General features: G+C 38.9%; 7 protein-coding genes across 7 annotated transcripts; 2 read left to right on the forward strand and 5 right to left on the reverse strand.

Annotated features, from left to right (window-relative positions):
* Positions 1–16,099: 16,099 nt before the first annotated feature.
* Positions 16,100–17,005, forward strand: cdk5r2b (cyclin dependent kinase 5, regulatory subunit 2b (p39)). The gene has a single exon (XM_062432069.1). It carries the CDS (start codon positions 16,100–16,102, stop codon positions 17,003–17,005), a length of 906 nt encoding a protein of 301 aa, XP_062288053.1.
* An 11,868-nt stretch (positions 17,006–28,873) lies between these two features.
* fev (FEV transcription factor, ETS family member) lies at positions 28,874–31,336 on the reverse strand. Its single transcript, XM_062432039.1, has 3 exons — positions 31,288–31,336; positions 30,573–30,644; positions 28,874–29,415 (listed from the first exon to the last, which is right to left on the reverse strand). The coding sequence occupies exons 1-3, from the start codon at positions 31,334–31,336 to the stop codon at positions 28,874–28,876; spliced, it is 663 nt and encodes a 220-aa protein (XP_062288023.1).
* Positions 31,337–36,729: 5,393 nt separating this feature from the next.
* cryba2b (crystallin, beta A2b) lies at positions 36,730–38,989 on the reverse strand. The gene is made up of 4 exons (XM_062431714.1): positions 38,832–38,989; positions 37,594–37,735; positions 37,169–37,311; positions 36,730–36,877 (listed from the first exon to the last, which is right to left on the reverse strand). The coding sequence occupies exons 1-4, from the start codon at positions 38,987–38,989 to the stop codon at positions 36,730–36,732; spliced, it is 591 nt and encodes a 196-aa protein (XP_062287698.1).
* Positions 38,990–51,685: 12,696 nt separating this feature from the next.
* Positions 51,686–57,757, reverse strand: umps (uridine monophosphate synthetase). The gene is made up of 10 exons (XM_062431659.1): positions 57,503–57,757; positions 56,271–56,424; positions 55,665–55,789; positions 55,352–55,539; positions 55,115–55,212; positions 54,714–54,874; positions 54,502–54,619; positions 54,215–54,390; positions 53,991–54,105; positions 51,686–53,275 (listed from the first exon to the last, which is right to left on the reverse strand). Exons 1-10 carry the CDS (start codon positions 57,662–57,664, stop codon positions 53,097–53,099), a joined length of 1,476 nt encoding a protein of 491 aa, XP_062287643.1. The 5' UTR covers positions 57,665–57,757; the 3' UTR covers positions 51,686–53,096.
* A 2,936-nt stretch (positions 57,758–60,693) lies between these two features.
* Positions 60,694–94,701, reverse strand: fn1a (fibronectin 1a). The gene is made up of 49 exons (XM_062431204.1): positions 94,422–94,701; positions 93,291–93,416; positions 93,032–93,169; positions 92,596–92,727; positions 92,325–92,462; positions 91,458–91,616; positions 90,751–90,948; positions 90,420–90,602; positions 89,547–89,723; positions 85,714–85,869; positions 84,352–84,480; positions 83,961–84,104; positions 80,279–80,400; positions 80,013–80,181; positions 79,428–79,613; positions 79,041–79,169; positions 78,753–78,842; positions 78,463–78,657; positions 75,715–75,993; positions 75,259–75,522; positions 74,910–75,004; positions 74,327–74,495; positions 74,111–74,197; positions 73,653–73,844; positions 72,755–73,027; positions 71,983–72,097; positions 71,774–71,844; positions 71,594–71,683; positions 71,160–71,426; positions 70,937–71,053; positions 70,403–70,567; positions 70,141–70,296; positions 69,858–69,971; positions 69,389–69,658; positions 68,818–69,029; positions 68,370–68,457; positions 67,967–68,149; positions 67,750–67,839; positions 67,136–67,327; positions 66,947–67,036; positions 66,229–66,337; positions 65,839–66,058; positions 65,240–65,413; positions 65,005–65,143; positions 64,609–64,776; positions 63,320–63,445; positions 62,807–62,913; positions 62,369–62,488; positions 60,694–62,070 (listed from the first exon to the last, which is right to left on the reverse strand). Exons 1-49 carry the CDS (start codon positions 94,549–94,551, stop codon positions 62,002–62,004), a joined length of 7,512 nt encoding a protein of 2,503 aa, XP_062287188.1. The 5' UTR covers positions 94,552–94,701; the 3' UTR covers positions 60,694–62,001.
* A 36,089-nt stretch (positions 94,702–130,790) lies between these two features.
* LOC133993462 (melanoregulin-like) lies at positions 130,791–135,980 on the reverse strand. Its single transcript, XM_062432448.1, has 5 exons — positions 135,904–135,980; positions 135,477–135,732; positions 131,780–131,870; positions 131,479–131,645; positions 130,791–130,868 (listed from the first exon to the last, which is right to left on the reverse strand). Exons 1-5 carry the CDS (start codon positions 135,978–135,980, stop codon positions 130,791–130,793), a joined length of 669 nt encoding a protein of 222 aa, XP_062288432.1.
* Positions 135,981–136,787: 807 nt separating this feature from the next.
* LOC133993273 (carboxypeptidase O-like) lies at positions 136,788–142,802 on the forward strand. The gene is made up of 11 exons (XM_062432174.1): positions 136,788–136,858; positions 138,245–138,308; positions 138,521–138,622; positions 139,801–139,911; positions 140,006–140,122; positions 140,321–140,414; positions 141,070–141,162; positions 141,332–141,441; positions 141,685–141,769; positions 142,415–142,495; positions 142,591–142,802. Exons 1-11 carry the CDS (start codon positions 136,788–136,790, stop codon positions 142,800–142,802), a joined length of 1,140 nt encoding a protein of 379 aa, XP_062288158.1.
* Positions 142,803–144,179: the final 1,377 nt, after the last annotated feature.

The raw sequence follows: 144,179 nt of genomic DNA on the forward strand, positions 1-144,179 counted from the left end.
GTGTGTGTGTGTGTGTGTTCTGTGTGTGTGACCTTGTGTCTATCCCGGGGTTTCCTTATAGTTGGCGCCACGGACACTCCAGAGACAATTTTGGCTCCTGACCCATATTTTTTTACTTTATGTTATCTCTTTCTCTCCAAAGGTTTGCTCTCACAGATTTCCATAAATTAATTTGCACTTCATCTCTCCCTAAACAAAACAGATGTAACACTGAACACAAGATTTTACAATTTTTAATCACTCATTCTGCTTTCTATTGAAAATCAGACATGGCTCTGATCTCTATTATAAAAGCTTAAACAACAACAAGGGAACAACAAGGATATTTCCCACAATAAAGAGCTTTTTTGTTTTTTCTTTTTAATTCACATTCTCAGACACAGAATAATTATCTGCATGTGTGTATGTGTATCACCGTGTGTTTTTGTGCTAATGTGACAGTGGGATGGAGAGAAAAAATGGGGGGAGGAGGATGAAGGCGGGAGGGGAAGTTAGATAGCCACCAGTTGATAGAAATATATCAGCCAGCTGGCCAGCAGCCGCAGGACTGCGAAGCTCTCCCTGGTCTCTGGCTCAGAGAAAATACAACAGCCAGAGGCAAGAGGGGGGCTGAAAAAGGGTCTGCAGTGGAGCTTAGAGGGCAGTTATTTTTTGCAGTCACAATGGATATTAAGAGTATTTTCTTTGTCTGTATTTTATTTGGCAGAAATTAAAGAGCAAATGTGTTTGCTATATTGTGAGTTGGACTTGCACCTGCAACTTTGCAGACACATAACTTTGTGTGGTGAGTTCGCAATTAATGTACATATAAAAACATTTTAGTCACCGGGATTTACTTAATCAATAATGTTAAATATACTGTTTCTATCTGTTTTATACAACATTTACACACATATATTCCACAGAAACCTGGACAGATCACAGCTCCTCTGCCCTGTTGGCATGATAAGCCCAGAGACAAAAACATAAAACATCTGTTACCCATATTTTGTGATCCTTCCAAGAGGAGGTTACTCTAAGAAGGTCATCATCACTTCAATCTCTGCCTCTTTCCACCCGGACTCACTCCCTTTCCTCCTCCTGCTCTCTTTCAGTAGCTCCTATTGAGCATCAAAGCCTCCACACACTGTTCCTATGGAGCAGGAATCTCTCTACTGTGTAAACAGGGTTCCAGTCCTTTCCCACTGTGAAACAGATTGGATTTGAACCTGCGTGTGAACCTTAACATCTATACTGTACCATTCAGCCAAAGGGAAATTGGGGCGTGGGTGGAAAGGGGGTTATCTTGTTTTTTGGTCTAATTTGCTGTCATGAGCAGGAGAAAAGCATTAATGGAGACTGACTTCTGAGTTTTTCTAAACACAAAAGGTAATATCCCTGTTGATATTTTAACACATTGGCACTGCTCTGCAGTAGAGATTCATCCAATTCATTATATGTGAATTTATTTTGGATTGATCAGCTTTGTAAGATAATTTGTTTAAAAAAAGTGAGTTTTTAAAGCAACCAGTCTCTGCATTTCTGTGTGATGACCGATTGTCAGTGTTGTTATTTTCACTTTATTTTTTAAGATTAAAAAAAAGGCTGCTTTTTATTTTTAGATGTGTGCCAGACACACAGAGGAGAGGACGAGAGGGCAAGGTGAGGAGAGATGGGTTTAATTTTGGAAGAACAGAGTGGTTGGTAGTCTACACAGCATGCCATCAAAGGCGGGGGTTTGATGACAAGCAGAGTGTGTGTGTGTGTGTGTGTGTGTGTGTGTGTGTGTGTGTGTGTGTGTGTGTGTGTGTGTGTGTGTGTGTGTGTGTGTGTGTACGTGCGTGTGCATGCGCATGCCAGTCATGGTTTAATCTTCAGTATTCGGCCAATTTTATGAAGTAGCCTTTGTCACACACACCCACACCCACACACACACACACACACACACACACACACACACACACACACACACACACACACACATGGTTTCTCACCACTGACAATTTTGTCTTATCACAAAATGTTGCCTCACAGCCAGACAAGACTGCACTCTGGTGGGTATGAAGGGTAGTGTCACATACTGTATCACAACATTTGCAGCTCATAAATTAGGGTTAAAAAAGACACGCTACATGCAGTCACATGAGTTGTATTACACACAAAATGCAATTTCTCCGTAAAATTTCTAGAATAGTTTTCTCCACTTTGAATGACAGTAGTTCAGTATATTCTGTGTTTCCCCTTTTCCAACACTGTTGAAGGTAAACAGTGCCTACAGTTTTCCTTTTAGGTGCATTCCTCAGTAATTGAGTTGCACATTTTAGCATCTTTGAAGGTTTTGGAATTTAAAATACAATTATGTGGGTTTGCACCATGCTTGTTCACAACATGGGTTTGTCAAGATGAAACCACTGGAGCATCTGTGTACAAAACAGACTGTTCTGGACTCGTTTGAGAATTAAACCTGTGACTTTGGGATTTTGATCAAGAAACACTAAAAACAACTAAATGAATGGGCATACCATGTTAAAGTTTAACAAGGTCTGGATCTCTAAGGGAGAAAAAAGGCTGTTCTTGTGCATTTCTGTCTTCATTTTCTGACATTAATGTGACAAATATTACCATTTATTTCAACTTTGAGTCAAATGAACTAATAATATACAATAGCTGGATTTTATTAGCACACATACCTATATTATGATAATACATTAAGATATAGTGTTCTTTCCACTTCAGTGTGTGTGTCTGTACATGTGGATATGAGTGAGCGACTGAGATTAAGTCTGTGTGAGTGTCCCCATCCGCCTTTTGGCTGTGCCAGATAAGAACATCAAAGCATTTGAATGCTTATCGCCTCTTGTTCTAATTATAGCAGTGAGCCAAACAGCACAGGACAGGACTGCAGGCTGATTTAACATGAGAGGAAAGACCTACATCCACCCATAACCGTGTGTTTGTGTGTGTATGTGAGACAGAGAGAGATCATAGCCTTTGATCACCTAGCTGTGTTTGATTGAATTGGTACAGCGTTAAGGCCTTGTTTTGATTTGCCTAGGTTTTTTTCTTTTGTTGCATAATTCAATAGGAAGCAGCAGGTGAGGGTTGTTTAACACCAGATGTTGCTTTTGTGTTATTACATGTTACATGTGCCTGAACATGATGCCCACATTAACTGCTTCAAAGCTGTCACCTATTTAGTTAATTTTTAATTGACAATCTTTTAATTTAACTGTGTAGTATCAAAACGCACAAACATGAATGAAGCTACTTGCCATGCTATATGTCTGAGAAACTTTGATGAAATTATCATGGTGTGTTGAGTTGAATTTGTCCTTTTTGATTTTTACAAAGAAGCCTTTTCAATGTTTTATGGTAAATGCGTTCGTATAACGCATTTACCATAAAACATTGAAAAGGCTCATTGCGTTGCTATATCATTGACATCGTAATATGACACTTTTTTATCATGTAAAAATGTATACAAGTATTATTGTGGACGGTATGATATGGCACAGCCCTAATGTACACTTTATGATGACTCTGTGTTGATTAGTCAGCGGCTTTGTATTTTTAAAGTCCTAATGAAAGTCAATTCTAAAACAATAATAAGGTGCACAAATGAACATTGATATTGTTTTTTTTTCTCGGTTCATACTGGGCATTAAGAGATTCCTTCATAATGCGCTTTCATTGTAAGTGATAGGTGACAAAATCCATTCATCCACTTATTTGAAGCTAATATGGGGCCATCTAAAATCCCCCACTCTTCATTATCTTTCAAAGTGTAATCTTTTTGGTGCCAATCTCCCTCTTTCTATTAATAACCACTGCAACTGGACAGGAAAACATGAAAACACATTGTAAATACTGTAAGCTAAGGCTGTCACTTTTTAAAAATGACAACAATTTGCTCAAATTAATTGAAATGTGCGCTCCTTTCCCCACACACTCCAGGCTGACAGTGTCGAAAATACAGTCAAATGAGGTTGTGATTGTCCACTCAGGATGGCTTCACTCACTACCGTCCTCCATTTTAATAAAAGACCACATTAACATTGGCTTAGGTTACTTATAGGTCAGTAGGGTATGCAACAGGTCAAGCTAGTGAAGTTGTAGAACACCCTCTGCTGGATCATAAGGAAAACTACTTCAAGTGGTCTGATGCACAGACTGCAGCCTACATTTCGAACAGGTCATTACAGCTTGAATATAATAATATAATATATATTTTGGAAGTATGAACCAGTATGAACATGAGGAATGATTAATTAATGTTCGTTTGGGGACCTGACTGTTGTTTTAAGACAAGACCAATCCTTGATGTGCAGGACAGTGAGTATACTCAGTTATTTTCACCACTGCATGTTTCTTGACTGAGATGCATCAACTCAGCTTCTAGTGGAAACATGCACACAGTTGTATGTTCCTGATTAGAGTGTGTTTGTTATATTTATGCTGTTTTCATTTATCATTTTATGTTATTTTATATTAAAGGTTTAGAGACTTGCTTACAACAGTTTGACAGAGCTATATAGACTAGCTTCATATTTCTCAAAGGGAAGATGAGTCTTTCAGGGATGTACTATAAACTGCTCTATTCAGTGATGTTAACAATCCTGCTTTGTCATGGATGGGAAAATATGTGAATTTCATGGCCATGCAGCTGCAGACAAGAGGAGGAGAGGCAGCTCTTTTACAAGCCGGTGACATTCACAGTGACCCACCTGTTTCTGTGTGTGTGTGTGTGTGTGTGTGTGTGTGTGTGCGCATGCGTGCATGCGTGCGTGTGTGTGTGTTTGTATGATCCCACCTGCTTCTCTCCCTGGATTGTATTTTGTCTCCACCTGCCTGTGTCAGCCATGCTAATCCCTCCCACTGGCTTTGACAGACACATGATAAGACATGACACCTGATCCCTTTTCTACCGTTTGATCTGCCCAACACACACACACACACACACACACACAAACACACACACACACACACACACACACACACACACACGCACACACACACACACACACACACACACACACACACACACACACACACACACACACACACACACACACACACACACACACACACACACACACACACACAAACACAGTGATGTGAAGATCTGTTGAAAACAGGTTTAAAAAAATACAGAATGAAACTAATGGAGGATGACAGCAGAAATACATGTAAAGGATAAAATACCTTTAACAATGGTGCTAATAGTGGTGCTGCTAAGAATACTTTTACCGACACTGATAATAGTACTACTAACACTACTGCAACAACTATGACTGATAACACTACTGTATGGGATTAAAACCATCTCATATTCACAAACCAATGTGTGATTATGTAACTCATTAAGCACAATGCTAAAATAAATGCTAAGTAAGTAAAGTATTTGTAAAACTGTGAAATATGGTTGCTGAGACGCATCCCACTGCCTAGATGTTGCATCTACATGTCTATCTACAGCTACATTACTGTGTGTACAGAATGTCAGACTAGATATTACCACAATATTTCACTCACTGTTGTTTTTTTAGAGATAAAGATAACAAACATCCACTTTGTTGGGGTCATTTATCAGTAATTAATCTCTCTGTTGTAACTAGTTTGTTCCTGTTTGGTTTTAAGAGTACTGCAGTTGAACCCCTCATTTTAAACCTGCAGTTTTGAAAAAAGTTTACTTAACTATTAGCCTAGGAGAGTAGAGTGAGTGTTTTCTCTTTGTATAAATTGTGGCTTTAATTGTTCAAACACAGCCATAAAGCTGACACTGACCACTAGTGTTGATTTTTCTGTTTTTGACTGGGATGCCACAGATGGATACTTAGCTAATATATTATTAGTTATAAGCTTATTATTTAAAGTAATATTAGGTGAGGCTCTGCCTTTTCTTATTAAAATGTATTATTAACAATGCCCAGGCCTTTGCAGTTAGAGTACTCATAATTTGGAAGAATTACCATCGAGTTTGTCTATTAAAACATTCTTTTATAGGAAACGTTTTACATGTTTTTAATGTGTCCTCTAATGTGAAATTTTATATTTTCCCCTATTTTAACATTTGTAAATTGTTAAGTGCCACACAAATAAAGTTTTATTTATTATTTTCGATATTAGTCATATTGGTGATCATCAGTGAAGAATGTAAATACTGCAGAAAAAACTTAATAAACTGAATCATCAGACTGATCAGTTTTGACTGATCAGATAGATAAGTTTTCTCCAAATATGGTGCTTTTTTTCCCTGAAATGTTTTCCTGTGATGTGCTGCTCTCAGGTCACATAACCTCAAATATGTGGATAGGTCATCAGGACTGATGATGTCATTCTACTACTACAGTCTACTACAGAAATTTAGTCTACTAAGAGATAACTGTAGTACCAACAAACATCTACTGCTTCATGTCTTTGTTTCTGAGAGCCATGAATAGAATACATAACCCCCTACCCCAGGCAAGATTTGCAAACGCTGCACCTCAGCAGGGTCCATATCATCATGGACAAGGAATTGAAACGCCTCTCTGTAGAAATCTGAGAAATTCCCCCAGACATGCAGAAGGTGTGATTGAAGAGTGGAACCAGTGGTTTCAAAGTTTGAAGCCTGTTCTGGATTCAGCACGGGCTGACAGACAGCAACTCAGTAACTGAATTCACAACAGCAGTGCAAAAATATGCATGTTGGAGTCATGTCTGTTGAGCCAGGAATTGAAGTTCAAATATTGACTCAAAAAGAGCCAGGACACCATTGTGTAGAGGGATGCAGAGATCTCCTCCCTTAAGCAAACGAAGACAGAGGTGGCAAACACTGAGTTGGCTCTTTCTAGCTCTGAGCAGAAGGAGCCAGTTTCAGCTGCAGGATAAATTGCTGGAGAAAGTGAAGCAACTGGAGGAGCAGCTCCAAAAGAGGGATGCTGACACCCTGGCACTAAGGAAAGAGAAGGACGATCTCTCTGTAAAGCTCACCAAGGTTTCAGATCAGCTGACCAACAAACAGACTGAACTTCTCCAGACTGAGACCGCCTGGCAGAGTAAGTGCATCGCTCTGGAGGAGAAGTACAAAAAAGAGCTGGCTGAGAATGACCTCAGGAGGGAGGCCAAAGTCACCCAGTTGGAGAAGGTAATGAACCAACTGGAGGGATTCAGTCTGAATGAAGCCAAAAATGCAGAAGTGAAGAAAGAAAACAATACGGGTGAAAAGAATAACGAGAAAAAGAAAAGAAAGCTGAGAAATAACTGAAAGAAAACAAGAAAAGTCTGAAAAAACTGAAAGAAAAACAAGAATAAACTGTACCAAAAAGAAGAGAGGGCTGAAAAAAACTGAAAGAAAAACAAAATAAGATTGAGAAAAAATGAAAGAAAAGGAGGAGGAGAAAAATAAGGGGGTTTTTCAGTAAGGTGGAGGAAGCTGCAGCTCGTTCGACACTAGCTGGACAGCAAGCTTCCTCCACCCTTCACCTCTCCACCCTCCCTCCTTTCTCCCTCTGTCTGTCCCCCATCTTCCCCACCCTCCCTCATTCCACCTTTTTCCTAACAACCACCCTCCTTCAATAATCCCCTTCCCTACCCTCTCTCCTATCCTCTATCTTCTTCACCCCCACTGTCTCTCCTTTCTACCTTTCCTAAACTTTCTTCCATCTTTAGGGCAGCACGTTGGCTCAGTGATTAGCACTACAGCCTCACAGAGACACCTCCACCTCCATCTCTCTGGCTGGTTGTTTCTGTGTGGAGTTTGCATGTTTTCCTTATGTTTGTGTGGGTTTTCTCCTGGGATTCAGGTTTCCTCCTGCATCCCAAATACATGCAGATTAGGCCAATTTGGAAACTATAAATTCTCCCCCTAAAGCCCAAATACCTCAATAAAATTCAAACCCATAAATAAATGTCTATGTGTACAACTGTATGACTAGATACTGTGAATGTAATAAAGTAGAAGCTGTGTTATCAAATATAATGTTTCTAAGTTGTGATTTAAACAAGATTAAAGCTCCATTCAGATAAAATAAACATTACAGTGGAGATCGGATGGTCTTTAAAAAGCATGGACATTCAGCAGGGGAAAGCCAAAAGGGGTGCCGGAGTATTAAATGCGATTCAAAAGAAACTAAAGATACTGATAACAAAAATCACAATCCTTCTCTGAGTCATAACTCAGTGTGATTTACACAGTATAAGCCATCCATTGTCAGTATACCTACATTAATCAACTTATTAATCAGAAAATTCCTCATAACTTGCCTGAGAATTATCACAATTTTAAAGGATATAGCTTTCAATGGCTTGTTTCACTGTGAGATTGTGAGACATTAAATTAAATGTTCACATCATTTTTCTATCTCCTATATATCATCAATGTGGAATTTATAGCATTTCTGGATCTTTTTCCCACAGTATCAGTGCTATGAGTTGGTTTCATCATCCTCTGTCTCCCTGCTCACTCCCACTGTCCTGTCTGGCAGATCCCGAGTTAGTTGATGGGAGAATTCTGTCACTAAAGCTAATATTCGACAGATATCTCTGAAATCTTCCCTCCTCCTCTCTTCAGCCTTTCACTAGAACTAATTAAATGCTAGGATTGGGGTGGTGAAGACGCCTGCTAAAAGGAAATGTCACCAGTAAACCCTGTCTGAAAAATATTTCCACATTCGCAACGAGCTGGATGTGACTGCCCTCCAGTGGTCAACCTGCTTATTGTCCACTCTGAACAGGCCTTGCTGATTGTCCAATAACATTAATGATTGCTCTGTTATATTTAACTGTTCCAGTGAGCCATGGAAGTGTCACATTGAGCCTATATGGACCCTGAAACCCCAGCAGCGAAATGGTATCAAGTAACCATGTTTTTACTGTGCTTTTCTACTTTGACCAGTCCAGAGGTCCTGCATATGTACAGATTCAGACAAGTTTGTTTTATATATGTTGGCTGTTTGAAGCTTCCAATAATTATAAATACAAAGGTAGCAAAACAGCATCTTTATCAGTCTTATTTGACTGTATGTACTGTAGATAAAAAGTAAATATAATATTTTGATTGGACTTAATACTTGTCAAACAGATGCAGTATGTTAGCTGAACAGCCAAAAGTAGAAGAAGCACATGAACAAACTATTGTCTTATTTACACACAATTTGTTTTCCTGAAATCATAATAGATAAATAAATGGTACGACTACAAGGACTCTAACTCTGCTTCAAGATCCAAAATAAATTGATAAATATGTAAAATAGATTACAAAAATGTATTAAGCTGATATTATTGGTAAAGTGGTAACTAAATGTCACAGGCAAGTCTATATATAGAACATATACTGACTTAAATGTAGAAATTGTAGGTAATATTTATGGAAACGACTGAAAATTAAGTTCTGAAAATTATGCAGAAGATAATGGCTATTGCCGCAGTTGCTACAGTTGCACCACCAGAGGGCACACCTACCTTATAAAATTGAAGAGAGAAACTTCCATGTCCTCTTTTCATACACCTTGCATAATAGGTGCACAAAATAGCAGTACATTTTGATGATTTTCCTTTCAGCTCAATCAGCAATAGGCATAATTTGTACTGTAGATGGCAAGTTTAAGTAGCTGATCTGATTCAATCATCCTCAGCATCTATTCACTCTGTATAATATGCCATCCCAGATTACATAACATTGTTAGCAAGAGAACAAAAGTCATGATTGTATCAAAATTACTATATTCATAATGTTCCCATGTGCTGACAGATAGTACTGGATGTTCTGTCTGACCAGTTGATTTTTGTAAATGCCTTGTATTTGCACTGCCAGGCATTGTTGAGTGTTATTTATGGCTCTTTATTGTATTTGATGTCTCACCTAGCTCCTTGAATCCCCACTTTTGCCTCCATCTTTCTCTTTTAGTGAGTGTCTTCCCGTCCACTGGTGATTTTTTTTTTTTTTTAATAAATGCTGTCATCCTCCCTGGGCCTCTTCTATCAAACGTGAGACACCTTTCTCTTACCTCCCATTCATTTTCTTCACCCCTCCTCTCCTGCTATTCTCACCTCTCCTCTGTAATTAATTAATGGTCAAAACATTTGATGTTATTAAACTTACCAAGTAATAATCTAATCAATACAGGCATCAATCAATCAATCAATCAATCAATCAATCAATCAATCTTTATTTGTATAGCGCCAAATCACAACAAAGTCATTTCAAGGCACTTTACACATAGAGCAGGTTCTAAACAGTTACTTTAAATTAATTTTGTTCCAGCCTGACATTTACAGTTGTGATATAAATCAAATTCTGTGAACATAATTGGAGTGAAAACTTTTGTCCAATGGGCCACTGTACACTACCTAACCTGCCCAGCACTAAGACAGCAGCTCATAGTGTAGTATAGTGGAGTATTTCGCAGCATTTATTGGTTATCTCAGAGTTTGTGGAGACCCAAAACAGAACTAAAAGAGTAAACGCACCTTTAGACTGTATGATAACAATGTTTGTATAAATTTAGTGCATGTTACATTGCACGAAAAAACCTATGATAAAATCTTGGTCACAATATATGTTAAAACTGTATGATATAGTTTGAGGCTGAAAAGGCTCAAACAATTTGGAAAATACAAATAAAGTCACAAACCTTATTTAAAAGAATGCACTTGCACTTACATCTTTGGTCAATGCAGCTTCAAATTGGTTCAGGTGTTTGACGTAATGAGCCACCATTTTGCATTGTCAACCAAATATTTTACAGTGTTTCTCTTACGATTTTCAATTTCATAGAATAAAATTGTGTTAAGAGGCCTTAAATGTTAGACTTACATTCATCAAGTTACTAAAAACATTACTTCAAATAAATGCTAATGATTTTCTGCGTCTGCTGGATGAGCAAATGAATAACTGTTAACTTTATAAGATAATAATACTGTATGCTAAAGTTGTTTTTACAGTTTGTTCTGCTGCCCACAAGTAGCCTGAAAAATCAGTTAATGCAGCTTTGATCCAAGCGGCAACTACTTCAACTTGACAAGTAGGCCTATAAGCGACATGGCACACCCACTTTACACACCCATTTGGTTACGTTTAGGCATGAGGAGTGGGATGGTTAGGGGTCAGGGGTCTGTGTCATGTAATACCATTTCGGTGGCAACATCAGGGGAGGTGTGTCATGTAGTAAAGTGGGCATGACAGATAGACCCTTTTCCAGCTTTAGGCTGAGGTCAATGCATAAGTATCTTAAAGAAAAATACCATCAACGGCTGCAAGATAATGTCTCCAAAAAAATGCTGGCTCTAATTAACTTCCATTCAAAAAGGGTCAGCTTCTCTCTAGAAATACTAAGTCATTGTTTTCAACTTATGTTTTCAATCAAATTTTGTAATGACATTTCATATTCAAAACATTACTTAACCACCCATTTGCAAAGCATCATAAATTATGAAAGTATCCAGACACAAAAATAACTAAGAGTAAAGACAAAAAAATAAATAAACTCCCACACAAGACCAGACCCAACTTGCCACAATTCTCTCAAGTACTGTCTTCCTCTCACCATCCTCATCACCCAAACCTATGATTCATGGACTCTTGTGGTTTCCTTTGGTATCTGAATATTGATATATAACAGCGTCAGCTTGACGCTTTATGTCTAATATATTGAGATTATGCATCTCATCTGTGACATCCTGCTGCTGTTTTGTTTGTTTGTGATGAAAGAGTTCCGTTTGATCAATGACTGATTTATGATGTGTTGATCAAACGTTGGCATGATCAAAAGAGTTTGTGTGAAATGGGTAGCACTTCACAGATTTGGGACATTGTTGTCTCTCATTGTAAACTGTCGAGTTTGGTTAAAATGACCTTTCAGTTTGATCATCCTTTGCTGGTGAGATTGATGATTATATCATGCTGATGGTGTCTATTGTGGTAAAAGTGATGATGCTTATGATGATAAGATGTTAAAAGAAAGTAGTGTATATGGGATAATATATCAAGGCTATTGTAGGATCCATATCGGCACTCTCTACAGCTAACATCCAAAGTCCAATTTAATATTTGTGGGGGTTTTGTCAGAATGTTTTATCTTCAAGCTTTGGACAGCTCACTGGATCCTTGCTTAGCTTTTGACAAGATTTTGCAGATAAATTGCTGCAGGAATCCAGGTATCTTACATTGCTAATAAATTAGCTCTATTGTGCTAAACTTAGTACATTCACGATGTGATTGACTGCACTGCATCCCTTGGGCCTCACCATTTACTATCTGAACTGACAAGAGATCAAATACAAATGGAGAATGCCAGGAATTCAGTCAAACTCCACTAAAGCTCATGGGAGAAGGGGAAAAAAGCTATAAAAAGCAACTGAATATACTCCTATATCTCTCTCTATGTACTTATAAAACATCATAAAGATTTAGGAGAATGACAGAATCTAGCTTATGTGCATTTTGCAGTTCCTTCGTATTTAAAAAATGCACCTAACCTAAGTCCTGTTCAGCCAACATCAGAGCATACATATTCTATGAAGTATATCTAAGGATACGTTTTTTTTAAGATTGCGTACTCTAGTTACAAGATCTAAATGAGCGAAGAGATGTGAGCTAGTTTGGAAGCTTCAACAGTAAAGTTTTATAGATGTAGATGGATATTATGAGATGATTAGTCCTTCTTTAAAGTCCATCCACCTTAATGAGAGAGAAACGATGAGTCCAAAATGTGTCATTAGTGGTAAGCGTAAAGCCGTGTGACGAACACAGTTTAACTGCTGAAGTAATCATGGCACAAAGTGACAGGGTAGAATATCTCTGTAATTATATGCAGACATAAATATTTACTGAATAATATTATGGTTTAGAAAAAGTCTTTAACTCTACACAGAATTATTTGTTTTATTTTGATTTTTGTGAGTCAAATTTGTAATATGAATCTTTGAACTCTTAAGTATTTGTATAACTCACCAGGAGTGATATGGGTACCATTAAAGTTCTGGTTTGGTGGATGTGGAGAATAGCATGTGCTTCTTTGATTAAGATAATATGTTGTTAAGAAGTGATTGTTGGAGAGCATCAAAGGCAGACTGAGGATGTGATTGTGTTAGAGACGAGCCATGGGCATAGAAAACGGATCATCAGTGTACAAATGGAAGTTGAAGTAGTACAATAATATCAATCATGATGAATCCCTGTGGCATCCCATTACTGATGATAAGCACCATCAGCAATAGCCTGAGTTCTCCCTATGAAGTAAGATTGGAACCAATTCAGTCAGACATTAACCAGGCCTAAAGATTGTAGCTTGTTTAGCAGGATTTTATGATTGACAGTACAAAATGCTTTTGAGATATCTAAAAATGTGTTCTTTACCCAGAAGAGAGACGGTGTCATGGATTACTAAAACTGCAGATGTTGTTGTACTGTGAATGTGAACCCTAGTGAAACCTAACATCTCTGGCTCTAGTAAATTCACTGAGTCAATAAGATGTTCAGATATTGGACTGTAGTTGTTGTGATTACTAACAAATATGTAACAGTATGACCATGACACTTTTCATGAAGCTGGAATTATACCTGTTATAAAGGTTGGGTTAAAAAATGTGTACTAAGTGTGACAATTGATAGAGGAGCTAAGATGAAGATGATAGCATTATGGTTATCTGCATTGTGAATATAGTTGAAATTTCAATAAATTGCATTAGGAAAGTATAAGTATACAGTATATAGTAATTAAGTCCATAATCCTTTGCAGTGAACTCACCTGAATGGTAATCCCATTCTGACGACACTTGCTATTGACAATGCTATTTGTATCTGTTTCCATTTCAAGCTGAATGGATAGGTCAGACACCTGTCATGTAACTTACCAAAAGGGTGCCAATTCTGATTAAGGTAATTGGATGGAAGTTTCCTGAGACGTGCTTGCACTCCTACAGTTACTGTAAGTGGGATTGAAACTGACTTACCCCGCAAGGTTACTACAACAGGAAGCCATGGAAATTAGAGTTTATTTGACATCAGTAACAAAAGACAAACCCTCGCCTAAATATGTATTCAGATGTGCTGAGCTGATCAATCTCATTGTCATTGATTTCTCTAAATTTGAAAAACTCACTACCTGGCTATTTAAAATCCTAATATGAATAGTTCAAATTCTAGAAAACTGGCACAAACACTTTGTACACATTTCTGTCCAACAACTATTCAGGGAACATTCTTTTATAAACGTTAGGGGGGAAGAATGAAGTGTTTGTTTGGTTTAAATGTGTTGAAACCAGTTCAGACTAGTTTTGTAACCCTTATTGAACACACACACAACAGCATTGGGTTTGTGTACATACAATATGATTAGACTGAGGACAGGTTTTTTTGTACATCAGGGCACAAGAGACTTACAAAATTATGTAAACCTTGAGCTCATCAATTCAGAAGTTCCTGGAGATATGGATGTCTAATGGAAAAAGACTTATTGACAAACATAAACTTGTTCAACCAAAGAGATAGCAGTTACTGTCATGGACTCTGTCTCTGAACTTTTTGTGTTTTGGGATTATTTTTGGCATTGCTCTGTGTTTTGAATGTGCTCTTTGTTACAAATTGTTTGTGATAACTGCATTTGCCATTTGAGCTTGGTGGTGTTTTTTCATCTGAGTCCACGGCTCTTGTTTTTTTAAACGTCTGTTTTGCTTTGGTTTTATTCTTGACAGTTTGTAAATGTGTGTTTCTCATGTGTTGCTATAGTATTGCTCAGGCTCTTTTCCATTGCACACCTGTTCAGTATTTCTTCTTGTTACCTGCCGCACCCTTGTTGTCTTCATTGTGAGCTAATCCTAGTGTCCCCCTCCTATTCCTGTGCCAGTCCCACTTCAGCTGTCTCTCTTTCTGTGATTAGTTCCTTGTGTATTTATACCTGTCTGGTCTTTGAGCTCTTGGGCAGATTGTGATCCGTGTATCTTGGCGTTTGCAGCCTAGTCACAACATCCCTATAAGATTGTTAAATTTCACACCTCTATCGCAACAATTATAGGCCAGTTTGATGAGACTCGGAAGAAGATAGTCCCTTACTGTCTGCTTGTCTGAGGAGCATTTCATACATGGCACATATATGAAAATAGGAGCATTTCACATATGACAATTATATGAAAATTCCTTCATGTGCAATATGTGACAGGAAATACCTCCAGCCCAACAAATCCTTATGTAAACAACAACAGTGGTGGAGCAATTGAGTTTGAACAAAGGCTGATAGCAGTGATACCACGAGCAAAATAGCATTTAGTTTGACTTCCTGGTGTATGTGCTGGTCTAATAGGTGATGTGGAGACAATGTGCAAAATAAATAGGATGCCAGACTATATATTTTAAGTATAATATTTAAAAAATTGTTTAAAAGAACAACTGAATTTAAACACCAGGTCTTACACCAGTTTTTTGTACAAAAAAAGGAAAAAGCACTGATGTTCAGATTTTCAGAGGTAAAATAATATGACTCTACAAGTTTTCCAAATGAGAGGTGGTATTGAATATTAAATATGTATAAAGTTGCAAACACTGTTGCTCTCTGCAGCATTGATAACCTGATTATTCTTGATTTCACTGTGTAAAACGTCAAAACAGTGTCAAGTACTCCATGACCATATATTTAATTTTAAAAAACAATAACAAAAAACATAAAGGATGCCAACTTAAACGAGATGATGTGATTCCAAAAGTAAGTGGACTAATTAAGGCACACAAATAGTAGGCCTAATCTATCAATGGCAACCTATTCTGAACCCCTATTGATTGGATTATTGATTAGCTCTCTCATTGGCTGGCTCGGCTGTCAGTCAGGAGCTGCACTCGCTGGTTTGTTTAAACCTGTGATTTACGCAGGACGACTAATCTTCGCTCAGGCTACAGTCACTGGATTGCGGCGCAGCGTCTCCATGCTGAGGCGCAGACAGAGCATCTGTTGGAATACAACTTCACTTTGAAAACGGGCTCCATATCTTCGTTCCCAGCCACACAGGAGCGATTTGGTGGACTGAATAAACGTGTAAATGGAGTTTAAATCGTTGTCGTGACTGTTCCTCACCGCCTTGCACCTTGCAGTCGATTGCATATTGAAGTTCAAGCAGCATCCATACCTCCACGGCTCTCTCCTGCGCAGACATGGGAACCGTCCTCTCCATATCACCGATGTCCAAGAAGGCGTCTATAATGGATGCCGATGCCGCAGGAGATATATCCAAAACGGACAAGACCCTCAAACGGCCCTCCATGTTCGTCTCTCTGTCCTGGAAGAAGCTGGTATCCACTTCGGCCAAGAAGAGCGCTAAGAAAGTGAACCCGAACCCGCCGCCCATCCGTGAGCTCCCGTCCAGTCAGGTGGCTCAGCTCAACAGCGAAAACACCAGGAAAACCGAAGAAAGAAAACCCAAAGCGCCGATTCCTGTCCCGGTGCCCACGGTGCCCACGGTGCCCAAGGTACCCACGGTGTCCTTGCAAAACAACGAGACTATCACCCAAAACGGAAGGCTCTCCTCGGTCCAGAAACAACCCAGCCGCCTGTCTCTGGTGTCACCCAGGCGGATAGTCATCCAGGCTTCAACCGGGGAGCTACTGCGCTGCTTGGGGGACTTTATGTGCCGCAGGTGTGATAAAGTGAAAGAGTTAAACAGCGGAGAGGTGATCCTCTGGTTTCGAAACATTGACCGGACTCTTTTGCTCCAGGGCTGGCAGGACCAGGGTTTCATCACGCCGGCTAACGTGGTGTTCGTGTACCTGCTTTGCGAAGACACAATAACGGACAGCATTGATAACCCTACCGAGCTTCAGGGCACCTTTCATACTTGCCTCTACATCGCATACTCCTACATGGGCGCCGAGATCTCCTACCCACTCAAGCCCTTTATGATCGACGCGAACAAGGACGTATTCTGGGACACGTCGCTCCAGATCATCAACAGGATGAGTGCCAAAATGCTGCAGTTGAACGCAGACCCGCACTTTTTCACCGAGGTCTTCCAGGACCTCAAAAACCAACGGGATACCAATGATACAACCCTGGACCGCTGATATGGACACAGACACTGGTGTGCTTTTTTAAACATATGAATGTTATGTGCAAAATCACATAACGGGGAAGGTTTTGAATGTAAAGGCTTCTCGCGTCTGGGCTGAATCTCTCTCTAATGATGTTAACACCATTCAGTCTGGTGTTTAGGATACAGGGGATTTCATAAATGCATGCCAATGGTAATATTGTCCTCTTTTGTCTTGTCCCTTGAGTGACCAGGGATTGACTTAGTGTTACAAACTTCTCCCTAGGTGGAATTCAAATCCCCATTTCATTCATGATTAGCCCACTTTCTGGGTAAGTGAGTGAATGTCGCAGTGATGTGACAAAGGCAGGTCTAGAATAGACCCGGGTTTGTGAGGAGGAGAGGCGGAGCTGTCCGAGGTGCTGACCTGTGCAGCCATTTCTGCCTTGCTCCTTGCTATTTGAATCACTTTTCCACAACAGAGCCAAGCATGGCTTAAGAGGACGAGAGCCAGCCCAGTACACTCTCAGCACATAAGCCTAAGCCTTGTAAGAAGAGGTATAGCTACAGTATACTGTACTTTCACTCTGAGCCACCTGTCAACACAGTCACATGCAACACATATTAGAAGCATGTTTCTTTATATGGACAAAACACTGTAGATGTTTCTCTCTGGTTATAAAAGTTGAATATATAATTCTCATCTGCAAACCATAGGTGATAAAACACTATACTGCATGGCTATTTGCATATGTGGAATGTTTCAGCTCCTCTTCTGTGATTATAGCCACCAATTTCTCCATAACAACCACCTAACTTTAGATTAAATGACTTGGTTTTGCCTGCCAGGATGATACTGTAGTGATGGGAGTAGGCCGTTGGTTAAAGTTTAGTGTAAGAGTAGGAGGCAGAATTTGAAAGTTAGTGAGGGGAGTATCTTCTCTCTGGGAAGAGATAAACCAAACTATATGGGCTCATAGATGGCCATATAGCAACAGTATCAATCCAAGGCATCTGTTGTGTATTGCTTTATAATACATTGCAGAGGCTCACATAACTAGAGACTGAGAGGGAATGTACAGATTTTCAAGAGGTTTTAGCAAAATCTCCAATGTGCCAACTATTCATTATTCTTCGCCTGATACTATATGATTTACATGTACATATCCTATATTTGCTCTTTATTTTATTTCCCTCTGCCTGATTTGAAGGTAGCTATATATACTGTAGTTCAAGTATAAAAACAAATAGAGGTCAATGGTCAAATGGTCCTTTTTTTGCCCTGTTCATTAAATGTGCTTTGGGGTTTGTTTTGCCGAGTTCAGTTCAGCAAAGATGATGTCTCAAAATGTAAATATTGAATGTGAAGGGTGTCTCGTTGTTAAGTGACAGAGGACTATCATTTGCACTTGCGTGTCGGACACTATAAGCTAAAAAGAGATTTGGCTCCTACTCTGAAACCAAGCTTACAGGGCATACGTAACAGTCACTTTTCAGTATTATGGTCCTTTCTAAATGCTCATTGTGATGTTGTGTTGTGAACCTATGGTTTGGAAAGTGGAATGTAATGCTGCTATTTTGCACAGCTGTGAACAAAGCTTTCGATGTTTTGCACAGTGTTATAACATACTGGTCGTGTACCAGTGCTTCATTTGAGGTGCTGGAGCATTTGCCATTAAGTTTGCAGTTACTGGCACCAATGGTTGTAGGATGATGATTATTTGTGAACTAGATCTTTTGTACAGTTTATTTTTCCTATCTGTCATCGATGGAAAGTGATATTTAAATGTGTAAAGTTGAACCAGTGTGTTGTTATAAAATAGGCTCATTGACTTATGCACTCCGGTGTTGCACAACAGTTGAATTCACTCCCTCTCCATGTTGATAAAAAGGTCAATACAGTACGTGTTTATGGTGACCATGATGTAATAAATCCAAACGTATGTAGGATATCTTGTCTCTCTCGTATTTTGTCTTAATATAGAGCTCTTTTTTATGTGTTTGTTCTATGTATAAATACACACATCTTAGTATGGAGTCAGGCCACTGAGAGCCTCAAGAACAGCTTCAGTGCTCCTTACCAAGTGTGTGGAACTCTATTGGAGGGATGAACACCATTCCTAAACAAGATGTTCCCTCATTTATATATACACAACCTTTATTTAATCAGGTAATCTTATTGAGATCAAGACATCTTTTGAAAGATAGACCTGAGTACAGCAGATAGAAAGAAAAACTAACAGCCAGACTTGACAAAATGTCATATAGCATTAGAGACATTCACAGACATCACTAAATTGATGAGAAGGTGATAGTCTATGTTATTTCATTTGGTCTTATGGAGACGGAGAGCATTGCTTTACACCAAAATCTTCAATAGGTGTTCAACTGGGTTGAGATCTGGTGGCTGTGCATTTTATTCACATCATTTTCATACTCACCAAACCATTCAGTGAGCTCTGGTACACAGAAGCATTTGCATTTAATATGTTTCTCCACTGTTGTATTCAGATTCTTTCTTTAATTTGCCTCCATATATATACTACTTTATTTATATATCTTTATTTGCTTGTGGCCCATGTTTGTACAAACCTCGCAGATTGCTCAAGCAGTAATCAACTTGGACAGCCTCTTATCCACTCACACCACCCACTAATCCTTTGATTTGCAGGGAACCCTTGAGACAAGCTTGTGCAATAAAATAAGTCCATGACGAATATGCTTACTGGGATGTTACTTTAGGTTGCCATGAGACAGAAACTCCGGAGATTTCATTGGTTGCCATGAAACTGATAAGTATTCTCACATAGAAAGGATTTTCATATGCTGCGTTAAGACAAAGTTAGTGACACAAAAATAAAATGTTTTGGCGGTATTACATGCTCCTGGGTTTACGTGGATCCAAGTAAATGGCAGGTATATCTTTGTAAGACCAGCTCCATTTCTTTTCTTCATCATGCAGCACAGTGAAGCATGCTGACACATATAAAGGATATATTTAGTTTCCTGTCTGAGTGTCCTGGGTATTCCAATCGGGGCCACATACTGAAATGGGAACACAGAAACTAAACAAAGAAGAAAGTTAGTTATTAAAAAAAGAAGGGAAAAAAATCCTCACTTTGAAGCCAAATCTGTAAACATTTATCTTCTAAACTGAGCTCACGCTTTTTCATTATGTGCAAAACTGGGAAGCATTAAAGACAAATTATGATTGATTTCTTTTAAATATACTATACTTCTATTGCATGTGACATTTCATTACAACATATAACAGATTAAATGGTTTAAAAAGCGTCCCCAAGATCTGAGCATGTGTTCATTGATGATGTACTGTATGAGAGAAAGGGCTGGATTGATAAGGGTTTCCTCCTGTTTTTTTGTGAATAAGCCATGTGGGCTGGAGGGTTCCTTCATTTGATTGGCTAGAATCTGCTGCAGTCTCAGAACCGTCTGTGTGACTATGACCCCCCACCACCACCAACCCTCTCTCTCCTCTCTCTCTCTCTATGTCTATGTTATTGGAGCATACAGTATCTATTTACAGAACGAACATGGAGAAAGGTACACTGAAAATGCCACAAAAAAAAAAAAATCGTGACAGAAAGAGAGCAGGTGGAGAGAGAGAGTGAGAAAAACTGGAACGGGGAGACAGAAAAACGTGGGGGGGTGGCAAATGAGAACACAACAAGGAGTAGAGAAGAGAGATACAAAAAAGCGTCCTCTTTTTTGTTTACTGCCATTTTATGTCAGTCCTGTAGTATTAAAAAATGGGTAAAACCCTTATTTTATAAAGCTGAACTATTTAAATTGAGAAATGTAAAGGTGAAACGTAAGCCACATTAAATATTAATGCTATTTCCAACTAAGCTCCTTGATGTCTGTCTGAAGGATGGAAGGAATGAAGGAATGAAGGAATGAATGTTTTTAATATGTATAACATGTACCATTTTTGTTTTTGTTGGCAAAAACGATTGCAATTTGTCAGTTGATTGATCCATATCTGCTGGCATAACGGCAAAAACTCTAACTTTGTAACATGAAGAGAAAAGTACAGACTCAGTTACATGACTTGTGAGGTAATACACTTAAGGGAATCAATAGAACACAACACATTATGATGGTCTTTCATTTTTTTTTTCTCAAATTTTAACAGGTTGACTTCAAGGCAGACTCCTGCAGCAGTGTTATGTAACAACCTCCCAGTGCAGTGTTGTGAGCCTTCTCTTCACTATTAATATTCAACCCTGGTCTCATGCATATCTGTCTGCCAGCCTGTTTTCTACATTCTTCTCTGCTGTGTCTCTATAGTAACGGTTAGGTGAGTGAATGAGAGCTGCACAAAGTGAACTGTGTGTGGCTGCATGTGGGTTGAGCCAATGCACAACACATGCAGACTGCAGTGACTAATAGAGAGACGTGCACACAATGTTTCTGAATGTGTCGGTGCAGGAATGTCGATGACCCCTGTCACTTTCTGCTTTGGTGCCTGCCGTATTTACCACTCAGCTGGATGTATCTTATTATTAGTAATGAAAATAGAGTAACAGTAAATTTCATCCACTGCCTTACCAATGTCAGGATTTATATTTTTGTCTTACTGGCTAAAGTTGAGAACATAGATATGGCAGACAGTGTTTTGAAGCCTGGGAAAAATGTTATCCTACCACAGTAATCCTGGTCATATAGAAATACTCCAGTATATTCTGGTTTTCTCAAATACACGATAAAGTTAATCTGAGTTTCTGAGACCAAGACATGATGTTTACTTGCACAAACACATAACCAGAATACACCAAAAACCTAATAATAACCACAAAAATAGATTGCACATAAACACACCCATTATAAGAAGGCTGCTGTCCAATTGAATGCATTGTGCATCCTGTATTTTATTTTCCATTACATAATACAGTCATTATTTTTAAACATCTCCTGGTTTCATATGCTTAGGCCACACACCTTTCCTTGAAACAGAGTCTGAAAACTGATGGTTGTATCATGCCTCATTTTGTCTTGTGTGGGTGTTTAGAAGCAGTTTCTTTATTTTGTGATTGATTGACCATAACAAATTACATAATATAAAACGAAGACATGTTAAATTGTGTCTCAAGTTGCCACCAATGCAGGAAATAAAAATGTTTTATTGTCTTGTTAAAACAATATTCAGGTTACCATATGAATATTGACATTGGTTTTGCTCGCTGTAATCATACCTCCTGTTTATGACCATTAAAAGATCTCTTCCAAATGGGCTTGCAATGTAAATGATGAGGGACAACATCCACAGTCCTCTAATATGAGGCTTCAGCCATCTGAGTTAATAAAATCAAATGGAAATCTTCCACAGTAAGTCTTTTTAAATCCCCCACTTTGTATTTCCACAGACAGTGATTCACTATTGACAAACAAAACCAGGGACTCTGGCACTAAACATACTGTACATTTAAAATATATCTACTTAATGTGACTAATTTGGGCAACTGAAGCTTCAAATAAGCTTTAGATACGCTTATAAATACATTTGAGGACAAAAGGATTACTGATTTGTGCTCTATCACTTAAATTGTAAGTGCATTAGAAGGGGATTTTTTTTTATTGGCAGGAGGAATGATTACAGGAAGAAAAAACAGATTTCAATGTTCATTTGGGTCAACAAAATGATGACCGAATAGTCTTCTTGACAGATGCATTGATGGCGTAAACACGTACTAAAAATGAAAAAAAGAACACCTGCACAGTCTTCACTTGCTCAGTAAAGATACTTAATGTGCACTGAGAATGCAGTTTACATTGAACAAGGAGACTTCTTGTGTCCAGCAGTTAAACTTCTGTGATAAAATACATTTATAGATTTATAGATAATAGAATTTTTAATGTGGTAGAAGGACTAAATGTCATTTTAAGGATTTTAACATGATAATTATACTTTTTCTATTCTATTCTAGATAAACCATATCAAGCACACATTATTGTTCCAAGCAGAGTGTTTTTGTATTTAGTAATACATATCTGGTGGGGATCTTAATTAAGATTACAGTGTTTCCATTTTGTACCCTTAAGGTTATTTCCCACTGTCTTGTAAATATCTTCTGTCTGGCCTAACATCTGTCACCTTAAGCCGAGTGGAAAAAAGACCAAATCTGGACCAACTGAAAAAACACCCTATAGGGATTATGTCTCTTTCGCTGTCCTCTTGCTACATAACCTCCCAGCTAATCTCTTTAACTAGATTACCACAGCGTCAAGTTGCAGTGAGACACAGATGGATGACACTTTTACAAAGTAGGGTGATGTCATGCTTGGTAGGAAAACCCAGGTCAAAGAATCTTAGTTCAGATCATTGTTTGGTTCTGATTTTAGTAACTGGCTTCATGTACTGCTATGTGACGTATATGTTATATAACTATATATCGTTGTGCTTATATGACACTTTTAATATTTAAATTGGGCTGTTATATAATACACAACAGACCCAGAGCTGTATATTAATTTCTTCATTCACCACACGCCTACACAGTGATCATTGTTTTGGATCTTTATTTGCCAATGAATCATTTCACACCACATGAATCTGCATGATTATTCATCCATTTAGATTTATGTAACAGCCAAAATCCCACTGTGGATTTTGTAAAGTATGGAGGTGCTCCAATCCCAGGCCATTAACCAAATTGACGAATTAACATTTCAAAAGCGAACCATCACTGGTTTCCCTGTCCTCCAGCTTTAATATTTATCACAGTTGGGACACCAGCTGAATTTGAACTCACATTTCACCAAATTGTAGCTGAAACAGCCTGGGGCTTTGGTGATTATTGATAATGGTCTGAAAACACCTGGAAATACAGTCTTGTCATACTAAACAGCTCTTCAAAAGCTTTTGTCGAATATTCTCCATCTTGCCATCTTAGTATTATCTGCAGGAAAGTTTGGTAATTCTTGCGTTTTATCACTGCCTATTATTATGTTCACTTTGTTAGGTGGAACAAAGCAGCTGGACCCAAAAGCAGGAGACTGCAGGCAGAGCAAGGCTAAAGAATAAATGATTTATTCTAGGCGTGTGTGGGCAGGTCAGAACAAACCAGAAACAAAATAAAAGATGCAACAAAAACTGAACTGAAAACCAGGACTTAAATACAAGCTGAACTAATGACGCAACAAGGAGCAGGTGACAAAACACAAGAGCAGGCTGAGAGCTGATTGGCTTGGGAAGACACAGGAAGCAGGGCAGGACTAATGAGACTGAATGCAGGGCGGGTGTGGAGGGAAAAGCAGGTCGGGGAAAACAAGAAAAAACACAAAAGGTAATAGCTGCTCTGGGCAGAGGATAAATTAAAAGCAGAACTTCATCCATGACTTAAATAAGAATCTACAATATAATCACTTAAAATCCCTCATAAATCAAAATGTCTCAGAAATACTTAAATACACCTCAAAGTGCACAGGTCATACTGAGCTAATAAACATTAGCATACCAACCTAGGAAGCTTTACCAAAGACTAGAAATGTAAATTGCTGTTGACATAAAATTGAACCGATAAATATGATGTATGTAACAACATGAAACAAGAAAGACAACTGTTGCTCAGAGTTTCAGTTCACTTTTATACTTAGTTGCTATGAGAGTGAATGTAGCAAGCAACAGTGGTCTCAAATGGTCCTTAAATATAATCTTCAAGCTCTTATCTGTCCTTCATCCCAGTCCAGTCTTAAACAGGCAGAAAAGCCCAAGGGCATCTGGTGGACAAAGAGCCAGACCGGAACAGAAACACAACACACTTATACTTATTATATTTTCACAAGGACTAAAACTACTAAAGCTCTAAATGGATATTAATTATAAAAAACATTTCCCAAGTGTTTAAAGGGGATATTCTGAGTCTCACAATTTAATGGGACTTAGAATACATGACAAAGGAAGCTTCTTATTATTCTTATTTTTTAAATCCCAACCTGCCTAAAACTCCTCAACACTGTGTACAATGTCACACTGACAGTACTGATGATAATGTCATGACGGGGAAGATATGTCACACAGTTCTCGTCTTGATATTAGTAATTTATTGAACATTTATGTATTCATTTGTATGGAAAAGGCATGCACTCTACCAAGCATGACATACATATAGAAGGGAGATTTGGCTGTGACTATTTTTGGTTGTTTTTGTCTCTTTAGTTCAAAGAATGTAGGTCTGTGTCTAGACAAGTGGGTGTCATGCAATGGTCTAAATCGTTCTCTCCACTCACTTTTTCATTCCTCTTTACCTCTGTGATTCCCTCTCCTTTCCTCATCTTTTTTCTCTGTGCCTCCTATTCTCAAGTCTATTTCAGCACCATGTAGGTGTGCTGTACTAATTTAGCCAAGCCTTCATTACCACTCTCTCCAGCTGGAAGAATGACTCACTGACTTCAGCATTCACACAAAACCCACTTGCCTGCCTTACCCTGAATCCTAATAATGTACCCTTGGGTCAGTGAAACCTAATTTTTCACTGAATATGGGACCTATGAATACCTGTCAGGATATAATGAAAATTAAAATAAAAAGTAAGTTTAGAAAAATGATTTTAAGAGAAGTTACAATTTGCAACTTTTAAATACAAATTGTCCCATTTATTTCCCTTAAGGTTCTTATTCCACTCTGACAGTATCATATATAATTTGAATCACCACAAGGTACAATTTCAGCCAAGCAAACTCCAGTTTCCGCCTACAAGCACTCGAACTGAAGTGCAGGCTTGAGGACCAGCTGCCTAACAGCATAATGTTTAAAACATTAACAGCATCCTTTTCATAATGACCATTTTTCTTGATTTCTTGAATGCAACACTGTAGCTTTCCACCATCACCTGAACGCACCTCCCATAAAGCCTCTCAAAAGTCATGTATGAAACTTTACAAAGCAATAATAACAGAAAAGTAAAGATTATCACATGTTCAGTGTAATTGATTACCTTAAGCATCACCTGAAATTATATATAAAATATAAAAAATATGGCACGCTTTAGGAAATGACCTGTGGTGATGTAAACCACAGGCTATGTGCATTGTAGAAGTTTATATGATACAAAAACGCCTGCATTATCCTTTGTTTTTTGTTTTTTTAAATCAGTTCCTGTATGACTATAATAAGGAGTGATGTCCATATAAACAACTGAAGAATCTGAGGGAATTTTGCAATGATTTGGTTAATAATTTAATCACAAAATATTTGGACACAATCACTTTGTAAAATTACCTACATAGAAATATAATTTCAAAGTCCTAAGTAACAAAAGTACCAAGATATTATTCTCATCTTTCTTTCTCCTCCTCCTCCTCCTCATTCTTTTGTTTTCTTCTTGCTCTTCTGTCTTCCACGTTCACACTGCTAATCCTGTGGTTTGCAGGGAAAACACCCACCAAGTTTGTTATGCAAGAAGAAGAGAGAGGATGAGTGCTGCTTAGCAGCAACAATGGCAGATTAGTAGCAGAGCAGTTGGCAAAGAAGACGATTACAATTTGAGGAAGTGACTCAATCCTTGGGGGAGTTTCTACTAAACACCACAGGGGATGATACCATTCATTCACACCTGTGTGTGTGTGTGTGTGTGTGTGTGTGTGTGTGTGTGTGTGTGTGTGTGTGTGTGTGTGTGTGTGTGTGTGTGTGTGTGTGTGTGTGTGTGTGTGTGTGTGTGTGTGTGTGTGTGTGTGTGTAGAGAGAGAGAGAGAGACACTAGTAGTCTGCAAAGGCTATAGGAGAGTGGGAGAGAGAGAGTGAGAGAGAGAGAGAGAGAGAGAGAGAAGCCTCATTCATTCTCAACTCTGTGTGTGTGTGTGTGTGTGTGTGTGTGTGTGTGTGTGTGTGTGTGTGTGTGTGTGTGTGTGTGTGTGTGTGTGTGTGTGTGTGTGTGTGTGTGTGTGTGTCCTGCATACCAATAGGAAAGAGTTGGGGTCACTATTGACAACTGAGTACCTCTCTCTCACTCTACTGTCACTATCACTTCCAGCTGGTTGGTGCTGTGTTTCCTCAATAATGATCAAATCAATCCTTACCTCTCCAGTTAGACATGTCTGTTATTCTACAGATAGAGGCAATTTTTTATCTTTTAATAATTTAAGCATAAAAGTCTTGTGTCCATACCTGTGAGATTATGTTCAATCCAGACATATTGTACAAGGCGTACCTACATGTCTGTAGACCTGCACTGTGATAAAAAAGATGTCTGGGGTTAATCTGCTATTTGCAGATGCGTCTGTTCTATATTGGACTAGCGCTGTTAAAACCTAGTTATATAAGCAGGGTTCTAATATTGGAAGAGTTACAGCGCCCCCTTGTGGCTGATAGCATTACTGTCTCAATTGTGAACGAAGTAGACACAATAGCAACATCAGTTGCTGCAATAGTAACTGCAAACCTACAAAGTATCATTTTCTTCTAATTAGAGCTATATCTACAAGGCATTTGGGTGTCAGTGGAGCATTTATATTACATGTTACAGTAAATATGAATGACTGGGGTACTAAAATCTTTTTTTAGCACTAACAAACAAAAGCTGAGCTAAAGAAATGAAAGGTTCAGGTTTTGTTCTTTTGTTACAATGCTTGTTTAAAGGCAAATAATTCAAGCCTCACTCTCTTGGCAAATATAATAACTGCATAACACTGCATAATATTACGTTCTCCACTGTGAGAGAACATTCATGTGGTTTCTGATCTTTCCACATAACCTTTTTTCCATCATTAGCATCACTTTAATCATTGCCAATCAACACACTCAGTAACACACACACACACACGCACTGAGGTGTTTACTGGCACTCTGGTGTTTTGCAGGATGTGAAACAAAAATGCCTCCAGATAGAATTCATACACATGCTCACAAAGAGATTCATCAGTCCATTTTTTATTAATTTTTCCTCATTTAATTTCATTGATGCAGTTGTTTTAGCTTGTGAATGGATGCACTCTAAATCACTAAAAAGCATCTACAGCCTGAGATAGACTCTACGCCAGTATTTACAGAGCAGTTCATGAATTCACAGTTTCTGTTACTATTTAGCCTATTTCACACAAAATACAACTCTGTGCCTTTGTACGATGGTTTTATACATTTTATTGCAAGTGAGTCACGGTTTGATTTTTATTTAGTGAGAGATCTCAGAAAGGACAACTTCATTACGCAATCTAATTTCAAAGCAAACATGGAGAAACAGGGATATTTTGCAGACTGGTGCGGTGGTGATATTTAGTAAAAATAATAAATAAATACAAATCAAGCAGTCCAACAGGCGTTTGGATATTCAATAAAACCACGAGATGGCGCCAGTAGTCTAATAATAACTGGATAGTTGCTTCCAGGTTAATACAATTGCATCCACCTGTATGTAAAAACAAACAGAACTGAAGGGAGGAGCATGACAGACAGCAAAGGGACAGACAAAGACGAGAATTAATAGCTATAAAACAATCTCTTCATTATGTTTTCAAGTTATTTAATATAATTTCTATAACAGATTGGTCTAATATAAGGAGACCTTTGTTGATTTTCGATCTAATTGGACCAATCCTGGCATGACATTTAGGAAAATCATGAAACATTTGGCCTCTTTGTGGATTACAATTAAACTATAATGACTGAAACACCGCGCGTAAAAGTTCAAATCGGTGTGTGTTTTAATAAAAGGCCGTCTTGATGGATTTAATAATTTAATCGTGAAAATATGCCTATGTTTAAAGTTTAACCGGTCTACATGATTTTCTGTTTGTTTACCTACAAATATCTAGACGTTTTGCTTAGCCTACATATCACTCCGCCAGCGTCTAAATGATTATACCGACTTTATCTGCTCTTAGACATCTGACATCGTTCATTACGGTTTAACTCGTGTTGTTTTTATTCCTCCCAGTTTGTCTAAAATAGTCAGTTGTAATGATTATTAATGTTAGTCAACGTGTTAATGTTGTTGACACAGCTGATGTGGGATGGAGATACGGTGCCAAAGGGACCCGGAGTCTGCAGATTGTGGCTGTGATAAAGGGCCGCCGATGGAGAGCCAGGCCAGTAGGAGAAACCCGACGGCCCCACGCCGGGAGCGACCAGGTTGAGTTTGGAAATCCCAGTAAAGGGAATCGGGGAGAAGTTACCCTGAAATTTGTAGATGGCCTGCTCGGTGGTGGACGGCTGGCACACTTGCGCCAAGCCGTGGAAATCAAATTTATAGGCATATCGCTTGCCGTGCACTTTGGTCATGATGTTTTTGTCGTAGTAGTAACGCAGTGCCCGGCTCAGTTTGTCGTAGTTCATGTTGGGTTTGCTCTTGCGTTCCCCCCACCTCCGGGCCACCTCGTCGGGGTCTATGAGTTTGAACTCGCCGTTGGTGCCCTCCCAGGCGATGCAAGACATGTTGTTGCTGTCAGAGAGGAGCTCCAGCAGAAACTGCCACAACTGGATCTGCCCACTGCCTGAGTGTAAATACAAGAAAATAATAATAATGAAGTAAAAATAATAATAATAATAATAAACGGTGACAAATGGCACAAAGCAAGATGAGAGAAATAAACATGTTTAAAGCAATGGAAACAATATCCGACAGGCATTTAGCACATAATGGTATTTGGTAGCATTTAACATACAGATTATTATCTCTTTGATCAAATAATACATTTTCAATCATCAAAATGAATTTCTGTCAGCAAATTAATGACACATTTCCAATACAAGCATATTTACGTGCATTTTTAGTTTATATGCCTACCCAGTTTTCTGTTATTTATAACATTGCATTGTTTTAAATGTATCTTACAGACATCATCATCATCCAATAGTGTTTTAAAACCTCACGTTATTGTTGTTTTAGTTAGTTATATGCTTTTTTTAGTCCTTATCAATATGAGGGTAGATCTATATAATTTTTATTTTAAATATTATGTTCTCATATAAATGGTAGTCTACATTATACACATTTATTCACATTCTAAAGATACATTTTCGGATATTTTTCAACCGTTTAGATTTAGAAAATGTAATAACATGTTTGATTTCGTCCTTTTGAAGCTGTTCATGTCGGTTCAGCATCAGCAACAGCACATTACTGTAGACTAATGAAATGTGTCTATGGAGCTGCAGAGGAATGACAGCTGGATTATTCCGTATAACAGGTTGAGGTTTATTTTTTAAAATCTTTATTCAGTTTCAAAATGATTTGAGAAATTAGAAATATCTATTGCTATAACTGAAAGGAAAAAAATCACATTCCCATCGCCTAAACTGTTATTAAAGACCAAATATAAAGAGATGTATTCTTATTTTGATTATATCAATTAAGGGAATAATACTATTAACATATGACATCAAGGAAACGCATTTGAACCCTGCTATAATAGTTGGGGTTTTTAATATTATTATGATGAGATGTATCTGTAAACTGTCATTTTTTAAGGGTTTTATTCTTTCTTTCTTTTTTTACACCCCTTATTAACAAATATTACCTAGCAATTAGTACATGTGTGAATATAGCAAATTGAAAGATGAAATAAGCTTCTAATTAATATTAGATAACTGTACACTAAATGGTGATGTTGGTGTTTATAATAATTCCTGGCAGGCTTCATTTTCTTACCTTTCTGTACTCCTGTATTTATTGGACCCCAAGATGTTCCTTTGCTTTCTTTCAACAGATTTTCTGTTGGATCTGAAATCAAAACAGACACATTTAAACATCATCAGCTGCCTCTTAATACAATTATTACAAGAGGAAGGCCTGTTATCTATTTCATATCTATATCTATAAATTATCAAGACAGTTATGATGCTTTCACATACTAACATAAAATGAAAACATTCAAAATTGTCTTATAATTCTGCTTAAATTGAATTCCAGTGTCAATGAACAAGGTGGAATAAATATCTTATGAAATCTGTTTCATAATTGATTGAATTTTAAAAATATTTCAGTAGAGGTGCAGAGGATTCAATCTGAAATTAAATGTTTAAAATATAGATTAAAATATCTATAAAAAAAAAAAAAAATTAAAATCCTCATTGGCATCCCCGTCCAGTCGGAGTCTAAGCTTGCGTGAAGCATGCGGGCTCCCTCTCTCATTGCGGTCTCCTCTCCGAGAAGCCAGGAAACGCGTCCAGGAAAAAGGATTTCCGATTTCCGACAAAAGAGCAGACGGGCTTTCAGATTGAAAAGGCTGAACAATGCTCTGCCCTGGCAGCGGAGCAGCACCGCAGCCTCTGGACACCCAGCTCAATTTATAAAAAAAGAAAAAAGAAAAAAACGACTCATAACAGGTTATTTCTATAATTCTTCACGGGACAAAATGACGAACCTGAGAGATACATGTTGAACATGAGGTTTCCTCCGCAGTCCTGTCTCATTGTGTTCAGTTGTTCAGAAAGGGTTGGATTTCATTTCGTTGGTGGCGGAGGAAAAGATTTTTTATTAAACTTTATCTCATAACTGTGATCTGGAATAAATGCGGGTGGACAGATTGAAGTTTCCCGGCAACTGTCACCGGCCCCCATCTCTGAGACAATATTCAGACAGCAATTTCCCCTGGTGCATTGCTTTAATTAAAAGAGCAATTTACCTCTGTCAGCCCGCCTGGTGCCCACAATAAAAAGAGGACGATAGAAATTCGGCCCTTATCAATCCACCATCACAGTTTAATAAAGTTTCCGCGTTAAGATCTGAGTTTCTATGGTGAATTGAAGTGTTTGACATGGAAACCAGTACAGATCCTCCTCACTTTTCCGCCTCTTTACCTCTCTGCAAACAACAAAGACCTATTTCACGTTGGAAAAGAATATTTACCTTGAAAAATACGCTTCAGTGCACATGAGAAAACAAGAACATTTCACCCCCCCTCCCCTCCTCCCCCTCCTCCTCATCCCCCCCTAACCTTCTGTTTGTGGGTTTAAGGTTATAGCCTCAATCTGAAGGTAATGAGGTTGTAACCGTAAAACCATGGTTTCTGATGGTCACTGATGCTCACACGTTGACTCATATTTTTCTAATCATTTTGTTTTTTAGAGGCAGTGGACTGTGAGTTGATGCCCCATAGGCCTACATTCAGCTTTGGACTGTAAATTCAGTAGAAGTCCATTTGTAAATACTTCACAAATATAATATGTTACTACAGAGTTCACACACCCTTTGTAATGTTATTTTTAGGCCAACAGATGAAATAAATGACACAGGTTCACAAACATAAACATTTATTTAGGTGCAAATAAAGAAAAAAATATACACACAAAACATGAGGGTGATGAGGTACAACACAACACAGTGATTAAATGCAATTTGAACTGTGATTGAATAAGTTAAGTATTTAGTGTGATCATTGCATGCCTTTATTGTTACAGTTTAAAGTGTATTTTCTATCAAAACTGCAGTGAAAACTATAGCTGAAGCACCTTTGAGGTGTTTGAAACGGACAAATATAAAGTTAAACTGGAAATTCATGTTATTTATGAGTGTGTCAAAAACTGTGGCATGATAAGAGCTTGCCAACAAACATATAAAAGGAGGTGGTGTCCTGGTGACGTAATGTTTTAAGATGTGTACTGTGTAAACGCCTCGTCCCGGATTGATTATGTAGACTTGTGCTGCATTCTCTCCCCATGTCTGACTGTCTACATGGTCCTCAAAGCAATCTTATAGAGGAAAAAAGGACAACTTACATTTTCTACAAAATATAAACTAATGTGGTGTTCTGCTGGGCTTCTGTGTGATTTTGCATCTTGTGTTTTCCCTTTATAAAATGTAGTTTTTGTGTCATGACCTAAGAAAACTCAGGCAGGTCTATCGGTAATACTACAGGTCAGCTATCCTGCAATTAAAAAGCGTGCATACTTTACAACCCTGTTTTAGATTCTTAGCATATCAGAATAAATGAACTCTCTGCTCTGTGAGATCACTTTGATTCTCATAGCTTTATCTTGACAAATGCCTTTAATATGAGTCTCACCAGAGAGACCAAGAATAACTGTATGAAAATACTTGTGTTTTACTTGCATTGAAATTAAAATACAATGCAATTAGTTAACAAGAAATATCAACATTTACCATTTTTGTGAGAAAAGCTTACAGTCAATTCAGAAATGAAATTAATGCAGCATGAAAACTCATAGTTTCAGTCACACCTGGCACATTCAGCTCTCTGCACTGACTGAACTGAAAATGAATATGCTAATCTTTCATCATCTACACAATGTGTCACCTGACTTAGCACAGACCAACACATATGCATATAGTGTAGAAAAAGCAGAGTCTAACACTTTATATTCTTGTGACAGGGTATTGTGTTTTCTCTTACTCCAGAGCCAACAACAGCATGAATAATATATGGCCTCATCTGCCTTTGATTGGCCTATTACACTAGTTTACAGAAATAAATTGTAACATATTGTTACCATTCTGCCCCAGAAAAAGGGTGAAAATCTTCCATAACTGGTCACACTTTATGATCCATGTTTATAAGTTGACAGGTGAATTTCAGCCCATCAAATGGTGACGATTTCTCGAGGATGGTTGGTGATTCTCTGGCGTCCCAGACTTGCTTTAGCTGCCTGTGTGCAAGTACAAGCCGCAGGCAACTTAAAACAAGCCTCGAAAACGAGACAGTATCCACTGATGTAGACGAAGATAAATCGATGGTTAAACTCCAGTCAGTGATCAGCTTGAGGGAAGAAATCAGCAGATAGAAAGAAGAAACAAATACATGTTTTTAAAAAAGAAGTCATTTGTTTTATTCCTTTATGAACTCTATTACTATTATGTCACTTACAAAAATGTGTTGCTGTATAGTAATCTGGGTTCATAGAAGAGTTTACATCAAAAAGAGTTACGTCAAATCTATCTGTAGTCTGCAAGTGAAACTAAAGCATTTTAAAAATTGAAAGCATGAATCCCAAAAAACTCCCAAAAAAGAGTGTTTTATCCAATTGGTTTGCCTTTGTCAGAGGCATCTATAGACATTTTGTGCAGCCACATTCATCCGACTAAAATAATCTACTGTAATTCATATTAGTGGTGTAACCATTAAGCATAACAATCCCTTTAAATTACAGCTGCCATCAAAGTTCCCTTGTAAAGCCTGGAACTTACCTTGCTCTGTTCTGAACTGTCTGACCAAAGTACCTTTAACTTGCAGCTCACCAGACTACTCAGGTGTCACTCCTGTAAAAGCTATGGTGCAGCTGCTTTAATCAGCCTGCAAAGGAATGTATATTTGAGAAAGGTGTGTGCGCACAGTTACACATTTATTAAAAGATCCTGTTTTTTTTGGGTGTGGGACTGTAAGCCGGTGCAGACCTGTGGGTGTGTAACACGGAATCCCACGTCCTGGACAACAGGAGGCGTGTGCGTGGAGGTAAACACACTCCAGGATCCCGGCGTGTCACTGTAAAATAAACATGATGGTGCCATGTGCAAATAAACCCTAAGCTGCTCAACTTTACTTGTGGAATACTGTTTTAGTGTAAGGTTGTGGCTGGCAGTTAAATCAATGAAATATATAAACTATGTTTTATACCTAAATTAGTCATCATTATACTGTAGAGTATGAAGTCTTCAGTATAACTGTCTTCTTCTTGAAAAATCAAGAAAGAAAACGGTATAGGCCCCACAGTGAGGGGGTCTGGTGGCTCTGTTATGCTATGGGGGGCATTTTGCTAGCATGGTCTGGGTCCACTTGTCCCCCTCAGAGGGAAAACTCACTGCAAATCAATACAACCATGTTCCTTTATGTTATGATGAAACATTTCTATCCTGGTGGGAGTGGTTTCTTCCAGGATGACAATGCCCTGCTCCATAGGTCACAAGGGGTCAGTGAATGGTTTAATGAGTATGAAAATGATGTGTATCATATGATATGGCCTTAACAGTCACCAGATATAAACCCAATTAAACACCTATTTGGACCGATGACTTAGATATAGTTCTCATCCACTGTCATCAAAACAAGAGGGAATATCTTTTGGAAGAAAAGTGTTCATCCCTCCAGTAGAGTTCAGACACTTGTAGAAACAATAACAAAGCACACTGAAGCTGTTGTGGTGGCCAAACACCTTACTAAGACACTCTTTGTTAATTATTTACTGTAATTTTTGTCACACGTCTGTGCGTCTTTTATTATTAGCCACAATGCAATCAGAAAAGTATCTGGTCCCAAATTTATTGCGCAGCATGACAATGACACCAAACCTACTGCAAGAGTAATAAAGAACTATCTTCAGTGAAGAATTATGGTAAGTTCTCGAAGATGTTTGAACAACCAACCTGCTAAGTACGGAGAACGGCTGCTATTTTAAAAGGCAAAGCATGCTTACACAAAATATTAATTTAATTTAGTTTTCTTCTGTTTACTGAATTTTGTATGACGTTACTTTATAAATAAAAAACTCTTGATGGCATTATTTCTGAATGTATCCTCACATTACTTTTATTGCCTTAAGTTTTTGCAAAGTACTGTATATGTAAATTCCCCCCTTTTTGATTCGCACAGATACAATATAACTATTAGCATAAACTAATCTATAGACATTAATAAGTGTAAATAATAAAATCATGACATTTACCCCACTTAACCTCATCATTACTGTCATATTAGTATATTCAGTATATTCGACAATATTACTAAGTATGCCTTCACAGTGGGTCTGAAGACAAGCTGAAAATTCAAACAGGGTTCAGTACCTTGGACAGCGCTTGTGTACCTACTTTCTGTTAATAATATAGTAATAATAATGAGAAAAATGAATAATTAAAAACCTTAAATTGATGTCATTTCTGTCTCAGAGGACTTCAGTTGACCTTTTTTTGAATGACTCAAAGAGTAATTAAACAGTTCAAATATGGACAGTTGCATGTGTGCTAGCAGCATGGAGCAGCTGCCAGTGCATACTCTAGTGCCTCTGAGTCTGTGTTTGCTTTTATTTTGATTGTTAGGGCTGCACAGTACTTTTGCAACATTAAACAGGATAAGCAAACAAGAGCAAGAGAATAATTATATTCTATCAATTCTATTTTTCTACCAACGAGAGGATTTGGATAACATATATCCTACTAAGGCTAATATGTTTCTGTTGAATGCTTCACAAATGCCAACATCTGCTTATCATACAGCTCTTCACCTAATTGGTCATGTTGGCATATTATAGTCAAGCAGTCGAACAACAAATAATAGAAACAAATGTCATATCGTGCTCTTGTTTATTGGAAATAAGAATACAGTCCGACAAGCACAATATTATACATCCTAAAGCCTATAACAGAGAGATTTGAATCAAATCTTTCCATGTCTCTTCACTAAAAGGCTAAATATGTCTTTTAAATTAATACAAAGCAAGAACTATTTCTGATAACAGCCTGGTCTATATAGCTAAAAGAGAATAAGGGGCTCTATTTGTGCATTTGTGGTTCCATTACCAAAGGTGCAAAATTACTGATAGCTCAGTTTAGCCAATTATTGCTATCTGCTTTTATGAGCTTTTTATTGTGATTTATTTATTTAGGATGATCAATTTCAGTGTAAAAAAAATACCAACAAACAATCTATAGTTTTGAAGAAAAGCCTTTATTTCCTATTTCAAGAACATGCTTTAGCATGGTAGTAAAAGTAGGTACTTAGATATCCATACATGCAAAGCCACAGAGTGATAGAAAGAGTTTGTCCATCTACGGGTCTGTGACAGTGGTCTGTCCGGGTTCAAGTTGAGGAAGGAGATCAGGAAAAGTTTTTTTCAGGTTGGGTCAGGCAGGTAGAGGCTTAGTGCTGGATCCTACGAATGGACTGCACCTGGTTGGTGTGAGCTTGGGTGCTGTACTCGTTGTAGTTTCTGTACTCGCCTTGGTGTCTGTCTCTCTCCAGGATGTACTGGTAGCCACGGTAACCGGGGAACTGGTAGGCCACCCAGCTGCAGAGAGAGAGAGAGAAAAGGGAGAAAGACTTGAATTCAATATGTAACTTAAACATTACATTCATTACAATCTATAAATAAGAGAGAAGGTAGGTGTGCTTAAAAAGGGTTAGTACAAGCTGCTATTCCTCTCCCAAAGAAAAAAGAATATTTTTTGTATCTAGCATTCTGTTTTAAACTACACCTTATGGCAGAATGTTTGAATGATGAAAGTAATGATTTTATGCTGAAAAAGGAGGGAAATAGGGGACAGACACCAATAAACAGAGTGGAATGTGCATAACTTACGCTCCGGAGTTGATTTTGATAGAGGGCACCTCCTTGCTGCACCAGCCCATGGCCTGTAGGGAGGGGTAGTCATCACACATCTCAAACTTACGGCCCTGGAAGTCCTCGCACTCGTACAGGGTCACCTTGCTGTCACTGTGGTTCTGCAGAAAAAAAGAGTGAGAGAATGTCAGTGTGAACAGAAAATAATAAGTGTATTAAGTGTAATATATCATTAATAGGTTGTTTTCAAGGTAGCAAAGAAATGCAATTAACTTGTGAACTGCTTAACTGACGCAAACAGGCAATGTAACATATCTGAAGGTTTCACTTTGATGAGGATGGACAGGTTCATGTGGGGACAGTTGGAGGGGTGGGGCAGGGAGGTAAAGCACATAATGGCCGTTTACAGAGGTTGACTTAGGTAGAAGGATGTGGGAACTTACAGCGCACTTGATGGGTCTGAAGGAAAGCATGTGCTCGGTTCTGTAGCTGCTGTTTCCACTCCAGGCCTCGTAGCGAGGGTAGTCTCCCTTCTCCAGAATAAACTGCTGTCCCTGGAACTCTGGGTACTCATAACCCACCCAGCTAGATAGAGAAAAGATGCAGAGGAGAGAGAAAGGAGGAAGAATAGGATAGAAATGTTTAGGGTATGTGAATTTTAAAGAAAATGCTAGAAAGAAAATAAACCAAAAACCAGAGAAACTCCCAAATACTCTAATAAAGCAATGATGAAACACTAAATACGAAGTAATTTCAACACTGAAACTCTCAATTTTGTTAAACAGTACCGCCCAACGCCCACAGAAAGGCCTCGAGTGAAAACAGTATGCAGCCTCTTTTGTCAGTGGAGGCACAAAGCAAACATTAAATACTGCTGCTCCAGCCTCCACCGCCGTCGCTGCTGCTGCTGCTGCTGCACCCAGGGCTTTTTATCTGATCGCTAGTCAGTCAGTCAGCCAGCCATTCTGGCTCACAGCCGACAGCTGCACACAGCCAATTCATATTGCAATAAGGTCACACTTGGATGCATGCACACACACATGCAAACCGTACATGCCAACCAGCGTGATAACACTGCAGGCTGTAATTGATGTTTTGTTTTGTTTTTTTCAGCTTTTTCTGCTTCTTGATCATGTGTGCTTTAATCAGACTTTATCCAAGCAGACAAAAGAGAATTGGAAGAGAAGTAAATAACACAGCATTATTAGATATTATTACATGGCAAAGAAAAAACTGGTCTTTGTTATACACAGTTTTGTTTTTTGCAATGTATATTTCATTAAAAACCTAGAGGAAGGCCACAGACCAACATGATGCAGAAATATGCCTGCATTTAAGTCATTCTTCATTCTTTATAAAGATAATTTAAAAATATCTATTGGCTTTACTTGATTATCCAAGTGTGCAATTTAAACCAGACTTTAACAAATCATCCACTAAAATCTGGCCTGATCATTAAGACATCAGGACTTATATATGCAAGACCATGATAAAATTGATCTTACACTGAAGGAGAGACAGACATGAACAAAATACTGATTAGGATCTACACACAGGAGAAAATCAGGTTCAGGAAAGCAGAGAGGTCAAGAGGTGAAAGTGAACATGTATGGTAGAATATATGCAAAACTAAAGATGTCATGTGAAGAGATCCAAAAGAATGATAACAAGGTCAACTTACGGTCCATTCTCAACCTTGATGGAGCGGATCTTGTTGAATCCCCTCTCCATGATGTTCTGGCACTCCAGCATGAACTCACAGCGCTTTCCCTGGAAGTTCTCCTCCTCCCAGACTGTGATCTTGAACTGGCCCATCTGCTCCATCTGTTGAGTGTTCATGGCTGCTGCTACTCCCTTGGGGGTTTTTCTCTGAAGAAAGTAGACAGTTGTTTTATTTAAGTTCAGACAGATGGAAAATCAAATAATTTCATCAGGGTTTAAAAATACAATCCTGTATGTCAAGCATACTGAGGGAATTCCTGACTGCCCACATCTTGAATAAAACAGATACAGTTAATTAGATTTCACCATAGTTGTTGATCATGATGTTTGCATCTTAAAAGTACAATTTTTGTATTTTAGCTTGAAGATAAAACACTGGTTAGTAAGGTTAAAATGTGCTATGCCAGTGCCCTTGTATTAGGACCTCACTCTGGAGAGGAAAATCTGTTAAGGTCACTCTCCAAAGGTGTCACAAACAGTGAATAATTCTACTCATTTGCCATTTTTCCATTTCCCCAAAGTACAAATGGTCTCTGTTTTCATTGAAGAGATACAATCCAGAACCACAGATGTGTTCTCCTACCCATAAGTTGTACATTTTAACTGTACTGAACCAGTGCTACATTACAGTTAACCACATCATCTGCAAGTGAAAGCCTGAAGCCAATGTAGTACAGTTTCTAACAGGGGTTTACAACCATCCTCAGCCAATTTGTTTAAAAACAGCACAGGCACATTATTGGTTTGAGAAATGTTAGCATAAATGTGTTTAGACGAAACACAAGCACAACAGTAAGGTATCATCTTGCCAGCTTTCCCTGTTAAAAGGGCTGGTGAGGTTTAAACCAATTCACCCCAAAAGCACAAGCATGAAGTGGCTTCCATGATTTTACTCTCAGCAAACCAGTAGCAAATCAAGCCTTGTTGTTTAAATGCACCCATAGCTATCTATCCATCTATCTATCAAATAGAACAGGGTTTTTAGCAGCATCTTGGTTGCTGTCGGGCTCCACCCCAGTACACACCCCTGATTGCAGTTTCTTAGCTGTGTCGGAGGCAGTGTGTTGAAATACTTACAGACAGTACTGAGGTGGGACAGATCCAGTTTAATCAATGTCGGGTAAGAGAACCGTGCCTGTGTTTTTATAGGGCCAGGCCCCCTGGACCTGCGCCACTCCATTTGCCCACCAGCCTTGCACACTCAGCAGCTGAGCGGCCGGCTGAAAGGGGAGCATTAGATCACGCATTGTGGAGGATCCAGAGCACTATTGTCCTCAGAGCCCCAAACTGACTTAGTCATCAATATGGCAGCCATGGTCAGTAGCAACCTGACCCAGGACTATACAATGGCAACGCACTGACACAACAGTTTGATTGGTGTGGCAGGATAATAGACACATTCTGGGAGCTGATCCCCCTTCTCTCTCTCTCTCTCTTCTCTCATGCACACACACACACACACACACACACACACACACACACACACACACACACACACACACACACACACACACACACACACACACACACACACACACACACACACACACACACACACACACACACACACACACACACACACACACACACACACACACTGTAGGTAAGCTGGAGGAGAGGTGGGTAAAGGGGACAAGGCATTCCACACAATAAGTACCATGACTTGTGACAATTTTATCCAGAGGGCATCCTTATCGTTATCTTCTCCTCTAATGTGTGAAAGAGTCTGATGCTTTAAGTGTTGTGTTGAAATAAAAAAACTTCAGCAGCTTTGCCTGAACTACTAAAAGAAGCACTTACTGTCCATGCCTGCTTGATCTATACTTCTTTACATACCCACACATATGTCAATCTTTAAAACACAACCAATACAAATAAATGGCTGTAGTTTTGACTGCAGATATAAGGAATACCATTCTTTAAAAATATGTTACACAAATTCAAAAGGCTCTTCAAATAAAGACACATGTGTGTTCTGTATACACCTCCAGCTACATCCATGTTCAAACAATAAATGTATGTAAATTCATAAACAGAATACAAACAAAATGTTTATTGACCTTTAACAAGAATAATCACGATATTTATATATTTACACATAAAAACTGACTGAGAGAAAAAATACTAATTTTCAATATAGAAAATATTTTTTTTATTTTCTCAACTAATCATATTTGAAGACGATTTTCTACTGTATTTACAGATGTATGTTATTTAAGGAAGCCACTTACAACATCAGAAGACATTAATTACATTAAGTTAAATGTTTTACAGTGATTGTCATTGTATTATTAGATCTGTGAATTAAACTGGGGGTGATACGGGTTTACTATTCTTACTGTTGGGGATACATTTCTACACTGATTACAGATTTTACATTTTAGCAAACAGCTACTAAAAGTAAAACTCACACTGAAACAGTTAACATTATAAATGAAAATAATCACATTTTCGTGTAGTACTGTACAGTACCATCTGTGTGTGGGCTCACTTATTGTGTGTCAGTACTGTTTCTTTGTCTTTGTGTAAATGCTTGCTGATAAACATTTAGATATGTATTTTCATTTCTGCAATCCAATATTTGATATCTATAACTGCAATAAGGAAATAAAAACAAACAAACAAATATATTACATGTACATGTATTTATATGTTTGGTGAGCACTGACAAAATACAGTGTTTTTCATTCACTGAACACTGGTAAACACACAATACAGCAGTACCACAACTGGGGTTTAAAAATCAGGCATTCCTTGTCAGCATGGCATGTTTCCTGATTGTTTTAATCCAAATGAAACAACACCCAGAGTGATGTTTCAAACAAGAAAAAAATATTAGTGGTTCCTTTTCCTTCATCATGAGTGACATCTAGTGGCGAAGGCATTTATTACATTCAGAGTGACACACAAGGAAAAGGGGCCCACTCTATTTAAAATAATGGTACATTTTATTGTCGTAGTACAAACATTGATGAACTAATATATCAGTGGTTTAACATTTAGACAGCAGCCAATAGTTTGAATTTGCAGCACTGGTGGTAACAACTGACTAAGATGACATTTTGATGGATGTAACTAAAGCCAAAAACATCCATGACAGTGATAATGCCAGCCGTGTGGGAGGATCGTTTGGTTATGACTGTGTGTGTGTGTGTGTGTGTGTGTGTGTGTGTGTGTGTGTGTGTGTGTGTGTGTGTGTGTGTGTGTGTGTGTGTGTGTGTGTGTGTGTGTGTGTGTGTGTGTGTGTGTGTGTGTGTGTGTGTGTGTGTGTGTGTGTGTGTGTGTGTGTGAACAGCTTTGTCATTGTCTTCGGTTAACCTATTCATTCTTCTTCTCTTTACATGTGTGAGTTTTTGTGTCACACACTTGCCCCCAGAGCAGGTGATGGGCAGGTGAAAGGACAGGCTTTTATGGACACAGATGTCGTGTGTTTGTATGAGTGTGCTACTACCTAAGCTATACGTGTGTCTACATGTGTGTGTGTGTGTGTGTGTGTGTGTGTGTGTGTGTGTGTGTGTGTGTGTGTGTGTGTGTGTGTGTGTGTGTGTGTGAGAGAGAGAGAGAGAGAGAGAGAGAGAGAGAGAGACTTGAGGGTTAAGACTTGGTTTTAGGGTTAAGGTTTGAGTGGGATTTGGTATTTAACATGAGTGGGGTACCTCTCACATATAGAAAGACAAATGAATATGGGTGGATGCATGAAGAAGGTCTTTCTTCCTTCTTCTCCAGGCCTGATAAGCTGAATCAGCTATAAATCCACCCCTCCCCCTACCTCTCTCTCACACACACACACACACACACACACACACACACACACACACACACACACACACACACACACACACACACACACACACACACACACACACACACACACACACTACATGCATACACACACATGCACGCACACACACTAATTTCCCTGTTAAATGCAGTGGTGGGTATTTGCATGTGTCAGGGACAGTGTAGTCCAGACCAGCAACCAGCTGGTACAGTTCTGCTTTGAATCCTTATCTCACTGTATAACAAATCCATTCATTTCTTCTCAATGGTCATGTGACACCAACTGGGCATATCTAATGTTCAAAATGACATAATCTGTATTTTTCATTATCTTTATATGAATGTAATTAGCCTATTACTGAACTCTCACGTTTAACTTGAAGCATTGGAAGCAACACTAAAATCATGCTGTACTACCGCACAGACATACAGGGTAGTGTGTTTAATCATATATAAGCTGCAACATCAAATTTGGACACTTGACACCCATTTAATTCAATTTTGTTATACAGTTAGACATAGAAAACAATTGCTACTGTTATATGTGTGATTGATAAACCTGTGATGCTAGACTATCATCACTACTACTATCATCACTACTACTATGTACTATCCAAGTATAATACTTGGGATCTAGTGAATGTTAAACATCATCTCTTTGTGTGTTCATGTGTGTTAAGCACATCAACTAAGACAGACTGCCTTACTGTGGTCACTAACTCCTCTGATGATCCGACTCATATCATATATGGATGTGTAGCTAGCAGAATCCAGTTTAGCATCAGCAGTTCTAGGATTTTTTTTTCTCCATCATCTTTTATTTTAATAAGAATACTCGTAATCCGCCTTGATTGGACACCAGATGGATTTATATTTGGTACAGGTCAAAAGTTCATCTCTACATTTGACTCATGCAGTCAACAGCCAGACGTTAAGGGTGGGGACTTTCTAATGGTTTGAGGCAGCAAAATACTGGGAGCCATTATCTGATGATTACTCTCCATGGTCGTGTAGCAGTTACAGAATATCAGATAATTTTCTTTACCAGGTGCACCGTATAGTAAGGTACAAACACTGTTTCAATTGGATATTTCTTAATCTTATATATTGTTCAGATAAAATTTGACTCATTTTTACATTTGAGAGATGTAAAAACATCCTGAACGCTGTTTGTTTAGCTTTAAATGTTATGACTTCTCCCAGGATATACAGAAATATTTGTAGCTGATACACATTTTTGTCCAGAGAGGGTATGTGTCAAGCTTGTTCATCTTGATTATTGTCCAATTCTTTGAGACTGAAATAATAAGATGATTTTAATTTGTAACTCTATTATCATACAGTGCACTCACATTTGAGTGGGAGCTCCCCCAATTTCACACATGCTGATATATTCTACTCTGTTCAGTAGCCAAATGAGCTGAATTGTGGTTGGGGTTTTTTGTGTTTGTTTTGTTTAGTAACTGTCCAACTATGGTCTCATCCTCCAGGAATTTAGTGAAATGTCTTTAGTTGTCTGTTTAATATAAATAACATTTATTTATTGCCACTTATACATTTTTATATGACCATGATAACTTTTAAAACACTGTAACACAACACACTGACAGGCACACCCTCTGGTACACACTTCAGTTGCAGAGAATAAAAACAGACTTCATACTTATCTATTAATGCAAATATAGCATGCAATATTTCAGGTTATTTTGTGATATTCAGCCAATGGTGTGTTGTAGTTGAATAGATTGGTTGGTTGGGACATGCATTAACACAACCAACTGAGATGTCGTTTTCTGTGTCAGTGTGAGACAGAACTATTTGAATAGTCAGTGAACGCACCTGCACACACACATACAAACGTGTTTGCATACACACACACACACACACACACACACACACACACACACACACACACACACACACACACACACACACACACACACACACACACACACACACACACACACACACACACACACACACACACACACATGACTGTGTATCTGTACTGAATGCTGTTCTTCAGGTGGAAGGTTGCCGTGGAGACTAATCCAGGTAAGGATGATGCGAGCAGGACATCTGCTCTTACCGCCTCCACTCATCTCTCCGCTAATATCTGAGTGGACACCCAAGCAGCTGGATTGACCTGTAGGAAACAGATAGAAAGAAAATAAAGATCATGATGTTTTTTGTGGTAGTGGCTGTGAATTATCACTAAGCTGAAGTAGAGAAGCAGATAGAAAGACAAACTGAAATGAATTTTGATGATAATTGTAATTGACAGACAGAGCTAGACAGGGAAAAGACAGAATCATTGGCACCAATATTTGTGACTAATTTCATTTTCTGTGGCAAAAAACAACTTGTTTTCATGGCTGCTCAATACACAAGATACTCTAAATTTAGCTTTTAATAGGGAATGTGAATTACAAGGTATCAACCCAAATGTCTCTTCCTTTGTGTTTAAAAAAACATCACAACTCTCTGTGCTAACTTTTTTTGAGACCTTAAATTTTATCATCACTTTCATCCTGTAGTAAAGAGGGAAAGTAAGAAGTAGCCAGCCTGGTGAGTGAATAAGCCTCAGGCATTTGCATGACTCTTGATTATCAGTAACTGTCAGAGGAAACAGCACGCAGCCTACAGAGGTAGTGTCAGCGCACACACGCGCACACACACACGCACACACACGCACACACACGCACACACATAGCCTCTGGGAAGAACTCACTACTCGCTCCACCATTTACAGATAGTAAAAAACTGTTTGGCAGGCACCACAAATGTAATCATGTTCTTGCTGTGCAGATACAAAACGGGGTCTTAATGATTCTGATACAAAGAGGACACAAATGTGTTTCTGCAGAGCAGAGTTCATGGGGTCACAGCTGGGGCTGCAGGAGTCCTGAATTAGGACAAGGCACTAAATTCTGGGGTTGCTTGGCTGTCGAGTCAAGTGAAGTCAATTTTATTTATATAGCCTACAATCACTAATTTATCTCAGATGGCTAAACCTTTGATTAGTAAATAAAGAAGCAGTGGGTGGGATCCCTCATTCAGGCATGTAATACGTGTCCCATACACAGAGTGGATTCTTGTAGCTCTTTCCCAATTCTGTTTTATTTTACTGCAAAACTCAGTTGTCAGCAGTTCTTGACTGTAGAAACACTTTTGAATGTTTGTATGTTTTTTTCTGTTTGCACTAAGCTGACGAATATTCTTAATAGGAAAAATATGATTCATCTTTTGTTTGCTTTGATGTGCTACTTCACAGGTACTGCACATATAAACTGACTAAACTAACTAACTTACTAACAGGATATCATCTATTCCAAATGTGGGTGTTTCTTTCTGTGTGTTCTAAAGTAAAAAGAGGAGAAATGTACATATAAAAGCTGAATTCTGCAGGACAAAAATGGTATTCCTGCAGACACACATGAGCTCTTTTATTCTCTCATGTTGCTTTGAAAACTCACAAAGTGTTAATTGGCAGGCCTCTCTTAATAAAGACTTTATGGCATTCAGTGTAATATTTCCTGCCTGTGGCACAGTGTCTCAGATGCAGGATTATTGATAAACTGGTGTGTTTTTGAAATGGTGTATAGTGTGTATAGTAGAAAACGGTCTGAACTGTATAGTGTGTTCCAGTGAACACACTGTAGAGTTCAGACCATTTTCTACTTCACAGAGAGAAGCTGGTGGCTCCCATGTTGAATCCTAAACAAAATAGCTGCAAGCTAATATGACTCCTGGAGCTGGTAGGAAGGGTGTAGCAACTGCAGCAGGACCAGTTGGGACAGTCAGTTTAAATCGTGGTAAGGTAACCAGGATACTGAGGAGTGTGAGCTTTCCCTTCCTCTGCCTTTGAACAAATATTGACCAGAGCTTTAAGCAGAAGCAAATAAGCTCTCAGGTAAAGAGTGATATGTACAACAGGCTTTCTCATGATGTCTCTTGTAAGATGATAAAACTTGCATGAGATATGTTTTGGGATAACAAAGATTGATAGGGATTTACCAAAAACAATGTGAAAGAAATTATCTGCATAAGTGCCCAAAACTGAGAAAAAAAAGAAAGAAAAAAAGTAACTGTCACACATCAAACTGTCACTGGAGGTGGAAAACATGCTATATACTGTGCATGGGACAACATGCTCAGTCAATCACAAAAAAGATTCATGCATCCAAATGCCACAAAGGCACCATCCAAAATTACTTTTAATCATGTAACATAATCTGTTAGATTTTTAGTCAAAGTAGCTGTAAAATGTGTAGTTTTTTAGATCAGAAAACTGAGATTACATGATTGTGTTGAACTTGTATGTCACTCTTGGCTCAAGAAACACAAGACAGTGTTTCGATTTTAACAAACTGCATTTATCAGGGAGACAATTAACAATTAGCCAATGGTTAAGTTATGTGGTGCATTCACAGTGTTTCAGCACATGGCATTTTGTCTGCATGAAATTGGTGCAACTTCATTTCCACTATTGAATAAATCAAAGTGTTGTAAATTGTTGTTACAATGTTAATGCTGGAATATTAATCTCAATGAGACTTTTTTTGTGGTTAAATAAAGGATAAATGAAAGAAAGGACTGTTTACTCTTTGGTAAGGGGGCATGGTGATGTTTTCTGTGAATACTTGCAACACTGGGTTCATCAATTTATTGTCTTTGTGAAATACAGAACTTTTAAACAATTTCCATTTTATTTAAGAGTTAAGTACAGAGAGAAAAAAGAACATGCCCTTTAATATAAGGAACTATAAAAAAAAAATAAAGAATGGTAGAAGTGTGATGGCTGAATGCTGCATCATTGCATCCAAATGACATGACAGATGGCCCATATCAGATGTCTGCTATGTGTGTGCGTGGTTAATGTTTAGTTAATGATTAACATAACCTTCCATTAAGCCATCTTTCTGCTCCCTGGTGTTAGCCTGCAGCCTCAGCTCATGACGTAGGAAGTGGACGGTAATGAATAGGCCCCCAGTGGAAAATACAGGCTGTCATCATGAATGTGCCAATGGGGAAAATGATTATCCAAAGAGCACGCAAAGACAGATACCGAGATCATCATCCCTTTTACTGTAAATGTCAACCTTTTTCTTAGTCCTGTGTGAGGATGAACACGAATCATATGATATCATGCAGGGGTAACTAAACAAGCAACGCTCCCAATGTCAGTTACAGCTTTATCAGTAGTGACGCTCAGCTTCTGTCTCATTGGCAGAACCACAACAGACCTGAACCGACAGGTGTGTCTGTTAAGACCCAGCAGGGTTTAGATGAACATATGGATTTATGTGAGACTGATATTCATATTTTTACTTTTTTAATAAACCAAAAACAGAAAACACTGGGGCCTTTTCTCTCTCTCTCTCTCTCTCTCTCTCTCTCTCTCTCTCTCTCTCTCTCTCTCTCTCTCTCTCTCTCTCTCTCTCTCTCTCTCTCTCTCTCTCTCTCTCTCTCTCTCTCTCTTTATAAACTTTAAGCCTTGATAACATCACTGTTTCTGTTAACGTATTTCACCTGCTGTTGCCTTTTCCTCTCTGCTTGTCTTTCTTTTTGGATAAATGATTGTGACTCCACAAGTCAAACAACATGTTGGCCCAAGGCTGCCATTGCTTTCTTTAGAGCATTGTCTGTTAGCAGCTGTATGCAAATAAGGCCATCTACCTATGCAGTGAAATATTCTCTACACCTGGTGCTTCAGGTACTGAAACTACATTATTGTTTTAGGTCATATAAGCTGGAGCAATGGTCCTGATTCCATAGTTGATGTATTAAAGTTGAGTTTTTTTAACATTTGGGTTTCATTACAATAATTCACTCACGCAATATGGCAGAAACACCTGGCCTTACCCATTTGTGTACGTTTAATTGGGGGATCTTTTAAGAACAGACTCCTTAAAAACAATTGACATTCCACCATTTGTCTGAATTAGGCAGTGTTAACAACAGCGATGTTCTTTAGTGACGAAAAACAAACTTTGTGCCTTTTTCCAGTTGCCAACCCGTACCTGCATAACGCGAGCCGAACGAACAAAACTTCATCTTCAGGTATTGTACGTGAGGCTCAACGTGAAGCAAATACGGACATGAAAAAGTCACAAAAACGATCACAGTGAGAAGATGATCCAGAGCGAGATGTAGCTACTGAGCGCGTAACAGCTGGCCTCTCTGCTGTCAGGAACACCTTTGGAAGAGAATTGGAAAAGTTAGAAAAACGAACAAAAGAATGGATACTATGAAGAAAATGAAAAATGAACGAAAAGCGTTTTAAACTTACCTTTAGAAGAAGTAAGGCAATAAAGGTACATATGCGCCAAATCTGGAACAGGTTTGGTTCACCTTTCACGCGCACTGAATGCGTGCTGTTTGTAACAGGTATACACCTTTTATACCTCTACATGCGCTCTCTCTCTCTCTCTCTCTCTCTCTCTCTCTCTCTCTCTCTCTCTCTCTCTCTCTCTCTCTCTCTCTCTCTCTCTCTCTCTCTCTCTCCACCCCTCCTGGATGAAAGAGAGAGAGAGGATCCTTAGTGCACAGACACCTGTCGCACGGTGAGTTGCTCTGATCCAATATTGACATAAAGGGGGAGGTGTACACACACACACACACACACACACACACACACACACACACACACACACACACACACACACACACACACACACACACACACACACGAAATGAATTAGTTTTACCAACCCTTTTCTCCATCCACAGTGCCTTCCCTCCTCCTCTGTGCCAGGCAACGTGTCTGACCTTTGTGCCCGCGGTGATCTGTTTAAAAAAAAGAAAAAGAAAGCTCTTTGTAACGTAGCTACCTGCCGACTTGCTCAGTTTGGCCTATTCGGCGCCTGACCGGGCATCATTTCCATATCATATGCCTTGCAAATGATATTTCTGCTGCTGGTGACTCACCTTGTTCTGCAAGTTTGGGAAAAAGCTCATTGTTGAATCTTCCTGGTGTTGTGAAATGAAGCATGAAAAAAATTAGATCAGCGAATGATAAACTTTATTTATACAGTACTATGCAAAAGTGTTTCACATGTTCAAAACATTTCAGGACTGAATGAGGAAAAATTCAGACATTACATTATAATGGAATGAAATAGTCTACCCAACAGTGATAGAGCATAGAACCAATGCTGTAAAAAAATGGTGTCATGTTGGAAATATAACAGTTTGTTTGTATTAATGATAGGCTTTAAAATATATCTTCAGGCAGGGGCTCTATGACAGCAAAAGAGGAAATCCACCCTGACTCTGAAATATTACTCTATAAAATCATCCATTTCCTCAAGAAAAGATCAAAATTTGAATTAATGACATGATCACGTGCCAGTTAGGAAGATTATCTGATGAAATTAGTGTATGACTGTGTGTTGTTTAAAACATTTAAGCAAATTATATCCATTTGAATGGTCTCTGACTAAGAAAATTATGTAGTCTGTGGTTTACTGAACTAAAGGGGGAGAGAAATCACCTTTTGAATCGTTGAGTATATATTTACAAACAGTTTATGAAATTGTTCAGCATAACAGACCATGAATAATATAATACTTTTATATGAATATTTAAGAAAATAATTGGTAAAAAAAAATAAGTTTGTAAATGACTGTAGGATAAAAGTAGATGTAATTTGTCACCTGACAACAGAAACTGTTCCACACAACAAGACCGATCAGAGCTCTTGTCACTGCTCTGGTTGGACCGTCCATGTTTCACAGTAGCACAGACATTGTACTCCTATACGATTAAATAAATTGACAGTTTAACATAAAGGATCAAAATTCAGAGCAGCAGAACTAAAGATATAATCTTTTTTATTTCATGCATCCTTCTTTATTGTCAAAACCTGGCACCTGCATTAAATTATATTATCCTACTTAACTCAATTCACTCAACTGAAAAGATTTGGTTATGTTATAGGTTCATGTGTCCTCCAGCCATTATCTTTAAACAGACAATGAGGAGCGTGCTACAGAGGTCTGGTGACCCCGCCTCTTTCTAACTCCACACCGCCCAGATTTTTAAACGTGTAGTCTAACATCACTTGAGATCATGTAGCCTATGAGTTCACACAGCCAAAAAAAGGCTTTACATAAACAGACTTCAGTGTGTCATATCCCTAATTAAAAAATAAAAACACTGAAATACTGGAGGAAAAAAGAAAAAAGAAAAAAAGAAATTACACTGAAAAATGTATTTTATGCTAATAATTTTCATTTCTAAAGTTGAACTGCTGGACACAAGATGTTTTCTACTACTGTACTAACTTTCTACTTCACCATTCTGCATCAACTTAACCCATCATACGTTTACGCTTGAACTCAGATTTAAGGTGAACACAGAAAAATGTTCCACTTTCAGCAGATCAGTGTTAAAACAGCTTTCTCTGCACAAACATCATTCTGCACAGTGAAGCTCAAACATTCAACTGAAGGAACAAAAAGAAAAAACACATTAATACACTGAGCTGAATTAAGTTGAACTTTGAATGTAATTGAATTAATGATTTTCTTGAAAAATGTGTGCATTACATGTAAATGTCATAGTTGATTATGCATTAATCTGGGAAAAACCCACTGAATATCCCATTAAAAAACAGATCTATAATGCAATAATGTAGTGCTGGGTGAAAACTATTTTGCTGACTTGAAAACTGGACTGACGCGACGACTATATGTTAGATCACATAACCACTAACTCACATCATTTGCAGCAAATGTTTTTACAGATGTAAAATGTTTCGTTCAATGTAAAGCATAATAGTTAAACATGTATTTTGAATATATCTGACCTATTTAGATATATTACTATCAGACAAAACATTCAATTCAACTTTATTGCTGGTGCTTGACTGTTCAAACATCAACTGAGATAACACATCAATAACAATTAGAGTATTAGAGAATTAAGAGTGAATTAGAATAAGAGTGAGGATCGTCAGTAGGTGAGCAATATTTAGTATTAAAGGACTTCTTTTCTTCAACATTTAGGATTTATTGAAGGTTCTATTCTTTTTGCCAGAAAAAAAAGACATTGCATTTCTTTTATTCATTAGAAGAAACTAAAAACCAAAGGTCCCTGTCAGAGAAGAAAATGAAACATTTATTCAACAAATCAAGAGAAAAAATACATGAATGAACCATATCACTGCATGCAGTAGTAACAGCACAACAGTCATGGCCCCAGGACACACTGCTGGCAAAATTCAACCTCTGTCTACTTTTGAGGGAGTGGTTACAAACTGAAGGCAATTTCCTGTAGAAAGAAAAACTTGTTTATCCACTGTCTTTTTTTTTTTTAAAGAACTTGTAGAGTGGTTGTGTGGGCTCACTGATCACATCACAATATAACTGCATTCATCCCTCTTCAGAAAAACAAATGTCTCACATCAGTTTTTTGTCATTTTAAGTTATCAGTATGGACGGCACACATTGGACGTAATCAAGACACTTATGTCGTTTATCCCAGCCACAATCAGCACTTCCACATCTTAGAATTAATGAGAGGCTATACTCATCAGATCATTCGAGATAATATTTAAATTATTACAGCTGGTGAAAAATACCTCTCACATAGACAGTTCACTGCTCAGAGGTTCCACATATCAGTCATATTTTCTTTTAGGGAATCTCAAGCAATCAGGCAAAAACAAATGCAATCATTTTGTAGTGAACCGATCAAGTTTATAAAGCGTTCCCTCAAAAAGTTGAGCAAAGACCACAGTGAGAAACCCATCATCCATTGCTGAACTGTAACTGATCGAGCTGCTGTAAATACTGTAAATGTTCATGTAACCAGAAAACTACTGAGATTATGAGGAATAAAATGTGTCGGTATCAGACAACCCTAATTCTAATCCCAATTGTGCAACTTGATATACACAATATTTATTGCTGTATGATGAAAAAATACCCTGAATTTTAACCTTAATACCGCAGTCAATGAGCCAACAGTGTCATGCTCTTAAAAAAACTAGGTTAAAAAACAGAAAATGATTTAACTCTCTCTGCATGGTTGGATCGGATGAGAATAATTCATTAATCTCTAAATACTACTGAACCCTTTTCCAAAATACTTAACCATGTCAGAAGTAGCAGAGCCAACCAGTTTCCAGGTCAAGTTGAGCAGCTTATTAATAGGACAGAATCGAGAGTACACATAAAAATGTTCACCAATAAAGTGTCAGATTCCCCTAAACTGGCCCCTTGCATGTTAAATTGTATAGGAACCCGTGTTTTGATGTGGCAGTGTGATGTAGAGACGCACATATCTACATATATTTCTATGTATACAATTATGTGCACACTGGTGTTCCTGAAAAAATCTAAACCTAAAAACAAAAATCCTGATCATCTGCAGAAGTCCTCATTACAGCTGTAGCTTGAATTGTCAATTAGACGAAAAGATGCTTTTTTTCTTGCTCCTAGTGGCCACTCTGTCCCAGTCTCTTTGTGTAGGCCTCCCAGCCCGACTTTCTGTACGCCTCAGCGGCTTTCAGCCTTTCAGGAGCCTCCAGGATACCCCGTCCGACGATGATGACATCAGAGCCTTTGTTGCAAATAACTTCCTCTGGAGTGGTGTACTGCTGGCCCAAAACATCTCCTGGTGTGGAGGGAGACAAGGAAAGTGTGATGGATAAGTAAGAGGTACTTGTTGACTGTTTGGTCACCGGCTACTGAGAGTCAATCATTTATTGTACTACAGCACCACCTTGTGTTCGAGAAGTGTCACAACATCAAAAAACACAAGGCTTCAAAGAGAAATTACATAATTAAAATCTATTTGTAAACAATGACATTTAGACACATTTTATTGTTTTGTTTAACGCATTACATTTAAATTAAAACAATGGCTATGAGATTAATTTGCTGACTCGGGTTTAGTCAGAAGATGCTTACATCCATATCAAATTAACAATAATTAAGCCATACTTTAATGCACCAGTGCCCTGATTCTGAGGCATCAAGGACAATTACAGCCCTGTGTGCAGTACACACTAAGTACACCAAAAAGCACATCACACAATGTGTCTTCATTGAACTCCTTAAATTCATGAACACTGCATTTATTGGTATTTATATAATTAATAAATTATTCGTTTGTGAAAGACGCTATTTAAATGTAACATATTATTATTATTATTATTATTAAGTATGTATGAATTTAACAAGATGGAATTTTACTTTATACATATAAGCGGTCCCTTTTATTTCCCTTCATTAACTTGGAAATATAAAATGAAAGATTTCTGTGAAAAAAAATTAGTCAAAACCATAAAAATAGCGAATGAAATGAAATTAAGAAGCATTTAAATTACCTCCGGCCTTCATCTGCACCCCGGGGGTCATGTGGATAAAGTCTGGCCTCTTAGTGACCTTAGAGCCACAGATGAACCCAATCACAAAGTCTGACTGCTCCTCTGCCATCTTCACCTGTAAGGACAGATAACAGAGAAATGAGTGTTGTATAATGATAAATGGATAGCAGCTCTCGAGGAAAGGAACTTGCTTAAGGACACTGACATGCTGGAGACATGCTTACCGCAGCCTTTGTGTATTCACCAGTAGCCAGAGACCCCTGGGAGCTCATCTGTGCTATGAGCAAACAGCCTCGGCCAAGAGGCTTCCCTACAGAGCCCAGACCCTTCACAACTCCGGGCCCCGGCACCACATGAGCGTTAACTATGTGGGACCAAGACGAGATCTGGTACAAACCACCTGCGGAAGAGATACACGTACATACCGGTAGGTTAAAATATTAATACACATGTTGTAAGTGTCTATTAAAAACAAATATTAGACATGGAATAATAAAAATAATCTTTTCACCTTCATACTGATGCTTTACTGTGTTTCCAATGTCAGCAAACTTGCGATCTTCGAAGATGAGGAAGTTGTGATTCTCAGCCAAAGCCTGTAGTTTCTGGCTGAAGGCTACAGTGTAGTCCTTTCAGTAGACATAAGCAAAGTCACTTCATCAGTTTATTTGTCCTGACCTGACAAATTCCTCCTTGAGGCAAACAGATCTGCTTCACTCCTACCTTCAGGATGTCTACGTGGGTCTTCAGCACGCACATCTTGGGACCTAGAGTGTCCGCCAACTGGAGCAGCTCCTCGCTGCTCGTCACATCAACAGACACACAAAGGTTAGACTGCTTCTCTGCCATGATCTTCAGCAGCTTTGACGCCAGAGGATGAACATCTGTAGACAAGAGGAAAAGAGAAATTATATATGAAGAGGTTAATTCAGGAAATGAAGCAACAAATGAAAAGTATCACTCAAAAAGCCCGAAGATTAAAGTATTTGTCTGGAGCCTTGATGATAAAATTGTAGTAACATTTTCTAGTGGAGTGTATTTTCATATGAAACTATGAAACACTGTCTGTGATATTTAGACAGCTCTACAGGAAGAGCATTTGACTAAGTTCGAAAGATACATACTTGGTAGTTTGGCTCTGTCTGCATAGCTCAGCTCCACGTTCTGTTCCATACATGGCTTCTTGGGAGCAGGAACACCATTACCGTTCTCCTCTTTTGGGCTGAAAGAGCCATATTCAAATTCTTTATATGGATAACTGTAAAATGCAACCTTTGAATATGAACTTGACAACAACTAAACAAATCTTGAAGCATTAAATGCAAGAAAGCAGATTCTCTCCCTCTTGTGTTAAGTTGTACCTGAAAGTGTTATTCTCCAGGATGAACTTGCGGACACTCTGTGAGGTTTGAGCGTCGATGCGTTCGGCGGCAAGCAGCACGTTGAGCAGCTTGAACATGGAGATGATAGGATGGAGCTTGATTCCCTTAGAGCCCAACATCTCCACCCCGCCTTGCTCTCTGTCCATAAGTACGATGGAGTCTGTCACCTGTAACAAATAACCAAATATGTTAAAAGAGATCAGTTTTAAAATCAGGGAAAAAGACTCATTGGTCTTCATCCAACCAAAGCTACCATAATATCATCACTACTGTATTCATGTTGCTACTGCACCTTCAGTCCCTCTTTGTAAAGCACTTCGGCAGTCTCCAGGATGCTGGTACCGCTGGTCACCGTGTCTTCAATGATCAGACATGTGTCCCCCTCACGACACAAGCCCTCCACCATACGCTTGGTCCCTGGCAGGGTTAGATAAGGGCAGCTTATCAGTACAAATAGACATGCTTGACCTCTTTGGCCTTTTCAATTTTATCATTAACCAAGAGAAGCTCCTAAAAAAAGTTCCTGAAACTGCTTCAATCACGTGTGGCCAAACTGACTTTCGTGAGTGTTCATGAAGATCAGGTTTTTCCTTATTAAATGAGCTTCTGCTATGACAGATATCACTAACCAGATTTAAAGTCAAGTGATTCACAATGGGACACTTCTTGACCACAAATATTGCTGCTAGCAGTCAGGCACTCTTCCTCTCTCCTCTGGCTTCTGTCATGTTTGGTTTTGGGTGCGTTTAGTTACATTTATCTTTCAGTTATGAACAATAAATCTATTTCTAATAACTCACATCTCCCTTCCTTTGTCCAGCCTTGAGCTCCGTTGGGATAAACAAGGTCAGCATTCCTGAAAGCTTGATAAAGCCTCCCTATCCTTCTTGCCACCTACCATAGTCCTTGGCCTCCTTTCGCCTGATGAGCATGGGGAGTTCATGTCTGGAGCAGATGATTGTAGCTATAGGCAGGGCTGTGTATGGAACACCGCACACAGAGTCAAACTGCAGCCCCTCGTCTTGAACTCTCTGGTAGATGAGACTTGACACCTGCAGATATAACCAGAGAAACTTTTTTTTAAGAGGATCAAGGTTTTTAAGTGGCAGTGGGGCCTTTTAGCCCTTTATTGATTGTTCTTTATGGTATTTCTTATGCACCTTTCTACTTCCAGCTGTTAGTAAAAAAGCTGAACATTTTCTGACTAGTGCTTTTTCTGTCTCAGTACATTTGTATCTGGTCAGCTAGTTGAGAATTTATACAACAGCTTTTTTTCTGAGTCACTGTTCTCTAAGGCTTGATTGTGTTGCCTCATGTATAATCTACTTTGGATAAAAGCGTCTGCCAAATGACAAACAATATAAATGTGATGGCTGCATGACTAAAACAAGTCACACAGGAGACCAGAACACTGTACTTACACTTATATTGATTTAACATTACCACCCTTACTACAAGATCCAACACATTTTATGTCCTTGATAATGTTTTAAACTCTATAAAAAAAAGGGACGTTTATGGGTAACGTAACCAACACCTTTAAAAAGAGGAAAAACTGAACTACTTTAATCAAATTGGGGTCATTGACATTTATGAAAGTGTACAAGAGTTTTCAACCAGTTTTAAACAAACCTGTTGCATCTACTTCTATTCAGTGCAAATAAAGCCCTTTAAATAACTGAATACCTGCAGAGACAATAACAAACGTGATAAAGAGATGTAGATTCAGCTTGCTAATGATTTTTTAAGGCTGAGTAAGTGGTTTTGTGTTGCAGTGCATTGCTACATTGATAGGACTTTGAAGATTATAGTGCAATTTATTGACAGGCCTTTTAAATAACAGTTTTCTTGAATAAACTAGTATCCTCGCTTTATTCCCTGGAATTATTTTAAGTGTGACTTCTGGACTTTCAAACTTTAAATGAACTTAATAACTTCCATGTGTGCACCCAAGTAATCACAACACTTTAAAAAGCAGAGGAAGCTGATATTAAAACGTGACTATGTATATGTATATGCCTCGTAACCTGCATTTTGTGTTTAGTTTTGGCTCCTTTATTAAACACCATTTAAAGTCCAGCATTAGGTCGCGCGCCAGGGACGACAGCGACAGCAGCAGCACGTGTTTACCTGGTTCATGAGCGCTGGGTAGGACACGAGCACCCTCAGGTCGATGTAAATGGGTGTCAGCATGCCACTCTTCAGTTTATACTCTCCAAATTTCACTGCGCCCACATCGTGCAGCTTCAGGATCAGACTGTCGATACAAACGTTTTCCATGTTGTCGTTCATTTAGAGATTAGACACAGCGCTCCCTCCGGCTCTGGTTGCTTCCTCTGAGTTTTCTCCAACACTCTCGCCACTTCCTTCCTCTTCTTCGTTTTCTTCCCCTGCTGGTTTTGATTTGATTGGCAGTAGGCAAACCGCTTTAAAGTGCATTAGCGCCACCAGCTGATCTGGAGTGTGGGCTAAAGAAGCTCTGCCCTCTCTAATACTGCCACTAAACAAACAATCAGGGTTGGTAAGGTAACTGTGGAAATGTAAAAGGTTACAGGTTACTAGTTACCATATTTAAAATGTATTAAATAATGTAACTATTTAAATTTCTTAATCAAAGTAATGCAACTTATTACATTTGATTACTTTTTCTTGTTTTCAGCTGAACAAATCGGTTCAGGTGTTTTTCATTGATACTGACATGATTTATAAGTGAGATCATTTCTTATAAAGCAAGATTTATCCCTCATTTGAAAATGTATTAGTTAGTTTATGTAGATGTGTGGAATATAAAATATATTTAAAAAAAATATTTTATGAAAAAAGTCAAAAGCCTGGCATAGGTTTAATTTATACTTTGACATCAAACTATATTGTTTTCAAAACAAACAGAACTATATGTATTCAGTAACATGTTAAATATTAACAAATGAGGAAAAAACCCTCCCCAGAGCTAAATCTTAAAGGTTTTCTTACTTCAGATGCAACCCCCATTGTAATTATCAACATTTTTAAGTTATTGTAATTTAATTACACATTTTATCTCAGTAACTGTAACAGATCACAGTTACATTTATTATGTAATTACATTAAGTAATGCTGTAACATGTAACTAGTTATTCCCCAACACTGTAAACAATTCTAAACATAACACTTAAATAAAATGTCATGATTAAATTAATAAAAAGGAACCAAATGAAAATGAAATTAAACACATCTAATATGTCTCAGATTAAACTCATTAATCATGTTGATCTTAAATAGGGGAGATGCACTTTTAACTTTTATTTGAATCCCTCAAAAAACTGTGTCCTTAATAGATTCCCATTCAATAAGTAATTAAAGGCTAAAGTGTCAGGAAGGAAAGCATTAGGATATATTTAGACCAAATCAGAGGAGCACACCACCGCTCCCTCTTTTCATTCACTCTCTGGCTTACTCGACCACAGCTGTTCTGTGTCTTTCTCACTCGCTGGTGCTCTCAGCTGTGTCTCTCTCTTTTCCCTTCATCTTTTTTTCAAAATGAGTTGGGAAGCCAACAGGAAAGCCTAAGTTTACTTTTAAGGTAAACAAGCGAAGAGAAATGTCCTCCCCGCCTCATAGTAGTCTTGTTACTCCCTCATGGCAGGATTTTACAACTCTGATCAGTCTGATTGCCAACTGTGACTGGCCAACACAACATGACGTCAGCTTGTGTTTCTCTAAAAGTTCACTCTGGATCAACCATGATCATCCCCGCAGCCTAAACTCACTAACCCCATTCAAATGAATAGGAGGACTGGCATTTTCGCTGCATCGCCTGATTTGGTCTGAACGTGGCTTTTCTCTTCTTAAGCTTATTCTGTTCAAAAGATGTGGACTGTCAAATAGGCTATGTCTTGTGCACTCATGACATCCCCATGGTGGGGTTGGTAGTCAGAGGGTATGGGGTTGGTTGTCCCTATGTTATTTTAATGGAGGGGGAAATGGAGGCAATCTTAAAAATTGATTAAAAGTTTAATTTTATGTTGAATGCTCACAAAATTGATGATTCAACATTAAGAACAGAGCCTCTAATGAATATGACAACCCATTTTTAAAAAATATTACTGATAATTTGTTCTCTAATCTTCTTATCTTTATGAAACATACTTCTGGCAATATTATAAAACAGGGTCCACTGTTTCTTACTCTCCACACTTTCCATTATTAACCCTTACATACTGTTCAGGGGCAAATTTGACCCATTTTTATATTGGAAAGCTGTAAAAACAAAACAAAACAAAAACCCTATACACATTTCTTTTAGGTGGACTTTTCCTAATGTAACTCTGAATGTACAAAAAAATGCATCATATTTTTATCATTGTGCAGCTGGTACACATTTTTCTATATGCAAATGTCCAAACTTGACCTGTGTACTCTTCATATTCTATAAAATGTTCTCCTGGACCCTAAAATTGTGATTGTGTCTTTTTTCCCCATAGATAAACACTATATTTGCTCTCTGACAGCTTCATTAAAGATTAATCAAAAACATTGATTAATAACTAATGAGGATTTTGTGAAAGTGAATTGGTGTAGAGACTAATTATGGTATGAGTCAGGATATGAAAAATATGTAAAGGTTAAGTTTTCCAATCACATAGAGAGAACTGTTTAGACCAGTATGACCAATCTTTAATCTTATTATAACTCTCCTCTTTCCTGTTTCTTCCTCCAAATGGTAAACTCTCACTAATGGTATATTTTTAAAAAGATATCTTCCTTTACTTCCTGGTTTCCATTCATTCTGCAACCTCCTTTTGATTACCTACTTAGTCACCACTTTGTCACTTAACTAATATTTACATTAACGTGACTACTCCCACTTTCCAAAGCCCTTTTTGCGGCTTAATCCGCCTTCTAACAGTCACCACTTCTCCTCCACTTTCTTTGGAATAAAAGCGTCATTGCCACAGTCAGGGCTGCACCGTCAGCAATATGTGACCACACTGTTACAGCAGGGATCAGCGATGAGGTTCAACCATGGGCCAGTTTTTTTCCGCATTGCACTATTGGGGGGGGGCCTACATACAGGTGCAGTAGAAACTTAGCCCAATATGTTTTTAACAGGCTACTTTTATTTTATTTTAATTCATTATATAACAGTTTTAGGGCTAAGTGATAAAGTAAGTGACAGGACCATAGACTCATTTGGCATATCTTGTGTGTTACACTACAAGACTAGAAATGTATTTGATAATTTATCCACACACAATAAACCACCCCCCCCCCCCCCACACACACACACACACACACACACACACACACACAGACACACACAACAACAATAACAACAAACTGGCATGGGTTTTGTTCTGTTTATTAAAAAGATTCAGTCCACAGTAGTTCAGAGTTTGGCACCAACCATAAAAAACAAGTTAATCAAAACAAAGTGTACACCCCAAAATAGCATTGAACAAAATGCCTGAATAAAAAGGGATAAATAAAAGAAATTAATTATAAAAAAAAATTACAAACATTTTGTTAATTAAAATACATCTCACCTGAAAATATTGGTGAATTTTCCAATACATTTTTGAGACAACAGGTTTAACTTTTGGTCAGTCAACTTTGGCTTTAGAGTTGTTAGGTGTTATGAACTTACATAACTGACTTCAATAGCCTGTACTGTAATAATAGCAAGGCAAAGGGTTACTAACTCAAAAGTAGCAGTGCTTATCTTTAAGGAAGATTTAAGAGAAATTCTAGTGACCAATTGCTTTGCTCATCATGAAAGCAGAATACTGACCACAAGGAGATAGACAGGAATCTTACAGCACAGCTTTTATGGCTGTAATCACCTTCATTACAAAAAAACTGCCTTGATATTTTTATTGACTGTGACTGTTGTGTCTGTCGAGGTGAGTCAAGCTGAGATTGGAGCTGTAGATGTCGGAGTGTGTTTTTAACACCTTTGGTCAACACTGAACGGCTTTGGAATTTCATAACAATAAAACTAATACACACCTGATTTGGAAATGCTTAAAGAGCCACAAAATGCATTGTATCATTTAAAAAAAAAAAAAAAGAAGTATTTTCAATATAAACACAGTCAAACTCGATTTCAGGGGAAATGCGGCAACCATGGCTACAAACACGGCAATTATATTAAGTCCTGTCATTACTGTTACAGTTTACAGACATTTTGAGTGGTGTGTATTGTCAAAAGAAGCGAATTGTCACGCAATGACAAATAAAAGGAAAATAATACTTGACGCCACAGTATATAAGAATACACATCGATATGGCATTTGGTGTGTGTGTGTGTATGTGTGCACATGTGTAGCCTGCAGTATGTTTGGGGTAGGCAGGTTTGAGGTGATAAAGCAGCAGGATTTGTGCTCTGGCAAGTTTGTGTCAAGAAATTAATCTGATGAAATCAATCACAGCCAGCATAAAAAAGTTGTATGGGCAAACGGCACAGAGGTTTGGTTTAGAAAAGTCTTGTTAAGGCATGAAAATTTGCAGAGAGGACAACTTTTACGGCACAGGTCTGATTGAAATGCCTTCTTTTAATGAAAGCGAGAGGAAGTGTCCTTCTTGAAGTGGTGGCTACGCTGTAAGGGGTCTCACTTCTTCATCCTCCTTTACTTGTCCTCCTTTCTTCTCTACTCTGAGGGGCTGATAGCGTCTGCAAGCAACTCCGGCCTCAAACATTCAATTGGACACTGGATGTTCTGGATAGCAAGGAAGGACAGAAGAAAAGAAGAGAGGAAAAGGCATTTTTCAGTTTATTAGCTTTTGCTGGATGAAAAGCAACATTCCCAAAATCTATGAGAAACAACAGATCTACAAAACTAACCTGTTACGTGTAATATAAGAAACTGATGTCTAAGCCCATTTCAATCTATATTAGCATATTTCATTTTTACTTCTTAAATCAACAAATCAAAGACGGCCCCATTTTAAAACATTTTTCTACATTTAAAGGAGTACTACTAACAATAGAAGTGAAACCTCTAATGTGTTACTGACCAGTTTGCGTAGAGCGTTTTCCCTGTAGCGGTCGAAGGCGTCTGAGTGAACAGGTTGAAGGAGGTCAGCGTCCACATCGGTCTGTCCTCCCGGCCTTCTGCAGTTCTCACAACGCCAGCCCTAAACAGGGGGTGGGAAAAGTTTAGTGTGCACATAAAAAACTAATTTTAACCACAAGGTTTCCATCATGCACGTCTGAGGGGAGCAAAACACTTGAATACAAGCAGACGTACAGCACCAGTCAAAATATTGGAAACACTTTCTCATGTAAGTGAATGGGAAGGTGTGTCCATACTTTTGACTGGTACTGTACGAACAAAAGAGAGACAAATATGACCAGAGAATGTGAAAATGTATTTTTAACATTATCAATGAAACAGCTTCCCCCCCCCCACACACACACACACAGACACACACACACAGACAGTGTTATCCTACCTGTTGTCCTCCGTAGCAGGTACAGGTACAAATGGCGCCCAGGTATTCCTTCTGCCATTGGTTTCCCACCTGGTACATTTTGCCATCATCATAACATGTCGACTCATCTGGTGGACAATAGTTACATATTAAAGATCTGGAGTCTACTAATCAAATTCACATAATTAAGGATCCTTGTTAAAGAATTAACACACAGGTTTGATGACTAAATTCATGTGTCCAGAATGTGTGTGTAAATGTATGCACACTTAAAATCAATGAATAACAGATACTACTTATGGTTGTTGTGTTAATCCATGAGAAATGATTAATCGAACAAGTAGTAAAACAACAAAACAGAACTATTTAAAACTATTTACCACTACTTACAACAACAACAACAAAAAGTGTCAATTATTTTGTGACAGGCTAAATTTAAACAGAATCATCCTGTATCACAGTATCACAAGTTTGAGATGTAAGTTTTATATGTGTAGTTATGTTTCTTTTGTGTGTGTACTGGACATTACTTACGGGGTTCACATTTAAATTCTCCCTTGCCATTTCCCAGACAGGTGCAGCTCATCATGTGACCGTTCTCTGCCTGGCGATCCCACTTCTCACCGATGCGGTAGTTGTTACCGTTGTCATGACACCATTCTGAAGGAAGGAGGGGACATAAAGGAAAAGAGAGAAAGAGGGGATAAAGGGAGAGAGAAGCAGAGGAATACATGAGGAAGGGATGGCAGGATGTAGATCGAAGAAAAAAGGCAATGACAAAGAGAGTATGGAGGAAAGAGAGAAGTTCATTAGTTTATGTAGAGAGCAGAACAAAAACTTCAGAGGTTTAACTTTCACCCATCACACTGCAGATAAAGATTTTCAAAATTCACAGACACTTGTTCACATAGTAGAAATCACAGTCTCTATAAAACAAGTATAAAACACAGTCTGTAAAAGTGTACAAAGAACAGGCATTCATCTTCATTGTGCAAAATATATTTGTAGTTCAAACATGTGAACACCTCATTAAGAATAGACACAGCCTGAGTGAGTTTGTGTGGACACATTGTCCCAGTCAGGGACACAGTCATAACCATAAACATACAGACAGTGTGATGACTTAAAGCCTGCACTGATGGATGATGGTCTCAGTTTCTAATATTGTCATGTTAGCAATGTGGACAATACAAATAACTGAGAATGAGTTAGCTTAGCTTAGCTTTCTGCCCTCTTTAAATGGATAGAGCATAGACACCAACATGGGCAGACTAGAGGCAGAACTGCTTCAGTTATTATGGAGTTGATTATAACATGTAATATCTCATACACAAATCCATATAATTTATTTGTGTATGGAATAGTATCAGGAAAGTTTAATTTGTTTTTGCTGTATGTGATCTAGTTATCAAAAGGCTGCCCATGTTGTGATCTTATCACTGCATACTGCTGCACATAGAACATGAACTTACAATTCTATGGCTTTTGAACTATAGCTTAGGAATTTATAATGTGTATAATAAAAATGTATTTATCTAAAATCTCTTAAATTATAGTAATTGGTACATCATTGTATTGGCATTCTGATGATGTAGATGCTGAAATATGTTGTACTACTTTGTACATAATTAATCAATCAATCAAATTATACAGACAGATGTAGATTTATGTGTTCCACATAACTACACCAAGTCTTGTCTGTGATTTGTCCATTATATAAATTCCTCTTGAGTAAATCACATAGAATTATTTCACTTCTAATTCCATGGTGTGTTGTTGGGTGTTTGCAAAGCATGCTAGGATGTGGTTATTAAGCCACTCACTGGATGAATCACACCTAAAATGCCCACTGCCCAGGCCCAGGCAGCGGCACCACAGCTTGAAGCCTGTCTCAGACATGCGCTCCCACTCTGAGCCCACCTCGTGGTAGGTCTGTGTGAATGTGTCATAACACACATCCCGGTTGGTGGAAATGGGGATGTCACCTGGAACTATGAGGTGGAAGAAAAAACTTATTAAGAATAGCACATACTGATGTGATTTATGTTGTCCTGACTTATTTTGACAGTGGAGGACACAAATAATATGCTTTATATTTGAATTTTAAAGAAATATTTATCAAATTAACAGTACTGCTAACTTTGTGTGTACACATTCTTTATGGGAATGTATGTTACACTTAAGCTTCATGTGAAGAAAGTCAGTGTTGACTACTGTACCAGCATTGCCAACGTTTATGACTTCCTCCAGGACCTTCTCTTTAGCCCCGCCCCTCATGGCCTCCACTACTACATTATAGGAGGCGCCAGATGTCAGTCCAATCAGTGTGGCGCTGTTGGAGGTGCCAGGAAGACGCATCTATATGGAGGGAGAGATAGTTAATAAGTGGTGTTTCCTTCCCAGAAGTGAATATGCTATGTGTGTGCCTGACTATGCATATTTGAGTGTGTATACCTGAAAGCCCCCCTCCTCCAGGTGTGTAATAGGATTACAGGACACCTCATATTCTGAAGTCTGAGGTATGGGTTGCCAGGAGATGGTTGTGATTGTCTGTGCTTCTTGCGGGATCTCGGTCTCATTGTCAGGGAAACCAAATGCGAGACCTGGCAGATGTCCACCATCACTCACCTACAAAATCAAAGACACAAAATACAGATAGTGTGAGGTCATGAAATACTTAAAAGTTGTGTGACATGTTTTATGGACTTGCACTGAAACTCACACTGGTCTGCTTTTAAAATTACATTTCTTAAACACCCGCCATCTTTTCAATTTGTATGGCAGTTACAGCTATTCCTTACATACCCTGATTCCAGATTAGCTAAGGTCATGATTCAACTGCAATCCTGAACTAAAGATACTTATACATTTTATAATCCAGCAAAATGTACATGAAATTACCTAATAATTGTATTAAATTAACAGCTTTCTCCAGACTTTTTAACAGTAAGGTCACTTGAGAAGAAGTGGACAATTAGAATATTTTCACATATTTTCATTAAGATAATATCAAGTACACAAGATTTACAACAGATAATATAAGTCTTACGCACTTTCACCAGGGGCACTCTGTTTCCATCAGGGCCTGCTACAGGAATGTAGACCAGGGGTTCTCTGAGAGTGGGTCTCTGGCCTTCTCTCGGTCCACCATGGGGGTTAAGAAATCCATTATTAGGGCCAAGGCTCTGGTACTCTGTGTAAATGTGCTGGCCCTGTTGGCCTGGTTGGAGCTGACCACTGGTGCCACCCAAGTGGACTTGGTTGGTGTCAAAGCTACACACAGAGAAAGATAAAGAAAGAAGATGAGAAATACAAACAGGGGAGAGCATGATGAAATTGGCCAATTAAGGTCAAAAGTAGTGTTTTACTGCATATGATTTTTTGTGTTTTTTATGTGCCTAAATAATAATTGCAGAAATCAGCATGATAATACAAGTTCTTACATCTTGTCATCGAAGGACTCTGGAACATCCAGGATGTCAGTGCTGGGTCGATGAGGAACAGGAAGTTGAGGCAGCTCTGGGACCAGTAGCTGATGATTTGTTGCTGGCTCTGATTGGATGACAAACATATATAACGTATATTGGCTGTTAGAAGCAAGCAGGGTAAAACAAAAGCATACATTCATTAGCTGGATATTCCACAGTAAAAAAGAACAAGATGTTTGGTTGGTTTCACTGTGGCCCTCTGTGTATATATGCATGCATGCATGCATGTATGTTTCTATGTATGCATGAAGCACTGAAGAATATAAATGGATTCTACTTTCACAGCAATTATATAGGAAAGCCAGCAGGTGGCAGCACAGTACTCAAACTGCAAGAGGAGATAATCATTACTTTTAGAATGTTTTTGCAAAAAGAAGTAATTAGTGCTATTATGGTTGCATTTATTGAAGAAAATCCGATGAAATGTGCGTTATTTGTGAGAGAAATTATCCATTACATCAGTCATGACAAATAAGCGTAATCAGACCTAGTAAACAAACAAACAAGATTACTTCACCTAATTAAGCACTATGTTGCAATTCTTGGAACAATTTGTTAATGTGGGTAATATAAAAACAGCCTATAATGTTGGACTTAATGGTTTTATAGTCAACATTTTTGTGGCATGCCTTAATAGCAGCTTGTTTTGGAGATGGATGGATAGTATACTTACGGGTTCTGGCTTTGCCCACTAGAGGTGTGCTTCTCAAAGCATTCTGCAGGGCAACAATCTTAATGACATATTCTGTTCCTGGTTTCAGACCTACAACCAAACAACAAATTCAAAATAAAACATTATTAACATTTTTTTCACATGTTTTGATCAATGTATTTGGATGCTTGTTAAGTGTTCCACACTCACCACCGACAAGTGCGTAGCTCTGGCCTGCGTGGGGCCTGGGGGTGACTTCTCTGGGCAAACCACCAGCCTCCTCATAAGTGATATAATAACCGGTAACCCCTGGGCTGCGGGATGGCTCCCAGGTGAAAGAAATGCTGTTAGGGTTCAGGGAAGTGAAGCGGATATTGGTGGGCGGGATGACCACTGGTTTGGCTGGAAAAGACAGACAAGCAGAAAAACATGTCAAATAGAGCAACATGTTTGGATAATCAGCAGAAACCCCAGACATACTAACTACACCTAATATCAAAGCATAACATAACTTCTGCTATGGCTTTTTAAGCATTATGAAAAGGCAAAAAACTCATACTTTCAGTTAATTGGATATATAACATAATCACGCCAGTGTGTGACTTTTCAATTCTAAAATTGAAAGCAGACTTCATTTAATTGTAGTGTAATCAATCTGCAATCAACTTAATTTTCCTAATTAAATACAGGAATGCATTTGATGAAGTCACTGCTGTTGTCAATTCAAAAGCTGAATAAACTTTTTTAGCGTCTCTGCAAAGCTGTTACACTAAAAGTCCTTTACAATTCTTGACTGAATCATCAGAATAATGGTTAATGGTTACCTGTAGAGGCGGTGAGTGTGAGAGGTGCGCTACGTCCATTTCCTTTCAGTGTGTAGATGTTAATCTTATAATTGGTGCCAGGCTCCAGACCTGAAGTGTAAACAAAAAGAGAAAATGAGGGATCCGTGGTGTGTACGTGCAGTTTCCTTGTGATTTTAGATTATTTTTAGAGTTGTGAGTTTTTATTTTGTGTTTTTACATTCTCATATTTTTGTACCTGTGATAGTGTATGAGCGCGAGTCAGCGTTGATGGTCCTCTGAATGGGTAAAGAGCTTGTAGATGAAATGGGTGTGGCCTCAACCAGGAAGCCAGAGATGACTTCTGTCTTGGAGCGCCAGGTCAGAGTGATGGAGGAGTCGTTAACGTCAGAGATACGTACACGACGAGGGGGGCTGATATCTTGAGGTGGAAAAGGGTGAGAAAGTAATGAAAAGAAGGGGTGGGATGGTGGACAAGAGAAGAGAGGATGAGAAAGAGGGAATATATTTTTTAATCACTGGATGAATACATGAGTGTTTTTGCACAACACAAGAGCTGTATGAGAGTTTCTGCAACAGAGGATGTCATCTTCTGAATTGTTATTTGTCAGACTGTCATAATGTTGGAGCTAGAGACTTACTCTCAATTGTGGTGACCTCTCCTTGGAGTGGCCTGCTAGTGAGGGAGTTTTTCAAGGCATAAACATGCACCTCATAGACAGTTGCCACCTAAGAGAAATGGAGAAAAAAAGAGATAGAAGGACTTCAGTCACTCACAATGTCTTGCAGTCTACAGTTGCACTGAGTCTAAGTATACTGACTGCAGCTACAATCATAACTTTATGCGTGTGTATTGTTTTATGTCTACAAGTGGTAGTAATGGTAGTGGATTAATAAGTGCACATGCCTTCACATCTATGAAACAGGGACTATGTTTTGTATTATCAGTCTAAAGCATGTCTTACAGTCTTAAGGATTGATACTGTAGTGCCAATTTCCTCAGGGCTCCGTGATTCTCATGAACTCATGAAACTTTCTATTGACTTCTTTTCAACAACAAAGAAAAAACAAGTCCTTCATCACACTCACCATGAGTCCAGAGATATGTGCCTGTGTGGTGTCTGGGGCCAGGTTAATCTCTTTGGTAGGTCCGCTCTTGTTCTTAGGGTTCACCACCACACGGTAACCTGTGAGCCCTGTCAGTCCAGTTAGTCGGTTTTCTTGACCCGGCACAGCCCAACGGATAGAGAAAGAGGTAGGGCCAACCTGGGAGAACTGGAGGTTGGTGGGTGGTGAGATTGCTGGGTGGAGGAAAGAAAAGAAACAAGATGGTCAGAGAGAGAGTGGAGAAGGGAAGCAGGGCTATATTTTACCAGGATTGAGGCAAAAGAAGATACATTAGTTCCTGTCTATGCCATGTGCACCCCATAGAAACAAGAAAAATAATATTTGCTGCAGTTTTTAAGAATGTATTGAGGTATGAAACCTCAGTACTGTTTTGTACTGATCAAAAATGGTTAAGTACTGAAAGACAGAGTTCACATATTAATACAATACAGCCCAAAATCACATTTTCATTTTGTGTCTGAACTTTGTCGAACTGTACGTGCCATATTATTTACCAGAAATATATATAATTGAAAATCAATTTCTTCCATACCTGTAGCTTGTACTCCAACCAATGGTGTGCTGGCTGTGTCATCATGCAGGGCAATGACCTTCACAGTGTATTCAGTGCCTGGTTGCAGGCCGTAGATAATAGTGGACTCGGCATCTCCTCGAGGAGCAGGACGGAGCTCTCTCTCACCCTCCTCTGAACTTGAATACAAGACTCGGTAAGAAGTAACAATTCCCTCAGGACTGTCCCAAGTGATCCTCAGTGAGGTGGAGTCAATGTCTGAGAAAGTCAGGTCCTTGGGACGGTCTACATCTAAACATGTGAGGAGAGTGGAAAGAAGTGTTTAGAGAGATTATATAATAACTATATACTGCAAATTCAATTACATTAAAATGCTCCATATTTTGAGACAGTCACTTCAGACTAGAACAGTAACTGGGCTGTTTTGCCAAACAAGCACAAACTGAAACAATATTTTACAAATATCTCTCTAGACATGGTAAACCCTTACTTGTTAAAGCATTCACCACCATTGGAGAGCTCTCTCCATCTTGTCCCAGAGCATAAACACTCAAAGTGTACTCTACTGTAGGCATCAGGCCTGAGAAAGTAATCTCTGTCTGGTCTGGAAAAGAGAAGCAATACATTAGAAAAACAGAACCAAAAAATACAAAAAAACATTGATTAGACTTTACTAAACGGAGAAGCTGTAAACTTTGTGTCTTGTTTCTTGCTTATCGAGCTCTAACATAGACAAAACACTACATACTGAAGATTCTTATTAAATACAATACCTGGAGCCACCACCTCAGTGAAAGACGGACCCTGTCCATTTTTAGGGACCCCAGTCACCCTGTATCCCTTGATCGGGCCATGGGCTGGGCTCCATCTCACTGTGACACTGTTGTCATTCACATCCATCACCTTCATGTCAGGGGGAGAGTCAACGCCTGGGAGAGGAGGATCGAGAGATGAGGAGGAGAAAGCTATGAGTGGAAACATAGGGAGGAAATACTTGACATTGTTTTGCTTCTTACAGCGTGTGAGTGTCTGTACCTGTCCTGTGCGTGACATAGATCGGAGTGCTGGATGCCGGGCTGTCTCCTCTTCCAGTTACAGCGTAGACGGTGATAGTGTAGTCAGTGCCTGGCTTCAGGTTATTGATTGTTGCAGTGGACTGTGTGCCAGGGACTGTGAACATCTCAGGATTACTGTGACCTCCTGGATAAAGATTGAAAATGTGATATATTTAAGAGAAGTCAGTATTTGAATAATCAAAACACTGGTGATACACAGATACAGTGATGGGAATCTTTACTTTGAAAAAAAAATCATGAATATAATTTTCTTTTAATAAGAATAAAATACTTTCCATGTCAGAATAGAACATTTACACACAAAAAAAAGAATACGTAAACAACAAAAACAAAAAAAGGAATAATCTGATTTGGCAGATCAAATCAGTCTTTTGAGTCTTAGATCTCATCATGGTGCTCCACTACCAAACCATAGGAGCCTATTTTACAGTTTGCTGCACTGACTCCCATGTTACCTTATTTGATTCTCTTCTTAAAACTATTACTAGCCCACCTGTCTCTCCATGAGTGATCCTGTAGTAGCGCACGGTGACAGGAGGGGCGTCCCAGCGAACGGTGATACTGGTGGGAGAGGAGTCTAGCACATCCAGGTCTGTGGGAGCATCAGAGACTGGAAAAAAACACAGACACAAAAAGAACACATTAACAACATTATAATGACTAAAATCAAGACAGTACTGGTGATATATATAAACATGGTGAACAAGTTTTCATACTTGTCTTCTGTTTTCCATTGAGTGGCACGCTCTCTTGTGATCCGCTCACTGCGAAGATGTTGACCAGGTACTCAGTGTCTGGAGTGAGTCCTGTTAGAGTGAAGTGGCTCCTTGAGGGGGGCAGCCTCTCGTCCTTGGACCGTCCACCACTGACCATCTGGTAACGGATACGATAACCTGTGATTCTGCTCTGGGGAGCCAGCCAGTGGATGGTGAAGGAGTTGGTGTGGATCTCAGAGAAACGTAGGCCAACTGGTGAATCCAGAGCTGAAGAAAGAAGAAGATACAGAAAAGGTTGGGTGAAATTTTGGGGGAAAAATCATTAGCAACAGAGCAAATGATGAGTCTCATGATGAGTCTCATTTGCTTTAAGATACCAGTGCCTTTTTCTGGACTGATACTACTGATGTCAAACCAGATCAGATAAGACGTACCTGTTTTCTGGGTGCCGACGACTGGCGAGCTCTCCCTCTGCTCGTAAACACACACCACGCTCACCAGATACTCAGTGTTAGGCAGCAAATCTGTGAACAGTGAAGAAGACATAAATACAAATGTAGTTGTTTGTGTGTGTGTGTGTTGTTGTGAATTCGCCATTTTTTGCTAGAACTTACTCCTCAGCACCACGCTGTTGCCTCCTGTGCTGGTTTCTGTAATGTCATCTTCATCGTCAATGGGGTGATACCTGAATAATAAGGAGGAGGAGATGTTAAATTATGTTTATGTTATGTTTTCTACAAGAATGTACTAAAAATCAGCGTGTGTTCAAGACAACATCTGAGTTAGACATATACAATATTGAGCTTTACATGTATTCTCTTACCTAATGAGGAAGTTGTTGATGTTAGCATTGTTGGGGACTTGGGGAGAGGACCAGGTGACCTCTATACTGTCTGACCCAACCTGGCCAAAGCCCAGATTAGTGGGGGCTGGTACAGCTATTGGGAAAAAAAGGTTCATAAGGTCATGGCAGATGTACAGATTTGCTATTGCTCAAGTGAAAGGTGATAAGAGAAATGTAGTCATTCTATAAACAAATGATCTGTCAAGAATAAACCAAATAAAGGGGAAAAAAGATAATAATGATATAACTAACAGGGAAAAGTGTTCATACTGTCATCTTTTAAAGGGAAAACCCTTTGTTTTTTATGTTTGTATGTAAGTGTAAATCCACGTTTGAAGTTTTACGATATTATAAAAGTGAAAGAACATGCAGTGTTTGCATTGGGGGACAAAATGAGTCTCAGTATGAAACCCCTCAACTAAAACCAGATGCTCCACACGTGCACACACACAGACAGAAGATTAATAAACTGACAACACAGCATGCAGTGCAATTAAATCACCAACTTTAAAGGTTTGCTTTGAAGAACCGTGTCATTGGGTTAATAAGAACCTCATTACGTTATTTAATCTCAACACACACACTGTGATTTGTGATTGTGAAGCCATCACAGGCAACTCAGATAGCATCTAAAGAAAATGCTGTTTGGGTACTCTAAAACGAGTATTTCATTTTTAAAAAAGTGTGTGTTTTATTAATAATATTCAAAATAGAAGAAATCTTTTCAGTTAGGCAGAAACATAGAGCTTACAAGTCTGCTGTGTGACCGTGGTGGGTTCGCTCTCGCCGTTCTCCGTCACAGTGATCACACTAATGTCGTAGTCGATACCAGGCTCCAGCCCGTAGACTGTATAATGACCAGTCGATGGCATCACCATGTCTTCAAAGATGGGCACGCTCTCGCCGGCTGCCACCACCGTGATCCTATAACCAGTGATGGCTGTGGTGTTCAGTGGTGACCAGTTGAGGCTGATAGAGCTGTCAGTCACTTCATTGAAGCTGAGGTCGGTCAGCTGTGGGACTTCTGTGTAGGTGGAGCAAGGATTGTGGGGGCGTAGGGAAGAGGAAAGAAATAGAAAAGACAGCAGAAACACCAAACAAACAAAAGGCAATTGCGGGAGGGAGGAAGGGGAAGTGGTTGAACACAAGGGCCAGAAAGAGGAAACCAACAGACAAAAAAAGACAAGTAGAAGCAGTGGTTAAGACGGGCAGGAAAACTGTCAACTTCCAGTGGAGTGTTGATATTCAACATATCACACCAATGGAAGAGCTAATGCCATTGCTGATTTTCCTGATATATATTACAATTTGGTGAGGCTTCAACTGTTATTCAATGAAGCATCTCCATTAAAAAATCTTAATATATACCTAGAAAATCAAGCGTTAGTGTTGCAAAACAGTCCTAGTACTGTTTCTCTAGTACTGTTAGAGTGGCAATGCTGAGAAAACTGAGCTAGTATCGCTGAAACGTTGAAAGCTGATGTGCCATTGAAACATATTGACTTTCAACATAAAGTGTTATTTTAGAAATGTTTCTTCTACTGTAAATAGTATCTATCTCAGCATTTTGCAGAGTTGCATGAAAATTGAAATTATGCTTCTTTTGACTTTCACATGTTGAATACACACACTTTATCTCTCAAACCCACCTGGTGTAATGATAGTTGATATTGGAGTGCTCTCCATATTATCCTTAACAGTCACAACACTGACGTTGTACTCCACTCCAGGACTCAGGTTCTCCAGGGTGCAGGAGTTCTCCCCTGCCTCCACAAACTCCTCCACACTGTTTCCTTGCTGCCCATTGGTGGGAGTGCATGTTACTCTGTAACCAGTGATGTCTAAGGGGGAAAAGAGAGTGGATGCATCACATGAGAAAAGATGGGATGCTGAAAAGATTGGCTGGATCAGATTAGCAACATATTCAGAGACTGTGCCTCACTGACAGATGGATAAATCAGTCAACAAAAGAAAAGCAATAAATCAAACTAAAAATATTTAATCAAAGGTCACATAAGAGATACACAGATTGCTTATTCATAGTATGGTCAGTGTCACCTACTGATTTCTTTTTCATGCACATCTGGGTATGCTGATGTGTTTGTACCTGGTGTACTGGCTCCGTTCCATTGAACAGTGAGCTCTCCGGTGCCTGGGTTAGACTCCAGGTTGAGGTCAGTAGGAGGAGACAGAGCTGGAGAGGAAGAAAGAGATAAGTCAGAGGAGAAGCAGAGGAACAAAAACAAAAGAGGAGGAACAGAGAACCTAAAAGCAAAAGATAGGAATAAAAAGTGACAGTCAGTATATATTGGTTTATACTTACGTGTAACAATGCGGCGTGTGATTGGGGTTCCCTGCTCTTGGCCATTAACAACTGGCTGGACGCTGTAGGTGTACTCCACTCCCGGAGTCAGACCAGAAACGTAAATACTTCCTGAGTCAGAGGTCACATCCCTAGGGGCTTCTCCACCCTCACTGGGACGCACTGTCAACTGAGATTAATGCAAATAGATGAAGAAAAGGAGGGATACAGGAGGTTAAGGTCAGAGGTCAATGTTTTCCCAAGAACATGGAAACCAGCAGAACATTCTCATCTCTAGTGTGACATATTCTGACCAATCAGATCCGTCCCTGATGTCTGTAGCTCCAGTGTTAGTTAACTCTAAAGGGGCCTATCCTGAGGCAAGAATAACTGAGATGTGCTTTAAATAGCAAATAGAGAAATCATTTGCATGTAAGGGCAATCAAAGAATCCAGTAGCTGATTTTAAGAGAGAGAATGGTAAACACTGTCAGATTTATGAATGCGTGGGTTGCAGAATATAAAAAATCATGACTAGTGAGCACATTATACACTACCTCCTCATATCTTTAACTGTGCATGCTGTGTATAAGTAGTGAGCGTACCTTGTATCCAACGCGGGGTACTGGAGTCCAGGAGATAATAATGGAGGTGTCAGTCACATCAGTGCTGAAATGTGGAGCGTTGCCCATGGGTGGGTCTACAAACACAGAGAGTACACATGTATTTGGATCAGTTTTTGCATCATGATATGCAAGAAGATCTTTGAATTTGTACATGTATATGTGGGTGTTCAATTCACAAAATACTCAATACCATTACAAATATTTTAGGGATTTACTGTCAGATGTCAATAGCTGATTTGTACTTTGTCAAACAAAAACATTACCCCTTAACCATATGCAAAGTCCCCACAGTACTTAATACTCATTTGTTAAGGACTCAGACACTTACTAGTGCTAAACACAGTGGTCTCTCCTGCACTCAGTGTATTGTCTTGCTCTGCATGTAGAGTAACCGTGTACTCTGTATCAGGCTTCAGGTTGAGGATGGTGTACTCAGTAAGGCGGGCAGGCAGGCGCAGCTGCTTAGGGGTAGAGCCCTCAAGAGTGAGGAAGAGACGGTAGCCGGTGACTTTGGCACGGGGGGCAAACCACAGCATCACAGCACTGTCCTCAGTCACGTTCTTGAAGTGGATATCTGTGGGGGCATCAGGCTCTGAAAAAAAGAGATGTTCAACCCTGTTAGTGTTAAAAGTGAGGGATACATTAAGGTTTTTGGGACCATAGCAACAACTCTTTCAAAGCACGCTATACATTTCCAGATTACTGTCCTACGTTCCACACAGTTGCTATTTTCACAATGTCCACGTTTGCTCATGCAGGCTGGGGGGTGGTTTGTCATACTCACTTGTGGTTTGCTCCCCAATCAGTGGTAAACTTTCCTCTCCGTTGTGAATGGTGTAAACGTTGAAGCGGTAGAGTGTTCCAGGCTGTAGGTGTGTCACTTCAATGTAGGAGTTTTGGCCGACAGGCACAGTCATCTCTCTCTGGGGGGAACCAGACTCATCCACAGGGACCACCGTGACCCGGTAACCTGAGACTACGGTGGATGGGCCAGACCACGTCAGAACGATCTTTTTATCTGAAACCTCATAGAACTGCAGGTCTGTAGGAGAAACCACTTCCTCTGTGGACAGGGGGAAAAAAAGAAAATGCTTATTAAAATGTGAATTGTTTAATGTCCATATAGATGAAAGAAAATGACCAACATCTGCCCACATTTATTATTACGGATTTAAAACAAGAGATTCAGAGGATTGAAGTGACATTGTAAAGTAACTGTTTATCACAAGCCTTCATGTGCATGCTTGGATACATCTAATGCATGTGTATTAAAAGGTGCAGTGTGTAGGATTTAGTGGTATCTAGTGGAATCTACTATTCCCCCCAACCCTACCCTTCCAAGCATGTAGGGGAACTTACGGTGGCTGTGAAAACTTGTGAAAATGTGCAAGGCCCTATCTAGAGCCAGTATTTTGTTTGTATGTTCTAGGTTACTTGAAACATGGCGGTGCAACATGGCAGGCTCTTTGGAAGAGGACCTGCTCCCTATGTAGATATAAACAGCCCATTCTAAGCTAACGAAAACACTATGAGTGATTTTCAGGTGATTGTACACTAATTAACATACTTATGAATATTATATTTAATCTTTGCCAAGTCCGTTTTACTAGATGCCACCACTGCACCTTCAATGTGTTTCACTTGTTCTGACTTAAGGAAACATGCGTCTACTCAGATGCATGTTTCCTTATGTTCATGGAATAGCTTAGTGCGGAGTGAGTCTAAATCCCAACTGTGAATAGTTGGAATAGCTGGAATAAATCTCATGCAGCTGTTAGAAATAAACTTGAGAATGCATGTAGACAGTCAACATGTCATTTCTCAGAGAGGAAACGCAGCTCACCACAATATAAAATGTATGTTTAGATTAGAGCCTACTGTTTAGATTCTGTAAGAGCTGTTAAGTATCAGGATATGAATGCAAGATTTGTCAAACTGTATAAATCCTTTATGTTACAGAAATGCTGATGCCTTTTGTCACATTTAACAGACACTCCAATGGAAAAGTAATTAGGTCCTATTTGAAATATTATCTGCTAAACAAGGTTAGATACTGTATGTGGAAATTAAATTCAAACGTAGATAAAATAATTATGTGACCTCATTGATGTGTTTTTATCATTAAAACAGATTTAAAAATAGGTCGTCCTATAAACACTTTCATTTGTGCTTTTATGATATACCATCAAAGAAGGGTTATGTATACATAATATATCAGGTGCATGACCATGTTAACAGAATTTTTGCAAACAAGGTATCAAAGCATTACAAAGCATTATATTTTGGACAGACTGGATGGTAGAACTTTCATAAAAGAGAGTCCACAGAAAAATAAAAAGACATACTCGGCTTATGGAGGCAAACGGCAAAATGAGATAATATTATGGAGAGGAAACAGGGGATAAAATAAAAAAAAATCCCAAAAGAAAATAATTAATCAAGTCGTCAAGATGACTAGATGAATGGGGATGTCTTGACTGTGCATGACCCTTTCGTCATTACAAACGATTCAGGCCAGGTTTCAGACTTTGTCCATTTGCCATTTGTACATCTGCCACAGCAGAGGGAGATTCACTTGTCTATTGAAAGATGGCAGCACACACACACTCTCAACTAGGTCATGTCTCTTTATTCCATCACACACGCTGCACAAACAAGCACACACACTCACATATACACATTTCCAGCATCTGCGCAGCTCGGCCAACAGCATGTTGGACCTGGCAGACTGAAAAGTTTTACATAACTCCAGTCGAGCAGAATGAGAGCGCAACAGCTGTGAACTCAATGACTTCACTTTCCATTGGAAAACTCTTTTACTTCTAGTATTGGGAATTGGAAACTTCTACATTAAATCGCTAAATGGGCCACAAGATGATTTGCAGGTTGATTCTGGAGGGTGCCATTATGACAACAGTAATAAGTCAAATTCACATGATTCAACTAATAGTGCAGAACAGGGTGGACATATAATCAAGAGATGATATTAAAGGGTCAAAATTACTAAAAAAGGAAATTCTTGGTCAGTGCACACCACTCGTGGTGCTAACAGAACAAAGGGGATAGGATTTCCCATAGTTGATTAATCTCTACATATTTGAAAGCACCAACAACCTCTCCAGATACTATGGAAATGATTAGACCAAAGTGCCAACAGTTTTCTCTCAAGAAATATATTGTGGTCTTTTGGAAGTCACTTTTTCTACTGGGCCAAGACAATGTTTTGGCAAATATAAGCCCTTGACAGAACAGTGGTTCTCTAGAGACTGCATGAATACACAGACCAATGTTTGGAGACACACATGGAGACTGTTAGTGTGGGCTTAAAAGAAGAAAAAGACACATATATATAATGGATTGCTCCTCCAGGAATCCATCCAACTAGTCCAAAGACTTTTCCTTCTGGACAAGCTCTTTCTTTATCACCTGTCTTGCTCTCTCTCACACAGACTCAGAAACATACACTCACAGAAAAAACAACCTTTTACATAATCATTAGGTCATCTTTGTTGCACACATCGCAGTCATTTACCTGGCAGTGGATCTCCAGCGGTGTTGACCTGTACAAAGATAGGCTCACTCTCCAGGCTGTCCTCCACAGCGTAGATACTGATGTTGTACAATTTCCCAGGTCGCAGGTCACTCAGAGTCACAGATGTTGCTGTATCAGGCAGAGTCAGCTCTGTGCTTTCCCCTTCCACTGATGGTGTGTAGACAACGCGATAGCCTGCATGGAGTAAGCGACCATATATTAACAACAGAATGGTGATGGACTTTTGGCTGGGACTCATAATACTGTCAGCTCCATTTGCCATGACATACCAGTGATGGGAGCCAGTGGTTTTTCCCAGCTAATCAGTATTGAAGATTCTCCCACATCCTCCACTTCATGGTCAGTAGGCGCATCAGGTGCTTTGGAATAAATGGAGAGTAAGTAAGACAAGGAAAATAAAAACCTTTTCATTTTTACTGGATCGTTTGATTTGTAATCCCTGGCCCGAGTTCATTACTTTGCTTGTCCAAAACAGGTCCAAAACAGTATTTCAGTCTAGCAGCAGTAAGCCAGATGGGAAAATGAAATTAGAGAAAGCATGTGTTTTGTGTGCTCACCAGTGGTTTGTGAAGTAGAAAGAATGAGGTTGTCGTCCCCACTATCTGTAACCTCATAGACATTAACAGTGTACTTCCTCCCTGGCAGAAGCTCATTAATGTTCACTGAGGTAGCTGTACGCGGCAGGTCTGATAGGAGAAAAAAACATATAAATATCAACTTTATGCATTATTTAAAATTGAGTATATGCATCGGCACCCAAACAAAGCTTGAAGCAATTAGTGTGTATTTAATATACATTTAAACATTTCTAAAACAAAAAAATCTGTTGAATTAAGGCTTTCAAAATCTGAGAAATTATAGTGAATATCTTTTTTCAATTTAAATGCACCTCAGCTATTTTAATACATGTTTGCATATATGTGTGTCTATACATCTGCACTTACCAAGTACCAGGGGTTGTCCAGTGCCCTGTCCCAGCTCACTGAGCTCATACTCAACTCTGAAACCAGAGACCGTGTCGGAGGCAGAAACCCAGGAGATGACAAAGCTGCTTGAGGTAATTTCTGTCACAGACTCTGAGGTGTCGACCATAGGCGGAGGTGGGGTGGTCTCGCCTTGAGCTGTAGCCACTACAGAAGGGACAGAAAAAGAAAGAAGATGGAAAATACGAGAGTTGGCTCCTTGCAGCCTCTGAGATCAGAACTGGCAACACTGGCCAAGACACATGAAATAAAGATTTTATATCACTATGGGGAACTCCTGGTCAAATAAAAGGTTAATTTTAACATAAATAAAGGGCTCAAAAAATATTTTTTATTATATTGCAAACACATCTTCATATTTTGTACCTTGCACATGATGGAAAAGTTGGGTAGGATTAGATGCAGTGACATGCAGGAAAAAAAACCACCCACGCCTAAACTTGCTTCCACTTGGAAAGGGTGGTCAGATAAACAGGACATACTTAACACGCTGGGTTTAACAGTGTTGTGTCAACTAAGCAAGTAATGTTGACTCATTCAACTCACGTGATCCATAATTGGTGGTGAAGTCAAAGCGCGTGACCTCTCGGCGTCCAAAGCGCAGCACGCTGATCAGCTGTCCCTCGTAGGTAATGCCCGGCTTCAGACCAGAGATGGTGTAGGAGTTAAGATGACCAGGGATCATCACCTCCCTCCATGGGGTATTAGTATTTTTCTGTAAAATGTGATGATGGGATGTTAGAAAAATTACGTATGTCAGAGTTATTAAGGTTTGCATTGCTGTAGCTTTGATGTTCTTTAAGTAAACTCACCACTTTCCATTTGAGGACGTACTGGGTGATGTGAGCAGAGGAGGGGGCATTCCACTGAATGGGGTGGGAGTTGGGTTGGTTTCCTGTTTCTGATATGAGGACTTGGACGGGACGCTGACCACCTGAGACAAGAGGCAGAGGGGTGAGTAGATATAAGGAGCAAAGCTGATCAGACCAGACCAGACCAGGCCATGAGTTTCACAGTCTGTGAACACATCATCAAAACATGATTGTAGGCACAGATATCAGACAGGAAGAGGACTTTTTCAATGTTGTAGATGTCACATATCTTAATTAAATCTTAATATGACAAGAAGAAACAACATATAACATGGCTACACACAGCTCCTCTACAATCTTTTACATAACCACTATTTAGCAGTGAGTGTGCAGCAGAACACAGAAAGACTGAGGACAAACTAGCACACCCCTGTGAGATTCCTGCCCAGGTTTCAGCAAATGGAGCAGAGAAGACTTTTACTCTACTTTCTCTGCTTTTTAACCTTCTCCTCTCACCTTCCCTGCTCTTTTGCAATTCTTACTTTGCTGTAGGAGCAGTTCATTCCCAGAAGAGCAACACACTTTACAAATAACAGGCACAAATAATAGAATAACTATGCAGTGAAAATCAATCAATAATCTTAAATATAAGCTCCCTATATTAACCTCTCACAGTTTTCTGTGACAGACATAATCTGCCCTTCAATTTTGGAGCTCTAACCTCAGTTCAGATTTGTGTACTTTGGACACAACTGTAAACCTTAGTTTATTTTTAGAAAAAGCAAAATGAAATGCATAATGAAACTAAGTTCCATAATTATAAAGATAAGGAAACCTTAAAAATATGAATCAAACATGATAATAAAAACACTGGATCAAATATCAACACAAATTGTATTTACAATCTGATATGACCTTTTGTCAAATTTAACCTGAAACATAATGGAAATAGGCGTATAGCCTGAATGAATCAACAGGTGAAGATAAAAAGCATGCTGAAAAAACAGACATTGTTGGAGATAATGAACCTCCTCCAGTGTGAGAAAAACCCTTCTGACAACAACACAGCCAAACTGATAACAGGGAATATAATGGCATTTATTGTACTGGATAAGCCCTTCTCAGTCCTACAAACATGGGTTTGTGTGCCTAACTGAACTCACCGAACCTCGCTGCCACGCTGCCAAACAACTCTAAACAGCTGTCCCACGTCTGTGTAAGTCAGTTGATTGCTTTGAATACCTTGCAGCAGTTAGCTTTGTAACTGACAGGAGCTCAAATATGTGTTTTGTGTTATTACGACATCTGACAGCACACTGGATAGAGTTGATTGTTTTACACTGCAAAAGTGGTGCTCTGATGAGTATTTAAGGCTTTGCAGGTTAAACACAAAAGAAGAAAAAGCTGCAGTGTCTGTTCTTGTTTCGGAAATGAAAAAGAGGGTATCAAGTCATTTTTAATGTAAACACAAGTCATGTGGGGAGCAGACCCCTGACATAAGCTATGCTGATAGAAACTGGTAGCTTCTAAAAAGAACTGAGGTTTTCTAACCACTTTTCCAAATAGCAGACCTGTAATCAAAGTTTCTGAGCAAGTGGCTCGGTTAACCAGAAGTTGCTCGCAGATACGCAAACCTCAAAAACAATCTGGGACCAATTACTGGCTATTACAGACCCACAGGCCACTGGCGGGGGTAAGGGTTACATAGAATCAGATGTGGGGCGCGCATGAAAATGGATGCGCGCACTTGCAGTGAATATACAACATGCACACACACATTCTCCCAGAACTACATATGGATGTGTGTAACCTACAAGCACACACATGCATACACACATTCACCTTTGCTTTGAACGCATAGACACAACATTCATACTTGGTTCAGACAGATGCACCACAAAATGGTGATAAGGACGACAGTACAGGGATGTAATGTGGAGGGAACCTTCCTAACCATGAGAAATACCACTAAAGATTAAAATGCATCACAGACAAAGTGAGATAAACGCAGACAGCAGAAAAGAAAACAACACTTAAAAAAAGATGTTATCAGTATGGGACTGAATCTGAGACTAGTGAAAACCTTTTAAAAAAAATCCTGCACTTGGGTTTCCATTTTTACCTTTTATGGTGTTTTACTCAGTAAGCTAACTTGGAGTCTGGATCTGCCTCTTGCTGTCTGTAAATGTTAGCATGCTGCATTTTGTATTCCTAGGCACACAAGCATACACATACACACACGTAGCAACTTCACAGCTGGTTGCTATTATAGTCACTTACAGCCGAATAGTGCCCTACATTTTGACTCTCTCGTCAACCTGCTTAACACACAGCAAATGAGTAAGAATTCAAATGTTCCTTTACGTAAGACTTGTCAAACTTGAAGCTCTGTTTCCACTAGCAGAGCTACACTGCCTCTCTTGGGGCTGTAATGACATATTTATGCATGTTGTGGGAGATTTTAAGGGTCCTCTAAATAGCAAATACATACCACAAAAGCCCATCATGCATATGCACCATTATTTTTATGAAGAATTATGGGAAAATAGGGGGGGAAAAAAACATTACATGTTGCTTTATTTGGGGATGCCCTAACAAAAAAACAATAAGGGCTACAAAGACATACAAAAAGCTATAACTTGACTTAAGTAATCCTAACTGCAGAAAGAAAAGTGGCTGAAAGTTTGAACGAATTGGTCACTGTGTAGCCCTTTTGTAAATTGTAATGAGAAAGGAGGCGGAAGTATACAAAAGGCTCTGAGTGGACCCAGACCAACACAGGAGAGAACTTAAAGTCGAGACTAAACTGTGAGGAAGATTATGTTGTAAATGTTGGTGTGCAGTGAGGTTTCAAGTCAGCACGAATGAGGTAACATGACTATCATGGATACATAATGTTGTGTAATGAAGCTTGACTGCATGATCCTGGCTAAAGGCTAAACAGAAAATAAAACTCAAAGACATGATGAGGTTAGATTTGAAGTGATTTGCTAAAAATCCACAAAATTGAAAACCGATGTTAAACAGGCTTAAGAGATGTGCCTGTGCACGTGGTGTATGTGTGTGTGTGTGTGTGTGTGTGTGTGTGTGTGTGTGTGTGTGTGTGTGTGTGTGTGTGTGTGTGTGTGTGTGATAAGGGGGTTGTATGCACCGTAGTGTTTTGTACAGCTGTGGTAACAGCACAGGGGATGTACCACATGCTCGCAAGAACAAAGGCTGAGAGTCGGAGTGTATTTGTAAAAGAGGAAATCACACCCCCTCCCATCTCTGTCTGTTTTACATCAAAGTCAAGGGCCTCAGTTTAAAAGGCGACTTAAACAAACATTTTTCACATTAATTTGTAAGTTAGTTCTTTTTACTATCAGTGGTAGCATGGTATTGAACACATCCTTACTGAGGATTAAACATCTATTCATGATGGGGAAATCAAATCAGAAGCTTTTAATGCGTAAAATAACCCATGACATGAATGTCTGTTTCAGGCTAATGCAGCAAATTAAATAACAATAAAGAAAGCATACCTGATAAATGAAGCTCCATCATCACATTGACGCAAAAATCATATACAAATGCAATGCTGTCATAGAGCTGACTTGATGATTGATTTGCAACATTGCCCATCATAGCCTAACACCCTGACACCATCACATCATCCCATATCAGTGTATATTTAACATCTTACCAGGGTAGGACTGCTGGGGCTCGCAGCTAAGCTCTCCGATGCCGTTGCCATAGCAATAACACTTGTACATGATTCCATTGATGGCTTTATCCCAAGACTCTCCGATCTGATAGAAGGCTCGTGTCTCTGGCTCTTGGCACTGATCTGAGGACAGAGTCACAGAAAGCCAGGTAAGGCAACAGGTACACGTAAATATACTGAATTATCAAACCCATGGTTAAATATGTAGCTTGAGTGGAGATTATTCAATAAGTGGATGAGTAAAGTAGAAAGAAAAACATTCACAAATTTGGATCATTCATTCAAATATACTGTATGTTGATGTATTAGTCGAGACTGAGGAAACATTAAACAAATGCTAAGACATAAACCTGTAACCAGGTAAACTCACCAATGGCATCACACTTCCAGCGGCCACGGCCGTGTCCAAAGCAGGTGCAGTTCATCGTGTAGCCTTCTTCATGTTGTTTGGTGAAGGTTTGGTTCACCTCGTAGGTCAGACCATCCACAATACACTGGTCTGCAACAGACAGAGAAACAAATACGGATATAGGAAGACATGCAAAGACATGGAGGAGCAAAATACAAAATAAAACTTCTTTTTTAAGTATCTCACTGCTTTTGCACATTTTTTCTGCTGAACAGTCTTTTTATTGTGTGTGTGTGTGTGTGTGTGTGTGTGTGTGTGTGTGTGTGTGTGTGTGTGTGTGTGTGTGTGTGTGTGTGTGTGTGTGTGTGTGTGTGTGTGTGTGTGTGTGTGCATGTGTGTGCGGTGCAGGTGCAAAGGGAGGCCCACAAAGCACAGGTGTGCAGGCTCATCTTAACCTCTTGGCAGGTGAGTGATTATATAACACATGACCTTTCACCTCTTCAGTCAGAGAAGTCTAATATTACTCTCTAATTACAACAACACACACAGCAGGCGCATCGCAGCTGCAGGTGTTATGGCTGCTGCGATACCTGCACTTTCACAGAAACATGATTCCACCTCCCACTTTCTCCTTAGGTGGTCATTGAGGAAACAAAACTGAGTTCCCCATATTTGAAAACCTACATTACTGGTCAAGATTGATTTAACGGCGATCCAGCCAATCACAGTCAGTTGACCAACAGGCCCAAAACAGTGCTTCATCTGGCTGTGATAACATATTAGGGATTAACAGATCAGAGGTATGAAACGGCTATTTAATGCCCTTCTTTATTTCAGGCACTGGTTTTGAGTAGATTATTGTTCTTGTAATGTGAAAGCTGCTGTGTTCTTGCCAGTTTCACCCACTAACACTGGCTTTGAGTAATACGTATGGTCAAGTTGGACAAAGTATCTAAGTTTTCACCTTGTTGTGTATCATGGAAGAAATTAGAAAAAAAAAGAATTTAAGTCTTTTTTATGAAAAGCCTCTAAAAAAAGACACTAAAAAGCCTAAAGTCAATACTTACTACTATGATATTGTGAATGCTGGTAAAGGGCTTGGTGCTACAACATACATTGAACTCTGTATTATTTGCATATGGTCGTGAATGGCATTCATTTTGATTTGGTGTGCTGTGGAGTCTAGACCATGGGCTGAGGGCAAGGAAGGTTGCAGTGTGCTTGTCCCACCCCTACAATCCCCACACTTTAAAATCACTGTACCACTCCTGACACACAGACATAAACAGTTCCACCTCAGCAACTCTCATTCACCTATTCTTCCTCTTTGCAACCCATTTTTCTCTTTCGCCTACATACACACGTGTACACACACACAAATACCTTTAAGCTGGGAGTAGGCAACGCAGCTCCATTCTCCTCGCCCATTGCCAACACAGGTACACCTCATCATGTGACCCAAAACCTCGTGGCGTTTGTCCCACTGGTCTCCAATGCGGTACATCACCCCTTCGCTGGTGGTACATACTTCTTCATGGGCTAGAACACACAAGGCAAAGCCGATTACTAAGAGTGTCAGGATCCTGATTCACTCTGACAACAGGAGCAACACATTTCATTTCTGTTTGTGTTTAATTATGCTGAAGTGCTGGATACATTTTTCTAAAAAGTTTGGACTTTTGGGGAAAAACATTAAAACTTTAGTTGAAAACACAAAACAATATTCACCACTCAAAATAATCAGACGCTCAAGCTCACATCATAACACATCGTACACGCCTAAAAGCAGTGCATACCAGCATCAAGATAAAAGCAGACACTAACACACTATAATGAATGATCACCCTTCCAGATCCCTGATTCTACCCTACACTTATAAGGCTGTAGAGGATACAACCACCAGTGAACATCTGTGTCGATAGGAAAGAAAATTTCCCTGGATGTAAAGCCAGAAACAGCTGTCAGATGCCCTTGTGTTGGGGAATGACTGTGTGTGTTCACCATGTGTTCTCCATTAATTAAAATTGAGTAGCTGTTATCAGAAAGGTAGAAAGTTTGTGTAGGTGGGTGGGACAAGCAGAGACCTGCATTTATGTGCGAGTATCTGTATGTGACAGAAACAATGTGCAGAAAGTTGCAGATTAAATGACTGATATGGCTCTAATGGAGGCGCTGTAGAGCAGGTAGAGGAGCAGACAAAACTGACATGCATGCATGCACATATATAGAGCCTACATATGAAAAGGAGGAGAAGCAGGAAGAGATACTGTAGAGGGCAGATCTGCTATCTTGGAGTCAAGCCAGGGCTGTTCTATGACAGGCAGAGTTTGGGCGGGAGCCAGGCCATCTGGTTCCTGGAAGTAAAGATCCTTGGGACTCTGTTTGGTAGCTTTGCAACATGGCTGTGGTGAAAATGATGAGACTCAAGATATCTAGGACACAGTGTAGGACAGTCAAGTGCCAGTTTAAGATATGCTCTGGTCAACTCCAGGGCTAAACCTTATTTAGACCTTCGAATTATCACAGCAAGGGCTGCTGAGCTTCAACATATTTTCATTGATAACAAGGTATAAAAGTAATTTAATAGAAAGTTTAAAATATGGATACATAGTTTCTTCCCCTTAAATGTTTATTGTGCTAATTTTCCCCCTACATATAAATAAAAAAGCATTACAGCCCAACGTTATGTGAAAAACATATGCGATTTCTGTTTCAGAGTGAATTTTCCCCTTTAATTACTGTACAGTGCTTCTCTTGTGCCCAGTATGGCATGTGTTCAATGTTCTTGACCACTTGTGATGAAGTTATTGGAGGTTATGTCTGGATGTGCTTTTACCCCGCCCTATAGCTTCAGGGTGATCTGCTTCCTTTTTACAGTATGAAATCATGTCTGTTTTCCAGACACGGAAAGCCCTTTAAACCTGCTTTAATCTGTTCCAGTTACAAAGGGTTATCTAGGGTCTGAATAAATTTGGCCTGGACTCAACCTTGTTGTGAGAACCCAAAATAAATATAGATTTAAGTCCCTGAAACTGGCTGGTTTGGACATTTCAGATAACATATGTGGGGGCCTTAACAATTTTCTCCAGGAAAAACTGATTTATCACTCAAACTGAGATACAGAGAAGATTAATCAAGAGATCTGATGCTGACATATTTGGCTGAATTTGAGAAATAGCTTTCTTGGTGCAAAACTGAAACCTTCCCTCTGATTTTGAAGAGGGATTTTGTTCATGTTTTGAGTTGTTTCAAGGTAGAGAGAAAACAGTGGATCTAATAATGTAAATGGGGCAGTTTGCATAAAAGAGGTGAACCCTGGATTTGGGCTGATGGCAGTAGACTTTTTCTCTACCATCCCAAGAGAACATGGCAGACACCACAACAGCCTTTCCAACCACCTATGTAGAAGAATGCCACAGGTGGAGGAGAAGTTTAATCGTCACCATTAACATCTCAACCACCATGTTTGTTTTGACAATCCTTGTGAAGTCATTAATGTCAATATCAAAGACCCCCTGGTGCACTAACTGCTGGACTTGTTTACCACAAACGACCTGCTCTAATAAAGGCATGCGTGCTGTCTTTTCCCTCTTTATGTGTTGACGGAGTGTTTTTAACAACAGGGTGTTGGCCCAAAGGTGGGTCACAGGACCAAAGAAGGCACATTAAGAATCCTAAAGAGAATTATACCATAAACAAAGCTGTAAAATGTGCACAATACTTGCTATGCATTTGCTAAGTGGATCATATAACGTATTAAGATTACTGTTCTGTAGGCTTATTGTGTTAGATGTGATCATATCAACTGAAAACATCTGCACACAGTTAAATCCATTGACTTCAGACTTCAAGACTTTAGCGAGATTCAAACATGTGAATTGCTTAGAGCATGCTCATTCTGCTTTGCCACACTACAAATGAGATAAACAGATAAAACAAAGTAATTTTTCTTAAGAGTTCAAAGACTCAGATAAGTCATGTAGATGTTTCCACTGTCTACCATCCACATTTTACAGTGTGCTGCCAAACAGATGAGACCATCTTCCATCTGTTTACTTTGAAGTCTAACAAAGAGTTTACCAGTAACTCAGAAGTTTTTTTTGCATAAATTGGAGCAATCCTTCCTTCCTGTTTGTGGATATTGTGTCATAGTGTCACTACATCTAACCACAATCAGATTATTTACACACCATTCAAAAACGTAATTCATGCAATGCCTGAGTTAAACTTCAGTGTTTCAAGCCATTTTCTAGCTTGGATTCCCCTTTGAAGACTTCCACAGTAAAGCCAAAGACTTGCATTTGTTAGGACCACTCAGTTGTGTTTACGTGAAGAGGCTTTGGCACCGCACCTACAAGAAACTCTGACTTACTATTAACAACAGATGTAATTATGTGGTTTCTATGTTAGATTACAATGACATAAACATGCATAGCTCTGATATCTACAGCAGTCCTGTAAATTTTCAGAGTTTGCATTCATCATTTTACAGCCTGTTGGCATCATCATTACCATTTCATTACTCCTTCACAAACACTAGTGCAGTGTCAATGACCCCCCAGTGTTTCACTGGCTTCAGCCCCTTTTGTTACTCATGGAGACCTAATTGACACCAATTCAACACAACACATTTCTTACAAGGCAAGTTTGGCTACGCTATAAATAAAGGTGTAAGAACTGTAAATTAGATTATGTCTGTGCCATCAGGCCTGACTCCATTTTAACATTACTTTGATAATAGCTTTCATGCAAATTAAGTCACTCATCAAATCTTTTCATTGTCAAAGAATGGTCTTAATTCAAAGGCCATGTCATCTCTCTCAGACTGGGCGGAGATACATTTGAATTAAGATTGGGAGGGACATTGCAATTAGCTGTGCTTATCACATTAGTTACCCCCATGACTAGTAAACTGCTGAGCTGATCCACATTTGGTCATTTTGCTGATGACATTTGGTTGATCCCACTGCCAATTTTTGAGAAATGTGTTTTATTCCAAAAAAAAGACATTTAAACGTTTTTGTTTTGTTTCAAATATACATTTTAATGACATTTTAAAATTAATCCTGAACAGCGTGGCCTAAAATGTCTTTCAGAACCACACACCCTGAAACAGCACCTCTATACTCAACATATGGACTCTGTTCGTCCCCCTCTCCATTACTCAGAGGAAAACAAACAGGAAGACACACACACACACACACACACACACTTACCAGCCATGGGACAGAACCCAAAACGCTGTTCCTCATCGAAGTTTGTTGTGGTGCCACACCACTTCATGCCGTCTCTACGTCCATCTGCTGTGCAGTCGGTGTAGTTTCGGCCATTGTAGAGGTAGGGGAACTGGCACAGGGCACCATTAGAATTACCGCCTCGGGTTGCCACAACCGCTATTGAAAACAAGATCAGTGTTCAAATATGTATAAACTCCATGCGTATATTTAAGATATACTTTGTATAAAACAAGTTAAGTTTAAGCCAAACATAATCCTAAATGTAAAATGTGATGTGGTTGTTTACTGTTGTTTTTATGGAAAAACTGACCAATTTATCTTGCTAAATAGGCTTTTACATTAGTGGTATACTTGGTCAATAATCATATAAACCAATGATAAGTGAGGTTTGACAATAAATAAAGGTTTTTATATTACCGATGACCCCTGTAGTAATGATGATAATAGGTCTGCGTGAGCATTTTGCGCTAACATTAGCTTTGCAGACGGAGACATCACAAAAATATGATAAGACATAATTAAAAGTTGAATTGGGAGATTTGCTATCGACCAGCTGTTGATCATTTACACTCAAATAACATTAACAAGTTAGGAACTTATTTTCAGACTTAGCTGCTAGCTAGCATTCCCGCATCAAGTGGAAGACTCACTCTCAGTCACCCACTCTCCATCATTTCCAACATCAAAATGATACAAAAATCAGTATTCAGAGAATATTAACCCCGCATTAACAGCCCATCATTTCAGTTTGTAGTTTGACAAACTACCATAAATAATATTAACAAGCTACAACTGACTCAGTTTTTTTTTTAAATTTTAAATCACACAGTTCGGCACAAATCGTCAGCTCACCGTTCTTCTCTGTACAGAAGGAATATTTCTCTTCGGTCTCAAAGTCGGAGGCGGTAGAACACCAGAGCTGTCCGTCACTGCGTCCATCAGAGGTGCAAGAGTGGTAGGTCTTTCCCTTGTAGACGAATGGGAACACACAGGGCTGACCACCGGAGTTGCCACCGTATACTGGAGCTGGTCCATCTAGAAAAAGACAGGAACATGCACGAACATAGTAAATATTACACGACTTATGACAACATAGGCACATTTTTGTCAATTATGGCCATTGTTGAAGACATCTGTAATTACCAGTGCTCTGGGATACTGAAGACAAAAGAACATCTCTTACCCCACTGTTCACAGCTGATTCCATTGCCCAGACAGGTACAGACCATCTGTTTGGTTCCCTGGGTCTTCATCCAGCGCTGGCCGATAAAGTAAGACAGTGCTGAATCTGACCGACAGGGTCCATCCTGGGGAACCTGAGACACAGTGGATGGCTGGTAGACCGCAGGCTGGATGTTAGTGACTACACGAGATCCAGTTCCTGAAATGAAATGTAAGATTAGGTTCAGAGGCAGCAATAATTTCGAAGAACACATAAAATCTCAATAAAATTCTCAAATGATTGAAAACAACACAGAGCATCTTTGAATATAAAAGTATAACTCAAAAATATCTATGCATTGCCTTGTTTTCATTTAGCCTGCAAGAGACCTTCGCTGGGAATGTCACATTCACAGAAAAAAATATGCTTTCCATTTCCGTTTTTTTTACTGTCCCTGAGTCACTATGAGCATGTGTTTCTGTCTGGCACCCAATAATCACTTCAAGCCACTTCAAGCACATATTTCCCCTATAACATTCCCTCGTCATTCCCCTAACTCCTGTCTCTCTTTCTCATGCGGTCAAGATCATGAGTTACAAGACACGTCTTTCTCACTTCATCACTTGGACACTTGGCACTTCACACCCCCCGCTTCTCCCAGCATCTGTCTCTGGTATACATTCTTCTCTCCGCACAGACAGCAGGACAAGGATGTTATCAGTTCTCACCTAGGCCAGTGGTGTGAAGTGAGGCATGTCGCTCACACTTCCATTCCCCACGGCCGTTCCCTGTGCACAGACACTGGAGCAGGTTGCCTCGGGCATCGCTCTTGGTCCAGGTATCTCCAATACGATAGGAGGTCAGAGTATCCTGGTCGTTGCAACGATCTAGGAGAGGAGGGAATAAGATGAATTCATTAGAAAGAGATCATGAAGTTTTTATTGTTTTGGTGGAAATTTTAAAGAAGGAAACATGTGGTGCTTGCATAAAAGTCTGCAGTGATTGTTTGGGGAATGATTCCTCTTGAATGCAAGCAGTTTGTGTTGAACACATGTGTGATAACAATCTCTTGATGACACTCACAAAAAAAACTCTAAGGCCACCCTGAAGCCATGCATGTGACAACTAGCCAATAGGGAATTGCATTCATTTTCATCTGTTACATCAGCTGGTCCCATTAAGGATGTAAGTAATGGTTCTCATTAGAACCACAACTAGCAAACACTTCCTCCACAGCCTGTTAAAGTCCTGCAACAAATCAGCCACACCTTGCCTTTAGACCTGGCAGTATAGGCTAGAGAGCATATATGTGTGGCATTCGATGAGGAGGATTATACTGATACGTGTGTAGACGCATGTGACTTGTTCAGTAACAGCCATGTTTCAGTTTGTTTGTTCTTGACAGGTAGAATTACATGTGTGCATTTGCAAGACAAAGAGTAAATGCTGGATTCATTCAAGTGACTCTAATCTGTCCAATGCAGGCAGAGTGACACAAACCAAATTAATCCACAAAAAGGAAATATGGAAAAATAAATCATAAGGAGGGGATGGATCAATGCAATAAATAAATACATAAATAAAGGGTTTCTTACTTCTGGAGGTACATGTGATGCGGCCACTTCCCTCTCCCAGACAGGTACAGTCCACCACCATCCATCCCTGGTACGGCTTCTCCCACGTCTCCCCAACAACATAGGATGTTCCCGCCGAGTTGTCATAGCAACGCTCAGCTGCAGGAAACAGACACTCACTGAACTACTTATGTTTACTAATCAATCCCCTGTATATCCCAAATTTTCAGCCAGTGACCCAACTGGGCAGATACAGTCATTTGTTAAGAGAGTGGCTGTTTGAATGACTCACAGACAGGCTTGCAGGTCCACTCTCCTTTGCTGTTACCCAGACAGACACACTCCAACATGTAGCCCCCTGTTTCATGGGGTCTCTGCCAGGTGTCACCTATCTTATATGAAGCCCCACCTTCATGACAGCGGTCTGGGTGGACAGAAGAGGGGAAAAAAGGATTAGTTTAGGGAATGAAGGCCAAAGAATATAAACAAAAGAAACACAGACTCAGACATTTTCTACCATTATTTTACCACTCACAGCTGCACAGCACAAGTCGTTAATCAGCCATGGAGAATATGGAGATTAACTAGTTTACTGGCATCAGTCTGGTAGGCCAGGGGATACACAGAAACACATGAGCTAGGATGTGTGGTCTGGGGTTGGAACAGTTAATGGCAGCAGCCAGCAGGGCAGCTCCTCCTAGAGTAGGCACACGAACACACCAACTTACTGCCAATGGTGCAGCTGATCTTGCCCCTCCCAGATCCAATACAGGTACAGTCCCAGATCATGCCATCCTTGGGTCTCTCATAGGTTTCTCCCACAGTATAGGACTGCTGGTTGATCTTATCAAAGCATGTCTCTTCTGCTACAGGGAGAAAACAAAAAGGAAAAGGATATGTGTGGTTTTGTTTAAGGAAGAGGGACAATATATTGGAAATGATACAAAGGAAGAATTTTATTACATTAAATCCTACACACAAACTAACCTTCAGGTTTGCTTTTACACTTGATACCAGCGACTCCGTGGCAGGTACAGACCAGAGTACTGCCCAAGTATGGACGGTCCCACTGGTCATTAAGGCCATAGAAATGACCGTTCTCTAAACAGCCATCTGGCAGGAGGGAGAAGGAGAGCACAGATTTTTTTTATGCTGTGAGTTTGACACAAACTGGAATAAAGCAGCAGGATATCAAATTAAAAAAACACCCACTCTGCTTGTTCCTACACCAAAACACATACAGCACAAGGAAAATGTGAGGGGGGAAAAAAAACACTCTCCACCCATACACACCCACAAACACTCTACCTGGTTACCAAGTCCTTTTACAAACCGGAAAACCAAATGCAGCTACTGGAAAAAATGGTCTAACTCAAACAATAAAAACACACGCCAGCCATTATCATTGCTTAAAAGACAAAAAGCAAATGAATCCCAAGTAAACGCTAATTTGGAATCAACATTTCATTGTAGTACAGGACTTCACTCTTGTCTGTGAAACTGTTAACTTGACTTCAAAGGGCCCCCAGCCTGAGTAATAAATCATTTGCACAGAGTGGAGAATAATATCCACTTCCCCCCCCCCTACCAGGCATGTTCTTTGTTCACATCTCAGGACTTCACTTGCCATCAACATCTCCTTTTCCCCCAAACGTTTATTCTATTCCTTTTTTAAGCTTCAATTGGAAACCAAGTGGGGTTTTTTTTCTTGCCTCCCTTTTTTTCTGTGCAGCTTTGATCCTTATAGTATTCACACAGATGAAACTGAGGAGAGCTGAAAAAATGTTGGAATGGAAACTACACCAACACTGCCCCTAAAATCCGAGATTACTTTTAAAAACTATGATTATGATTTCGTGATGTTTATAAGTCGGTTACACAATGAATCACCTAAACTCTGATGTTTCCAAACGTTTTACCACTCTGCTGTAGTTAGACTGTATCATATTACGCTGTATCCCATGGCAACAACAAAAAGTGGCAATTAACTCTTCAAAAAAACATTTTTCTAATTAACTGTTAAAACACCATAAAGCCCATCTGATGTCCAAGATTTGGAAACATTTCCCTCCTGCATGAAATCCATCTGATTTATAACTTTGAATAAAACAAACGTACCCTGAGATACTGAGGAGACGTGATGCTGCTGAGACTGTCGCCGATCCCTGTGCGTCCCTTTGGGCATGCAGTTCACCGCGCTCCCGATACAGAGCGCAACAAGCACCCTGGCTATGGTGCTGCCGGACATAGCCTCCTGTTAAATGCACTCAATCGATGCAAAGCGCGGTTACTACAGGTTCTCCTTGTGCAAAGTTAATTTTCTTCAGAGACGGAGAGAGGTCGGCTCCGGTGCAGATCTTAGCTCTTAATCAATGCCTCGTTCTTGATCTTCCCGTTCAGTCTGCTCCTCTCCAGTCTCTGGCCCCAGTGTGCAGGTTTACCAGTCTGTGGGAGTGATTTATCTGGGCATGGCTTACTTTGTGCCGGAGGAGGGAGGTGCAACAAAAGAGACAGACTACCCACGCAGCATGAAGTGAAGCAGACAAAGATGGTTTCACAAATTCCAAGTTGTAAACTCTGTTCTTACTTTGCCTTGTTTGAACAAATGTTATGTGAAAATTATATGGTAGTCCCATAAAGTAAAATACTTCCATGCAACTTGCTACACTAAGGTTAAGGAACTTTTAAACCATAAAAGCCATAACAGATTTTGACCCCCCCCCCCTACAACAATAATCAAACTGTTTATTTTAAAGTGATTTAATTTAAGGCCTCCTGGTTCTCCCTTGCTCTACCTAGAAATGTCACCAAAGGATACAATAAACAAACAACCTGTAACTTTACTGTTATCTTAGACATGGATTCAGTTTACCTACATTTTGTTCAAGAAAAATCTGGTGTGCATTAATATTGTGATTGTTTATGCAGAAAATGACCTAAAAGGACCTGTGAGTTCAGAATGGGTTTAGAGCTGCAATGATTCACATAAAGTCAATTAATCAGCAACTATTTTTTATAACTGATCAATTGATGAGTCATTTTTCAAGATACTGCTTAAATTTTCAGATTCCAGCTTCTTCAATACGAATATTTTTTTGTTTCTTTAGTCCTCTGTGATAGTTCATTGGATGTTTGGCTGTTGGTTGAGACAAAACAAAACATCTTAAGTTGCATCTTGGCCATTCAGAAATGGTTATCAAGAAAATAATCAAAAGTTGAAGCCCTAGTTATATGTCTTTCTTGTGTTTTCCTTTTTTCAAAGGTCAAATTTTTCACTGTTGATAGTTATCAGACCACACTGCACCACCACTGATGGTAATTCCCTAGATGTTAAAGACAAAGTAAAATGATTATCATTTTTAAAAAGCCTCTTTGTTTACCACTTTGTTTTCATACAATCATATCTGTGTCTTGGTTACTAACTTACATCATCCAGTCGCCTTTCATTACTGATCCATGCTCATTTAAGCAACAAATCTTGCTGGAGTTGATACTCTGCAGAATATTGGCCTATAGGTTTTACACAGCTGGGGTATGTGATCTGCAAGAATTAGGTCACATGGCGTCAGCGTCTGGAAAATCTCCAGTAGCCTTAAGTTTCAATGTCTGGAAAGCGTTTACATGTCCAAGGGTTTTATTAAAGTGATTCTTCTGTGATACAAAATTGTGTAATATGCCAAGTCAAGGGGCCACCCTTTTGTCACTCTTGCTGTCTTCCTCTCTCTTGCTTGCTCATCACTGTCCTTCCTGTTCAGTTATCATCTGTTGATTCCTCACTCCTTTGTATGCCAGATGCACTGGCTCATTTGCACTCTAGTTGTCCTGTTCAAGTTTTCAACACCATATTAAGCAAGAGGGCTGCTCCTCATCTGTTTTCATTATCAACCGCTTTGTTCTGTACTTCTAAGTGTTACTTGGTGATAAAGGCTTGTACAGTCCACATTTGTGCATTTCCACAGGTTGGAGTGCTATCTTTTTTATTTTTTATTTTTTTTTGGGGGGGGGGCTGTTTATGTCAGATAAGCATTTATGTTGTGTTTATCAGTTGGAATATTAAGGTTGAATTTTCTTTATAATATTTTGGTTGAACTTTATGTTGTAAATATTGTAAATAGTGACCACTAAATGAAACCTAATGCCTCTATTTTACTCAATCACTCATTTGTCTCCTATCTCTGGGGTTGTAACTTAAAATGTCTTCAGGCACCTTGCTTATAGTCAGTCCCTGAATGTCTTTCGACAAGTCAATATCATACAGTCAAACAAATCTGAAAACAAAACCCAAGAGAGGAAAAAAAACATACTGTATATTGTAGTGTTTCCAAAATATGTGATGTCATTAAAAACAGGGTTTTGTGTGACACATAAAAAATCATCTGATCTGATTTACAGTTTTGTTTTCTTTACCAATTGTCCAATCTAATAAAAAACAATTCTTTGTTTTTCTTTAGTATTTTGTTTCATGGAATGGATGAAACGTTATTCACATCAGCTATTTTACATTTCATGGTATTTCATTCAGTTGCAACAAGGTTCTTTTACTGAGTGTTCACTTGAGTCACATTATTTTATATGTTGTATATTCAATTAAAACTGATCTGGAAATCATTTTATGCCACCAAAGTTTGAGGAGAAAAAAAGAAGTTTAACATCTCCAGACTTCCAGCTCATGATGACTTGTGTTTTTGTGAATCACAAAATGTCAGAAAGAAAGAAATGCCATCAGCAGCAGAAAGTAGATCGGATGGTGGATTTGAATTACTCAAACTTGATACTGTTCAAACAGAGGAGACGAACAACAGAGACGCCTTTGACGAACAAGAACTTGAGACACTACTCGGTTTGGTGTTGACACTTAATGTGTAGTTCACATTCTAAAGCAATTTGCTCACAAAGTTATCCAATTATAACAATAATGAAGAACAGCACATTGGGGGTGTCATCATTTCCTCCGCTATGGCATGAGCTCAACGTTGAAATAGATTAATCATCAGTCAGCTCTTAAATCAAGTTTGTGGAGCTGCGGTGAAAGGGGAGTGCTAGCTCTCCTACAGAGGCTGTGTGGATTATCTTATGTGTTAGGAAATCTATGAGGGTGATATACACAAGGTGTTAGAGGAAGTTTACATTGACATCATTTGGCTTTAACACTGTTTTATTGACCATTTGCTCCACGCTAGTAGACAATGATCAGTTACGGAGGCATGTCTTAATTTGATACGCCTTAGTGTGAAGACCCATCTGTTGTATTTTGTCCATCTGTATGTCTGGGAAATTTGTTGGTGGTATTGGCTGACATGTATGTTTAAGAGTCATGTTTAAGACTCATCATATATGTTCTTGTTATACAATATGAATAGGTCATGTTATTTAAGAAGATGTACATACTCATCCTGACCAGTATTCAGCTTTAGCGGGGGTACTCCACATATGTTTCCAATCAAAGGCCTAGATACGTTCTGCTTATCTAACCACCTGCATATACAAGTAGTTATCCTCCTATTGAGGTGAATCTTTGTATCTTTCCATTTATCTCCCCCTAAACCCATAACTTCTATACAAGGACATGTTTGTTGGATGATGATGTTACACAAAGGTGAAGAGGTGAAAAGGTCATTTGACAGCAATTTCACACCTTGAATGCTTTTTTCATCCCCCGTGAAATCGTTGACAGTAAATTTCTGTTTTGAACTTGAACTTTAAACTTGTGAGAGCAGGAAATTGCAAAGTTTGTTCCACACAGGGACAATGAACTTCAGGCCTCATAGCAGGGGAGAGGAAAACAACATGGGTGTCACGCAATTGTGCTGTAATGATGAAGTAATCATACCCTAATCAAACCTATGTAGTGAGATAGTTATGTTACATTAAAACTGTCACACTGAACTGAAACTACACAAAATCGTTAACCACCAGATTAAATACTTCCCCTGGTTGGTGGCTTCTGTGAGTGATTCTTTCATCTAATACCAGAATTTCATACTTTGACTTCCTAAGTCTGTCAAAAACATAGTAGTGGTTAAAATCTTTCCCCCAAAAGCTTAATCCTTTATATACATCAATTCTTCTCATTTTTATCCCTCCTGAGTGCCCCAAACTCAAAACATGCCCCTGTGGTTACCATCTCCAAAACACATCTGCTACTACAGTGCTGTGATGAATGATCATGAGGCTGGAAATCCCAGTTTGAAGTCATTATCTGGTTATTGTGCAAGTTAACTGCTCACTGTGGCTTGACGTAAAAATACACAAACATTCTTATGGTTAAATAGACAGGTTTTAAAAGGTGATTTGAAAGCGAAGCGAATCACACAGGATGGTCGCAATGGTACAGTAATTGCAACAATTATTTCCATTTGACTGAGACAATAAAACCCCAAGCTAGGAAAAGATGGTCAAATGAGACTCTACAAAACCTATCTACATTAAACCCTTCCATGATGGTGGCCTTATGCAGAGGGTGTGAAGGTTTCTTGTTGTACAGCATTTACAGCGTATGTTGTTATGAATTCATGTAGGAATTTGTCTGTCCTAACTGCAGTAAACTTCTCCACTGTGATATTTAGAAGAGAGGATGCAGACAATGACCCTTATTATTCACAAAAATACAATTTGCAGTCTTGTTTTTGGATGTTTGGAGGGAAATTGAACTGGGAGGAGAAGAAAAGAGGAACAGAAGTGAGAGGGCAGAAAGAGTCCATGGAAGAAATTATGAAAAGAGAGAAAGAAAGTTTTGAAGCTAGAAAGTTGAAATTGAAAGAAAAAGACAGGAGAGAAAAAGCTAACTGTTGAAATCTCTGGAGAATGTTTCATTATGAGTTCAAGACTACAAGTGGTATGTATAATCTAAAGAGACAGCGGGAGAGTAGTGAGGGAAAAAGGGGAGAGCGAAGGTCGAGTTGAGAAATTTGGGCAGTTTGAGCTAGGTTTTACGCTGATGTGTGCAAATCATACTGTAACTTTATGATGGCATTACACAACACATTGAGAATGATCATTCTGAGAATGAGAACAAGGATAACGAAAGAGGTCACAGCTGCAACGTCTCCATACAGCTGCTGCACATTTTCATCCAACTTTGTCTCTCTCGACTCCTCTCCAGATCTTCTCAAAATGTGTCTCTGTAAATCTTTAGTTGCTGTCTGGGGTCACCTTCTGTCTTTCTTTCTCGCTGTGGTTTAACATCTTGAATTGTCTTGTCCTTGCCTCAAATAATTGACAATTCCTCACATATTATTGCAACATCCCAGAGGAATCCCTGCTGGCTTGTTCTTCTCTTATTACACTATTCTTTTCCAGTCTTCCTTTCATATAGTATTTTCATTTTTTTATGACTTGCATTCCTCTATCTGACGTACTCTGTTATAATCTCTCTCTTTGCTTGATTAATTGAACTTTTATTGGTTGACTAGAGGGTCACATCACAAAGTCCCCTCTAAATGGAGCTGAGAATTATGCACCCTTTTTTGCCAGAGTTTGGATGGAGAAAACTGGTCATGTATTCAAACAATTGGATTCTGGTTAGTTTGTTCATATCTTGTTTGTTCGTGTGTGGACCAAAACAGTGGAGCAGTTTGTTTGTGGTTTGATCCGACTACACACTGAAGTCTGCAAGTTTGGGCTAGATGGGCTAGATGGCTTCCGAAGCCAGGTGCATAATCTCTGTGTGAAAAAAACTGAAATCAAAGGGAAAATGCAACACGGTTACCAACTTAACCACCAATCTGGACAGAGCAAACCAACTATGAAAACAACCAACACAAATATTGTGATTGATAATGGAAGTTATGTGAAAACCTGCATATTTAACATATTTCAACATTGTTTGCCAGTTGGACAGAGGTAAAACATCACCCCTCTTTGTGTCTTGGAACTCTCAGTGTGGTAGTAGTTCAAGGCCAACTCTCTGGTAGCAAAATTAGAAATAGAAAACCTTACAAGTTGATGAGGAATCTCTGAGTACATCATCATTTTTGGCTAGGGGTTCGAACCTTATCACCTGATGTTTCACACAGACATTTGATAAGTTGTCCATGGACACTGTCAAGAAAAGGGCTTACACTTAAAAACAAAAAAAAAAACTTAGCAGGCGATTGGATGAACCATCTGTCCATCACTGTCTATCACTGTTTTACCTTGTGAGGCAGCTGAATTTGAGACACTGATTGGTCCGAACCACTAGTGGTTTTGGACACAAGATGGATTCTCGCGTTATCTTGTAATGTTGTGATTTGCAAGGTAAGGAAACTCATGTTGTTAATGCTATGAGGTATCCTTTGGAGGAAGGACAAGTGGGAAAAAAGGAAGTGAAAGAGGAGGTGCAGGTTAAACTTTCAGTTCTACAACATCTCCACCTTTGTAGAGAGATGACACAGACTACCATTTCCCTTAATTCTTAAAATATTTAGTCATGCATATTTAGTCATGTGTTCTTTCCTCATAATAGTTGTGTCTCTCTGTCTATCTATTCATCTGTTAGTATTACTCTACACCATGTGCACTTTTATGTGTAATACACATTTGTTATTTGTCTGTCTGATTCTAGAAAATCCTTGTATTAAACTAAATGAAACAAATAATTGTCTAATCGCTGTTGAAATCTCCTCTGTTTCCCCACCCTCTTGCTTTGCTCTCCTCTTCCTCCTCCTCCTCCTCCTACTCCTCCTCCTCCTCCGGCCTTCCCTCACCTCTAGGGGGATGAGGTCACAGTCTGAGGAAAGATGGAGTGATTGGGAATTTAGACTCCACACTTTTCTTGGCTGGTTTAGTTCTGGATATCTTCAGAAACATCTCAGAGTTGACACTTAGTATGTATACCCACTCAGACTTGGTTTGAAATGTAGCATTAATCATGGTGCAGCCATGTGGGCCAAATTATTGTCCCGTTATCCTTCATCCCTTCAGTAGCTGCTGCAACAGCTACTGTCGACATTTGTCTTGTGGTATCACAGATGTCAGTTTTACAGCATAGAGACTCTTAATTATCCTGTATGTGAACATTTTACTACAACATACAGAGATATAATGTATGTGTTGATTTCTGTGTTTGAATATGCATATTTGGGTTCATATGCACTGTATATATTTGTGTGGGTGTCACCCCCCGCGGATATTTGGAAATCTGCCCCCTTAAGTCACAGCCATTTGGTTTGGAGACGTGCAGAAAATTGCATGAGAACCCAAGAGAGCGTGAGAGCAACATGGCCCGTAACCACCTCCACAACCATTAGCACCACAGATATGAGTGATTCAGATCTGTTACCAGTGAATTTTTACAGGAAACTTACAAGTGTGTCATGTACACCTCATAGACTTCTTTTCTTGATTTTTTACCTTGTGGAAAGTTTTACGCGCAACATTTGAATGAGCTCTGTGATTCTTTGTTGTTGTAACAAAGTTTTAAAAACATTACAACGTGAATGCTGTTTCAAAAATGTTAATTTTGGAAATTTGGTCATTAAGGCTTACATGTGCATTGTGTGGGAGTTTGAGTCTGATTCTTTACCTCTGTTGCACCCACTCTCTCATCTCTCTGACCCCACCCTACTTTGAAGACCGTGTTATGTTGAATCACAAAATGGGAATTTTCCCATTCATGCTTCCCTTTTTTTTTTCTATGTAACAATTTCTGATAATCAAAATAAAATTGGATTTTCTGATTTGCTGGAGAATAGGCAGAATAATTATATATATACTGTATCTGGGTCATTTTAAAGATATTTCTTATTTAATTACTTGTAATCTTTTTGTAGACAAACACATGCACTGTCCATGACTTAAATAAGCGTATTTTGACAGCAAGGCTCCAAGTTTACAACAGTTGATATGTCTACTTGTCTCCCACAGGCACAAATGTTTTCTGTAAACCAAATTACCATTGGTGGTAAACTGTTAAAAACCCAAACCATACAAGCAATGGAGGTTCAAGAAAGAAACTAAACTGAGCTACTCTGACGTATCTTTAACTTCAAAGAACAAATACACAGATGTAAGCTGCACTTAATTGAAAAGCCCATTCATAGACTAAGCAGCTGTGCTCTGAAAGCAAACAGCCAGTAAGTGTAGACAGTGAGTGTTTGATTATTCAGTGAGCATACTGTGGGCTGAACAAACCATGGAGACAAAGTGGGTTAAATTTGCTTTTTCAGGATTTATGAAAGTATCATATTCCCCTCCTTCTCTCTCCTAAAACTGTTAATACTGTGAGCCTATGTTACTCCATCTTTCTCAACACCCCACTTTCCTCATTTGTTCCCAATCCATCGTCCCATCTCTCTATCTCCCCCCGCTAAACAAACAGACAGATGATGTCATCACTGCAGCATTTGGTTTATCTCTTGGTGACAGACCACAATGCACTGGGCTGTTGACCCCCGCAGGGATCTCAAGCTGGAGGAAGTTAGAGGAGTCACAAGGGGGTATGGTGGTTTGGATGTGTTTATGTGTGTGTGTGTCCGTGTGTGTTAAAGCCAACAGATCTCACAGACAGATGCAAATTGTTGTGTTGGATTGAGTATCTCCTAAAGGTAACATAAAAGTGCACTGAAACTCCACCTAAACTCATTCGCCTGCAGTTTCCCAGCAGCTCTCTACAAAGGCCATTGATTACCCCTTTATTTCATCTAATAATGACTGAATTGATTTAAAGCATTGCCTCTTAAAACAGCATTATTTGTTTAAAATTATTTTCAATCGAATGAACTCAATACCTTACTGATACAATTTGATGAACAGTTTAACAGACATTATACTATGACTTTTAGGACAAGCATGAGTGTCTTCTGTTTTCCTATGAATTAGAGAATTCTCTGTTCAAATGTGTAAGTATGGTTCAGATTTTCCATGTTGAGTTTTCCATGTGAATAATCTCTGGTTCATTTCCAAATTAACTTCAAAACATTGCACTTTGAATGTGAGTATATAGCACATAGTTGGTAGTATTACTTAATGGTATGGATTGGGACAGGTGGTCAGTTCCTCTCCCTTAATACTCCTACGTATCAAATACCAGTCTGATGCATTTATTTGTGAGATATTTGTGCTGAGATAAGGTAGCATCAACAGCGTGAGCCATCCTCATTATATCTGCTGTCAGCAATTGCATATTGTAACTGTATTTACTGTATTTTACTTACTATTGATCTTTAAACAGGATCATTTAATTAAGATGATGAGAGTTGTTTGCCTGGCCAACTCTGTCCCGTAGAAATTGTGTTTATAACGACTAATTTCAATAGTAAATACATTTTGGTGGATATAACATATCAAGGAACATTGTTAAGTATCGTAGGAAGTAAGACGCATAATGTCTATACGGAATGTATCAGTAAAATGTTCACAGACAGTGTATTTCATTTGTTCTCCTACAATATCTGCTCATGTTGTTGGTTTGACAAATCTGCAATGACTTGAAGCACGAGACTAGACCCTTTTCTTTTTTTTCACATTTAACCAAAACAGCAATCTCTCCCAAACTGTGACCAAAGTGCTGTTGTTGTCTAAACCAAATCATATGCAGGACTGATGAGAAACATGGTGGACTTTGTACATCCCCCAACCACCCTAACCACCTCTCTGTGACTTCTGTGCAGTAAAAAAAAAGTATTGCTTACTTCACTCAAAAAACATTTGCCTTTGAATATAATCCAATGTCACAGGGAAAACTAAATGGCAGTACGTAATTTTGGAGAAAGGGTTGGCTTGGCAGGATAGTGTGCAATTATAGGAGGAACACAGCTAATAGGAACTCAACGAGCTGCATGAAATAGCATTATTACAAGGAAGATGAAAAGTTATCCATTTTACCCTGCTCCCTATTACCTATCCCATTTATATAATCAATGATTGCATAGGTGAAATTTCAGCTTTAATTCAAAAGTTCTGTTCTGCTACTGTAGGGTGGTGCTAATGTTTCTAGAGAAAAGCATTCACATTAAAGCTGTTTTTTTAAGTTTGACATAACCATTTGCAGCGATTTCTGTCATTTACTTATTTTGGTCTAGAAAAGGACATGTACCATTGTATACATTTTCTGGAAAAATAAACCTTGGATCTGATTTTGATTTTACCGTTAAACCCATTTTTAGTTCAGACCCAGACAAAAACACATTCTTAATTTATGTGCAGAAGCTAAAATCACTATATAAGGCAGAAGCCATTGTTTTCATAAGTCTGAGCCTGTGCCTGAAATTTCAGTTACACAAATCAGCTTTGGGTTTCCTTTTGTATTGGTTCCCAAATTAGGTTTCAAATACAGAATGTCTCCTGAATAGCAATACTTTGTTTTTTCCTGCCTTTGATTATTGTTGTAATTAGAGGCACGACGGGGTTTGGCATGTAAACTTCTTGACAGATTGAAAAATTATACCATGTACTGGTGGTTCAACGGACACAGTGCTCTTTGGAAAACATACACAAAAAGATAAATGAGGCCTGACAATGACCCATCTGACCCTGCTGTCCCCTGTCTGGCCTGGAAATAGTTAGCATTCTCATTTGCATGTGTATGTGGAGGTTTCATAACAAGGCTTATGCAGGAGATAAAGATACAAAGAAAAAGAAAAATGCCTGTAAAATGTGTGGTTTTTCTTTTTTATTTCAATATTTTTATGAGTGGTAAAATGTGATGCCACATAAAAAGACAAATCCACATGTTTAATGCCCAAAAGTGATAAAGATAACAACTATTTTTACGATGTAAGTAAGTACAATTCTAACTGAGTGGATTTTTAACTATTGATTGTTTTCCCATGACTACATAAAGGTATAAAGCTCATGTTACCAAGGGAGATTCAGATGGAGGTTTCCATGGTTACCCTCTAACACATGTGAGGAATTCCAGAGTCATAACTTGAGCCTAGAAAGTTCCAAGAGGAAAGGAGGGAGTGAACCAGACTGAATGGAAGAATGGGATAAAGAGAAAAAGTGAAAGAATTAGAGAGAAAAAAAAGAAAATAAAATGGAGAATGAAAACGTCCATCGCCAAAATTGCACAAATGTGTTTGGTTGAGTCATTGCGACATCCTAGAAAAACAGTTACTAAGCACAGAGGGCATGGAAAGTAGGGAGAGCTGGGAAATGATGAATTCCCTCAAACGTCTGAGTCATAGAGAGTCACATTTTACTGTAATTAGAGGTATATAAGTACAGATGGAGAAGTTTTGAAAGACGTGTGTATATATGTGTGTGTGTGTGTGTGTGTGAGAGAGAGAGAGTACTTATGGGAATGTGAGCTGGAAGTAGCAGCAAGAGAACCTATTTGCATGTGTGTTCCCTGCTCTTGGAGAAGAGTTTAGTATCATGACTTGTGCACTGGGATCTGGCATCACAGGTCAAGGAATATCATCCATAGTCATTCCCATTTTTTCCATCCGTCAACCACAAGGGAAACCAATGGTAAAAAAACCTGTAGATGATACATGACAACACAATTGAGTTTGACTTACATTGTTTGGGGACTTAATCTTATTTTGCACTCTACACTGGTTGAGTTTGTTTTTGCTTGTCATGGAAGAAATGTGTAATTTGTTGCATTATGGCAATAGTTGAAGGAAGATAAAGAATCTTTACACAAGCCTTAGCATCAACACAGATTACCCAACCTGGCTCAGAAACCCACTTCATTAATGCAATAAGAACCATATGATCCATTTGAATATAATACAGGTCTGAGACTGCACAGTTTTTGTATTGAGTGTGAACACTCTTTATTGATACATGCTACTGTAGTTTGAAAGCTTATTGTTGTAGGCTTTCAAAACAAATAATCTTTCCTTCATTACTCCTCTGTAGATGTACTTATGATTGCAAGTCCCACATGGTACTAAACTTCTTTCTATGAAATAAATAACATATATGAAAGCTGCAGCAGAATGCTCTGCAGATTATGGCAACACTGTTTCTAAAAAGAGAATTGTTTTTGAGTTGTATTGGCATGGAGGCAGAAAACTCTCTGGTATCTCAAAAGTGTCTGTATGAATAAATACCACACATTTTAATGTTTCCCATTTTTACTGTTTAATATTTTGTTTTCATGTAAAGCACATTGAGCTGCCTCTGTGTATGAAATGCACTATAGAAATAAAGCAATAATACAACAGTCAAAGTAACTGTCGAATTAAGCTACTGTTAGGATGCCTTTTGTGTATTTTACTAATGTGGACCTTTGTGTCTTCCTGTCATGAACGATACATTTAAGCTAATTTGACAGCACTTGTGGATTGACTTCTTTTCCAGTATATATTTTTCTGATTTTCAGTCGTCATTATTGAATTTGTCATCTAATACTGTTTTCACAATGTCACCCTTGCATCCAGTATAAACCTCAAAGGCAATCTGCTGTCTTTAACTTTTATTGGGAGTGTGTTTAGCTCGCTGCATAGCTGTGCACCTACACACACACAGGGAGGGCAGAAGAGCGTCTGAATCTGAGCGTTACATCATAAACTGTCTTGGTCTGAGTGGAAACCAATGAATGGAAACAGACTGGGATATGCATACACACAGACGGGCACGCGCACACACACACGCACTTCCAGATGGTTCTGTAGCACGGTACTAGTCTCTCCACTCTCACTGGAAAGACATCAACTAGGCTGTTATGACAGCGAGCGGCACCAGTGTTCATGCTGATGTAATGTAATGTATTAATGTGTGTGGTTCCACGTCTCACTGCATTATAAAAGTGATCAAATGTACTGTATGGTTATATTACGTTGGTGTTTATATGCACAAAAACATATTCAGTTACTTCAGTAAACATCTGGATAAGCCATCAACAGCTATGAAGACAAAGTGAATAAATGAAGATGAGGGAAAAACAGAAAAATGGGAGATGGGAGAAGAAGAATTATGTCAGGAAATAGAATATAATCGGAGAAATTCCGCAAATAAATATCATAACACCCTTTTTCCTCATTGTGTTTGAACTTGATTTGACAGTTTAAACTCCTATAGTCTGTGTTGAGGGAGGGGACTTACATCTACTGCACCATGACAGTAAAGAAGTGCATGTGTGTGTGCAGTAAAGAAAAGAGATCAAGAGAGAGTTTTGGTTCCTTTCATGTCTTTGGAGGGGCTACATTATTAGAAGAGCCTCTGTTTCTGTGCTACCTGTCCAGTGAACCAGGGCAGATAAATCAGGTCAGTTCTTTTGATGTTGTGCAGTGACCTGCCCCCAAGTATCTGCTCTGCTATCAGAACAGAGGAGCAACTGTTTTCCTTAAAGCCAGTTCTCTTAAAGCTCTTTATTAATCAGTCAGATAATATATGGCGCAGAGAGACAGGAAAATGAGAAGGGACAAATGCCACATCGTAGATGAGTCAGAGAGGAAAGTACAGCCGTGAACTGTTGTTTTGAGTCAGGGAAAAGGATAAATGGCTTTTTCTTATCAGTCCATCCGTTGCTAAAGCATGCTATCCTGAGCCTGCGGAAAAGAGCAAACTACCACATGAATTAGTTTATACTGTTCTAACCAGCTTTAAACAGTGATACTGGGAGTACATTAGGCCAATACTTCACGCAAAATCCATCTACAGTAACCATGCAGTTCAAATATTTATAAATGCAAAGTGAAAAAATGCTTGCCTTTGTTTTTCAGACATTGGTACCGCCCAAGAGTTCCCTCTTAAGCAACAAAAAACGATTCATTTTCCTGTTGCGTCAAGCGATCTTGTTTTACATTTTTGGTGGTTTGTCTTTGATTGAGTTACACAAGCTTTCCCATTCATTTTGAAATACATACGTGACCCTTGCATTAACAAATGCAAAAGACTTTAATTGTAACCTTCTGTATCACATCTGTGACTGACACACAAAGATAGATTTGATCAAGAAGGAAAATGTAGGAGAAAAAAATTCCAGTGGCAAACACTCACACCCCACTCACCAATTCCAATTAAATCCACTTATTTTTGAATCAGTGGTCAACCAAATCACAGTGTGTTTTTTGTTTGGTCACAGTGACAGTGAACACTCATGTTCCCATTCTGTAAACTGTAAAACAGACAGAATTGGTAACTTTTTAAGCTAAAATGAACCAACACCAAATTAGCTTCTTTGTATGTGTGAGTATCTCACTGTTTGAACAGTTTAACAAACAACACAAGGCTGCATAAAATGTTCAGTTGTTAGATTTTGTGTCTAGGGACTTAAAACAATGATTCACTACTTTGTAGCCCCTTCTGGAGACTCTTTCCCAACCATAGATGGACATAGTCTGCTGCTCTGGTTTTGTGTGTGTGTGTGTGAGGGGGATGTGGGTGGGGGGTTGTTGCAACATTATTACTTTGTTTTTTGAAACAACATACTCTAAGTCCACTGTAAAATCACAGTCATTCAAAACAAACCCCTCACTTTGCACACCAACTATCCTAATTATATAATCAATAAAAAAGAAACCCTCACATACCGTGAAGCCACATATTGGTCATTGGTGTAGTCTTATAATCATTTTTACTTTATAAATAACCTTTAGAGACCAGGGGATTATCAAAACATTGTTTTCCCTAATATGTGATTATGTATGCTTGAAATAGACTGTAAAAACACAACAGTGGCTATGCAAACAATCTCTACTGTTCCATGGTTTCTGTTCCACCACTGTCAGAGTGCTTCCAGTGAACAGAAAGCAGTGCAGACCTGAGATGCTGTTTTAAGTTGCTGTCACAGCTGATTTAAAGGTGCCCTGCGGTGTTTTCTTGTAAACAAACAAAAGTTATGTTTCCATTCTGTGTTACCCAACAAAACACATTGTGTGTATTCTTGAGGCCTAACGAACATGCTGAATTTGTTTCTTTCCTCATAAAACATGAAACAAAGCTGAACAACTGGAAATTTGAATTGTTTATCTATCTAGTTAGCTGTCTTCTTCTTCTCTGTCTTTTACTGGCCATTTGCTACTTTTGTTGGCACATTACTGTGACCTGTGGAATGGTGGAATAGCCATAAACCATTGGCAGGACTGTATCTCATGTCACCTGCGTGCATGTTTGCATGCTTGTGTGCAAACAAAACTCGCCCACTCAAGATGTGGCTCTGCAGCAATATGAGAAATATCTGTTAAAGATTCTACAGAAAAAGACTGAGCATTTCTATGAATTAGCTATTCATTGCTAGACCCAAATGAGACCTGAGGACATGAGGTGCATGCACGAATGAATCTTTATCAACTGATTTCAAAAGTGTGCTGCAGCATTGTCACTGACCAGCTTTTAGCAGTTGTGGTCCTCACTGGTGTTGCCAGTTCAGCCAGGATTCACACTATATTACCTCATCATTAACAACATATTAAAAGACCACTTTAACTACAGAAAGAACCATAATCTGATAACTCTGTTGTAAATAATTGGATGCTGTGCTTATTAATTTATGTGCATTGCTGGATGCACTCTGAACGTAAGGAAGTCAGAATCAAGGCTAGGCCATTTGGACGGTGATGTGTTCACTTACTGACTTACGTACTTACTCAAATACATTTAACCAGGCATGTGATTGCTTAACTAAGGAAAAACTGAACAAACCTAGAAGTCAGTGACTACAAGTCTTTGAAGTGAACTGCGTTGGCAACGCTGCTTCATTGCTGGACTGGCCTCTTACAAATGAATGAGAGTTCTGCATTTTTTTCACACAGGTCTGGAGTTGATCTGAGTCCAACATAGTGAGTGAAGGTTGAATATGGGAAACACCTCTTTCTGTAAGTGTCACTTTGGCTAAATGACCACTGTAAAGTCTGCAGCAGTGCAAACTTAATCACATCACATACATGGCATACAGACATGGCAGACATCAACAAATTAAGACTGTAAGATTGGACTTTGTGGAAACCTGGAAGTGGATTTAAGACCCTCGCCACTTAGCAACAACTGAGAAGACTATAAGAAGATGATTTATCGTGCTGTGTTTTAAGATACAGAAACATTCAAAGTGGAAGCAACTTAGGAAGTATCCACTAACATTACAGCTACAGTTAATGTGCGGTTCAGACCACTGCGCATGATGCTCATTATAACACTGTCCTCTCTTAGTTTTGCCCTCTCACATGGCTCCAGAGAGGTGTGGGAACCAGGAGAGAAAGAAAAACATGGAAAAGACAAGCTATGACTAGATGGACCAATGCTGAAGACAAGGGGACTGAAGCAAATAGACATACAGTACACACAGTGGTCAGACTAGACAAAAGTCATGCTGTAAGAGCTATTAATTATATAATGCTCACTGGCATTTTCAGGAAAGAATTTTCTGTCTCTAACACATCCCACTTCTTTCTTTTCCAGGCCAGATTCCCGGGACTGCTCACATGGTTTCTCACATATACAACAAAACATTTTCCTCTTTCCTCTTTAGCTCATTCACTTTTTTAATAAATATGCCTTCAATTTGATCCAATCTTATGTTTATTTTTAAAACGTTTAAAACATATTTTTACCTGATTTCATCCTTAAAAGCAGACCAGTCTGCAAATATATATTATATACTCAAGGTGTGGTGCAGAAACCCTTGAAGTCAAGTGGTAAACAGTATGAATAAAGTTAGGTACATTTCTTTAGGCAAACGTGTGCTCAATTTGATTATGTAACAGACGCTCAAAACCCTGTTTGGTACTGACAGGACTTGTTTTATAGTTACTGTATAATGTACACTTATAGTGTTTTATAATTAGATATATCCATTGTGTTTAGATCCAGCTGAAATCCACATCTGGCATCAGAACGCATCAGATATGTGTGTCAACTTGTCCAATTTTACTTCCATGCTCACATTTGAATTTGATAGAAACTGACAACGCTGCCAGCAACAACAGACTTTCATAATCAGCCGTACAGCCCCACAGGAGGAGGCATGTGTCTGTTTCAAGCAGCAGCTACAACATGAGGTTGGCGGCAATGTAGTACCTTAAAGTGCACTGCCAAAAATACAGCCACTATGCTGACTCCAATGGACTCCCTTTCAAAAAGCAATACTAAATCAATCATTGTGTTCATGTCATTAGGCTTGCTAAATTCAAACCCTCTAATAAGTATATTGGTAGTCATTATTGAAGTAATTGCAACATTAATAATATTTGAACAATTATAGTAGCTTTGATGTCTGCCCTGCGGGTGTTGACTGACAGCTGTTTTTTACAGTTGGCTCACCCACTGCTATCCCTGGCTATGGTCACAATATTTCGTTGTGTTTTGTTACTTGATTGTGACACCTCCCCTGTTAGTGCAATTTAGCCAAAATAGGTTACATTAGCTCAACTCTGCATCATTCGGTGCTCCCAGTAAGCCAGTGGGGCATTTCCAGAGAGTGAAAGGCAACACGCATTAGGAATCTCCAAACACAAAACATGGTGGTAACCATAAGCTACAACTCTGGGCTTCAAACCAGCTCCAATACAAACCAATGACTGATGTTAAACCTTGCTATGTCCATTTTTATACACAGTCGATGGTCTGTTTGTCTTTACATCCAGCATGACTCTAATTTCCCCTTTTCCTCTGCTTTCTAATGTGAAATTTCCCTCATTCTTCTCTTTTGGTTGATTACATCACGTTCAATTTATTGCATACTTCTCCTTATTGTCTTTCTTGTGCATCTTTCATCCACTGTCCCACCCTTTTCACTATCCATTCTTCTTCTTTTTCTTTCTCACCCATTGTCTCTTCCTCTTCTTGTCTGTAATCAGTGTCATTCTTCCCCTTGTCTGATTGACCTGGGTTGATCTGAGAGCTGCAGAGTTTTTATTCATCCTACTGCTGAAATCTTAAATGTGTGTGTGTGTGTGTGTGTGTGTGTGTGTGTGTGTGTGTGTGTGTGTGTGTGTGTGTGTGTGTGTGTGTGTGTGTGTGTGTGTGTGTGTGTGTGTGTGTGTGTGTGTGTGTGTCTTCTGTAATTCTGTGTGCAAGTCTCTGTGTCACACCCAGTTAATACATCATGATAACAGCAGAATAGGATGAGGCTAGATCTGGATTTGGTCCTCAAGGAGTTACAGAAAGTGTGTTTGTGTGTGTTTCTCATCCAGGAAAAACATTTCTTCACGAGTTGGCCATTATCCAATAAAGATAAAGGGGTAATTAGCCTTCTACTGGGGTTGCTAGGCAGAAAACTTATTTCCCCCCAGAGAGATTTTATTTTACATCAAACACAAACGGATTCTGTCCTAATTTGTCACGTTTTATCTGTCTTCCTTTTAATCTACTCGTCCACTCCCCTCTGCTCTCTGTTTCTCTCTCTTCTTTCTCCTTTTTCTTTCTGTGGATTCATCCTTTCCTCTGTAAACAAACAACGACAAACCATTTCCGCAGCCAAGACATTATGTTAATTTAAACCTAATCTGAAAGTGATATCCACTGTAATCAGTCATATAAACACAAATTTTACTTATTTTTTTAACATTTCCTGTCATTCACCAAAACGGCACACATTGTACATAATCTCAGGAGAGCTGCAGGGATCTGAATAATCCACATTGTGAGACATTTTCTTGGCTCAAATTGTCTTTGTGCATGTCGTCTTTGTGACATAATGCTGTTGTTCAGTGAAAAAAATAATTAAAGCCATCACTTGTGAAGATGACTTTTGCCCAGCGGAAAATATATGCACACACATGCAGAGACAGTTGATGCAGCAAGTGTACCCACCCCTAATGAGCATAATTACGCTGACCTAAAATCATCACGCAGCCCTCATGAGACTCAATTTTCAGATGACGCAGATACAAAAACATGAACAAAAGGAAAGGAGATTTAGCATTTTCATTACAGTTGAACTTGGCAATTTTTCTGAGCATGCAGAGGGCAAAAGAAGAGAAAGAGCATGAGACCAAGCTTGGCTTTCTCCTCTTGTCACAGGACAGGAAGTTTGCCAGACTAGCCCTCTATTCACAATCTGTATATCAGTCTCCCCCCTCCTCCTCCTCCTCCTCCCCCTTCTCCCCCTTCTCCCCCATTGCCCTTCTTTGACATCCCTCATCTCCTCCTCCCTGTCTTTCTTTTTCAGACATGTATCTTATCCTCAGCCACTTCCTCTGCTCTCACCTCCTCTCCCTCCTCCTCCTCCCCCTCCTCCTCCACCTCTGCTCTAATTTCATCTTCCGCCTGCCCCTATCTGTTACTCCTCCTTCCCCTCCTCCATATCAGTCTTTTAGTCAAAGATATGCTAAGTGAGGCCTGCCAGCCTTCCTTGTGTTCAAGTAGAATCTGGTCTCCATGAAAATGTGTTTTTTTAAATATCAAGATTTCAACATCACTGATGAGCAGTATCATATTTTCTTAAGATGTGACAAAAAGGAAAGACTACATCTGGTTTGTTCTGATATAAAAAAAAAACCCTATTTCTTTCAGTCATGTAAGTGAAGAAACTACAAAGACAAAACTGCCTCAAGGCCCCTGCGACAGTAATAATCCTTTGATCTCATAGCATGGCTTGATGAAAATATGAAAAGAAACTACTCTGTAGCAACTGTAGCATTCATCAAGGTATGATTCACCTTTAAAGATCCTTGAACTATTATGTAATCTCAGTGATAAAGCAATTTTGTGCATTAATTGTACTTTCTAGTTACAAATGTAAACTTAATCTTCCTTTTGCTTAAGTCCAACATGATGTCAGGGAGAATGTGTGGGCTTTTTGAAAGACCCAGAGCCAGTCATGATTCATTTATGATGCTAAAGGCTTTATGAATCATAGCCAGGAATAACAAACCAAAGACTCCCTTGCTGTGTTGTCTTAAACACACTGATCCCACTGTGGGTCATTAGAAGGGGGGGTTCGTATATGTAAGAGTTGTATCAACACTGACTTGAGTTCACACAGAGTGGAGAGAAGGAGTATAGGAGGTATAGAGAGAGGAAGAGAGGGAGGAAGAGCAAGAAGTGAACAGACACAAAGAATAGAGATGCATTAAAAAAAGATGATTTGCAGACAATTAAGAAGTAAGAGGGGATTTTGGATGACTCAAATGTTTTCGCAGCCCATTGTGCTTCACCACACACAGAAAAGTTCCCAGCGTTGGTCTTAAAATAAATGTGCTTCCTCTACTGAATGAAAATTTCAGATTTTTAAAAATAAGTTTAAAAAAACAACAACTAATACCTGTGTCATTAGTCATACAGCTGGCATTAAAAGAAAATACTAAAAAGGCAAGATTGTCATGGAAGACATGAACTTTTAGCTGAAGGAAAAATCGGATTCTGGGCACTAAAATTAGCAGTCATGTGGTTTTACAGCACAGCTGCACGTGTTCTCTCAGGTTTTTCAGTTGTGTTACTTTTTTTTTTTTTTTTTTTTTTTTTTTTAAATCTGAAGGGCATAAGATCCCCTTAGAACATTTTTTCCATCTGTATCTATTCATCACTTGTACTCTTCATGATCTTCTAGGTGTGGTTTTAGTATCACTCCCTCTATGCCTTCATGGCAAAGCAGCTGACTCTACTTTCCTCTTTGCCCTCCTTCATTTCTCTCTGCCTAACCACCACTCGCTCGCTCTCTATCATTTACCCATGCCACAATGGGAAAAGGCTTTTTTTTGATGGACCTACCTCTCTCTCTCTCTCTCTCTCTCTCTCTCTCTCTCTCTCTCTCTCTCTCTCTCTCTCTCTCTCTCTCTGTCTCTCTGTGTGTGTGTGTGTGTGTGTGTGTGTGTGTGTGTGTGTGTGTGTGTGTGTGTGTGTGTGTGTGTGTGTGTGTGTGTGTGTGTGTGTGTGTGTGTGTGTGTGTTTGTGTGTGTGTGTAGGTTTGACTTAAGTCACCTTCAGGGACACAAACTAGTCTAAGGCCCAGTTGACTGAGGACAGCTTGTGCAATCAGAGTAAAAAAGCCATGTTTCCACTTGGTGAAACGTTGATTTTTGACTCGGTGGTTAAGGTTAGGGTTAGGGTTAGGGTTAAGTTGTGTGTGTGTGTGTGTGTGTGTGTGTGTGTGTGTGTGTGTGTGTGTGTGTGTGTGTATGTGAATGCCTCCCAGAGGGTAGGGAGGAGCAAGGTTTTCGAGTCAGATAGGATGCTGAGCCAACAGAGATGCATGCAAAGAAACACATATTGAAAGCTTGCAGAAAAGCCACTGCAGCTCACAGATAATACTAATCATATTAATCATCATTTTAACTTCTATTAAATTACACTATTTATATGAAGGGATATAGCTGGTCATTTTCTATATTTTACTGGCTTGTTGTGCTACATGTCATAACATCTTGACTTTGTATTGGAATTCTTGAGAAATTACAATGTGGTATGAAGTCAAGAGTTTGTGATATGTTGCACATGTGGAGTGTCATCAGCCTTATTTTCTCTTTCTTCGTTTCTAGGCGTTTCTAATGAAAAGGAACACATAATTTCGAAGGAACACACCACTCACTGCAGCATAGTCACTGATTTGTTTTAATATTGTTTTTGGACATCGTAGGATCGATTCATTGTTGGTTTGGTTCTGCACATGAGATCTGTTGACAGTTAGGACAACATAGAAAATCACCATCTGTATCCTTTAAACAGATTTAAAAATCACCTATCCTTCCTCTCAGTACAGTTTTCCTGTGCAATGAGTTCATTTCAACATTTTGGATATACTTACTTTTGTTTTTTATGTCCAAATAAAATGTCTAATCTATTTGATCATCTGATTACTTGTGTTTCTTAATCCAATGGTTTTGTTATAATGCCAACATGGTCCCACATCTCAACAATTACTGAGTATAGTTCTATCATAACCCATAGAAACGATAGCCAAAGGTTACAAAAATAAGATCTAAGTCATTATAAACCAGAACTAGAACATGCATTTTATGAAGAAATACCATGATTGCTGAAAGCAATAGCAGGCTATTAAAATTCTACCAAGACTAACATTTCCAGCAGATGGGATCAAAGCTACAACCTCATATTTTGGAAGACAGCAATGCTACACACGGCAAGCAGTAAGCAAGAGCAGATTTTAATATTTTGAACTTTAATTGAATAAAACATAAGGGTTGTAGCTCTGACATTCTTATTATCTTAAAGGGCCCTGGAGTGACAATGCATGATGGTATATGATACATTTCTAAAGCACTTCTGTTTGTAATAGCAATACTATGAGGTGCACTACCTTGAGCAGGCCTCAAGCTCAGAACCTTACAATCTAACAGGGAAAGCTGACCATTACCAGAACCAGCAGGGGATCGCTGAGATACAAAATTCACATTTTGTTGAGAAAAAATGGAATTGCCTGAAATATACAATGCATCTGACAGCATGCAATTTAAAATCACACATGGGGGCAGCATTATGTCCACTGAAGGGTCTTCCTTACGGCAACATTGCAGGATCTCTGTGTAAAATTAGCTAATGAGAGTGTGACAGCACTCTGCATCAGTTAATGTTTAGATCTCAAAAACTATGGGAAATACATTCACATTTTGAAGAGAGGAGACTTGTGGCAACATTTTGATGTATGATCGGTCCCAAACCATTCAGAGCTTTAAAAACAAGTAAAAGAAACTTAAAATATATTCTAAAAGACACTGGGAGCCAGTGAAGTGCAGCTAAAACTGGAGTGATATGCTCATTTCTCCTTGTTTTTGTTAGGAGTCGAGCAGCACAATTTTGAAACAGTTGTAGTTTTCCAAGTGCTTTGGTAATTCTGTAAAACCAGCATTGCAGTAGTATAATCTGTTAGAAATAAACGCATGTATGAGTTTTTCAGCGTCTGCATGGCATAGGAACGGCCATATCTTGGCAATGTTTCTTAGATGATAAAAAGCTGTTTTGATCACCTTCTTTAAGTGGGAATTAAAATTCAGCTCTGAATCGATAATAATGCCCAGACATGTCACATCTGGTTTAATCTTTGTTGCAAGGTGCCCAAGTTTGTGACAAAGTAAAGTTCTTTTAGTTAGGGGACCAACCAGAAATATTTCAGTTTTATCTTCATTTAGTTTCAGAAAATTGTAAAATTAATAATGATGAGCAAGCAAAAAACAAAGAAGAGCAGAAACACAGGGTTAATGCAGAACAGACAAATTCAAACTAGAAAGAACAAGACGACTCAACGAAGACTGAACAGAAAACTGAACTTAAATACACAAGGGATAATTACAGTAATGAGGTGAGTGGTGTAATCAACCAAGAAAGTAAAGATAACAAACACAAGGAGGAACATTTCAAAATAAAACAGGAACTAAACAAACACAAACATATTGTCCTGGCAGGATGCTCCAAATGTTACAAATTTATACAAAATCACTGGAATATGCTAGAAAAATTAAAGTAACAGCGCACATTGTGGAAACATGTTCAACATGTCGCAATTGGAACCGTGTTTCTAGCTTTAAGCTTGTGGGACTAGTTAAGCACCGCTGACAATGGAATGAAAATAATAATAAAGAGAACAAAGAACAAAGAAATCACACAACTATTATTTAACTAGAGTCGAATAGACAGACGTCAAAAAAAGTGATACAGACAGGGTGTACAGACATAAAATATGAGAGTCAGATAAGGAGACATGCAGGCAGGCAGTTAGACATACAAGGCTTTCCCCCTCGTTTGACCCCTGCCAGCGAATGGCAGCTGTTTTTCAGTGAGCTCATAATGGTGGAAGCCCAGTATTTGTCATGTCTGCTTATGTGTGTGCGCGGGCGTGTGTGTGTATGTGTGTAGACCTACCAGAGTGGATTTCTGGGCGGTGAGTCAGAAAGTGGAGATTGCAGAGTCAGGCAGATACATATCCCAGTGTCCCCGAGCAAAAATACACCCCTTGCCCCTGCCTACATACACGCACACGCACACATTCAGTCACACCTCAGTAGCAAATATCTGACATTAGGTGTGTATACGAGTGTGTGTGTCTGTCCAACTCATGAATGAATCTTTCATTCATGTCCTCTGCAGGAATTTAAGTATACCACTTCAGTATTTACAGGTGTAGGAAATGTTTCACTTATTACAGTTGTTAATTTTTCAGAGTTAGTTCTTATTTTATGCTCTAAAATACACATTATTTACTTGTGTCTTCTTGTTGAGAAACTGTATATTATTATATTACAATAATAATTATCATAGATTAAAACATTGGCGCAACTGTAAAGTGATATTTCCATTTTACAGTATCCCAGAATCTTGGAAAGTCCCAAGCAGAGCGAAGCTGCTCCTTGCTGCTCTTTATCGGAAGTGGGGAAATTAGTCAGATGTAAATTTGCCAAACCAAACAGATAGTCACAATCCTTTTTTTTCTCTTTAAAACAGAAAAACATAATTTGAAAACAGTTCTAAAAATAAAATATCTAAAACTAAATCTGTGTCATTTAAGTTTTCAAAAGTGGTCTCTTCTTGCCTCATTCTGGTGTGCAAAGATTCCACCTCTATGCTTTAAAGTATATATTTTAACTTAATTAAAAAACAAACTGTATACTTTCCTTTTAGCATTTTATTAAATTAAATGACAATAGGTAATGATGGAAATGTCGTTCATAGTGAAACAGAAAACAGAAAATACAGAAAATTACCACAAACAACAGCAGCTTCCCGTCAGTATTACAGAGTTTTATAGCGTCAGCTCATGTTTAGCTGTCCAGCTGCAACTTTACTTTTACTTTTTGTTCACTCGCATCACCCTTAGTCTTCTTTTCTCCAGCAGCAGACGGCTGTATTCAGATGAAAATGCCTTAGAAATCCACTATGCACTTACTGCAGCACCAAATGGCAAACAGACCGTTAGCTGTAGACTAGTGGAGCATTTAACAGCTAAATAAACAGATATTTCCCTCAAGAATTGTTAGAGAGCAAAAACAGAGCTAAAGAAGATTGAATATTGGACCTAAATTCATATGGTGGACAGAAACATGACTTAAAATGAATGATAATATTACTATGTACCTTCTGCTGACCAACTGTTTGTTAATCAACTTGAAAGGTGATGATATGACAATGTTGTGCTCACAACTTTTTGCCACTGCCACCAAGTGGCCAAAAAACAATTAATTAATTCATTTTTATGTCAAAATTGGAAGCTCAGTCTTCTTGTTCATATTGTAATGAGCAGCTACTTTCAACTTATATAATTCAATACATCATAATTAAAAGAAACGCTTGGATGGAAACTCAGCTACAGAGACAGACATAGAACATGAGGTCAGAGTCCTGTGATAGATCCAATCATGGAATCAAAATTATTTTCTATTAGTATACCAGAACAGTTTCTATTTCTACAGGCGACTCACTGCACTTCCAACGATTAACCTCCCAGCTGTGGCACATTCATTCTTATGTGGTATTAACTCACACACACGCGCGTGCACATGCACACACACGTCTGGTGGTGATGTCTTAAACACAGGACTGAGGACTCTGGCTATTTTAAGGTAGGAACACCATATGTTTATGTTGTACAGTGGGTATACCTGTGTGTGTGTGTGTGTGTGTGTGTGTGTGTGTGTGTGTGTGTGTGTGTCTTCCTGTTTGTTTGTCTTCGTGTAACACAACCTCAACCTCTAAACAAAAGCAGAACCTCTTTTTTGTCTGCACCATCATTACATGACATCATCCACGCACAGTCGGCCTGTTACAACAAAAGTCTTCTTTTGTCAGAATGGATGTTGCCTGTACAGTATGCGTTGATACGACGTCTGATTCACTTCAAAGAAATGGTGAGGTGGGTTTGAGTGTGGGGTTGTTGTGTGGTTATGACTGCAGGTCAGGTTATTTGAATGAGCGTCTAATGAGACAGCAACCTCAGCCAGGTGATCATAAGGGGGGGATGATTCACTGTCTGAGTGTTTCCCTGGAAAGAGCAGAGAGAGGAGGAAGATGAAGTTGACAACAAGAATCTTCACTGCTATCTTTTTTTTCCTGCTGCTAAGTGTCTTTTACCCATTTAGACACCGTTGCACGCACCTTATGATCTGATCCTCTTCAGCGAAGCTTCTCAGAATTCCATGTTGGAGACATGAAAATAGCCACAGTGCTATGTACACAAATGAAAGAAGCCTTTCCAGGCTTGTGTGTGGCAGTTTTCATCTCCACTCTATCATTTTTTCAGCTAACCACAATTGCTTTTGTGACAGGGATAGTGCTATCCTTTAGTAACAGCACTTGTGGACACAGGGGAAAACATACACACAAGAAGATGAACACATCCACACATGTGGAAGTGAGTTTTGGGAGGCGGGCAGGGCTTCAACAGCTGTGTGAGATAATTCGAACATCCAAAAACCACATCAGTGAATGCTATAACATGCATAGACATGTACTTATACTGCACATGCACACAACTGCATCTAGTATCTATGTATATATCCTTTTACTCCCAAGTTAATTCTGATTATTGGTATTCAAAAAGGGACCTAACTCATGTGAAGGAGAGGTGTGGTCTTATATTCTGCTGTAATCCCTCAGCACACCTCTTAAAATTCTTCTACTTTAAGAGTACTTTACTGTCTTGTCTTGAAACACAGGGTTAATAAAAATATACATTACTTATCAAGTACTATTGTCAGATGCCAATCCACTTTACAGTGAACGTTTGAATTCTCATCAATATACATCCTTATTATCTGTTCTTTAGGGGGTTTGTATGCATGTATGAATTTTCTCAGGCGAAGAGGAATGTTTCTCTTCACAACAGTTAACAATATGTATGTTGGCGTTACCTCCTTTCATTATGTTTGATTCGTGGGAAATATATCAGGATATTTCAAGAGCATCAGTGGACTTATGTAATTACTGATCCACCGCTGATGACCACAGATGTGCTGTAGACCACACCCAGCCCTGCCCAAAGGCTTACTCAACCCATCTGCCCATCTGGTCTGTGTGTGTGTGTGTGTGCGCGTGCGTGCGTGCGTGTGTCACAGGAGTTGCTGAGGGTTACAAATACTTAAAAAAGGAGAATTTTCTTTGTTATTGTTGCAAGCTGGTTTTTAGTCATACAATAACTGCAGTGGCAAAAAAAAAAGCATTTTGTTTCACAATGAATTTTGGCTAGTGACACGATTAAGATGGCATGAATTATAACTTAAAACCTGAACCTGCTTTCCCTTTCGAATTCAGTTGGTGGGTTCTACTTGAAAGCAGTATAATAATCTCTGTTTTCCTGAACAGACTTTTGACCTTTGACTTTCTGAAAGGAGTCACAGAGGCCTGGTTTATTTTCTCGCTTCTCTAAACATCCGTTACAAATTACTGACCATGCAGCATGCGCACATATGTATGATCTGTTAATTTCTGTGTTCATGGGTGTAACACTGCTGTCAACACTGTCTTATCAAAAATTACTTTCTGAGATAAACCGTGAAGACTTCAAGAAGGGCTTAAATGGGATATTTCTTAGTGTATGTATTATCTATTCCACTAGCAAACAGTAAACAGATTAAACATGTAGAGTTACAGTTTGGTTTGAAGTTATTACATGAGTAAGCCTAACAAGTAAATCGAGGTGCATCAAAGTGACCACCAAAGTCACTTCAATTTCAATTCAGTCAGCATCTTATATGGATGTAAATATGGATGTAGTGAGGTCACACAATGAGTCATCTTTGAGTTGGTGCCATCTTTTCTTCTCAAATAAAGAGTGCAGAGTATTTCTTTTCACAGTCACAATTTCACGGTTTCATGGTCTAATAGTTGCTACTTCAGCTAAATGTAATTGTAATCAAGTACCATTTAACTTGTATCAACAATAGTCAGACTCAGTGCAAGACTAGAAGCTGGGGTGAGCAGCGGACATCAAAGATACTGTAAGTCTTCGAATCTTATTGATGGAGGAATCATTTCCAAAATGACCACCATTTTTAGAAGTTCTGCATTTAGTGACTGAAACTCTTTGAAAAAAATCATTGACTCTGTATTTTTAGAGGGAAGTTGACAATTTTTGAATGGGAGTAAATTAGAGCTTTTGCAGCCATCATCTAAGGACCGTCGGTGCCATTGCATTTTAACCACTTTAAGATGCTTCTACATTGGTTTTAATCTCAAACTGTGGGAGTTGCCACTTGTATTTACCTTACATTTGGACAAGGAGAAAACATCTCAGTAACGGAAACAGGCTAACTTTTTAACTGCCTTAATTGTCTTATAATTACTGTGATATAATCAGTATGACACAATGTACAGTATAATTGTTGCCTGCGATGGCTGCACTCGCAGCCACACAGCTGATTTTAAAATTACCAGTGGTGGGCATGCCGCTGCTGGTTGACCCTGCTGGAAGACATCTTGAAAAGCTGGAGCAAAACATGTATTCCTGAGAGCAGAGCTGTTACATACTGGAAGTGGACAATTAGATATACACTACCGTTCAAAAGTTTGGGGTCACCCAAACAATTTTGTGTTTTCCATGAAAAGTCACACTTATTCACCACCATACGTTGTGAAATGAATAGAAAATAGAGTCAAGACATTGACAAGGTTAGAAATAATGATGTATTTGAAATAAGATTTTTTTTTACATCAAACTTTGCTTTCATCAAAGAATCCTCCATTTGCAGCAATTACAGCATTGCAGACCTTTGGCATTCTAGCTGTTAATTTGTTGAGGTAATCTGGAGAAATTGCACCCCACGCTTCCAGAAGCAGCTCCCACAAGTTGGATTGGTTGGATGGGCACTTCTTGCGTACCATACGGTCAAGCTGCTCCCACAACAGCTCAATAGGGTTCAGATCTGGTGACTGCGTTGGCCACTCCATTACTGATAGAATACCAGCTGCCTGCTTCTGCTCTAAATAGTTCTTGCACAATTTGGAGGTGTGTTTAGGGTCATTGTCCTGTTGTAGGATGAAATTGGCTCCAATCAAGCGCTGTCCACTGGGTATGGCATGGCGTTGCAAAATGGAGTAGCCTTCCTTATTCAGAATCCCTTTTACCCTGTACAAATCTCCCACCTTACCAGCACCAAAGCAACCCCAGACCATCACATTACCTCCACCATGCTTAACAGATGGCGTCAGGCATTCTTCCAGCATCTTTTCATTTGTTCTGCATCTCACAAACGTTCTTCTTTGTGATCCAAACACCTCAAACTTGGATTCATCCGTCCACAACACTTTTTTCCAGTCTTCCTCTGTCCAATGTCTGTGTTCTTTTGCCCATCTTAATCTTTTTCTTTTATTGGCCAGTCTCAGATATGGCTTTTTCTTTGCCACTCTGCCCTGAAGCCCAGAATCCCGCAGCCGCCTCTTCACTGTAGATGTTGACACTGGTGTTTTGCGGGTACTATTTAATGAAGATGCCAGTTGGGGACCTGTGATGCGTCTGTTTCTCAAACTAGAGACTCTAATGTACTTATCTTCTTGCTCAGTTGTGCAACGCGGCCTCCCACTTCTTTTTCTACTCTGGTTAGAGCCTGTTTGTGCTGTCCTCTGGAGGGAGTAGTACACACCGTTGTAGGAAATCTTCAATTTCTTAGAAATTTCTCGCATGGAATAGCCTTCATTTCTAAGAACAAGAATAGACTGTCGAGTTTCAGATGAAAGTTCTCTTTTTCTGGCCATTTTGAGCGTTGAATTGACCCCACAAATGTGATGCTCCAGAAACTCAATCTGCTCAAAGGAAGGTCAGTTTTGTAGCTTCTGTAACGAGCTAAACTGTTTTCAGATGTGTGAACATGATTGCACAAGGGTTTTCTAATCATCAATTAGCCTTCTGAGCCAATGAGCAAACACATTGTACCATTAGAACACTGGAGTGATAGTTGCTGGAAATGGGCCTCTATACACCTATGTAGATATTGCACCAAAAACCAGACATTTGCAGCTAGAATAGTAATTTACCACATTAGCAATGTATAGAGTGTATTTCGTTAAAGTTAAGACTAGTTTAAAGTTATCTTCATTGAAAAGTACAGTGCTTTTCCTTCAAAAATAAGGACATTTCAATGTGACGCCAAACTTTTGAACGGTAGTGTAAGTCTGGGGAATGTAATTCTTAAAGGGGGGAATAAGGGAGAATGTAAGAAATTGTACAAATTGTAATTTATAAGAATATCAGTCTTAATTTATATATTTTGTTTGTTTATTTAGAATATATTAGGTTTTGGTGCTTTTGCTTTTGTTAATAAGTTTTGAGTAGCTAGCTCAACATTCAGTCTTGTTACCCAAATTCTTTCACAGATGTTTTCTTAAGATACTTTTAGTAAAGCACTTGAAGGTGCTAAGTGGTCTCATGCTAATAGCATTGACGCTATGCTAAAAACTCAGCCTTGATACTTTCAGTTACTTTTACACATTGTGAATAGTTAAACATGTGTGTTATTTGATACACTGCTGAAAGTGTAATTTTGATTGATGTTTTGGCTAAATAAAACCCTCTTATTTTGAAAAACTACCTTGTGACTTCTCTTGTCTGCCAGCTCTTATCCCCATCCCTAAATGTCTTGAATATAAAAGTTTTCAGCACCTCTCCCAAAACAAGAGTCTACAGCCAGAACTGTAAAGCTGCACTGTGTAGACTATTGTTAATGTCAGCATGCTAACTTGGCCACAGTGAGCATGTTGACATCCTGATGTTTGACAGCTGATGTTAATAATCTACTGTAGATGCCCAAATGCTGAGTCAATAATGATTCATAAAGTCAGACCTCATGTCTTTGTCATAGAAGTGTGTATGCAGATGTATCAACAGTTGTCCTAAAGTGTCTGACTAACCCGGCCTGTATGCGTCACTGAACACCTGTTTGTGCAAACGTAATAAGTCTTCATAGACTAATCAAGCTTAAAGACAATTGATTATGAGCATGTTTAGTCTCCAGTAGAAATAAGTAAACAGTGTTATGTTGACCCATATGTGTTGCATAATCTACTCAGTGGTTTCAAAACTTTAGGTTACTCAAATCAACTTTATAGCTTCAAATCCAGGTGGTGCTCCATAGTTCATCATTACAGACTCTTAACCAAGTAAAACATAAGTCACAGTGATATTTATTTGGAAATAAACATGAAGGTCCAGACCTAATTGGATATGGAGTTGCATTATAATCTGCCTGAGCTGTGAGGTTCCAGTGAAAGACAGTATATTCTTAGGAAGAGGTCTGTGTTTAATAGTGTTTATTTAGTCATAAACACGCACAGAGAACTGCACAGAGAGCGATACCAAAGAAACATCATGCCAATAATAATAATAATTAAAACTGCAAGCAGTGTCGAAGGGTCCTCGCACCCCCCAGTTTTCCCCCCAACTGCAACGCGCGCCGTACGTGCACGTTGGTGCGTGCGGCAGTGGCAGGGCTGTCAAAACTGGCATGTAGATGTCTTTGCTCCTGTGCCTTTAATTGAACATTGTGTGATGCGGTTAATGTCTCCACTAGATGGCAAACTAAGACCACAAATGAGTCTGGGTGACTTCTCAGCACAAAGGAATGTGGGTGAAGGGCCAAAAAATCATCAAGATTGAGCATTTTTGCCTGGATGGCCGACTTCCTGTTGGACTTATGGTATGGGTCCAAGAGGCTTTTTTGTGCGTCTGGACATAATACATAGGCGTTGTCGATTTCATTTTTCTATGTCAATGTAGAAGGCGGAGCTTAAACTTTGAAATCTTCCAGGGGGCACTGTGGAGTCATCTTCTCACAAACTTTGTCAGTAGTCAATCTGTGTGACTGTTGAAGTATGTGTTCAATTTGGTGAGTTTAGGAGTTTGGTAAAATGTACAAAATGGATAAAGGCATTAGGGGGCGCTATTGAGCTGTTGTGCCACGCCCAGGGGCAATTATGGTCTCAAATGAAAGTGCTCCTGAGTGTGAACCTATGTGGGCAATTTGGTGATTCTGTGAAGACGGGAAAGTCGTCTAAACTATGTGGGAAAAACGGAAAATTGACACAGGAAATGCACAATAACTCACTTCCTGTTTTTAAAAAAAAAAAATAATAATTTGGGGGCTTACCCATGAGTGCTATGAGTCCTGTAAATTTCACTAAGATCAGACAAAGTTTGTGGTCACATGACCTGCTGTTAGGGGGCGCTATGGAGACCCCTTGCCACACCCACCCCCAATGATGTTGAAATTGAAACGGCGTCACCAAGTGTGACATTTCACACGCTGCATGTATAAACATCCGACAATGTATGGAGGAGTTATAAGGAGTTGTTTGTTTATACAAACAAACGACTGCCACGCCCACCTAGTATAACGTAGGTAAAAATCTGTCGTAAAGTTTACATCATCAAGGTCTGAAGATGATACAGTTCGAATATGAAGTCTCTGGAGTCAAAACTGTAGGAAGAGTTTTTTAAAGTACGAGGCCTGAAAATGGGGATAATGGCGGAAAAAATGCACCTGTGATCCAACATGGCCGACTTCCTGTTGGAGTTACGGTATGGGTCCAAGAGGCTTTTTTGTGCGTCTGGTCATGATATATATGAATCCTAAATTTCACTCATGTACGTGTATGTAGAAGGCGGGGCTTCAACTTTTAATGTTCTAGGGGGCGCTGTAGAGTCATCTTGGCACTGAAAAGGTTGCGCTTATACCAAAAAATAATATTCGTGAGTCTTGACGAGTGCGTCCAATTTGGTGAGTTTTAGAGTTTGTCAGTACATACTAAGTGGGAAAAGGCATTAGGGGGCGCTACTGAGCTGTTGGGGCAAAATGTTGGGCAAATGTGGAATCAGATGAAATAATTCATGATTTTAAACCTACGTGGCAGGTTTCATGATTCTGTGAACATCGTAAAGTCCTCAAAGCGGTGTTCGAAAAATGAAAATCGGTGCACGCCACGCCGCGTGGGCGACTTCCTGTTTGGTAAAAAAATTCCACAAAATTAATTTCCCAATGATCCGATGAGAGCTATGACATATTACAATTTCATGCAGATCCAAGAACATTTTTGGTCACATGACCCGACGTGTGGGGGCACTAGCGAGTCCCCTTACCACGCTTGCGTCCAATCACATTGAATTATATAAATTTTCACCAGATGTGACGTGTGTGCAGAATTTCATGCATGTTCAGGCCACCAAAAATGCGATTCATTTGGCGGCACTTGATTAATAATAATAAGAATCTTGGCAAAAGCAATAGGTCCCTCACTGACTTGTCAGTGCTCGGGCCCTAATAATAATAATGCATTTTATTTAAAGGCGCCTTTCAAAGCACTCAAGGACATCTTACAAGGCACATAAAACACGACAACAGTACATCAAACAATAAAAATCAGGTAATGTTTAGTGCAAAGATAAAGAAATAAATATGAATGTGACTATAAAGTGCATCAGTACAACAAATAAACAAGAACGTGATTGCATGGTTAGTGTGAGACAGAGTATGCCACTCTGAATAGGTGCGTTTTCAGGCGGGTTTTAAAGGTGGAAACAGAGTCCGAAGTGCAAATGTCTGGTGGGAGAGAGTTCCAAAGGCGGGGGGCAGATCGGCTGAAAGCTCTTGACCCCATGGTAGTTAAGTTGGCAGATGGGGCAAAGAGCTGGTTGGCAGAGGAGGATCGGAGAGTTCGGGAGGGTGTGTAGATGTGAATCAGTTCCGAGAGATATGATGGTGCCAGGTTGTGAAGGATCTTGTAAGTGAGGAGTAGAATTTTAAAGTCAATGCGGGATTTGATAGGGAGCCAATTAAGTTGCTGCATGGCAGGAGTGATGTGTTCAATAGAGGGAGTTCTGGTTATGATACGGGCGGCTGCATTCTGTACCAACTGGAGTTTGTGAAGAGATTTCCGCGGAAGACCAAAGAGTAGATAGTTAAAGTAGTCCAGACGGGATTTTATCAGGGTGTTTACCAGGATAGCGGTGCAGGTTGGTGAAAGTGAGGGACGGAGACAGTTGATGTTCCGAAAGATAAGAAAGAAAGATATAATTGAGTGATAAATTACACTAGTTTTGTCACAAAATTTAATTTGATATTCTTAACTCACACAGATTTAGGACAGTTGACTCTACACCAGTTGTTTCCAAAGTGTTTACCTTGAGGACAGGCCAATGGTGCCAAAAAAATGTTTAATGTAAATTTGTGCCCCTTTCTCTATGCAAAGCTAAGATAAGCTAAGAGGCTGTTGTCTCCGGCTTTCTGTTTAATACATAGTCAGGTCAGTGTTATTGATCTCTCAGTAAGAAAGAAAATAAGCGTTATTTTCCAAAATGTTGAGCTTTTCCTTCAAATTTGATGACCACACAAAAAAAATATACAGTAGCAGTCAAAAATGTAGACACACTTTCCCATTCATTTGAATGAGAAAGTGTATGGAAACATTTGACTTGTACTGTATACAATCACATATATCAGAAGTAGAGATAGAAAGTAGGGTACAAAGACAAGATGGGCAGACGATTTATTCAGACATTACTTTCACCCTGAATACCCAACACTATGACAAGAAAACCATCACTGACTGCTCTGCGTGTGTTTGTGTGTGGTGATGAGGGCAACGAACCATTGGAGACTTATTGTTTTGACCATCAACAGGACTCAGAGGGAGTCAGAGGGACACTCATTATCTCCATGAGTGTGTATGACCATAATGTACTGTAGGTTACACCCTGACCACTGGCATTTGGCTGATTTTGTCTCACATATAGTGGTACTCAGATCATTTACTTAAGTTAACAGTTAAAGGCTTGCTCAACCCATCTAGGCTCACACACACACACACACACACACACACACACACACACACACACACACACACACACACACACACATACACACACACACACACACACACACACATACACACACACACACACACACACACACACACACACACACACACACACACACACACACACACACACACACACAGTGGTAGTTGACCCTATAAAGGGGACACAAAAAGCTACCAGAATGTGATGATGTAGTTGTTTTTTTCCTCTTATCTTTGTACTCCAACATTATACCTCTGAATCATTCACTTCTATCTGAAGTCCAATGAATATAAGAGCACTGTCTCCCCCACACACTTTTGGGAGGGGGGGGGGGTATAATATTTCAGTGAAAGTTTAAAGAATGATGTCAGCATTGCACGATGTAAAAAGCACACACATACAGTGGTATAATGAGAAAAAGGTGCAGGCAGCACAATGCCTTTCAGTGCTGCCAGACTATTGGTCCGCCCCTCATACTGCTCCCCTCCCCCAATAACCCCCCCACCCACCCCCAACACACACACACACACACACACACACACACACACACACACACACACACACACACACACACACACACACACACACACACACACACACACACACACACACTCTTAGTTCCACATCTGTTTCCCTAACTTCTTGGGAAGGGGCCTTGGAGAGAACAATATCTGGGTCAGAGTAGACTCTCTTTCTATGTGTAAGTGTGTGCACAGGCATGCATGTCTGTGTGTGACACACCAAAATCATCAACTGTCTCTCAGTCTTTGAACTTGAAGACTCTCCCAAGTGGGTGTGAGCAGTTCAGAGTGTGTATACATTACGCCCCTAAAATCTTCCAAAAGATGATTTTGAGTAAAAGCCAAGATGAGACATTTTCATCTGCAGTGTGCACAGAATCTCTGTGCAGAAACCGAAGAATGTCAAGGTCAATTTACGTGCATAGTATGCATTACTGACATCATGCACATTTTTCTTACTTTCATCTTTTTCATTGTTTGGAAAATTGTTGCAACATCAGCTACTTTGATACTGAAACAAACAAAACTGCATTTCAAACTCTCCTAAACCTGACAGAACTTGATTCCTTAACCTTCAACACCATTGAACACAATAATGCAAATGCTAATATGGCTAAGTATTATCGTTCTTTTTGTTTTACTAAAGAAATCATTTCAAGAGTTGTAATAATGTGAAAGAGCTTCACACCATCTGTGATATAGAATTCAGTATTCTGTTTTTTTTACTGCCAGTTTTAGTCAAAGGAACATGACATGACTATGCTGCCATCTTGTGGACAAAGATGGTATCACAGTGTCAATCTGAGTCAATTAAATGAAACTGACTGGGACATCTCCTGCTTCTGGATTAAGTAAGTATACTTTATTAGGTGAGCAAATATGAATAATAAAATACTATTAGAGAACCACACAACCTTGATATTAGTTACATGTAATAACACAAGTGTTAATAACAAATAAAACGTTTTTAAGTTCCATAGAATATTTTACCCAAGTTTTCTATAGACCTAAAGTGAAAAAGCAACACAAAACAACAAAACTCTAACCAGAAAGTTTCTCCTACTGTTTGGTGATCGCATTCAAGCTCACTGGGCCACTTGTTTGAATACATTTTTACCATACCAGAATAATACTGAATTCTCTTGTTTTTTTACCCTTGCACAGTGACTGTCACTGAGGAAATCTTCTTTTTTCTTCTTTCAAACAGCTGTACAAGAGTGTACCAGTGTAACAAGACTGGGTGAGATTTGAACAAATAAATAAATAAATCATAATATTCTATACAGCGTTACATGTCAGGCCTAACAGTAAATGTGCAATTTACATATATGCAGTGAAATAAATGAATTCAATCATAGAAAGTATTTCCATTAAAATAACAACACAACCATTTTCTTGTCTTTTTTTCTGTGTTGTTGTCTCTTAGCCTTCTTTCATGGGATATTTTTCTTTGGCCAGTCTGACAAACTCCTCGGCACTGTCCAGGGACACCAGGCGGTCCTGAAGAAGATAGAAAAAGATGGAGGCAGGAGAGTCATGATAAGAAATGGGAAGGGAGATTTAGAAAAGCTAGAGGAAGGAAAGAAAGTAAAAATGTTCTGTAGATTTAATATTAGACACAAGGGATGCTTTGTAAGATCCACCGCACATAGCTTTAATAAAATGGAATTTATTAAAAGTGGTACAGAGCTACCCCTTCTTTTATTAAATTATAGAGATTTAAAATGTTATTTTCTTAGAATGGGAAAGGACATTTTAACAAGCTGAAATGAGCCAGTTGCTTAACCTTTACTGACTGTTCTTGCCAAATGTGACCTTTTTTTTTAAACATGTTTTAATTGTTTTACATTTGACAGCAGTAGAAACATCCTTGACAGCTTTCTTTTAACCTTAAATTTTATTACTTCTCCTCAGGTAATCCACAAAAATGGAGATGTTTCAACTTTTTTATAAAAAAAAATTGTATGCAGCTGATACAAATTTATGTACATAACCATTAAAAAATGTTCAAATTTCTCTCTGAAAGCTTAATTACAGATTAAACACCCATTATCAATGACTGATGAGGTATTTATGAGTGAAAAGTACATATGTATGTGTGAGTCTGTACCATGACATAGAGGTATCTGTTCTGGTGTCCTGTTCCTTTTGGGAACATAGAGGTGTGGTCCAGCAGCTGTTTCAACAGTTCAGTAGCTCTGTTTAGATGCTCCTGGTCTCGACTGAACTGGCTCTGTCTGTTCACACACAACAAGGCATCCACCTCGCACTGATAACCTGCAGATGGAAATATGTGGGACCCCGCCCTTCCCCAGTTACAGGGATGGGTAGACAGGATGTAACAGAATGTGGTACATTCAAGCTGACTGGAGTAAATATTAACTGAGCAGAAAAGCATCAGTATGTTTCACCTAGCTGCAGCAGGATTTTCTTCCATCGAGATCTGACTTCTCGCCGGGCATAGCAAAGAGTGTGTATGTCATAATTCAGCTTTTCCCATTCCTAGAGGTAAATACACACAAATACAAATATATATCATACACAACAGGTCTTTTTCAATTAGGAATAGTGGAAATAGTGGAAGACGAGGCTTGTTTAGGAGGGATGTAATGAATTAATAATTGGCCAATAACTTTATACACACAATAACCTACACACAAATTAAAAAGACAAAATTGGAGGGAGACACGCATGTTAATCAACTAATCAATCAAACTAATGAGCCAAGATTTCCCAGATGATTTTTAACAATAGTCCTTTTTCACACAGTTGTTATAGTAACACTAATGATGGCTCTGTTTTATTCAAGTGTCCCAGAAAGCCACGACGGTGTGACAGTGACGCAGCACTCATTATACCAGGACCCTGAAACTGAAGCAGCTGAATGGGGTTCAGCCATCATTCATTTTGTTGTGTATGCCTGTGCTTTTCCAACTGTAACAAGTCAGCAGGTTTTCCATTGAAAAGGAAGACAGGAAGAGGAAAAGATGAGACAAAATATTTCTGATTACATCAGTCTTTTGTAGTTCAGAGTTTAGAGTTTGGTAACATCACATAATTCTAGTTATTCTGGCTAGTAAAAGATCTCCTTCAAATGTGCTTTCAGCATAACTGGTGGGGGCCCAAATCCACATTTTGTGAATTTCAAAGTTGATGTGAGGCTTATATGAGGCTTCAGTAGTCTGACTTTGTCATACCATGTGGATAGATGCCACATTTACAGTCTTTTTTAGCATCAAATTCCTTCTTTGTGTTTCCCTGTTGAGCTGAGGTTGAGGTAGAGTAATAAAAAGATTAATTTTGGCACTCAAAAAGCTGAAACATTGAAAAATATCAACTTGATTTGACTACTTTTGATGGCTGAAGTTTTGGATAAACTTTTAAATACATTTTCGCACAGAAGGAGGACTGTGGATTTTGTCCTCCATCACACACACCGTAAGTGTATTATGAGAGGATCTTTTAATGGCCAGCGTGAACAGGAGGAATGATTATAGCAGGAAAAAAACTATTTCAATGTAATTTGGGCTTCTGAATATCATTTTAGGACAGACTTACACCACTTAACCTAACTAATAATGTTTAAAAATAAAATGTAAAAAATATAAAAATATTTCTTTAACATAACTTTAAGAACTACAAAAACAAAACTGCAACTGTTTATTTTACAAAGCAGAGAATACTTTTTTCCTGAGAGCTTAATTGCCTTTGAATTTAGCAGGCCCATTTTCAGTGTGTGTGTGCTAATATTAGTGTAAAAGCAGTCTCAGAGCATGATTGCAAGGGTTCAGTAAATATTCTCTTTGGATGGCCAGCCAGACTGTTGGCCTACATCTCCACCAGGGAATCCATCTAATAACAATGTACCCACTGTGTCCTGCAGCCTGCTATCCTGAATTTGAAGGTTGTCTATCACATGTTCATCAAACTCAATCTCTGCTCAGAAACTGCTGCCTCTTTTGTGGAATTTCACAAAGGTGCAATCCTGATATTTTGAGGAAATAGCCTCTGAACGACCCTCACGATGAATTCCTGCTACAGAAAAAATTACTCATAAATTATTAAAAACTGTGTATGCAAATAACAATAACAACTTTCTTCACATGTAAAGTTTTCCACTGAAGTCTTGGGGTCAGCTATAGTTCTTCTTCAGTGTAGCCGCTCACAAAATTATTCCTGGTATGACAACTGAGGAGGCAGGTTTTTAAAATTCAAGGATCATCTTACAAAGATACCGTTATCCAACCCACATCCTACACAAAAGAATGTGTGAGAAGTCCTGGCTCACTGATTGAGTAAGTGAATAAAGTATCATGTCACCTCTTTGTGTGTGTGTGTGTGTGTGTGTGTGTGTGTGTGTGTGTGTGTGTGTGTGTGTGTGTGTGTGTGTGTGTGTGTGTGTGTGTGTGTGTGTGTCTTCTTTTGGAAAAAGGATTCATAAAAAGCTCAGTCACCTACACTGACCTGTGGTAAGATCAGTGCTAAGAAGCTGTTTCTCAGAAAGTTCATTATTAGTTCAAATAACTCAGTCAAATTGACAACCTTGCCCTTCCTTTATAAATGCTAATGAAAAGCTCAATGCCTACTGGTGAACCCTTTTAAAACGTTGGCAGACCCAATGATGTATACAAAATTAAGTTTTATAACCAAGTTGGGGAACAAAGACCGTCTTTATTTTCATACCAGTAGTACTTAAGACACACCTTACCTGCTCTTTTGTGTCAGTTTTCACATCCCTCCCTCCCAAAACCCCCTCTAACCTTATCTCTTCTTTGTTTGATTACAGGAACCACGGGGGCTCCATCCAAGCAGACAAGTTGAAGAGATGGCTAAACCCCCCCGACAGCCACTCTGAGTCTCAGCTCCCCTTGGTTCCCCTCTTTTTCCCACAACCAGCATTGGTACATCGCCCTACACTTCCATTTTCCATCTTCCATCCTGATTCTCACCCCGATCCTTTCATTCTTTCCTACCCTCCATCCCTCATCCCTTCAATCCATCTCCTTTAATCATCCTAGCTTCCTTTTATCAATGAATCATTCCAAACTTATATCTTAGCTGTAAGTGAACCACATGCATGTAGGCACTCTTCAAACATCCATTTAAAAGTATTTAGGCAAATGATGTAGCTGTAAATACACTTCTTTTAAAGTCAATTTCTTCTAATGTGATAATGTTGATATTAAGCTATTTTGGAATCCAGGTTAAGTTCATTTACTTATGTGAGTCGACATGAAAATGAGTCAAAGACTTCTTTGAGAGCCACCACCTGTGTATGTCCTCTCCCCTTATTGGATAATGACATTAGAGGGCTACAGTGGAGCAGATAAGAAAGAGGGAGTCAATTACTGAATTATAGTATCTGCCAATAGAACAAGTGGCGCTTTTGGGCGCTAAGATATACAGTAAATGTTTGTGCAAATGTAAACGTTCACTGTGGGAAAACTCAAGCTATATGCAGAACAATAATGCAAAGAGGATTCATGGATTCACTATAACTGAGCCAATGACGTTTAAAAAAAAAATCTGATCTGATTTATCTTATTATTAAAACCTTTGTTAAGGATCACAGCTGATAACATGCAGTACACAGTTATGACTTTCACAGTTCTTTGCATTTTAGCATTAAAGCTTATCAATTAAATTAGTGTCATATTAACACACACAAATGGCTTTTGATTGTAAAATACAATCTTCTGCTATATATGTCCAGCATCCCGTTAGTATACTATGTACTATACATAGAAATAAGTGGTGTCTGCTACTGCTACTCCATTTTCCACACATCATATGAGGAGCCCTAACAGATCATTTTCAAATCATCATTGTTTTTGGAGTATTTTATAGCTTTATTTTATCATACAAAAAACACACATATTCTCAACAGCATTCAGGATTCAACTATATGGTGAATCTAAATGACAAAAAACAGTAAGAAACTTTAAACAGTGGATATTATGTCCTAGATTCAGTTCTACCCTGTGTGTTACATCTTCTAAATGCAGGCTTTTTGTCATTTTTATGATTGAAAAAATAATATAAACAGATCTACGTTGTCTTTCTGTCTCTGTTTGAGTTTATTCCAAGAACAACACAGCTTTGTCTCACCTCTGTTGCCTTGTCAGTTTGGTCTCTCATGTTGATAAAAGCCTGTAACTCTCTGTCGGATCCTCGTCTGACGGGAGAGTCACAGGGTCTGTTTATGCTTGCCCAGGGGTGTTCAGCACTCCTCTGGCTTTGCTGATTGCTCTGTGGGCTCATACTTGTAGTCTGCGGCCCAAAAAGGCTCTCCTCCTCTGTGTCACTGTTGCTGGACTCACTGGATAACTGCTCTACTGGTCTTGAAGCTCTGGTGGTGCGCATACTGGAGGGAAAATAGAAAAAGAAAAGAGTAAGAGGACATTGACTGGTTTAAAAGCAGGACATTATGATCTTAAAACTCATCAAATTGTGTTTAATTTGAGTGTATTCAAATAAACTGAATTAAAGGAAAAACCTAAAGATTTAGGATCACTGCAAGAAAGAAGTGTCTTACCGCAAAATAGCATTTTTCTCCTCTCTGCTGTGGTTCAAGTAGTAACGACAGCAGCAAATAGTATACTTGGCACCCATTGGCCCCTCCAAAAGATTTCAATAATGACTATCCTTCCTGATCTCACAGCAGTCACACCTCCGGCCACGGTTTCCTTCCACAATCCTCCGGAAATGTAAATATTTCCAAACTGAAAAGTCTGTAAATGTCCAAGACTACGAATCCACGGAATATCCTGACTTGTTATGTCCAGCCTCCTCCCCCCTTTCCCTGCACTTATCCTGGCCTGAATGAGGCTGTCAATTACATTATCCACGTGAGTAGAAACAGGACGACGACAACAACAACAACAACAAAAAGAGACACACAGGACAGTTCAGGAATGAATGGCACATTTATCCAGCAACGCCTGATGGTGCAGAATGCATTCCAGCTCTGTCACTGCAAAACACAGGCTCGCTGCACAATGCATAGTTTAAATGTGTATTTTTACTATTATGTACTCCCTGATTTCTGATTGGAAGCATGACTTTATGTTAAATGTTTGTGTTTCTACTTGAAGTCAGACAGGCAGTTAGTATGTAGTACCCAGTGCACTGCTGCCATATGCCTAATTATGTGTGATATCAGCTGTTACATAACTTTATAGACAATTCATAAAGGTTAATGCATAACTGATTTATAGTTATCTCACCCATAATCCTCATAGCTGTTGTGTGTTGCCTGTAAAATTTGTGTCAACATGGTGAAACGATGACCCAAGGTTACCTGTTTGAACAAAAGCTACTGCTGCCACAGGAAGAGACTGACAGCAGTGTTAGTGCAGCTGGAGGAGGTACAACGCTGAGTGTCTACTTTATAGGAAAAACATAAGCGAGCTCAAGCAAATGGAGAAAATGAAACTTTGGATTCTAGGATTGTTCCTGCTACTAAACAGCGGCTTGGAGACTTCTCATGGGTGAGTTGTGTGAGTGTTTACTGTTAAACTATTACAGTTATCATTGTGTTCAAGCTTAATAATTGTGCCCAAGCAATTTTTATTTCATTCTGTGAATTCATTAAAACATTTATTAAACAAATGCGACAACAACCCAGATTATGTCTTTCCAAATCAACCCTATTTGCAGTTGATTATCCTTTCTGAGTTAAGGATACACATGATTTTGAGATGCCTAGAATAAATTTAACCCTTACATACTATTCATATTCTGACCCTTCATATTATCACCCTCAAATTTAGTCTGCAATCCAAACATCTGAATCACAGATTTCATTTATAAATACCACATCAGTAATTAATAAATGGGTGATTAATTAAGCTTCTAAACCAAACAAAAGCTTTAGCCTAGCAGATTGCACAAAATGCCTTCTGCTATGTCGTAATGCAAATTGTAATGTGGCGAGGACTGCTAAAAAGACCAAGTTGGTCTATCTGCAGACTGTAGGATCTCCATGACACACCCACCTTTTTAAATGACACACACTTTGTTAAGTTTAGATATGATGAGGGGAATGGTTGGGGTTTGGGTTAGAGGTCTCTGGGTTTTGTCATATAGTATTGAGAGTGGTTGGCTGCTGTGTAGTAAAGTGTGCATGTCATGTAGTAAAGTGGGCGTGTTTAAAAAAGTCGAAAGTCTAAGCTTTACGATCATAAGGAATGGTGTTAATAAGATTTTTAAAAATGGTGAAGCCTTGCATCCGTGAGAGGTCATACAATCATACATGTGCACAACAATATTAGGCTGATGGCTCCAGTAGTGGCCTATGCAACATCAACATTAGCTGCGGACAGATACACAGAAACGCAAACACACACAACCAAACGTATGTTCCCCTCCAGGCTTGCTCCTGGCAGATATAATCACACTATATTATAGTCCTGTGTTACATTGAACATGAGAACAATATAGCCATCATGGTTTCAATGAATGTTAATGACTGTGAAAAATGCAGCAAAATGTGATTTTTATTTATTTATTTAATACATATAGGTACAATTTAACCTGAAATAAGGCACTATTTATTCTGAAAAAGTTTAAATATTTCCATTTTCCAAATTTAGGGTGTTTTTACTGTTGCTATATCTAAATATAGTAAATACAGTGAAGTTAGACCTGAATAGTATGTTATGGGTTATGATGCTGCTGTTTGTATTCATAGTTAGATTAATCATTTCTATGTACTTTATACAGTATCAGATATTTTCATTTTCTCATAGAAAGTGTATAATGGCCTTTTTTAATTAATTTATTAATTCACTGTAGTAAATGCTGACATATTGAAGGGTTATTTTTTGATAATAAATAATGTATCTATAATTGCATTCATTTTTCTACATTCACAGTTTAGTTGATGGTTTGGAATCAATGTGGAATTATAATTATACCAGATATCACCCCATGGATGAGGTAAGGGTCTATTCTATTTAATTAAATGTCTCTAAGTTGTACAGCCTGTAGTTTTATTAGTTGAGCTTGCACAAACACAATCGCTCACACTTGGGAAAATGTGTTTGCTTTTATCACTTCAATCTTTGTAGATTACACATGGACCTTGGCCAGGTGAAGCCATAAATGCCACTATCAAATCAAATAACCTTGCTAATTAAATTGCAATACAGATATACAGCTGGATGGAAGATGTGAAGCAAGGGAACCCCGCACTGGTTTCCTCTGCTGTCTATGGACACACCTTTGAAGCAAGAAATATCACACTGCTGAAGGTATTAGACACATTTCTTTATATCCTAATGTTTTGGAGCAACAAAAACAGTGGCATCTAGTGGTTTGTAGCCATACATAAGTATGAAAAAAAGTGTGATGTTTTATCCCAAGTGTCCCTTTGTCATGATGATGTTCAACAGCAGACGTACAGAAACTCTGCTGGTTTGTCTTTACATGTAATCCAACTTGTTGTGCTATATATTAACTGTTTTCAATAACATATATGCAAATGTCAGATACTCCGACTACTTTTAAAGCAACATGACTAGATTAAGTAATGAATCATTACAGTGTTTAGCTGACTGCAACTGGAAGTGTTACTATAAGGGCTAAAGGATCTGGCCATAAAATTATACTGAGATAGTCATTTACACCACAGGAGCCTGCGGTGTAAATGGCTACTGAACTCAGGAGCACACAAGGATGTGCTGAGATTAGGATATTTGGTCAATATTTTAAGTCTATGGAACATATTCGACCAGCGGGTTACAAGTCCAGAGCAGAATCTCATATTTTTGCTAGGACATTTATGAGAGGCTGAAGGCAAGCAGTAGATCAGAAAAGTCTTGCTAGAGCTCAGAATGTGTTTTATAGCACATCTAGCACTGGGCTCCTGGAGGTGATAGAAGCCACTAATAATCACAAATTGAAGGCCACACAGGCTGCCACATTTTGAATCACGACCCTTGAAAGAGACGCCTATTTTCTCTGTTTTGTTTGGATGGTTATGTTGTTAATGTAGTGTTGTTATATGTTTGTCTTAGCTGCTGCGCCAAGAAAATAAAAAAAATGTTATTCCATTACTTGACTTGATACTTACTGTGAGCAACAGTGAGGAAATTAGCAAGATGTGTCATTTTAAAATAAATATCTGTATGCTATGTCAGAGGAGCACTACTACAAATTCAACTCACGAAAAAACAGGCCACTTTGATCCCTGAAACATAAATATCAAAAATCCCTGACATGTTCTATGGCCAATGAACAGCTTAAGACTGGAGGTCAATCCTGTTGTTTGTTTGTATGTGTCAGCTCTGTGACAGATTTAAACCTGAGAACAAGATGTGAAACATTCAGTTTTGTTTTAAATGTAGGTGGAAAGAGTTTAGAAAAGCAGTATAAAATAGATAAACCAGGGTATGTTTTTCATACTCATGACTCTGTTGTCTATCTCTAGCTTGGACTAAAAAACCCAGAAGGCAGAGAGAAGAAGGTGATATGGATGGACTGTGGTATCCACGCTCGGGAGTGGATCTCTCCCGCCTTCTGTCAGTGGTTTGTCAAAGAGGTTTGTGCACTGGAACATAATTTTGATGCTACATATGCACAAAAGCAGGCATACATGATCAGTGTTAACAGTATTTCAATTTCCTTCTGGTCAGATTGTGCAGTCATACAAAACCAATGAAAAGCTGAAGCAGATGCTGCAGAATCTTGACATCTATGTTACTCCTGTGATCAATGTGGATGGATACATATTCACCTGGGCTAATGACAGTGTGAGTACAGATTTTATTATTTGTATTAATACAGTTACACACAGTACATTTAACTCACTAAGATCCAAGAAGCAACACTTTGTATACACTGAGCTACTGAATGACTTGTGTTTTAGTCAAATCTGCGACTATAACTGATTGACTTCACAGTTCATTAACCATGCTCAATCAAACTGATATCTGTGCATTGCCACGTAGACTCGTCTGTGGAGGAAGTCTCGCTCCCTCCCTCCTGAAGGCAGTAGCTGTTACGGTGTCGATCTCAACAGAAACTTTAATGCCAACTGGGGAAGTGAGTATATGACTAAGACAAATAATGATTGATGATATGATTTTTCTGTGTGGCACTATCTATCTATCTATGTTCACTATGTCAGACTACCATTACTAATATATATATTCCAATTAAAAGTGTGTAACATGGTGTCATATTCAAATTAAGTATCACACATTTTGCAGACAGACAGAATGTGCTTAAAAGACAAAGACAAAGACCAATATTTAACAAGAAGTCTAATTTGTCTAGTAACAAAAACTAGATGAATATTGTCATACCAGGCTGCTATGCTTAATAAATGAAAAGGGGCCCTAAAAACCTAATTACCATATGTTGATCAATACCGGTGCTTCATTGATTACTGCTGTAACTCATTTTCTGAACTGTACTCCGGTTTGTAACAAAACCTTGACAACTATTGAACATTTAAGAGACTCCCCAGTCACATCACGTGTTACACATACTCTTCTGTCAGTTTATTGATACTCCATTCAATCTGTGGCACCTACAGTATTGGTTCACAAACTTTTGTTTTTTTTGTTTTTTTTTAAACCTACTATTCTCCTACTACACTAACTGTGAGTAGTCTGTTGATATGTTTTGTTGTTCCTTTCAAGCTTAACCTCAACATTTGCAGTTTAATCTGATGCTCTTTTGTTTCCCTCCTCAGCGGTTGGAGTGTCATTTGACAGTTGTGCACTCACTTACTGTGGGAAATCAGCAGGGTCAGAGCCTGAGGCTGAAGCTGTGATGGACTTTGTGGGTAATTATCTAGATAGCTAACAATCTAACTACAAATGTAAGGCATGAAACTTATGTTTTCATATACCTGTAAATTACTCAAATTCAAAAATGTACCTTTAAGAGGTTAAATGTTGTTACCTCAGCTTTATATTAATAATTCTGTTTTGTTTGCTCTATATGAAATGTAGGTAAGATGATTGACCAGACTGTACTTTTCCTCACCATCCACTCTGCTGGGCAACTTATACTCCTGCCATATGGCCATCCTGAGATTTATGCACCCAACTACAATGAACTGGTTAGTGTGTATACCTCTATGAGTCTGTAATAAGTTGAGGAGTGGACTTTTAGGCAAATGATGGACAGCCTTTATGATCTACAGCTGTTTTCAAGCAAGTTTGAGAGAAAGAAGAAGGATGTTGGTTAAGAGATGTCGACATTATCAAATTAGTTGTCCAAGCTATGATATGTCTCCTTCTCCTTCTCCCTATTTTTTCATTTAATAGAAAATATGTTAACTCAGTCTTTGTGAACTGTGCAGGTTTCAGTTGGTAAGAAAGCAGCAGAAGAAATGAAGAAGGTCCATGGAATGAACTACACTGTAGGAACATCTCCACAGATCCTCTGTAAGACTCATGCACACATGCTGACCTGACCTGCTCTCTCCAGTTCAGTCATTAATAAGTCACTTTGATGTTATTACCCTGAGCACCCTAAATAGAAATGATTAGATGTGTTGATGCTCTTTATGAATAAGTAAAATAGTTTGAAACATCAACATCTTGTACTTCTTTTCGATCCCGCTGGACAACATACAGTTTAGCTGGGAGTAATTTGATTTTAATTTCACAGCTTTGTTAATTTGAGACTATCATATACACCATACCCCATTTTGGGCAATAGGATCCCAAGATACAGCTAAAGCTTAATTGGTATACAAATAGCATACAGTTTAGTGTTTGTACAATAAGACTAGGTCAAGGCGTAGTATATCGGTAGAGAAGTTACACTGTTGATCAGCCTTTGACTCAGTGAGTTAGGGACAGACATCTGTATTATTAGGGCTGACACCTGCAGTCCAGCCGAAAAGAACAAGCAACAAAAATACATACTGATTGGATTATTCAAACCCAAAGGAAGATGACTACTTTGCTATCTAAGGAATGTGAGAAAAAGGAAAATAGGATCAACTTAACTGATAAAGAAATGCTTTTTTGCTTTTATCCCACCTTCTCTTCCTCCTTGTCTCTTTGTCTCTTTTTCACCCTTAGATGCGAATTCAGGTTCAAGTCGAGACTGGGCTCGTCTCAGTGGCATCCCATTCTCTTACACCTTTGAGCTGCGAGACAAAGGTGAGTTGCAACCCAGGTAACATGGACTGTAATCATCAGTCAAACATAATATGCTGGCTTTGACTATATTTTGGTGTCATTAAATGAACCTCCAGGCGAGTTCAGCCATTTGCTGCCAGAAGAGCAGATTCAGCCAGCGTGCGAGGAGGCCTACGCAGGAGCTCTCTCCATCATCACATATGTTCACAACAAAGCCTTTAACAACAGTACCCTCCCTAACGCTGCTGTCATCACAGTGTCTGGTGTTGCTTTGAAGATATGGAGTACTATGATGGTTCTGTTTCTCACCACAGGGGTCTTGGTGTAAAACAGTGATAATCTCAATCATACAAGGCTGTACCACCAATTAGTTGATAGAAAGATATATTATGCATTCTTGTGGTGGCTAACCTTTCTAAGAATGGCCAGCATGTCTGTCTTTGGGCAGAAAAAATGTTTGCTGTATAATTGCAAAGGATTGCACAAGTTCACATTTAGGAGGATGATCTATATTTTCAGATGATAGTTGTGCTTACAGCTGAAATATTTATTATTGCATTATCTATGCTGTCTGTACTGTATTGTAGTGTTTCTGTCAAAAATATGCCTGCCCACATTTTATGATCAACAGTGTTAATTTTTTTAATCATTATTAGTATTATTATTGTTATATTATATAATGAAATAAACCTGATCACAAATGTCTGACATCCTAAATGTCTTCATGTCTTCATGTTTACAACTACGTTATCATTGTTACCATTCTCATTTATTTTTATATTTTATTTAAAAAAGAAAGGTAAATATACAGAATGGGATGATTGCAATTTTGTTCCTGTTTTCCACAGCAGGTGGCAGTATTGTCATATTTTAAATACCACAGTCGTTCACGTCCATGTGAGCTTGTATTATTTCCACTATGCATATGTATAATTTGAAATATGCATTTAAATTTTAAGGTGGAAAAATAATAATAACTGGCGATAGTAGTTACCTCCTCTGCTATGAATATCTTATTTTTGTCATCACATCTGATTCTCTTCTGTTTTAACAGCTTTTATGAGGGCTGAAAAATTAATATGTTTTGTTTCCATCTGAACTGATCATTGGCATCGCTGCTGACTTGGGTGTGTGCACTTGCATTCCTGTGTTTGGCTGTTTTGACTACCTTTGACCATGACTACCATGCACTCCCAAATTCCCCCCAAAAACAACATACCACAGTGATTCCACAGTGAAAGTTCTTCATACACATATTATCCATCATAATCCATATTCCCCATGATTTTTAGCAAGATTTCAATCAAATTTAATTACTGGGCATCAAACACATCTCTGTCTCATTTTTTCTGTCAGTGTAGTGTTTAGTAATAAATCAGAACAGGTAGTGATGAAGCAGGGTTTTTAGACAAATGCACCTACATAGAACAAATGCTGTTACAGTGTAATAAACACTGTTGTAAACACATCACATGTGTATTGTCCAACAACTATAACAGGTTGACCTTTTTATTTGTAGATTGTACCACCTAACCTTTTCTGTATCTATCTGCCTTACTGAACACTGCATTTGTATTTTCTGTTTTTCTTTTTATTTCATCCACTTAGAATTTCACACTGTTAATCACCCAGTTCATCCAAGAATAGATTAGGTTTTGGAGGCAGCCTTTATTTAATGTCTGGTCTGAAATTCCATTTTAAGCAG

The sequence above is a fragment of the Scomber scombrus genome, chromosome 13, assembly GCF_963691925.1.
Source record: "Scomber scombrus chromosome 13, fScoSco1.1, whole genome shotgun sequence".
Classification (NCBI taxonomy): domain Eukaryota; kingdom Metazoa; phylum Chordata; class Actinopteri; order Scombriformes; family Scombridae; genus Scomber; species Scomber scombrus.

What these genes read in the sequence shown, in the direction of transcription:
- fn1a (XM_062431204.1), bottom strand. Translation starts at nt 94,551, where the DNA reads ATGTCCGGCAGCACCATAGCCAGGGTGCTTGTTGCGCTCTGTATCGGG. An exon ending in GATCAGCTGCACCATTGGCA is followed by an intron (nt 92,728 to 93,031) that starts GTAAGTTGGTGT and finishes CTGTCCACCCAG; the next exon opens with ACCGCTGTCATGAAGGTGGG. An exon ending in ATCAACAACTTCCTCATTAG is followed by an intron (nt 71,845 to 71,982) that starts GTAAGAGAATAC and finishes CTTATTATTCAG; the next exon opens with GTATCACCCCATTGACGATG.
- LOC133993462 (XM_062432448.1), bottom strand. Translation starts at nt 135,980, where the DNA reads ATGGGTGCCAAGTATACTATTTGCTGCTGTCGTTACTACTTGAACCAC. An exon ending in GAAAATCCTGCTGCAGCTAG is followed by an intron (nt 131,646 to 131,779) that starts GTGAAACATACT and finishes TTCCATCTGCAG; the next exon opens with GTTATCAGTGCGAGGTGGAT. An exon ending in ACAGATACCTCTATGTCATG is followed by an intron (nt 130,869 to 131,478) that starts GTACAGACTCAC and finishes TATCTTCTTCAG; the next exon opens with GACCGCCTGGTGTCCCTGGA.
- LOC133993273 (XM_062432174.1), top strand. Translation starts at nt 136,788, where the DNA reads ATGGAGAAAATGAAACTTTGGATTCTAGGATTGTTCCTGCTACTAAAC. An exon ending in GGCTTGGAGACTTCTCATGG is followed by an intron (nt 136,859 to 138,244) that starts GTGAGTTGTGTG and finishes CTACATTCACAG; the next exon opens with TTTAGTTGATGGTTTGGAAT. An exon ending in AGCTGTGATGGACTTTGTGG is followed by an intron (nt 141,163 to 141,331) that starts GTAATTATCTAG and finishes TATGAAATGTAG; the next exon opens with GTAAGATGATTGACCAGACT.
- cdk5r2b (XM_062432069.1), top strand. Translation starts at nt 16,100, where the DNA reads ATGGGAACCGTCCTCTCCATATCACCGATGTCCAAGAAGGCGTCTATA.
- fev (XM_062432039.1), bottom strand. Translation starts at nt 31,336, where the DNA reads ATGAGACAGGACTGCGGAGGAAACCTCATGTTCAACATGTATCTCTCA. An exon ending in GTTCAACATGTATCTCTCAG is followed by an intron (nt 30,645 to 31,287) that starts GTTCGTCATTTT and finishes TTTTGATTTCAG; the next exon opens with ATCCAACAGAAAATCTGTTG. An exon ending in AAATACAGGAGTACAGAAAG is followed by an intron (nt 29,416 to 30,572) that starts GTAAGAAAATGA and finishes ATTTACACTCAG; the next exon opens with GCAGTGGGCAGATCCAGTTG.
- umps (XM_062431659.1), bottom strand. Translation starts at nt 57,664, where the DNA reads ATGAACGACAACATGGAAAACGTTTGTATCGACAGTCTGATCCTGAAG. An exon ending in ACCCAGCGCTCATGAACCAG is followed by an intron (nt 56,425 to 57,502) that starts GTAAACACGTGC and finishes TTATATCTGCAG; the next exon opens with GTGTCAAGTCTCATCTACCA. An exon ending in GTGAATACACAAAGGCTGCG is followed by an intron (nt 54,106 to 54,214) that starts GTAAGCATGTCT and finishes CTGTCCTTACAG; the next exon opens with GTGAAGATGGCAGAGGAGCA.
- cryba2b (XM_062431714.1), bottom strand. Translation starts at nt 38,989, where the DNA reads ATGAACACTCAACAGATGGAGCAGATGGGCCAGTTCAAGATCACAGTC. An exon ending in ATCAAGGTTGAGAATGGACC is followed by an intron (nt 37,736 to 38,831) that starts GTAAGTTGACCT and finishes TTCTCTATCTAG; the next exon opens with CTGGGTGGGTTATGAGTACC. An exon ending in TCAGACCCATCAAGTGCGCT is followed by an intron (nt 37,312 to 37,593) that starts GTAAGTTCCCAC and finishes TTTTTTCTGCAG; the next exon opens with AACCACAGTGACAGCAAGGT.